Below are 124,558 nucleotides of genomic sequence, written 5' to 3'. Positions count from 1 at the left end.
AGATGCTATAGATAACAATTTAAAATATAATTAAGTAAAAAGTACAAATACTATAAACGATTTTACGTAACTAAAGGAAAAGTTGGACAGTGGGGTACAAATTCTAAAATCACACGTAAGTTTTGTTAAATCTGTATAATATAGATGAATATTTTTTATATAATTGAGAAGAAGAATGAGATGCTTTGAGATCGAACCTAATTTATTATGCTTAATAATAATTAATATTATTATCGATATAATATTTTTAATGTTTATATATTACATACAATAACAATTATACTTATTCAATATAAAATAATTTGATTATATTTATTTCTTTAAACGTATATAATTAAGTTAAAATTAAAGTTTAATATGTATATTTACATTAAACTAAAATTTATATATCAAATTACATAATATGATTTTCTTATTAAATTCTTATTCTTACAGCCTGGATTAATCCACGTGGGCATAAATGAAAAAATATTTTAAAGGAAATTATTTGTATTTTTAAGCATAATTTCCATTTTATTGTTTCTTTTATAAAAACATATTAATCACAACCGTGTTTGATATCTGTTTCCAGAGGGCAATCAATAAAAAATATTTATCTAATGGCCGGTCAAACGTGAAACATGCGAAAAATAATATTAAATCAATTTGAATTTGAAATCTCCTCCCACAAAATATTTCGTATCAGACGGCTGTGATTGGTGAAGACCCAACTGATGACCAGAGAAATATAATTTTAAAAAAAGGTACAATGTGGGACACCACAGTAAGTTCCCCCACTCTTTCCCCATGATGATAGGTTTCTGGGTTTTTTTCCTTAATTTTAATTTTTTTGATGAATTTCTTAATTTTAATTTAATCAGCTTAAATGCAGGCTACAGCCTGCATGAGAAATATGTATGTTATTATTTTACCCCGTCTTTGACTCTTTTCCATTGTTTTTTTTTTCCTTCAGACATTATTAAGTGAACAATTCAGGTTAATTTTTGAATGAAGAAGATGGACGGATTATAGATAAATAAGTATGAATTGTATTTTAAAATTATTCAAATAAAAAAAGGCCATAAGAAAATTTCTAAAATAGAAAAAAAAGTTAATAAAAATTCTTTTCAGTAAAAGCGTGTTTGTTAGCAACATTTTCTAATACCATGAATTGATTCTTCTACTAAAAACAAAAGGCTATTATATTTATTAATAAAGTTAACTACGTCACACATTTCTAAATTATAAATTTTTGTTTTAAATTATACTCTAAATTTTAAAATATTTTAGTTACATCTTTAAACTATCGGGTTATATTAATAAAGTTATTTTCTTATTAAAACCATCAATTTAACCATTAAATTATAGGTCAAATCTTATTTGACATAATTTAAATGAAAAGTTTAAAGAAAATAAATATTAAAAAATAAACGTCGTAATAATATTGGTTTCGAGGTTTTCAAATTTTTACAAAAATTTTATCGTCCACTCTCTTCTTTTCGATTTTACTTTATTTTTAGCTTTTACTTTTAAAATTTATATGGTAATATTTTATTTTTCTTTAAATTCTTTATTTTAAATTATATCACATAATATTTAACATATCATTTAGCAGTTAAACTAACAATTTTAATAATTAATAGACCATAACTATGTAGTATGTAACATCAATAGTTTAAAGATATAATCAAAGCATCTTGAAGTCTAAGGAGTAATTTAAAATAAAAATTATAATTTAAGGATGTTTGATGCAATTAATTCTTTTAATAATATATCTGACTTCTCTCCATAAGTTAACATTTCTAGGTCAGCAAAATTTCATTATTGTTTTTCGTAACTTAAGTAATTAAGTAGAAAAACATAATCAATTTTATTATTGTTTTTCATTATTGGTTTTAAAAATAAAACAAATGCTTTTAAAGATTTTAATGTACTTTATTGTTTGGTCATGATTTTTATTTTTATTTTTGTGAAGTAGGTCGTGAATTTAAACATTAATGTATAATGCATGCACGTAATATGTGTAATTGTTTTTATATTGTGAACAAAGATAATGAGAATACAAGTCCAGACAAGGTTTTTTTCTTTAATTTTTTTAAATACGTTAGGTAACAAAATCTGAAATTAAATTATAATACTGAGTTTTTTTTTTCATTACAATTTTGTAAAGTTCCAAGGATAAACTCTTATCATTTTATTATGATAAATTAATTACAAATTATAATAACTATAAATGAAGTATCCCATGTAAAAAATTGATGCGAAATAAATTTTGAATGATGTAACTAAAAAAAGGATTTTATAAATTATAGTTGAATGAAAATATTTTTATGTAAAATTAATATCAAATTAGTCTAAATAGTGCAGCAGGTTTTTGTATTGATCCATGCCGTCTAATCCCTTCTTAGGCAGGAAAATGGAAAAAATAATAATAATTCTACGCCACGACCCTGCCTTACCAAACCCATTCACACCATTACAAAAAATATATATATATCCTTTAAATTGAAAATAATAATTAATAAATAACCTACTATCTCTAAAAAAGTCTTGAATGCTAAGATATTTTTAGTTAGCAGTGTAAAAGGAAGGCAAACGATGATTCAAAGGATTTTCAAAATAATCAGCACACGCCAATTAGGCCTTCACGCTTTAAGCGGAGTCAGCGCTTGGGATCGGGGCAAAAGTTAGAGGGCCACTAGGGGCTTCTGTTTCCTAAATTGAAAATTTATGCTTTTTAATTCTTATAAAATTTTAAAAATTATAAATTAATATATTATAAAATTATTTGATTTTTAAAATAATATTGTGATTTATTTAAAATTTATGAAATTGTAAATTTACAATGAAAAAAATACATTTGGTTTCACATAAAAATTTATAATTTAGTTTCAGTTCTTTTAAAAAGACTTTTGACTTCAACCCTCTCAAACCATTCTCAGTTGCGTTATGTAAGTCTCTATCCCACTATATGTGTATGTCATTATAAATTTGATCTAATTTCTTTTTTAAATTTTCGTCCCTTGTAATATTCATATTAATTAATTTTTGAATTATAGTTAATCATATATATATTTATATTCATATTAATTAATTTTCTGACTTTTTCCCGTTTATATTCCTTGTGGTCCAACTAAGAAACTACTCTAGTCTCCCCCTTGCAATAATATGATAAATATCTGCTAAGTAATAACATAGTATTAGTACATGATACCACATTTGCATGTTGGGCAACCAGTCCAATTCGACGGCGTCAGCGCGATGACAAGATATTTCTCTCTGATTTTTTTTGGTATGTTTCAATTGATTTAAATCTAACAGTGAACTGAATCCAGCATACGTGGATCATCTCTTTTCACATGACCCAACAAATATTTCTCTCTGTTTTCCTTTTCTCTTAATTTTGAATATTAGGTTGCAAGTCTACAATTTCGAGAGTTGTTAGATTTAAAATAGAAAATTTTGAGAATATATATGAATGTGGATAAGATAATAAAATTAATACACGATAGTTGTATCTCACCTATCCCATTTATCCAACCCCAAGAAAACAAAATAAGTGTTGTTGGTTTTAATTAATTTAGTACATGACCAACTATTTCTTGTATATAAAACTGAAAAGTAATATTACAGTGAGAGATTTTCTTTTATCAGTTGATAAAAGGAAAAACTGATACCGAAAAATAAAGATTTTTGGAGAAAGAAACCAAGGCTTAACTGCATAAAGAATAAGCTGATACTTTACTGTTTCACGTAAAAATCAATATTTTAACAGCTGTGATAATACGTGACCCGCACATGTAATTTCAACATCCAGCTCACATCAACCAAAAGAAGGTGAGAGATTATTATCTTTTAAGCAATGTATATTTTTATTTTTATATAAAAAAGATTATCTTCATTGCTTGTATATGTTAATCATGTATTTGATTAAGTTTGTGTCACAAGTTAACTCGATATGGGTTTAAGATTTATGGCAACACTATGATAAACAATTTAATCTATTTTTTTCATTTTAATAACATACATATTCCATGTTTTACTATTGATTACGTTTCATTATTTATTGTATGTGATTTTAAAATAAATATTTATGTTATAAATTTGTGATTTGCACACGCATACACGTGTGATAGAATTTTTAGTATATATTATAGATTTATTATCAGTTTAAATCCCTTTATGTACAAGTCATATGCAGATTTATTCAAAATAGTTTCACAAATATTTTGGTTATTAGATCGTTGTGCTTTATGCAAACACCATTGTTAAGTGCTTGATACAAAAGTAAATTTTTAAGGTAACCAACAGTATATGTTATATATCTATATACTGTAACAACCCGTCTTCAGTTAAATCGGAACAGTAGTTTTAGGACCACAAATTCGAGTCCGAAAAGGAAATTATTTTAATACTATTTTATAGTATGTGTTATGATTGAAATATCGTAAAGAAATTTTATCGATTACATGTCTAATTAGATGGAAATAACCAAATTGCATAAAATGCAAAAGTTGAGTTCTAGTAGCTATAGGTGTCAAATAACTATGGAATTCAAAATTGGAGGTCCTTATATGGAAAATAGACCATTAAGAGGAGTTAGTAGATAAGTATGATGATTCATTAATGGAAAATTAAATAAAGAAAATGACTAAATTAGAAAATAAAAGATAAAAAGATTATAAATAATAAAATAAAGAAAAATATCATCATATTATCATCTTTCCTAAAACGAAAATATGGAAACCCTAGCCATGGAAATTGGGTTTTGAGCAAACTTATTTGGCTCAATTAGGTATGTTTTCTTGTCCCGTCTTTAGTAATTTTTATATTTCTGAGATCGTAATAGCTTAATCTAGCTATCTCGAGAATTAATTTGTAAAGTTATCAAAGTACTAGGGCTTTGCCATGGATGAATATAGTTGAATTATAAATGAAATGTTGTTGATAGATAAACAACTTTTGTAAAGTGAATTTTGATGAAATTGTGATTTAAGGACTAAATTGTGAAGATGTAAAATTCATGGAAAAATTCTAAATTTTGTGAAATACATGGGTTTCTAATGATATATGTAAAAATTGGTTAGTCTTGGAATAAGGATTAAATTTCATTAATTTCATTTTCTGAGCCTAGGGATGAAATTGTAATTAATCAAAAGTATAAGGGCAAAATTATAATTTTGCCTAAGATGTAAATTGGATTGAATTGAATATGAATTGTATTGAATTAAGCTAACTTTACTCATATAGATCCGGATAGACCAAATACTAAATTGGATCGAGGAAAAGAGAAAGTATCGGATTAGTAACTTTTGTGTACACGAACACTTGTCGAGGTAAGTTCGTGTAATTAAATTGTATATTTATACGTTTTATATTAAATGTTATGTATTTGAAATGTATAAGTGCCATGTATATGGAAGTAATCACATATTCGACAATGTCCGACAAATATTAAGTCTCGTTTGAATAAATGAAATTCGATAGATATAGGGTTCCCGAATTGGTTGTGGTCCTACATATGTTGCAAACACACCACAGCTCGAAAGTGTAACACACCTAACCCGTATCCCTCATCGAAACCGAGTTACGGAGCATTGCCGGAGTTTACAAATCAAACTGACAAAAATTTTAAACATTTCATATCCTCAAAATAAGTCATCAAAACATCATTTTAATCCAAATTATAAACATACCAAATCCAAATCAATTTGCCTAGTTTATGAGCACTTAAACATAGAATTAAATTCACATGCATCTATCTAGATTTAGTTCAATTTACCATGCTAAATATGGCTTATAAAACAAACACATATTTATATGTAAAAAACCAACCAAAATTAAACTTATAACCTCATTTACAATCAAACCACAAAATAACTATTATTTAGACACCCTAGGTACATGCCGACACAAAGGATAAACATCACTACATTTGAGTTCAGGATCGTTGCTGGATGCTGAATCGACGATCAAAAGTTAAGTACCTAACCTGCGCACAGGAAATAAAACCGTACGCTGAGTATAAACTCAGTGGTATTTCTATAATCCAAATATTTAAAGATAATAAATTATAAATATACAATTGAAATATAAACACATATTAATATTTAATTATTACAACAATCATATTATATTTCATTTGTTTCACAAATATCTCATTTCTCATACTTGCTATATAAATAGCTTTTCATTATACAATTGCATTATATTCCATAGTCATTTCATGAGTATATAACTCATATATTCCATATATTTGCAACATATTTCACATTCTATTTTCAATTCACTATTTCACTTCCATTTCTCATACCATACCATTTCAATATCAATTATAAAATTTTATTATTCATTTACCCCTATTAACACGACTTGGAATCGGATGGATACACGGATCCAACCAAAACACACCAGTTTGGCACCCAGTGCCTCATCGGATAATTCGAAGTAATAAATTGACACCCAACTTCTCATCGGCTAAACCGAAGTAAATTGGCACCCAGTGCCTCATCGAATTAATCTAAAATAGTAAATTGACACACAGTATCTCATCGGCTCGAAGTCGAAAAAATCCCTAACCTATTCCAATCCTATGACATACCTTCTATATCCGATTCAACCCGATATAGTTAATAGGGTTTAAATTCACTTTTCAAATACTACCAATATTCATTTCAATTCAAATAATCAATATATTCAATATATATACCAATTCAATCAATATAAATTCAATAAAATCATCACATACTAAATCAATCCATTTCAATTGCAAAACACAATAATTCTCACCTCAAGACTTACCGTATACATTAAATTTAATTATAACAATTAACAACTAAATTTGGATTATAAAAGTACAAACCAGAAATTTCGAGCTATTCCTCGTCAACTTTATCTTTCCCCTTTTTAGTCGAGGATTCCGGTACGACGTTAGCTAAAACAATTAAAATTCATCAATACAATTCAATTCAATTTCATATTGCATATTTCAAATTTTACTCAATATTTGTCTAAATTCCAATTTAGTCCCTAAACCGAGACTAATTTTATTTCTTCACAATCAATTCTATATTTTCATTCAATTTCCACTTTAAACTAGATTTAACTCTCTAATTTCACGTAAATCCATGAATTTCAAAATTTTCACAATTTAGTCCCTATTACTCAAAATTTACAATTTATTCTACAATTTAATCCTTTTCACTTCTAACTTACACATATATCAATTTAATCCCTAATACTAAAATTATTCAACATTAACAACATTTAAAAATTAATAATTTCTAAAATTTTGACATGGGTCGGGTAGTATTTAATATCAGAATTCCAAAAACATAAAATTAAAATAAAAAAGGGACTAAATTATTAACTAACCAATTGAACTTTGAACAATTGAAGCCCCTAAGGTCGTGGCTTTCTCCTTCCTTTCTTTCCTTTTTCTTTTCTTTCTTTCTTTCTGTTTCGTTTCTATCTATCTATCTTTTTTTTATTCTTTATTTATTTTGTTTTATGATAATACAATATAATATATATACTTAATAATTAAATAAAACATATTTTATTATAATATATATTAAATTTATAAATATCTTACATTTCATTAAAAATAATGGCATAATTGTTTCTTTAGTCCCTTTAATTTTTCTTTAATCTATAATTCAACTTTCACCCTATATGCAATTTAGTCATTGTACCTAATTACTTTTAATTCAAGCAAATTCACTTAATCAAAACCTAATTAATCAGTACAACTAGCTTCAGTAAATATTTATAATAAATACTTACGAGTTAGATTTATGGGAACGGAGTCCCGGAATGCATTTTTATTTGATCCTTTTAATTAATTAACCATCAAAACGTTAAAATTTCTTAATGAAACTTTAATACCACCTTAATGACACTCCATAAATATTTATAAAAATATTTACGGCTCAGTTTATAAAAACAAGGTCCCGATACCTTATTCTCTAAAACCACTTGAACTTAATAAATCACTTATATAACATAAATTATCAAATCAAAAACCTTTTTAAAAATCACATTTGACTCGTAAATATTAAATAATAATATTTACGAACTTACTCGTCAGATTTGGTGGCCCTGAAACCACTATTTCTGACACCATTGAAAATCTGACCATTGAAATCCCGTTATATGGTTCTTGCGATCTTCCCGTTAATAGCTCTTCGAAGCATCCCGATTGACTGTGATCCTACATGTAATGTGGACACATCGCAGCTCTTATAAGCGTCCCGATATATAGCTTTTCGGAGCTTCCTGATAAAGCTTTTTCATAAGTTTCCTAATTAATGGCTTTCCAGAGCTTCCCGATATTGGCTCGCTTGAACTTCCCGATTACGACTCTTATGAGCTTCCCGTTATACAGCTCGAATACGCTTCCAGTTATATGGCGAGAGAGAGAGCTTCCCGTTTATGTACTCGTATGAAAATTCCCGAATATGAATTTACGATTTTCAGTTTTGTACACTTCGTGTGTACTACCCTTGTATCCATCGATATTTTAAGTGGTTCAATGGGCAAAGTTCCGATATGAGATAATATGAATTCAAGATGAATTACTATGAGTAAATACTTGAAATATCAGGATATGTTTTATTCATGATATATGGACATATGATGTGAAGAGTAAGTATGTAGAAATTTGATTATTGTTGAGCTCACATATGTTTCTTGATGTTAATATGAAATACATGTTTAACATTGTCAATGAGGATATGTGTTAGGGCTTTTGTCCAAATTGCTTGAGTATGCTTTGTATGCTTACCTTAAATGTAAATGAATGGTGAGTTAATTTTTCGTTATACGAATTTACTAAGCATTAAATGCTTATATTGTTTATTTCCTCTGTTTTATAATATTCGAAAGCTCGTTGGGTTGAAAGCTTGGCAGAGATATCTTGTAACACCCTTAACCAATATCCGTCGTCGGAATAGGGTTACGGAGCATTACCAAAGTTTACAGAACAAATATAATTAATTCATGTTATTTACTATTCATATCCGAAACCAATTATATTCAATCATACTGTCCCTTAAATGAACCTTCAAGGTCTAATTTATGCATTTGAAACAAGTCGGGACTAAATCGGGAACTCAAGAAATTTTTCGCAAAATTTTATAATTTTTCCAAGGTACAGGGGACACACGCCCATGTGGTCAGGCCGTGTGGGCATTCGATATAAGGCACACGACCATGTCTTAGCCAGTGTCCATACCCGTATAACTCTCTGAATTGGGTCATACGGCCAGCCACACATCCCGGTGTGCTAGACTGTGTGGACAATTTAATTTTCAAAAAATTAAGTGCAAAGGTCACACGGCCAAGTCACACGCCCGTGTGCTAGACCATGTGACATACACGACTGAGACAAATGCCCGTGTGAGCAATATGAAGCATTTTGTTTCTTAAAATTTAAGATGTAGGGGACACACAGCCAAACTATACGCCCGTGCCCATGGCTCAAAATAAGGCCATTTCCAAGCCTTATTTCTCACCCAAATTTACCTTGCACCTACATTAACATTTTAACACATGCCCAAATCAATTCAAAACATTTAAATCAAGCCAAAACCAATTCTTATGCTTGACATATCATCACATATTTTCAAGTGACCAATTTACCAAATTGGTCAAATATTCATTTAAGCATATTTATACCTAATATGTATATCAATTCAGACACACAACACATATCAACATAATATGGTCTTATACATATATACATCAAAACATGCCATCACTAGTCATTCCAATGACTAATTACAACCAAATATTAATATGCCACCATTTGGTCAATTTAACCTATACATGCCATTATACCAAGGGAAATTTTACTAATTATACCAAAATAAGGTGAAGGATAGTGTGATCTTGCTCTGACCCGCTTCCAACCTTTACGAGCTTTCGAGTACTATAAAACAGAGGAAATGAAACAGAGTAAACATATTATCTTAGTAAGTTCTTATAACGGAAAATCAACTTACTAATCATTTATATTCAATATAAGCATACAAAATTTATCCAAAGAAATTTGGCAATTTGCCTAAACACATATCTTCTCAAGAAACTTGTTAGTCAGATGTTACATATAAGCATCAAGAATTAAGGATGAGCTCATCATGTACTAACTTTCATAAACATATGATTTTCATATCACATTTCCATACAACATATGCATTTCCATAACAATTCATCTTAAGTTCAATTTAACAATGTCAGAACTTTACCCGTTGAATTTATTTCAAATATCGATGGATACACATGTAGTACACTCGAAGTGTACAAAACTGTAATCCGTCAACTCATATTCAGAGGTTTCTATTAGGACACATAATCAGGAAGCACCCCCTCGAGCCATATAATAGGATGCTCATATGAGCCATGTAACAGGAAACTTATCCGGGCTATGACAGGAAACTCATAAGAGTTTAAAACAGGAAGCTCATTGAGCTTAACAGGTAACTCCGAAGAGTTATTATCAGGGAGCTCCGGATAGCCATATAACAGGAAGTTCAAGCCAGCCATATCATAAAGCTCACAAAGAGCCTATATCAGGGCGCTCATAAAGAGCCGCGGTATGTCCACAACACATGCAGGATCAATATTGACCGGGATGCTCACAGGAACCATGTAATAAGATGCTCGAGAGGGCTTATAACAGGATGCTCGTAAGAGCTATAGTGTGTCTGCAACATATGCAGGACCACAACCTATATGGGAAATCCTGTATCCATCGAATTTCATTTATTCAAACAGGACTTAGCACTTATCAAACATGATCGGGTATGTGATTAATGTTTATATATGGCAATCATACATTTCACAATTATAACATTCAATTTAAACATATAAACATACACTTTACTTTCATGAACTTACCCCGTCACTTACTCGTATACGAGATCTACTAATCTGATACTTTTTCTTTTCCTCGATCTAACTTTTCATTTGATATTTCTGGATCTATATAAATGAATTTAACATCAATTTAACACATTTAATATCCAATTCAGTCCAATTTACATATTAGGCAAAAGTACCATTTTGCCCCTGTACTTTTGATTAATTCCAATTTCATCCCTAGGCTCGGAAAATGAAATTCATGCAATTTAATTCTTATTCCAAGCCTAACCAAATTTTTCATATAACATTTACAGCCCATGTATTTCACAAAATTCAAAAAAATTCCATGAATTTTATATCTTTTCAATTTAGTCCTAAAATCACAATTTCATGAAAATTTCTGTTACAAAAGTTGTTTGTCTATCAATAACCTTTCATTTTCTACCATAAATTTCAAAATTTCAGCATTCTGATCCATGAAAAAAATTTATACTTTGATAAATTTGCAAATTGATCCCCAAAATAGATAGATTAGATTATTACGATCTTGAAAATATAAAATTTACTAAAAAAGGACATAAATTCATACCTAATTGACCCAAAAAACTTGCTTGAACTCACTTTCTCTTAGCTAGGGTTTCCATGTATTTTATTTTGGGAAGATGATGAAATAAGATGAAATTAGCTTATTTCCATATTTAATTAATTTAATTTCTTTTCCTCGATCTACTAATCTGATACTTTTTCTTTTCCTCGATCTAACTTTTCATTTGATATTTCTGGATCTATATAAATGAATTTAACATCAATTTAACACATTTAATATCCAATTCAGTCCAATTTACATATTAGGCAAAAGTACCATTTTGCCCCTGTACTTTTGATTAATTCCAATTTCATCCCTAGGCTCGGAAAATGAAATTCATGCAATTTAATTCTTATTCCAAGCCTAACCAAATTTTTCATATAACATTTACAGCCCATGTATTTCACAAAATTCAAAAAAATTCCATGAATTTTATATCTTTTCAATTTAGTCCTAAAATCACAATTTCATGAAAATTTCTGTTACAAAAGTTGTTTGTCTATCAATAACCTTTCATTTTCTACCATAAATTTCAAAATTTCAGCATTCTGATCCATGAAAAAATTTATACTTTGATAAATTTGCAAATTGATCCCCAAAATAGATAGATTAGATTATTACGATCTTGAAAATATAAAATTTACTAAAAACGGGACATAAATTCATACCTAATTGACCCAAAAAACTTGCTTGAACTCACTTTCTCTTAGCTAGGGTTTCCATGTATTTTATTTTGGGAAGATGATGAAATAAGATGAAATTAGCTTATTTCCATATTTAATTAATTTAATTTCTTATTTAATCCTTTTCTTTTCTAATTTTCCATGGATGAATCATCATAAATATCTACTAACTCCATTTAATGGTCTAATTGCCATATAAGGACCTCAAAATTTGAATTCTATAACTATTCAATCCTTTTAGCTATTAGAACTCAACATTTGCATTTCATGCAATTTGGTCCTTTCTATAATTAAACATGTAATCGATAAAATTTTCGCAGCAAAATTTTCATATGTTATTTCTATCATAATGCAGACCATGCAATAATATTAAAATATTTTTTTTGACTCAGATTTGTGGTCCTGAAACCACTGTTCTGATTTCACTAAAAACAGATTGTTACATATCTCACACTATCCACCAGCTCATTTCGGTATATGTAACAAATCAAATTTTGGGTTATAATGGCATGTATAAACTAAATTTGGCCAATGATGACATATATGTGTTTGGTTGAGATTAGCCATTAGAATGGCTAGTGTTGGTGTAGTTTGATATGTAATTATATGTGGCTTTATCATGCTTGATATGAGTTTGGTATGGTGGAATGATGAATAAATCATAAGCATATTAATGGTTGCTTTGAATTGGCATAATAGGTACAAATAGACATATATGTGTGATTGGGCAAAAATGTAAGTGTAATTTTTTTTATATGTGGAGTTATGATATGTATAAAACTAGATTTTGGCTTGATTTGAATACTTTGATGAGGCATGTTGATATGTTAAAGTGTTAATGTAGGTGGAAGACAAAATGGGGTGAAAAATAAGGCTTGAAAATGGCTTATTTCGTCCACACAGGTAGAGACAAGGGCCTTTGTCTTAGTTGTGTGTGACACACGGCCTTAGCACATGGGTGTGTGGTTTGGCTGTGTGTCCCCTATATATTTAAAATTTCAGAACAGAATGCTCAAAATTGTTTACACGGCCTAGCACACGGGCGTGTGGCTTGGCCGTGTAACCCAAGTCAGTGAGTACCCTAATTTGGACATGGGCTGGGACACGGCGGTGTGTCCCTATTTCGAATGCCCACACAGCCCGAGACACTGGCGTGTGTCTTGACTATATGAGACACATGGCTTGGCCATACGGGCGTGTGCCCCCTACACCTTGAAAAAAAATTGATATTTTACGAAATAATCTCTAAGTACTTTATTTAGTCCCGACTTGTTTTTAAAGCATAATTTGGTCCTCGAGGGCTCATATAAGGAATGTTATGATTGTATATGATTGATTTCTGATATGAATGTTTAATGATATGAAAATATCTGTAATTGGTCTGTATATTTTGATAATGCTTTATAACCCTGTTCTGGCTACAGATATGGGTTAAGGGTGTTACAGATATCCTTGTTGATGTGTGGGATCAGCAAGGAAGAGATACATAAGAGGATATAGTGGTGTTGATGAAGGCCGATTTACCTTGTTGGGGTGGAGAACTAGAGAGTAAAATGAGTGACTATGGTGGAGGTGGTTGGTGGGAGTAAATTGGTAGAGTATAGGCAAGTGTATTGGAGAGTCTATTCTTTGTTCATTGTCTTAAGGGTTATTTATAGGTGAAGTCTCGTATTGGGTGGTTTTAACGTGACAGACTTGCAATCAAACCATTATTGTGGGATACGTGGGGAAAATGTCTACAATGGGACGAAGATAGCTGTGATGGGAGTTGGGACGTATCGTGCCATTCCCTTTAATTCATTGTACGAAGTAGTTGAACTCACGTGGGGTTGGGTGACTAAAAGGATCACGTTCTCAACAGAAGGTTGGGTATTTAAAGGAATGAGTGGTGGCTTCATTTTGTCGAGCTTGTTTGATAGTTACCTCTTACCTAACCGGGTGATTGAGTCAGTAGTGAAACTCCTGGTGACCTCTCGGCCTAAAACGGGTGAAGTATGTTCCTCGGGTAGCTTTTCATACTGTCACATTAATTTGATATTAATTTACAAATTATCCTTACATACATCCATTAAAAAAAAAGAAATAGGAGAACTTTTTCCAACAACGATTTGTTGTTATATATATTCTAAATGACTCACAAACTCTTAAATTTCAACTTGATCATGTTTATAGCGAAGGTAATCAAATTTCAGATACCATGGCAAAGGTGGCGTTAAAAGGCCAGTCGGGGATGAGGGTGCTAGAGCTATTGCTTCAAGAAATTGCTTCGATGCTGGTTGAGGACGTGCTTGGAGCTAGTTTCTACAAAGAAATGCTGCAGTAGTTGATGATGTTGTCTTGTATCGCGCGCGCACAAAAAATATTATGCATTTAATCGTTTTCAACCCTACTATATTTAAGTTGTTGTCATAATAATAATGTACCAATCAAATTTAGACTAATAATCAACAATATATATTTAAAAAATAACGGTGATATATTCTTTATTATTATTAGATTTATCACACTCATAATATGAGTGAACAAAAACTTTTATACTAAAGAAATAGATTTATAAAATTATGTTAACATATCTCTATATGAATTTATTGGTATTGTGTTTGATTTCCAAATAATATTTTTAATTTTAATATTATATAAAAGATAAAAAGATAAAATATTTATTATCTTTTAAAGTAAAAGTAATTTAAAATTTTAATTAACTCATGACACCAACTAAAAATAAAAATGTATATAATATTAACTTTAGAGATTATTATTAAAAATGATAATTATAATTAATTTAGGCATGACATAAAAAATAAAAACACTATTGTTGGTCCAATGGAGTGTAGTTTCCATGTAACGTCCTTATACACCTTCTTTTACGTTTTCCAAAGTTCATGCTTTTTGGATCTGCCGTAGACTTTGTGGAAATTTATGCAACGCGAATTGAACCACAATGATTTCCCGTTGGTGGATTTTTTTGTTTAAATTTTATTAAAACCCTGCGATATCAAAACTTAATACTGAAGAAAGTATAATTTAGTTTTATAAAAAAAAGTTGATATAAACTCGAAAGTTGGATAATTAATTGGTAGCCAAACTGATTCAATCCTGTGCAAATAGATTTGTTTCCTTCTCTTTTCTTTTTGAAAATATTAAATACAAATAGCAATTAAAATCTACAAATACTGACAAGACTGACAAAAATAGCCAGAAGGGACACCACTTTAGACTTCGGTCCAGAACCGCTACAGCTTCGATCCTTAAAGACAAAGACACATTGACCCAACAACAAGACCTTAAGTCACTCGTGTGTTTCCACTTTTAATATTTATATATAAATATGGGCGATTTTTCAAATATAAAATTACTGAAATTAAATATGTCCGTCGATAATCCACATTTTAGAACACAAATGACCGACCAATTAAACAGCCCAAAGAAGGTGACATCCTGAATTAGGAAAAATGGAAAGAAGACATGCCCAAATATCATATGTCAGTCCAAGGGAAAAGGGGGCCGGCGGCAAGTGGTAGGTTTGATTTGAGTTAGCTTGAGGGTTTAATTAGCCAATCAACTTGTTGTCTAAGCAGGCGTAAGAGATAAGATCTTTTGAAAGATTTTGCTCCTGCTTTTAGTTCACGTTATGGTCCATGAACAAATTGGGGATGTAAACTAAGCCTAAATCCCCAAATAATTGAGCCGGTAACAGACAGAAATTACAGTCCCTATCATTTGTTTGATTGATTGGATAACCCAAAAGGGCCCATTACACATTGAGGCAGGTACCACCTATGAGAACCCGGAAAATAATAAGATGGAATTTACACGCCAAGTGCTCGGCTTTTGTCTTCATCAAGTCCCTAAATCCTCAATAACGCATAACAAAATTTTGTAATGTTTATAATTTTTTTTGTTAATTTAATTTTTTATTAAATTTAATCATTAATTTTTTAAAAACGAGTCAAATTGTTTTATTTAACAAAAATACTAATTAAGACATCAATTTTTTTAACAATGTTGGTGTGGCAACTTTCATAGTAGTCCACATGTACTTCATGTTGACATGACACTATTTATTTTATACGTTTTATAATGTATAAAATTTTAAATTAACAATTGTAAAATTACACTTTATCTTCCGAAAATGATAAAGAAATTTGATTTAATTCTTTAAAATTATAAAGATATAGACTATTAAAATGATAAAATTACATATTTACTATTATAAAATATACAATTTAATTCGATACCCAAAAAAATTCTCGCTTCACCCCTAGTATCATATTTAAAATTAACACTTTAATTAGTATTTTGTCAAATTAATAACAATTTAACTTCTTTTAAAAGGTTGATAATTAAATATATATTTTTAATGGTTGAGAGTCAAAGTTAGCTAAAAAATAAGGGCCAAATCAATAAAATTGTAAATATTAAACGCTAAATTTAATATTATACATAAGGAAATGAGATATAATGTGTGTATGAAATTGTTGATATTTGTAGAGAGAGATAGAGCTGGTGCAAGTAGGATAGGAATATACCATACATGCGGAGGAGCAATTCATTTACATTGGTGTAAAATTAAAGTGGTTGTACACCATTCGTAATTTGTTATACGATTAATGTTTTAACAATCTAGTCATTAAATTTAATGCTGCAATTATATAGATTATGCATGTCAAATTTAATATAAATAAAATTCCTAACAATTTGTTTTATGTAAAGAATTTCAACCACTAAATAAATATTAATATATACACTATTTTAGATCGATATGATAGAGATATTGAATCGATTAGAAAATTTATATAGACGAAAAATACAATTATATCAATAAATTTAACAATTAAATTATTAAAATATTAATCATACAAAAAAAAATTATTTTAATTTTTCATCGATATAAATAAATCCCACTCCGTGCCGAAATATCTGCTTAAAGCGTGTAATGTTAAACTGTGACAGTAGCTCATGTTGATCTGTTTTTCATTTTGTTTGAAGAAAACATTCTCTTGTCGGTATATCGTAAGTTGACAATATATATTCCCCACAAGTCTCAGTCTAAAATATTTAAACTGAAACGTGCAAAGGACTTGGAATCATCTGTAAGTAAAGCATTGCAACAAAGGCTAACCTTTTAGGGACAAATTGAATTTAGTTTTTTTTTTTTTCCTTTTGTACAAATGGTTAAGAAAAATCATCTGACTCAACAGAAAGAGGAGAAAATATGGTGAAGTCTAAAGCAGTGTGAGTACGTGGTTTTAGTTCATGGGTTGTAAAAGGTAGGACCACACTTGCATTTCCAACTCTCAGGCTCATAATTTGCGTACTGTAAATCCACATGGATTCGTTTGCTTGTGGTAGGCACTTGAATGGCTTCACACGGGGTGCAGCCATAGCATTTGCGTTCACAACTTGGAGGGCTTGACCCTATCCCCAGTTTACTTACCCCTTCAGCCTTTGCTTCTTCAAATGTGACACCGCTTCTTTCCTTGCTTTTAGAACTCTGCAGAGACATTTCTTTTGAGCTAAATGGAACTTGTAATGGCTCTGGGTTCTTCTGGCCTGTGGTTGATCAAAATCAAGGAGGATTTAATATAGAATTAATGATCTAATTAAGGAATGTTAATACACATAATCATTGAAAGGAAAGCTAACCTGGTTGATGAACACCAAAACCATCAATTGGTGCTAAAGGCCTGCTAGTGGCACAAGTCCATCTTACTATTTGAAGAGCCAACAGAAAACAAAACAACCTTCCCTCCATATCTTCAAAACCCTCAAATGGTGATGATGTTGATTGACTAATTATGATGGCATGTGAGAGAGGAATGAATGGTGGGGGAATATAAAGTGGTGTGGGAAATGCCTGGAAAATACTAAATCCCACTTCCCAAAGTCAAAAAAAGAAAAGAGGCTTAACAACCTCTAGTATTTCTTGGATTTTTCTCCACTCAACTCTCCTCCTTATCTTGCCATGGCATGGAAATATTGCTTCACAAGCAAATGATTCTCTTTTCTTGTCATATGGTTTAAAAAAAAAAAGAAGCTTAAAAGCTTAACCAATTTCACTCCTAAGTGACAACTCAACTTCAAGAAAACCCTTTTCCCTTCTAGCCTATTGCAGTGTTGCTTCTCCTCACAAGCAAGTACACATCTCTCTTCCCTCCCCCTTCAAATCATTCCACTAATATAACACTATTTTGAAGATTGTGGGGTTGTATTAGCTACGGATAACAGCTGCCTGTTTTGGGTCTAAGAGACCTATGAATCAGAAGAACTCCACAGCTTTTGCCTAGGCTGCTGTGCCTTTTAACCTCTGATAGTTTCCTTTTTCCTATTTAGGGTAAAGTTAAATCGAGTGGCAGAGTCCCATTTCTGCGCATCAATGACTGAGACATTCAGAACTGCAGCAATCTTAAATGAGTTTGTTAAAAGAAAAAAAAAGAACACGGTGACCACTTGGGGTCAACTTGTTCACAGTTTGGTAGGTGGGAAACACACAGGCTAATGTACCCCTTTGATCAAATCATGATCGTCCATTTGAACAATCATCCATGATGGCAATTAAGATAATCTTCTGGTCCCTGATTCTATTCCTTTTTTAAAAGATCTCCAGGTGTGCACATTAATAGAGAGTAGTGAATCTTACCAGACATACAGTAAAACAGTATACCATCTTATTTCCTTTTTCTAAAGCATATCCATTTTCTTCTTCTTATGGGTGAAAAAGGCAGACCAGGGGCTACCCAGTAAGCATGCAAATATCTTAAAGCCAAAGGTCGATGATACTAATTCAATGTTATATCTGAAAAATAAACTTTGAGGTGATGGCTTTGAAACTAAGCCAAGGCAAGCAAAGCTAGAAATAAGGAAACCTTGATTGCAACACTCACTCACCGTACTTTTTTCTGATAGTCTGGGCAGTAGGCTCTCTGCTGGCTAATCTTCTGGAGCTTAGGGGAGAAAGTTTTTTCCCCCACAATCGAAGGCTGGGAATATTTCGAAGCTCAAGTCAAAAGTATCATCATCAATGAAAAAGGGTTCTTTTTCTATGAAATTTTCTGCTGGACCGGTGTCTCTGAGTAGAGTGATATGATCTTTCAAACTACTGTATAATCCCCAGTCAAAAAAAAAAAACAAAACTTTTTCTATGTTGTACAAAACCGAGAGAGAGAGAGAGAGTTGGTAGACATCCTCTGCTGTCCTGCATCATATACCATTTTGTTCATGCAATGGTGAGGAGAACTTTACATTTACTATTGCTATTACTTTTAGTTTCTACTGCTAATTGTAAAAATTAAACATGTTTAGAGTTCAGGGTATTTTTTTTATCAGTGATTTTAGCCAAGTGCACCCCCAAAGCTTGAATGACTACTTCGAACTTGGTTCAACAGTTTGTAATGGTGATGTTGTTGCATTTGCGGACTTGAAATGCAAAGGTTGGGAGAAATTTAGATTGAAATGGCTTTGAGTGAAGAAGAAAGACTGAGTTTAATCATTTTTGTATTGATTGTTTCCATTCACGGTGATTGGTGAGTGTGACTGAATGTTTCCAAATATGAGCTTTACAACAAAGAGCGCTCTGCCTAGTTTATTACTTCTTTCCGGACTTTTTAGATTGAGAGCTCAAAAAGGTCCCATGTCTCCCTGCCAGTTAAGGGTCCTTCCAAGTTACAGAATTTATCTTTGATTCTAAGTTGGACCATAAAATTAAAATATTTTGAGAACCAAAGCTAAAATTTTTTACGTTTAAATGAATTTTTAATTGTTGTGAACTGCCGAAATAATTCTTTTATTTAACAAAAAAACTAAAAGAAATTAAATTACTAATATTTAGAGGATTAAACTTGCAACTGTATGATTTATCAAAGGGGTTAAGACCCTGCGTCCCATGACTGAGAATCGATCATAAAATAAGTTCAGGCAAAATTATTCTTTATTTATGTTGAAAATGATTTCTTTTAAGTGCATATCACACCGGAGAGTTTAAGGAATTTAATTACTGTTGTTCTATATTCAGAGCCAAAGTTAATCAAGAGTCTTAAAACTACTTTATATCTAATATAAGAATCAAAACTTTAATCATTAGTTAAGTTAGGAGAAACTCTTACCATCTCACTTAAATCCTGCTATTTTTATGCCTTCTTGCTAATGTTTCTACATTCTAAATACGAAACATATTTTAAAACTAAACTTTCTACATTTTACTTCATTAACTCTAGGCTTTTTTTATCAAACTAACTCAAAAAAATTTATTATTTATAAAAATAACTCAGGTTGAAAAATAATTACGAGAAAGACCTGAAAGGAACAGTGTATGGCGGTGCCGACACCCATGTCAGAAATTCTCTTATCATTATTTGATGATTGCTGGGGGTTTTTATTTTTGGGTGTCGACACTGCAATGGTCGGCACTAATATGTATTTTCTCAACCATATTCTTATAAGTACAAGTACTATCTGGGTAAAACATATTTTTTATTCTTTACCGACGTCCAGGTGGTTGGCACCACCAAAATCATTTAATTTTTTTTGGTAATTTTTGTTGCCTTCATTGTGGTGGTCGACACCTGTGCCAACATTTTTTTTTTGTATATTTTGGTGCTAGCAATATAGTGGTCGACACCCATATGAGTAAAAAAATTTTACATTATAAATTACTCAAAAAATTATTTTCCTCTACTATTGTCATTTTTTTACAAAATATACCTAACTAATTTAATAATTTATGAAAATTCTCCAGGTGCAATAAGACTAATTAAATTTGTATTAATCAAACTACACAGTTTGCTAATGTATTTTGAAAAGTATTTTTTCTAGAAAATTCATATTCTGGTTAAATCAGGTTTATAATTGCATTTAAAAATATTACGTTCAACCGCCCTCTATCAAATCGCAACTACTTCTATTATCTGAGCTTCCGACTAAGCAACGCTGATCCGAGCTTCAAATGGCTCCATCGAGAATCTCGTTCCCAAAGTTTGGAGTTTTCGTGATACAAGTTTCGATTTGCGAAGATTGCCACCAACTTGCGTAATCCATAACTGGCACCTCCTCCCTTTGATAATATAACCTTTGCAGTTCTCGTGACATTATATAATTCAACCCCATTAATGCATGACTACCAATACATAATAGAAATCTCCGGTTGATGGTACACTCCCTAAACAGATAAAAAAATTAATCTCTCTCCCCAATTTTTTTCTCTTTAGCATGACACTCTAAACAATTTTTTTTCATTCCCCGTTTTATCATAACCCAAAGTGCATCAACGACTGTCGCAGGTGTCAATCACCACAATGTTAGCACCAAAAATTACTGAAAAAAATTAAATTGATTTTACAGTGTTGGTCGCCTGGACGTTAGCACCTAATAAAAAAATATCTTTTATCTGAACAATACATGAAATTTTAAGAATACGGCTGAGAAAATATATACTAGTGTCGGCCATTGTAATGTCGACACCAAAAAAGAATTTTTTTTAAACCCCTAGCAATCATCAGGTAATGATGGGGAATTTTTGACATAAGTGCCAGCCATGAACGCGTCGGCACCGCCTGCACTGTTCCTTTAGATTATTCCCGTAATTATTTTTCAATCTGGGTATTTTTGTAAATATTAAATTATTTTAGATTAGTTTGATGAAAAGCTTAACTCTATTTATAGCAAAATCAAAATTAATATAAAAACCAGCCAGCAAATATAATGGACTCTTAAGAAAATAAAGGCCCACTTTCTTTTCTTTTTCATGTTCATGAAAGGAACACTTGTTTTGGATTTAACTTACGCATGCTTTTAATATTTGAAATTAATGTATGATTGAGAGAATTAAATGTAAACACTATTGTTTTTCGAAATTCAAAAATTCAAATTCCCTATGTAAATCTTCACTTCACTCGCCTTTACTTTTACTCAAAGCTCAATGTCACTTCTTTAACCTCCCAACAACACCCAACGGTTCTTAAAGTTTAAACCCAAACATCACCTTTCCCGCTCCAGTCCACTTGTTATTAACATCACTTGCTCTGTTTCCACCAAACTGAAGCTTTTTTGTTTTCTTTTTCAATTCCTCAAAATGGGTGCCTCAGGAAAATGGTTTAGATCACTTGTAACTTTGAAACCACTTCATGAACCCATTAACCATGTATTTTTCTTCAATCCCATAACTAAGTTTCTAATTTTCTGGAACTCTTTTTTTTCCTTCGTGCTTTCAGTGTTTTTATTTTTTATAATTTTTTTTGTAGGAGAAAATGGGAGATAATAAGTCCAAGAAGAAGTGGAAACTATGGAGGAGCTCATCAGAAGGGTTCGGATCCTCCTCATCCAAGAGTTTCAAAATGCGGCACGTGGTAGCTGCCCCACTGGCCTCCGATTCTTCTTTCATGGCTGATGATCTGCTTGCTGCTGCCATGGCTACCATTGTTCGTGCTCAACCCAAAGATTTCAGAGCTGTGAAGCGTGAATGGGCCGCCATTCGAATTCAGACTGCATTTCGCGGTTTGCTGGTATATTGGCTTTTGTCACACTCTTTGTTATAGTTCGATAATAGTAAAATATTTTTTGTCACTCGCTCATGAGAGCTCAAACTTTTTCGCATTTTGGTGAAAATTTTTGTCTATGTCTGCTTTTAAATACACCTTTCGTTTTTCATGGTAGGCAAGACGAGCTCTGAGGGCATTGAAAGCAGTAGTAAGGATTCAAGCCATATTCCGTGGTCGTCTAGTCCGAAAGCAAGCTGCCGTGACATTAAGGTGCATGCAAGCTCTTGTAAGAGTCCAAGCTCGTGTGAGAGCACAATGTCTGGTGTCTTCAGAAGAGCAATCTCTGCACAAACTTGATGATCCAACAAAGGAAGCCGAGGTGTTTTTTAATTTATTTATTTTTATCTTCTGTATGATTTTACTGCCAACTATTTGACCAATGGCATAATCTGCTGAATGCTAATTCGTTTTTGTTTTTTTTTTTCAGAAACGATGGTGCGACATTCCTGGAACTTTAGAAGAAGTAAAAGCAAAACAACAAATGAGGCAACAAGGTGCAAAGAAAAGGGAGAGAGCAATGGCATACTCTGTTTCAAGATCATATGGCAATGGCAGCCCAAATTTCAGAGCTAACAAGCAGCAGCCGCTATCTCGTAGGCATCACCAAAGGCTACATAGGGATAGCCCAGATTGGGATTGGCTAGATCGTTGGATGTCAACCAAACCCTGGGAATCCAGGACCATTGAAGAGCCTGACTCCACAGTTTCTCGGAAAAGTGAAGATAACATTGTCAGCTTCCACTCCACCTCTTCGGAGCAACGTGACTCTCTTAAACTGAAAACGAAGAACCCCAAAACCAGTATTCTTACGAGGCCTGCTAATCAAACTTCGTGTTCATCGTCTGCCCCGAGTTCCGAATCAGTCAACGACAAGAGCTCGACGTCGACTTCATCCGCATCCGTGTCTCCGACTACATTGTCCAGCAACACTATCGTTGTGGGCACATTAAACGATAGTAATCATACTCAAAAGCCAAGCTACATGAATCCTACCGAGTCTATCAAAGCTAAACAAAAGACCTTCAAGTTTTCTTCTTCGGATAACATGTGGAGACACGTCGTTGATGATGATGATGATGACGATTTACAGTATTTACATAAGAAATTTACGACACTTTCTTGTGAAGACACCAGGAGCAGTGCTGATTCTAATCCATCGATTAATTTCTCCAGGGAATTGTACCGACCAAGACATGATTGCCCCAGGATTAATCAGTGGTGTCAAGGTAGACGACAATGAAATTCTTTTTATTGACTATGACAAGACATCATATGAACCCTCCAATGCTATCCTGCAAAAGACTCTTTTGTATCATGTAATTGAAACAACAATACTTTGATTATTTCCCCTCATTTACGTTCAATTTAGTTTCTTGGTTTCAAAATTAAAATAGTTGATATATCACATTACTTTTCACTTTTGGAGCAATTTATTTTTTCCTTTTTTCATTATTTCTTTATTTTCGTTCGCTTCTCCTTTTTGTTTTTAATGAAGATTAAATATAAAATTTGTACTTAAATTTGTCTATTCTTTTAAAGTGGTGTTTATAGGTTTTTTTTTAATGTAGATTGATATCTAAATATTTTTTTTGTCCACTATATTAATACCCGAGCCTAACACCGTTACATTTTTGCTAATGTGGCGGCGCTAACCATTCATGCGCTGCCACATGGATTGCTATTTGCAGTTTTTTTTTTTTCTGTTTTCATTTTTACTCTTTTTCTTTCTCTTTCGCCTTGCTTCTTTTTTGAACCCTAGCTTGCTCCGGTGAGCTCTCCAACCAATGACGACACTAGAGTTGCATAGAGATTTTCTTCTCCTCTTTTTTCTTGTTCTACTATTAAGATGGTAGCGGTGACGGCAAGATTCTCTTCCACTTCTCCTCTTCTTTCCCTTCATTTATTTTTTTTGAAAATCCTTGTTAAAAGCTGCCACCCACCCATTTTTCTTCTCTAGACCTTTCAATTAATCTATTTTCAATTCTCTCTTTGAAGTCCAAATCACTGCTTAAGTCTATTTTGTACTTTAATGTTTAAGTTCTCTTTAAACAAGAAACCCATCTTCTGCAAAGGAGGTTGTCAGTTGTTTTTCAAGGCAGATTTTTTGGGGTTTAAAACTTGAATGTTGTGTTAAGGAACCTATGATTATTTTGAGCCAAATAGTCTTGCATGTCTTTAAATATTGAATCTGGGGTTAAAAGAAATATTGAGATAATTTTTGTGTTTTCTTTTTTCAGCCATAAAAATTGGGTGGTGATTTGATTAATTTTGTACCTAAATTGGGTTTAATACAACAATCTTTCAACACCTGTTACTCCCAATGGTTTCGCGAAGCTCTTGACAAACTACCTGACAATTTCACCATCTCATCCTTCAATTTCAGGCCACCCTATCATTTTCGCCAATCGAGACTTCTTCAAAATGTCGGGTTATTCCCTAGAAGAAGTGATCACCCGAACTCAAGACCCCAAAACCAATCGGAGAACGATGATGGAAATAATTCGACAATAGAGGGATAAAAGTTAATCCCTTTCAATTTTCCTCCAATTGATCCTTCTTCCTAATATGGGTGAAAGTTTGAAAACGATTACGCATATCGGAAAGTGGTGGTTCATGTCAATAGCGCCAAAGATGATGGGATTTTTGAGAGAAGAAGAAGAATGAACAAATGAAATAAAAGAGATAAGAAAAAGAGAGGAAGAAAAAGAAAAAAAAGCTGCAAGTAACGATGTTAGGCTCGAGTTTCAATATAGTGGACAGAAAAAAAAATTTAAGCACTAAATTAGGACAAAAAAAAAATCATAAATACCAATTTTAAAGAAATAGATAAATTAAAGTATTAATTTTATATTTAACCCTTTTAATAATATCCAATCGTTTTCATTTTGAGTCATCATCGAGCGACACCAGCAACATTGATAAAAATCTTTTAAGTCTTTCCCTAATAATTTCCACTTTGCTTTTTACTAAAAATCTATTCTTCCCATTTTTCTTTTCAGGATTGAAAATACTGGTTTTCTCGCATGACAAATAAAATAAATGCAAAATGCACACTTCAATATTTGAAGTATACCCCTTTTTACATTTTAATCTTTCAAGTATTTTTTAGCTCATTTCAGTTTTAAGCATTTCCAGTTTAATCATAACGTTATCGTATGTTCATGTTCAGTCCTTTCAACGATTTGAAAAAACAATCAGCCAATTATGTGCTGCCACATGTACATTACTACGAGATTATCATCTGCAAAAAACCTTAAAATCTTTTAAAATTGTAAAAAATACAAAACTACACTTTTTAAATTACAAAAACTAATTTTTACTATTTTTAAATTTAGAAATTTTAATATTTTTAAAACTTTATAAATCAAAGTTTACTGAAGAATGTTATTTATTATTTAAATGATTATTTAATTGAAATACTATTATTTTTATTATTTAAATAATTGAAAATTTTATCCAAAATTTATCACCTAAAATTGAAAAGCATTAAAATTTCTAATAATTTTTAAAGCAGTAAATTTTATATTTTATATTGTTTTTTAACTTTATAATATTTTTATTTTGAAATATTTTTGTATTTTTAAATAAATTTTAAATCTTTTTCATTTTTAAAGATTTTTTATGGTTTTTCGGATGACGATGATGTCATATGTGACGCGTGGCAACGTATGATTGGTTGTATATTCTTATCATTAGTTTTTAATGTTCAAATGACTAAGGTGAGAAAGTTTGATAACGATAGTGACTGAGTAGGCCAAAAAAACTTTAAGGATCAAAATGGAAAAAATGATGTAGTTCAAGGACTAAAGTGTGCATTAAGCCTAAAATGAAACAGTAGTAAAAGTTACTAATGTGGTCTGATTGGAGATGGTGACTGGAAGAATTAAAAAAGACAAATTCCAACAAGTATTTGAAAGAAGTGGAAGTGGTTTTGTTTCTCAGGTAATAAGACAAAGTGCTTTGGGAGTTACATTGTTGGGAGGGCTTTACGTGAACATCATTCCGTTATATAAAAGAAAAAGTTAGAAAGAAAATATAAAAGGAAGAATTTGGGGGTTTATTTTTCTTAATATCTATTCTATTGAATTTTTGAAAATTTTCCATCAAGAATGCAAGATAAGTTTTGGGTAATTAAATTTAGCAGGTGTCACTTACTCTTGCGGTAAAAATAAAAGTTGTTAAAATCAGCCATGATTTTTATCTTCTAATCCATCGACTTCATTTCCATCGCCCCCATTAATAGACATTGCTTACCCCTCCAAAGGTTTTGCTGATGCTCAACAGTTTCTTTACCCTCGATGGACAGTAAAGCTAACAGAATGTTCCTTGAGGTAACAAGGAAAAGAGTTTTCGGCTTTTGATGATTGGTTTTCAAGGATGAAGAAGATTTAGTTATTTGTATATCATAGTTGTAATTACGATATTATTATTCATATATATATATATATTAGTTCGGTTATTAGTAATTTATGTTATATAAAATTTGATAATTTTATATGTTTTATGTTATGTTTAAGTTTTCTTTAAAATAATTGAAGGTTAAAATTCCATTAAAGAATTATTTCACTTATAAATTCTACTTTTTCCTTATTAATTTTTACTTTTTTTCTTAAAATTTTATTTACTTTTAGAAATTATGGCTCTTAAAGAAAGTGGGTTAAAGGAAAAAACCTCAAAACAACTAAAATTCTCAAAAGGAAAAGGTATAAGAATTAACTGTATAAAATTTGGTTTAAATTTTTGTCGAAATAAAGATATTGTAACTTACCTTACACCGTTAACGGTAGTTAACAATTCAATGATCAAAATGTAGTAATTTGATAACATTAATAATTATATTGTGACTTTTAAAACTCGATAAAATCATAATTTAAATAATACATAAATGATTAAATTTAGAATTTACCCAAAATTGTTTTTAAAATTAATTTTTATATGTTTAATAGTAATCCAGGATTGAACCAATGCAATTATTATTAAAAGAGTTAATGTAATTTTAGCCTATCAACTTGGTAATTAGATTTTTTTTGTCTAGAATCAAAAGTTTAAATATCAAAATGAAAAAAATTATAGATATTAGAATAGACTTTAAATAATTATGATAAAAGATAAAATTAGTTGAGATTAACAAAAACTCTTATACTTCGCAACATGATACACTTACCGTTGATGAATTAAAAGATTTGAAAGTACATGGTTAAAACCTGGTTTGAAGAGTGATGGAAGAAAAGAATATTGATGAATGATGAGTAAGTCCAAGATCAATGGACAAAGCAGAAGCTTTCGTCGGGAGAATGATGATTTATATTTTATACGACAGATCTAATCATGTGATTAGGGTTGACAAGACACGCCATATATGTAAGAAAGCATATTTCAATCATTAATGGAGTAACCTTGTTAGGTTTGTCGGGTCGTTAACGTAATCTCTCTCTTCATATTCTTTTATCAAAATCCAAAAATTCATATTTTTTAGAATAATTACCACAAAGTTGCGCTATATAATCCAATTTAAATTAATCAATTAAGCGAGGCATGAGATTAGAGATTCCTTATACATAAACAATGAATGGATAAAATAAATATAATTGTTTTGAATTAAGAAATTTCCTTTTTTAATTATAAAGGTAAAGTGAGACATTTATATTTTAAAATTTTTATTTTACCATTATATATTTAAGTAAGATATTCATATATTAATTTTTTTCATGTTTATATATTAAATATATATTAAAATAATTCGACAAATATTCAGTGGATAGGAGGAGGCAGGGCAATTATAAATGCATCAAATCTCCATGAAAGAGGTAGTAATATTCAAAATTCAAATTCAGGGCAAAGTGGAAGGTGATGGGTAAAGTGAGGGAGTGATGCTAACAATGAATTTAACAATAATCGGTCTCGTCCTAATTCATTACTATTCTTATTTTAAATAGGTCGCATAAAATTCTTGGTAGTAAAGGACCAGTTGATCCAAGTAGCATCTTGGTGTGGGGGATATGGCCCCTAACGAAGGCTAGAAATCAGGACATGCTACCAAAAAAGGCTTTCAACTTGAAAAAGACTCTGAAAAGAAGGGGGGAATTAAAGAAAAGGAAGAAGGTAAGGGAGATTAGCTTTCTTCAAATTTGAGTAAACAAAGTGGACATTTTCTTTCATGGAAGAGGATTGCCATGAAGATAAGGAAGGTAGAGTGGGTCTATTGGGGTCTTAATAGGCTGCCTTATATATTCCTTGTTGAATAGGGTGTAATTGAGTATTCTACACTTCACTTAATTTCCATACCTCTTTTGGTCTAAATTTTGTTTTCTCAACTTCTTTACTCCATTACATTGTACAAAGTGAAATGCTAGATGATATTAAATGAATCATATAGTTTGATGAAGTTAGGATTGATTTTTTTGAAGGGAGGTCAATTTTGGAATGAAACTCATTTCTTGTTAAGCTAGTTTCTACATACCGTGATCAAATTTAATGACAAAATTTCAAGTTATTAAACACTTGTTATTTGTGTTCATATAGTTGGTAGACTCCTCAACAAGTTTAGTATTATCTTAATAAATTTTTTTTCAATATATTAAGAGTTTGAGCGCCTAAAGAGATAGAAAATCCACGTAATGAGAGTATCTCATCACGTGTCTAAAAAAACGAATCATGCATAATCACATATGGTTGAACTTAAACCCATTCTTTATAACTTATTAAACATTTATGGGTGAGATTACCATTAGATTATAAATTTAATTGGATTCAAACTTTGTTAATTACTACTTAATTGTGAAAGAAATTCAGTTTGGCCAAATAAAAATACACTACTAATTTGTTTATTTCTTAATGTACAATTTTTTTTAACTTTTAGCTAAGCATAAAGTGATTTCTTTTGACATTTGCAAACCCAATTGTAATTCAGGTGCCCCCACCTCTCATCTTTTCTGGCTTTTATAGGACTCATCATCAAGCTGTTCTTTATGACACATAGTTAATTAGTTCAACTTGCCATACTTTAGAGAAATGAAGTTTTATAAAGGGAACTTGCCCCCCCCCCCCTCCTCTTTTTCTTCTCTAATTAATATGATGCTTAAATATAGTAATCTTGGGTCATTTGAGGATCACTTAGTTTTATGAGTGAAAAAGGACAATGTTGAGGTAAATGAGTAGAACAAGGAGGAAGAGTTAAATTTAGGTGACAAGTTTACGACTTCCTGTAAAAATCTTCTCTCCTTTTTCCTACGGTTTCAGGGCATTTTTAGTATGAAAAAAGAAGAAGGTAAAGTGCCTTTAAACGAATTACATTAACAAAAAAAAAAAAGTGTATATTGATCATGTTCAATAAAGAATTTGAAAGTTTATTAATAATTTAATTAACTATTTGGCTATTAAAATAAAATTTATTAATAATTAAATTAACTTTTAATGGGACAAATCTCTCCAAATACTAATTAACTATTTGAGTATCAAAATTAAATTTATCAATAATTAAATTAACTTTTACTATTTAAATTTGTATAAAACAGTAGAATAAATTTATTTCAATAAGGTTTAATGATAAATTTGGCCATTAACGTTTGCATGTTTTATCAAAATGACCCTAATTGTATTTTTGAGTCTATTTTGGCCATCAATCTTTATTTTTTAATATGTTTTTTTCTAACAAATTTAATGAATAAATTCAAGGTTTTAATTTTTCTTTCTTTCAAAAGATTTCAATCTTTCATACTTTGTTTCTTGAGAAGTTTTTCTCTTGATTTAATTTTTTAGATAATTACACTTATTTTCTTTAAATTAAGAGTTACTTTTTAATCTAATGTGTTATTTGTTTATTTTATTATTTTCCACATGTAATTATTTTATTGGGTTATCATAGTAATAAATTACATCTCATTAAAATATTCCACATATGAAATTTCACATCATCCCCATTAACTTTTTAACGTTACTTTCATTAAATCTGTTAAAAAGATTAAAAAGAAGAAGAACAAAGGTTGGCAAAAAAGTTCAAAAATACAATTAGGACCATTTTGACAAAACATGCAAACGTTAGTGGTTAAATTTATCATTAAGCCTTTCAATAATTAGTCAATGGACTTTAATAAATAAAAAATTATTGTAAATATTGCTTTCAAAATGAAAAACTATTAATTTTTCATATTTAAAAATCTTAACTATTTTTCTAAACAATCTAATTATAGGTTTTGATTATATCTATTCTTTTTGACACAATATTAAAACTACCCTGAGCCCCTCCCTAACCTATAAATAGGAGGATAATACACTTCAGTGCATTCGAACTCACGTCCTCCTGTTTTGACAACAATATCTATGCCAATCGAACTATTTTATTTTTTTAACTTTTTTATATATATAGATTGTTGTATGATTTATAATATAAGTTTGATATAGGTTTTTAACATGTATATTTTTTGCATTAGATAATATTTTTTAACATCATAAATTCATACATTGCTATCTTCTTAATCCTTATTTATAATAATTGGGTCTTATATTTTGAAAAAAAATCCATGGTTGTCAATTTTCTGTTTATGTATTTTATTTTATTATTTGAATTTAATTTTATCATATGTAATTTTTAAAAAACCATCATATTTACAATTGATCAGTATTTCTTGTGTATGTAGGGTATTAAAATTAAATACAAAATATATTAAATTAACATTTAATTTACTTTTTAACCGTTTAATTTAGCTGAGTGGTATGGATCTAAAATGGTTTCATTTTGTGTAATAAAATTGTGATTCAAGTGAGGACAAAGAATTACGTAATCAATATTTCATTTGTACTTTGTTTGGGTGACTTAGGCCGCATCTTGTGACCTCGTCTGACTCAACAAATAAAGCAAACGAAGGGGTTGGGCTATTAATTGTTGCATGTGCTACATTAAAATTCAACATCCTTGTTTTCGCTGCTTTTAATTTCTTCCATCACAAGCAATTCCAATCCATTTCTCTTTTTACTTTTCTTTTTCTTTTTTTTGGCTTTTGAGAAAGCGAAATTAATCATGTAAATTTAACCCAGATGTGTGTGATTTTTAGCCACAATAAAGCATTTGCTTTAAGGACTTTAAACCCAAAACCAAAAAAAAAAAAAAAGAAAAAAAGAAAAAAGAAGAATAGTTTTGTTTATTTTCCTATTAAAAGGCAGCTTTGTTTTTAATATTTGTAATTACATTTGCATGATATATATATTTTGCAACTTTTGTCTATGATTATTTCTTAATTAATATCTAGCAATTATAGCAATTAATTAAATCGGAAGATATCATGCTTTTAAGTGAGCTTCAACTTATAACTTCCATGTTACCATAATAATAATTTGAGTATAAAAAGCTTTTAAATTTCCATTTAAAGTTTTATTCCAATAAAAAAATTTGATTAGTGTTAACATATTGTTTGAAGGAGATAGGGCTAGTTTTTTCTTTTGCTTGAGGAATATCTTGCAAGATGAAAGGCAAAGTATGAGGTGTTAGAGCTTGTGCTCTAATATGTTTTTTGCAGAGTAACAATAGGAATAGAGAAGAAAATGAGGTAAGAATTTATTCAAGGGTGGTTAGTTGTCGTGAGGTTATTCAAGTGCGTGGGAGTCAAGTTGTCCTTTGCATATAATTGATGAGCGTAGATGTCTTTTGATTGATAAGTTCTTTTATTGATCTAATTATCTTTTGACTTGTGTCATACGCTGTTATTAAAAATTCATAACTATGTATATAATTATTTATCGTACAAGTAGTACACTCCAATTAACTATATTCATGAAAATTTTGAGTCTCTTGGAGTGGCATAAGGAGTAAAATCTTTAATTTACCCAAAAAAAAATTATAAAAGAAGCATGTTTAAAATGGTTAAAAGACAACAATGTTAGATACAACATAAATTTTCAAAGTTGGCAACAAATATAGTATAATTGTAGCACCATCGTAATCTAGTAACCCCAAGTTCCCATTGAGTTAAAATTGGACGCCAATTACCAAAAGGAGGAAAAAACAAACGATGCCGAATTAACAGCACTAAAACAAATCCAAATTCTTGCATATACTAGTTGAAGATTGTAGTCCCATATTTTAGTTTTACTAAAATTAGTGCAGATTTTATACTAGTTGAAGAAATGGAATGATTTTTAAGACGGAGGGTCTTATATTTGAAAGGAAAATAGTTTCCAATTTACCACCCAACCTAGGAGTATAATTTTACCATAACTTCCCCTTGAGAAAAGGGTGGAAAATTACGTCAATGCCATTACTTATAGTTGCAATTAGACATATTATATATAAATTGCTTGTTAGGAGCAATTTTACTTGGTGAAACAACTTGTCTTTGAGAGATAACAGCCACGAATGAATGATGATAAACTTTTTTATTTTTTTATTAAAAAAAAGGGGTTTAATTTTTGAGAAAAGAGTACAGTCAATCATATTTCATAGCAGGGTTTTCATTTCATGAAAAACTGGGCAAATGTGGGGAAGGCAAGAGAAACTTCACCTTTTCAACTGCCTCACCCATGTCCAGTTCTTTTGATGTAAAAAAAATGAAATATAAATGAAAATAGCCATCAGATCAAGGCCTTGATCATTAATTGTCTCTCCTTCAACATCCATCACTTTTGCTACCATGAATTGGCACCATAATTATCAGAACATGAAGCATACCCTATGCTAATTATTTCATATTTCACCCAAAACAATCAATTTTCCTTTTGACTTTAGCAAACCAATAATCATAATCTGTCATTCCTACGAATTTAGCTTCTCAACATCCTGAATTCCATTCAAGTGATGTAACATTTAATTTTTTTTGTTGGAAAGAACTAGGGTTGCAAAAGATTGATTGTCATAAATTTTCTTGTTGCCATTATCGTTTAGCCTTTTGTTTTCAAGCTCGTTGATCAGTATTCTCGATATATATATGCAGATAAATAGCCTTTTAGGATTAGTATTGTCAAAATCGCTCAACCTATATATTCGTAATAATAATGAATGGATGGGGTAAAGGAAGTAAATGGCAGGGTTCCATTCCATGCAAATCTTGTCCTCCTTTCCCTCATTTTACCACTAAAAACTGCTTGCTTAATTTGGGAAGAGGCAAGAGCATGCATTTTGTACTAGGGTGACCCCATTTTCAATCATAACACTGCCTTGATTACAAATTCTTTTGACCCTTTCATTCATGATGTGTTTTTTTTTTATATAATAATGTTTGCCGGAGAATCTTCAGATTTTGTCCGAGTGTAATTTCTTTGTCGGAATTAAAAAAAAAAAAACACTTTTTACATCTTTTAATTTACTATAGGTAGAGTCCTGATTGTCATGTCATCATTGAATCCCACTCTCAGGTGGCATTGAGCTGGTGCTCTTCTTACTTTGATCGCCCTTGTAGACTCTGGGATTTGTTCATATCACTCGACTGTATTAGTGCTAAGTTATTTTTTGTGCATGTGTTTCGAGAGGCTAATGGCCTTGTCGATACCTCCATTTTTGTTGTTTGTATGTAACTGGTTTTTCCAGTTACTTTTCCTATGAAATGAATAAATGATTTTGCTGAGGAAAAAAATCACAAATAAGATGTTTTTTACCAAATAAAAAGAAAAGAAAAGAAAATCCGTTTCTTTTATAACCGGCTGTGATAATATTTAGTAGTTAGTGTTTAAATTAATATATATTATTTAGGGTTTATTGTTTTTATTTATAATTTATAGAATTAGTTATCAATATAATTAAAAAGAAACCCCAAGCTTAAAACCTTAAACATTAAACACTAAATTATAATTTATAAAATTATTTATCATAAACCATAAAATATTAAACCTTAAATTTATCTATAATCATAACATTGTATTGAAAAGAAAAAAGAACTGGTTGTGTGTAAGGTAAAAAGGGGAGTGTCAGACCAAGGTTTGCCAAAATTTTTAACACATAGACCAGCCGAATAGCATTTCCTGTTTTCTCTTCAGCTGATATTATAACGATTAGGACCCACTGATGGAATTAAAATGTAGATAAAAAAATTAATTGATTTCAGCATCTTTGCTTTTAATATATGGTGACCACTCATCGTCCAACTTGAAGAAATATTCGTGTCTAATCCAATAAAAGTTGAAATGAAACTTTGAGTTAAAACAGTATGGTGTGCCCCTGGATGTTAATAAATTAAGCAATCTATATATTGTTTCCATGAAATGGAAGGAATTCTGGAATTGCTAAGGCAATGTGGTCCCTTAATTAAGATTAAATAATTACTCTACCTCTGTGTTCCATTGCTTAGATCCCAATCAACGTTTTGGTTTTCCAATTTGTAGATACACTGTTCATCATTTCAATATGGTAACTAAAACCTAATAAGTAAATAATGAACAGAAGTCTTGTTATGATTATAATTGAAATTGGTAAAAGAAATAATAATAATAACAAGTTTTGATATAAGTTTAAAGCCACCCATTGCTTATTCAGAAACGATAATTATTAAAACATAGTAACGTCTTCAGATTTCAACCTAGTAATTGATTTACAACTTGAAATTTAACAAGAAAGAGCTGAGCTTTAATTCATGCATTTGATTGAAATGTCTTCCCTTTTTTCTTTGCATCACATAGTTGCTTGACTTGGAGATAAAAAGCCTTTACTTTATGCCCTTCATTACATGCAACGAATCAGCAGAGAATTTCAACAGCAATCTTGTTCTAGAACGTAATAATAGTAATATATGATGATACAATTTTCTCTAGCTGAGATTCACAAAGCATCTATGGTGGGACAGTTCTACGAACATTTGATATCAATCAATGCGTAAAAGAAGACGATCCATTTACATTCTAATATTTTTTTTTAAATAATTATCTCATGGTGCATCGAATTTTAATTACTTGAATGAACACAATCCATATTATTACATTGCCTACAATCACGTCAAACCTTTCATAGACTCACAACCGTCTGATGGTTGTTGTAATCATGAAGAAAAATCCCAGTGAGTTTGATTTTGCATTAATTTGCAAGAGCCATATCTGAAAGTTGAGAAGAAAGAAAAATTATTGAACAAGTTTTGACATCCTACAACTTCGTATTCCTACATGAAGACAATAAGTCCAAAAAGTGGGACCCGTTAAAAACAATAAAGGGTCCCACATGCCTGCATGTATGCCACTTGTACAAGGAAAACCCATATCTCAGAAATTAACAGAGTGAGAGGGATCCCATTATAAGCCATACATCCCTTACAGGTTGACGCTGCAGATTTTAGCCTTTTGCCCTCAAACCCTAACTGGGCCACCATGGTACAGCTCCCTACATTAAATTCACGCCCTCACTGCACTCTCATCAGTCTTTTAAAATCACCCTCTTAGCACTCAGTTTGTAAGCTTTTTTTTTTTTTTCTTTTTGTTTTTCACATTTTCTTCTAAGCCAAATTCTAGGGCTTAGCTCTGAATATCTTCTGATATAGAAATTAAAAGTTAAAACTTGAAACTACCCTCTCTTTCTCTCTCTTTTTCAGATCTGCTCTTCTTTTTCACTTTTGAATAAATAAACAATTCTAGATTCTGGCCCGCTATTGGCTGAATGATGGGGCACGGCCACCATTCTTGTTGCAACAAGCAGAAGGTGAAGAGAGGGCTATGGTCACCCGAGGAAGATGAGAAACTTATAAACTACGTTACAACCTATGGCCATGGTTGTTGGAGCTCAGTCCCTAAACTTGCTGGTCTTTTACTCTTCTCCATCTTTCCATGGTTTCTTTTTTGCCAATATCAGTACTAGTTTTTATAAACCTTTTTTTTTTGCAGACAATAACTGCAAAAACCCAACTACATTAATTTGATTCCTTGTTTATTTTCTTTTTTTTCGATGTTTGTTCCTTTTGGGGGTTTGTTTCATGATGCAGGCCTTCAAAGATGCGGGAAGAGTTGTAGATTAAGATGGATAAATTACCTCAGACCTGATTTGAAACGTGGGAGTTTCTCCCCACAAGAAGCAGCTCTCATCATTGAACTCCATAGTATTCTAGGCAACAGGTATTAATCATAGTAATCATCAATGTTTTCTTCTCTCTCTCTCTTTTTATTTTTTTAACTTTTGTACTTTTTTTTCACATTTTGTTGAACAGATGGGCACAGATAGCCAAACATCTACCAGGAAGAACAGATAATGAGGTGAAGAACTTTTGGAATTCAAGTATCAAAAAGAAGTTTATCTCCCATGAGGTTCCTGCTTTAGCCTCTTTCGCCGATGTTCATAATTTTAAACCTCCAGATGAAGCAGTTGATTTCGTCTCTCTAAATGTAAACCCTAGTTTGATCCTTAGTGATCAACGGGACCAGCTCTATCTTTCCCCACCACTGCTACAGAGCTTTGCTCAACATCATGCAGATTTCAAGTCAAACCCAAGCGGTGACAACGTCGATTTGATTCACCATCATTTCCCGTTAACCCCAATGCTCCCACCACCCCTTTCAAGTGCATCTTCCTTGGACCCTTCATGGCCATTGCCCTTCATTACATCTCAACATGATCTTGATCATCACCAAGATAAAAAACATCACGTCCCGGTTTTCAGTAATGAAGTAGTTCATGATATTTTCAACGAGAAGCTTATGAACTCAACCGCTGCCATAAATCTTTATGATCATCCATTAATGGCTGCCCAAACAGTGCCCAAACTCTGTGAAATCCTTGAAGGGAACCTGTACAACATGCCACTAACTTCTGTTTCATTGGAAAACATCGACCCGTTAGGCTCGAGGCTCTCGACATGTTTGCCTATATCTGCTGGTTCATCCTATGCGCATGACATGGTCGTGGCAACCAACCAGATGGAGTTTATTGATACCATCATTACATCAATGCCATCAGCATCATCGTCCTCTTCGTCATCCTTATCAGCTTTATCCAGTGGGCAATATATCACAAACCCTAATCTTCCATCAGGCGGTTGGGACCCTTAGGCACGACCCATTCACATTTTCTTACATGATTGGGGTTAGATTTAGCTAGGTACTCCGTCTGCGGGTTCACTATACAACAGCAATTATTTTCCTCAAATATTATATGCACAGATATATATATTTATGTATATTGTAGGGTTCCTTTTCGACCAAAAAAAATATTGTAGGGTTCTTATATGTGAGAGAAAAATATTAACCTAAATGTTACTATTTCAGACATGCAGTATGAATAATGCCAGATGATGTTCCATAAATAAATTTAGGTTCTAAATTTCACGTATTACTTGTTCTAAATATATTTGTATAACAGTATATGAAATAATTTGTTCATATATATATATTAATTTATTCTCTCATTTGTAGGAGATATTAACAATAAGAAATTTTATATATATATATATATACATTTTATACGGTGACGTTAATGTGTAGACTAAAATTCATGGTAATATATTACACTCGAAATTTTGGAATCTAATTTCAATTTTCGTAAACTCAGTTTTGAAAAAGATGGGTGGAGAGCGAATGGGATTAACTGGAAAGCAAATTAGACAAGTAACTTGATAAAACTTATGTGGATTTAAAGGCGTTAGGTTTAGGATTCAACCATATGTTTGTTAATGTAATTGCTTGTAAAAAGAGATGTAACGCAGCCATTAGGAGCACATTACCTATAATTACACTTGTGCAATTAACGATCAACAATCTTGAACCGTGTAAGACCATCATTTTATGTTATGATTAGACAATCGTAAGATTCTAGTAAAAAGATCAAATAAAAAAAATTGCAGACCTTCTCCATGATTGATTTTAAAGTTCATTTTTTATACATGTTGAAGACTTTTAAGTTGAAAAGGTGAGTATTTTTTTACAGTTACGAGGCAGCCGATTCAGGGTCAACAATAACATTAGGAGATAAATTTTAACCATTTCACTTGAAAAAAAAAACCTTTTTTACGTATATTAGAAATTGATCGGATTTACGAGCAAGGTAAAAGAAAGAGGACAAAGCAAGAGCGGGCCAAGTCCGCGGCTGATACGGCAATTGTCATCAATGCCGGACGCAGGTAGTAAACTGGACATGAACAGAGGCGGTAGGGGCCCAAAAGGTATGGTCTTTAACAGCACCGCTACTGTTAATCGCTCTTAAAATCTTAGCAGTAAAAAAATCAAAAAAAGAAGAAGCACCACTGGCTGCATCAGGCAGCTGCAGCTGCAGGCAGCCAAGCAGCTTTCGGTTTGCTTGCCTAAACAAGCAGATTCAATCTATTTTTCAATGCCTTGGCTTTTCCATACTTCAATAATTCATCGAATAATTTAGTCAACAACAAAGTGTAAATTTCAAAAAGAACAAAAATGATTAATCATGCATGAACACCATGTCACAAATCAATGAATTTGCGGAAACAACAAGCAAGGTCGTACATACATTTAGACCAATTGCTTATTTCCTTGTATCAACAACCACCCCGAAACTTTATGGTAATTTACATAGAAAAAAGCCCCTAAGAATTTATAAAGTACAATGGTTGTGTATGCAAATGAGTGATTTAAGATGCTATGTTGATCATCCAAGAGCCAATTGCTGCCCTAGAAGGATCTGGATATCCAATCCAATGCAGCCTTTTGAACGTGTGACTCAATTTGCGAAGGATAAATCGATACAGAAGTTACCGCAATCTACTGTTTGAGGGGGAAAAAAACCAAATGCAATTTGAGTGACATAAATGAACCGTATTAGGTTGATTCCATGACCTTCATGGAAAACAGAAATGAAAATCAATAGTTCGATTCTTAAATGATTTGAATAACCATAATTTCCAGGGAGAAAACGGGGTTTTAACTTACAAATCTGTTTCGAGTGCGCCAAAATCCAAATCCTTGCATGTATCTTCCTGTTCTTTGTCTACAAACTGCAAAATACATAAGCCAACATCAACTGTAATTAACAATGCCAGGATCATTCATAGATAAGGAGAAAAACCTGAGAACAGCAAGCAAAATTGGTTTTGATGGCAATTCAGAACTTTTCTATTCCGTTGTTGGAAAATTTCCGTACCTCCATTCGGAAGTACTTTTTCGCTTTATTAGATTCAGATTTAGCTGCTTCAACAGACCACATCCACATTATTCCTTTGTGCAGTCAACTAGCGAGCAGCACCCTGAGGGAAAAAATGCACATTACCAAGATCAAATACTGAGAAAGAGATCCTGATACTCTGTTTAAAGGGATTAATATAAAGAAATGTGGGCATGAATAAGCAGGTTTTGATGTGCAGGAGTAAATGACGCAATTCCTTTTGATTAAAAGAAAATTTACAGCAGTGGATGCATCTTGGCTAAGCTGTGCGAGTTGGATCCCAAGACTTCATTGATTAGACATGGAATATGCAGCCAAAGGATGGTGATTAGCTGAAACACCTTGCCAACCCGGAGCAGATCTCCACATACTTTGCTTGGTCAGTTTAAAGCCCTGTCGTATATGAATAAGCAAGATTGCATGAAGGACGAAACGAGATAAATTTACATACTGAAAGGAAAGAAATGTAGCTGAATATCAAGCTAAACAGATTTGCTGAAAGAATCCAGAAGGCTTAGCATTACTATATCCAAAAAAACAGAACAGCATGTTTGAGTAAATACGCGGTTTGGAACTTTGATCGTCCAAATATACGATTGTATGGAACATTCAATTTGCATGAGGAAACTTCATCCCATTGGTGAATTAAAACGCTCCCTTGTTCAATGAAGCTTCCAAAAGGGAAATTTCTATGAACAATTCCATGATTGCCAATAATTTGAACCTGATATAAATAGTGTGACTATATAAGAACTCCCCCACAAAATAATGCTATAACCTATGAACAAACAAATGAAAACGAGTAGATGAACAGATATATATATATATATATATATTCCTCTAAGGCATAACAAAGATTTCCTCATTGGCTGTAATAAAAGATTGTTTCTTATGATGATAGCAACCCAAACTTTGCCTCTCCTAACAATTTAAAGAACTTCAGAGAGTTGAAAAGCAGGAAAGATCACAAACTAAGGCAACTTCGTCACTATCAGCTAATATGTCTAAATAAAGATGCATATAAACAAGGTTTAGAGAGCACATCTCAAGGAAGCAACAGTATCCAAATATTAGTTATTAGGTTATGAGTATAATTTGAAGACCAAAACCGGAAATATATCTCATTTTAAATGTGACAGACGTTGGTATATATCACGTCATTGTTATCACAGCCAAATGCTCTTTATGTCCATAAAACAGGGAATCCGAACCTTGTTTGCTGAAGGAAAAGTAGGAATTTCTACACTTGGAAAAGCAACTTTTAGGGAAAACACCCTTTTCGATATCTAGGATGGCTGCGTTTATTAAAAGCAAACAAAGTGAAACTGCATCCTTAAAATCACTTTCTTGGCTTTCTTCCCCCTTCCTTCAGTAGTATCAAACAATCAGAAGAATGTTCATAAGTGAAAAGAAACTAGTAGAAACTGAATTCCCAGCACCAGTTCAGTGATATAGACAAAGATGGTACACCAACGTTAATGCTTCTCTAGCCCAGGCCACAACACCCGAGGAAAACCTGGTATATTACACATCATAAATACACTTATCATCCAAGGAAGAGCAAAGAGGATTGATGGTAAATTAACATGATAAAACAATAATAACATATGAATGAAGCTGAGCAAAAGGCGTTAAAATATTCAAAGCAAAATTTATACCATCTATTAGAAGAGTGAATCAAGAGGGTAATATTCCCACCTGCTACAATCAAAGAAAATTCAATTAGTATTATCGTGCAGGAGTGTTAAAAAACTTACATGTTATGACCATAGCTTCTCCCCCGGTTTATTCCATTAATCACCTGGAAATTTCATGAAGTCAGGAAGTGGTTAAAAACAAATTTGTATTTTAATTCATAGAAATCAGGATGAAAGCCTAACCAGGAGAGGCTTCGACCATGAGAACACTGCCCCAGACAATGCTAAGGATACACAATCCACGGTAGTCCCTGAAATCAGAGAACCATAAATGAAAAGGATTATTATCAGAGCAAATTCACGCAAGCTTGCATGCATATATATTGACGTTTCTGCAAAAAGGGCAACAAATAACAGTCCAGAAGGTACTTTTTAAAAGTCATGTTTAATCATATAAATGATGGTTGTGACATACTACACTTGGCTTACTCCAATAACATGGTTTCATATCCCAAATCAAGAACACTGAGATACTTAAAATTTGAGCGGAACAAGCAAAATCCAATCACACCTCAGACTCCATAAGCAGTAGCACCATCTATTTCTGCTGGACTCGCACTGTCATGGAATGACCCGAAACAGATTTATCCCTTAAGCAATCCATTCAGAAATAAATCACAGAAAAATTACAAAATTCAATAAGAAAAATGAAATACTAAGAAATCAATAATTGGTGAGGACCTAGATGAGAAAATGCAAGACTTACGACAAAAAAAAAAAAGCAGAAATGAGGAAATTAGAGAAACTTTAGGAGAAGAAAGAGAGACCCACGATCGAGGGGCGCAAACATGGACATTGTAGAGGCCTAAACGGACCAAAGCTTGAACTAGATAAACAAAGCCATAGGAGTCGGTCCCTTCCCCATTGATAACCAAAACGACAGGCTTGAAGCTGTCGTTGTCATCGAAGTAGAAATAGATGGCTCAGTAGAGTCACCACTTACAAAAGAGTCATCTTCTTCTTGTTTCCTCGTTTTCTGCTATGGAGATTCTTACCGAAGCCAGGAGGTAACATGATGTTTTTTTTCAACGGTAGACATTATTTACTAATTTTTGTTGTTTTGGTTCTTAATAATCTAGAACATGGTTGAATTAAAGCCCTGAAGAAAGATTAGAATACATGGGAAAAACGAGGATCTGCTGCATGAAGGAGATAGAGTGTATGTAAATTGCTATAGTACTAGAGATTTCGACACGGAGAGGAAGACTAATAGCATTTCAGTTTTATTTTTCAAGGACTCAAAATGATAAACTATACCTTTTTTACATGTTGGTATTTCAGTTCTTTTTTCACCTATTTTTAATTTTTTAACTCATATAATATTTTGATGTATAATAAGATTTGAATAATAATTTATATATAACGTATGAACAAAAAAATTTAGATATCAATTTAAAAATGAATATGGGTAAAGTTTGACTAACATATGTACAATTTAAGAAAAAATAGTTTAAGTACTGTGATAAAAAAATTTAAAAATAATATTTAAATAATTTAGATATTAATTTGTAAATTAAACCTTTCCAGAAAATGTCAGCATTTATTATAAAGAGGTAGACTAATCTAGAAAACGATATTTATCCCCTATTTGTAATGTATCCAAAGAAGAAACAAGTCATCAAAAATACTTTTCAATGCTAAAGTCGAAAATGTGAGGAAAAAAGTAATCAATGTGTTTAGGGGTAAAAACGAATGCACATAGTACATACCTCCATAAAAGAGGCCATACTGAAAGCAATGCCTAAACAAATGGAGTGGGGCCACGACCCTTGGCCATTGGCTAAAACAAAAGCTAGTGCAATGAAACCAAATTCCAATGACAACTCATGCGACTGTGGTAGCGCCTTTTCTATTTATCACAAGGAGGAAGCAACAAAATTTTTGTATGGGTGAAAATTAAATTGTAATTTTTATGATAGTAATTTTATTATTTTAATTATTTATATTTTATAATTTTTAAATGGTTAAATTAAATTTTTATCATTTTAAGGAGTTTAAAGTGTAATTTTAACTTTATTAATTTAAAATTTTAAAAGAAATGTAAATGACCAAAATGAAAATTTTTCATTTTAGGAGGACCAAAGTCTTTGCCATCCCCTAACTATGTCCCTACCTTGAAAGAAACTAACAAGAGCAACAAAAGAAACAAAAAATGAAACCCCAATGTTCTGACCAATAGTATCATGGTTGGCAAGAAAATGAGAATTTGAGACAAAATCCGTTGGTGAAAGAACAGGGGAAGGAGACCCCTTAACAAACCGATAAAACTACTCTCACTCGAGTCTCTAGTTGATGACTCATCCTACCTCATTTGACGAGATTCGGCATGATTGAACAATTAATGTCACGTAACTCTTCGTCGTGACATCGCGCGTCTATCTCCAGTAAGTGCTTGAAAAACATCCGATAAATGCGAGACACATTCCACAAAGTGTAAGGGTCAAATTGAATAAATGTGTAAAGATTAAGGGACAAATGTATTATTATACCTTATATATAAATATCAAATTTTAACAAAATGACTATTTTATTCACACATCTAACATATATGAGCTAATTTACTCATTTATTCAGTAAATAAATTAAAATATATTCCAAAATATAGCCCAACTAATTTTATGATACTTTTACCCAATTTATATGCATATAATACTTGATATTTCATCTCTTAAATTTTGTATACGAATATTAAAAGCAACATTAATATATAAACAAATATATATATATAAACTCGGGTGAAGGGTCAATTCAAAATCACAATAATATAAAGTAATTCCAAATACTAAACATGCAATGATTTTTCAAATATTTTTAGAATTCAATTTTAGACTCTTAATAAATAAATAAATTTATGGAATTTAAATGCCAGTTTGTATTTCCTTGACTTATGCAACCAAATATATAATTAACATGAAAAATATAATATAGTTATCATTTAATTATACATCCGTTGGATTGGATGAAATTGAAAATTGAAAACTACAAATCTATTAAATGTTCTATTTAAATCAATTACTTATCAGTTGAATTTTATTAGAGTTGATTAAATCTAGAATGTTTTATTTTTGTAAAAGGAAAATGAAACAACCTACAACATTGAGCTAATTTTGAACTATTTATATTTTAGAGCTTTTAATCTTTGTTTCAACTCATAAATAATAATAATAATAATAAATCATTAAACTAAATGCCGCCAAATTTGGCCGAAGAAAAAAAAATGCGGCCAATAAATAAAATAAAATAATATATTTATCCTAGAAGTTAGGGTTGGGCGCATGACTGGCCGCCCAAGGCCCAACCACGCACAACCATTAATATTTATTTAATTTGTATTCTGTTTATTTAAATACTGTGGATTTGCTTTTTAATTGTTTTTTGTTATATTAAAATTTGGGAAATTATTTCACTTTTTCCGATAAAAATTTTAAATATAGATATTCATCTGAATTTTGAATTTATCCTCATTTAATTAGTAAAAATATTTTAAATTATAAAATTATATTATTTAATGAATTAAAAATTATAAAATCAAGTGATATTAAAAATTAGTAAATTTAAATGTTAATAATGGTCTTTTAATTTAAGTCAGTTAATAAATAAATTTAAAATTTTAAAATGAATTTATAATCAACTATGTTTAATTATATAATTACGTATATAAATTCTAAGTAACTATAAAATAAAATTCAACAAAGACAAAATATAACGAAAATTTTAAAAATTACATATTCTAAACTAAAGATTCACATGCATACTATAAAACTCGAGAATAAATATCTATCCATCTAAATATTTCAATATTTGCTAACGAAATGCTTTTTGGTTAAAATATGTACATTTTAAGAACTTAATTTTGTAATTTTAAAATTTTAAAATTCAAGTTTAATTGTTAATGTTATTATTATTTTTATTAATTTTAAGTTAATTATAATATTATTTTTAATTATATAATTATCAGATGAATTTTTTATTTGAAAATGTCACCGATAAATTTAATAGAATTAAAAATTAAATTTAAATTTTAAAATTTAAAAAATAGAAAAATTAAATTCTAAGTTTCCGAAAAATACATAAAGATTTATCACACATTTTTATTTATTTTAAACCCCGAACCGCAGTGTTGAGATTGAATTATAGGGGAATGTTGGTTTTAAATCTGTGAATTCATGTGTGGGTTCCACGCACCGGGCCAAATGACTCAGCCGTGCCAAAATCAACGCTGGTTACTGGAGCCGTGTAAAGCACTTGCTGTTAAAACAAGCTGCGATCAGTCGATCACGCCGTCCAAACTTTTGAAAAAGGAGATGGGCGGCCAATGGGTCCCGCTAAAGTCGGTGATCGTGGAATAAACGGGTCCACAACCATAATTCACTACCAACTGCAATTTCGCACAAACAGAAAACCTCTGATCTTTTAACTGCTTAACCGAGTCTTGGATAGCCAACCCGGTGATGCCATACACGTATTCGCCTTTGACAGTAGGTGTACGGAAATTATTTGGGGACTCATGCATGCGAGTTAAAATCGTAATTTGTTGCCCTGCCTTTTCTTTTCCTTTTTTTTTCACCATAAATGTGAGCATTAGTTATCAATCTATATTTATCATGTGTCATTATATAATTCATAAAATTATTTATACTATTAATTAATTAATTATTTGACAAAATTAGTGTTGTAAATCAATTTGAAATCATGAGTAATAAATATTAACATAACTGAGTTTTTATCTTTTACTAGTTTTATGTGAAAGAATATTTTTTTCCGAAATAGATTGATGATTGTTTAATTATAACCACTTTATATAAATATTTTATAAATATATTAAATAGAGGCATGACATAATCTAATTATACATTATAACTAGGAACATTGACATTCAACTTCAACTCAAAATTTCAAAAAGACAATTATCAAATATTTTGCTAAGTATAGACTAAATAGAAGTATAAAGGTACTAGAAATTTAACTCCGACAAAAGGATTTTAAGTAAAAATGAAAGACCTTTTTCATTCAAAGTAAAATCAAACAGTACTAATTTATATTTGATTCATTGGGAAAAATAAATCGAAAGAGAAGACCATCCTTCTAAACGTATTCATTAAAGTTGACGAAGACAAAAGTTAAAACATGCGTGCTAGTTAAAAGGAAAATACGATGCTATAAAAACTACAGAGGGAGAAGAAGAGCTTCAAAGTGCCCCCATTCAGATCGATCAAATCTATCTTTGTTTTTCTATTTCTCTTATCTGTCTTTCATCGGAATCGATCTCATCATCTTCCGAGCTTTCAATTTCAAATAAGATTCAATGGGTAAACCCTCGAATCGTTTCATCCTAATCTTGCATTTTTGTTCCTCACTATTTATAGCTTATTCAGTGATCCGTTTCTTCCTTTCATTACTCAATTAGTTTTGCGGTTTATTTGTTTAATTTCTGTAAAGTAACGGCAAAAGAAAGCGGCTGAGCAAGCAGCGCCGCCTTAATAATTTTGTTGGTTTTTTTTTTCTTCTTCTTTTTCTTCTTATTATTTAGGGTGCGATGCGGGGTTTTTTTTTTCTTTTGGTGGAAATTTGGGTTTGAAAACTGTTTTTTAGATTTCTAAAGTTTCTTTTAGTAGTGTAAATCTGCAATTCGTTGTGATGTTTGGATCGGGACCGGGGATGAATTTCATGTTTATGGCATGTTTGGTTGTTGAGGAAGCTAAGGAAAATAAAAAGAACAAAGAACTGGAATTTGAATTACCAGCTGTTAAAGCTATTTAGTACGTCAAAATTCTCTATCAAAAGATAAATAGACTTTGTTTCAGTTTAGGTATACTTAAAATGTCCTTTCCTTGATTAATTGATATAGAGAATTTAATTTTAAATTAATAAGGAAAAATGAATAGGGCGGTTTAGTTCTGTGCATTATGGATGCTTTCTCGCTTTACCTTGACATGCTATGAACATTTGATTTCTCAGCGACAAGCGATAAATGTTGTTCAGTTCAACTTATTGATGGAGATGGTTCATTCAATGATACTGGAATCGAAAGTTTTATCAAGGAAGTGAAACTTCATGAATGCGGTCTGTCATATGCCGTGGTTTCCATCATGGGACCACAAAGCAGCGGTATGCCTTGTTATCTTTGTGACTTTCTGCTTTATACTTTCCTTTCCCTGTTACTTAGGTGTCTATTCCCAGTTCATAGTAAGCTGCTTTGTTTATTTACTTTGCATTATGTTTAATGATATTGTACTAGAAATATGTGGGATACAAATGAGAGTATGATAAGCTTGAAGCCTGGTCATGTCAGTTTTCAGAAAATGGCATGTCTTTCATATTGCACTTTCATGTGAACTTGTTACTACATGATATTGTTAAATTACTTTTGTAGTTAGTGTTATATCCATCTTTTGTTATTGTTATTTTGAATGTAACTCATGCCATAAATGATTTCATTTTGGCATATCTTTCATATCTCACTTTCAGGTGAACTTGTTACCACATGATATTGGTAAATTACTTTTGTAGCTAGTGTTATATCCATATTTTGTTTATTGTTATTTTGAATGTAACGCATTCCATAATTGATTTCAATTTTTAGCTGTTTTATCATTCTATGGTTGTTAAATAAGTTCTGCTTATGCCATTCAAAGTTTCTCTTCACTTTCCTTGATCTTGACAGGTAAAAGCACACTGTTAAACAATTTGTTTTACACCAATTTCAGGGAGATGGATGCATTTAAGGGAAGGTAACTTTTGTTTATGTAATATCAAATTGCATTTGTTTCAATCGGTTCAAACAATTAATGAAATGAGCTTCTTATCAGGTCTCAAACCACTAAAGGTATTTGGATGGCAAAATGTGCTGGTATAGAGCCTTGCACTATAGTAATGGATTTGGAGGGCACTGATGGAAGAGAGCGTGGGGAGGTGGTGTTGCTAGCTTGCATTCTCTCATTAACATGTTTTGTCAAAAAATTGAAACTACATTGTTTGATATGCCAAGAACTACTTTTGCTTGCTCTGTTGTTTGCCTTCCTTTCGCTTGTCAGCTTAAAGATCTTTTGCCTGTTTTTGCTAAACATAGGATTCAGGAAAATTCTCCTTCCTTGCCCCCACCCCAAAGGACAATAAAAAAGAGTATTTATGGCAATGCATTTTGATTTATTAATCGAGTGGGTAGTGCTTGCTTTGTTGGCAATTTATCAACTACATCTAAAAAATTCTAACAAGTTTTGACTGGCTTGGTGTTGCTACTGAATTGTTAGTTGTAGGCAGTAGTTCTAATATTGAATGAATTTTTGTTTTACCTGATAGTAAAATGAAATTAAAGGTCAGTCATCAGTTCTTTCTTTTTCTAATGTCAAGGTTTCAGTTCTGAATGTTCCATTCTCTTTTTACTTGTTTAAACAAAGGTTCTACCATAGGTGATATTTGTTCCCTTGCATTATTTTCAGCAACATTGATTAGTAGAATATACTTGAAATTGGAGCAATCAAATCGATCATGATGAAAGTACAAAATTTGGTGATTTGCACTGGATTTTTTAGTTAAAAGAAGACTTAGTGATTTTAGACAGAGGTCTTGGTGCTCCAATAACACGTAAAGCTTAGAGTGATGTACCAAGCTGAACAAATCAATAGTGGTTTGAGATTGTAAAAGTTGAATATGAAGTTGATAGCTGTTTGTTTTTGTCTGTTCCTATCTATCTTCCTTGTTTTGTGAAAAATGGAGAGGATTAGAGTTTCTTTCCAAGTTATCTTATTAATTATTTTCTTTGCATTATTCCAGGATGACACAGCATTTGAGAAACAAAGTGCACTTTTTGCACTGGCGGTTTCAGATATAGTACTCATAAACATGTAAGCGATGGCACCTACATGGTGCTTGATATAGTTTTGAATTTTCATTTTAAGTTAATTGCTGTCAGTACTGCATGCAAATAATATTATTGAGCAACTTTCATTTAGGTGGTGTCATGATATTGGTCGTGAGCAAGCTGCAAACAAGCCTCTTTTAAAGACTGTATTCCAGGTTTCACTTTCTCTGCCCTTTCTAAGCAATGCCTTGAATTTCAAGTGGTCCTTTTCTTTATTTGGTTGAGTTTGGTTGCAGGTGATGATGCGATTGTTCAGTCCCCGCAAAACAACTTTGATGTTTGTTATCCGTGATAAAACAAGGGTGGGCATTTTGTGCTTAGACAGCTAGTTTTTGTTTACCTTTTTCATTAAAAAGTTCCAAGCATCTCAGCTTTATGCTTAGAATTTTCTACTTTCAATTGAGTTTATGACTACTTAGCTATTTCTTGTTTACAGACCCCATTGGAAAATTTAGAACCTGTTCTGAGAGAAGATATTCAGAAGGTACAGATATATTGTGCTTCTTTTGATTAACTTATGTAATGTTTTCTTCTGACCTGTTTATCATTAACTGCAGATATGGGACTCTGTTCCAAAGCCACAAGCACATAAGGAAACTCCATTAAGTGAATTTTTCAATGTATGATTTTCGGTTATGAGTTAATGCGACATAAATTTAAACGTTTAACATCTCTTTATACCTTTTTCTAATGAACATTTCTTCTGACAATTTAATGCTATTGCTGATAATGGCCAGGTTGAGGTTGTTGCACTTTCTAGTTATGAAGAAAAGGAGGAGCAATTTAAAGAGCAGGTACTGTGTCGCATAAGGATATTTTGTATGAATAGCTTGTAAACAAGCTTTCACAGTATTTAGAAGTTTCTTTTAATTGAAAGAGAGAAGTTGACTATCTACATTTAGATTTGTGACATCACCCTATTGATTGTTTGATGACTCCCTTTTTTCTCATTGATGTTTTTGCAATTCTTTTTTCCTCACTTGTCCTGGTTATACTGTGTAATTTATCTTTTCTGGAGATGGCCAAAATAAAATACCTCTACTACTGTATAGTTTTGCCTGAATATTGGATATTGGTGCTGAAATATTTGATTACTTGGCATACAAATGGGCAGTTTGTCTGATTCTATTATCATTGAAGGTTGCTAATTTGAGACAACGGTTCAACCACTCTATTGCACCGGGGGGCCTTGCTGGAGATCGGAGGGGAGTTGTACCTGCTTCAGGGTTCTCTTTTAGTGCACAACAGATCTGGAAAGTCATTAAGGAGAATAAAGACCTTGACCTTCCAGCCCATAAGGTAACCTTTCAGACTTAATTTTAGCTATAACTTGAATGAATTTTGTAAATCTTGTTGATTTTTTGTTGCCTGTAGGTCATGGTGGCTACGGTACGCTGTGAAGAAATTGCCAATGAGAAGTTCACTGGTTTCACTGCAAATGAGGTATATGGATTATTCTTTACATTCATAAACATGTGATGCACACACGCACATGCACAATTTTTCTGTGCAGCTGGCTATTTTTCTAGACACTCAAACCATCCTATTACCTCATTTGACAGAACTGGTGTCTTTTAGAAGAAGCTGTGCAGTCTGGTCCAGTTGCTGGCTTTGGGAAGAAGCTGAATTCAATTCTCTGCACTTCTCTATCAGAGTAAGACTACTTTAATGAGATTAGAAGATAAGTTTTGTAGTATTTAAGTTACAAATGAGTTACTACCTACGTAACTGAGTTCATTTAGGCAATGACCATTTGAGCATTGAAGAAATTATATAAGTGATTCATCCGGTCAAAGTGACGGTGCAGAATTATGATGCTAACAGACCAATAGGAATTGGCAACCTGTTGGCTTGTGCGTCATGAAGGTGATCTATGAAGCATATACATGCAATATGCCCTCGCATATTGGTACCTGATACATGTTCAACACAGACACCTTTAACACGGGATTTTTAACCTTTGAATTTGAGCTATTTGAATATTAAGGGTTTTTTTTATGTTCAAAGTTTCTATACTCAAAAACAAGTTTAAAATATTAAAAAGCTAATTACATTCAAGTCTTTGATTAAGAAGTTCAAATTTCATTTTTTTATTATACATTATTTGAATAAAAAATATCTTTTTTGTTGTGGTGTCTAGCCATACCTGCTATTTTAGAAATTATTTTGTCACTGTGTCCTACTCATGTTGTATCCGTACTGCATGTCCATGTTTCCAAGATGGTGGTAATGTTATATTTTGCTTAAATGAATGAATGGATGGAAATTTTCTTGGGGCATGGCCAAATAAGAGTCAATTTAATGATCAAATTCAAGGTTATTGTTTTTCCTGTATTTATTTTCTATTTACTATCATATCAGTTACAGCAAGTTCTTTGTTCTAATTTTAGGTATGATGCAGAAGCCACATATTTTGATGAAGGTGTCCGATCTGCAAAGCGAAAGCAACTTGAAGAAAAACTGTTACAAGTAATAGCTCTATACTGTATCCATATCCAGTTTTTCTTGTTATTTTAATTTTCTCAACTCATTTGCTTTTCGTCTTCTGATGTAGCTTGTCCAACCGGCCTACCTATCCATGTTAGGACATTTAAGGTCTGGAACTCTTGAAAAATTTAAGGAAGCATTTGAGGAAGCTTTGAATGGAGGGGAGGGGTTTTCTTTGGCTGCTCGCAACTGCACTCAATCTTATATGGCTTTGTTTGATGAAAGATGCACAGGTATGGTTGAATTTCATTAACCAATTAACCATTCTCTTAGCTATAAGCTGGCGTGGGAATAAAAGTTATGGAATAGTAATCAAGAGCTATGAAATGGGAAAATGTATTTTTAAAACAGTTTGTTGGTAATAAGTTATTCATATAGGCAAAATTGAGTTTTTAAACCATTACTGTGAATTGAAATTTTGAATTAAGCAACGGTATATTGATTTGCATTTAGTGAGTTTGATGCTATAGTTGTTTGTCAATGGCCTTGCTTTTTGCTCAACAAGGTGGACTGGATACATGTGGATATTTTTAATTGTTTTTGCAGATGCTAATGTTGGACTGGATACATGTGGATTTTTTAAATTGTTTTTGTAGATGCTAATGTTGAGCTGGCAAATTGGGATTGCTCTAAAGTCAGGGATAAGCTATGCCGTGATATTGATACACATGTTGCTTCAGTCCGTGCTGCTAAACTTTTAGAGCTGACTTCATCATATGAGGTATAACAACTAATCTTTCTGTCTCTTCTAGCCATTTATTTATTGCAAGTTATTGTCATAGGATCCCAAATAACGAGAGATATGTAAAGAGAGGCCCGATTACGTCCATTCCTAATCCTAAATGGAATGTAACAACGTAAGCATCCATATATAAACATAGTATCTATACACGCTCGAATGACCCCTTATCATAATGAGAATGTATATAGCCCTATTCCGGTCTGGTTCGGTATGGAATCTCGTGATTCGATTTTCTCGTGCTCAACTTGAGCTAACTTGAATCTACAAATGAGGGAGGGGAGCCTCTACTTACATAGGCAAGCCCCAAAAGATATACATGGATGGATAGTTCTATAACTTCTGGAATATTCTACGCGGATTCGGTCCCTTCGGATTTCTAGAGTCTTTCGGGGCACTCCGGGAATCTCGTGGCTTGATTTTCTCATGCTCAACTCTTTCCGGACTCATTGAAGCATTCACTCGTGGGACATGACACTGTAATTGTTGTGACTCTGGTTTTGCTAGTTTTTAGTTGGGTATAGTGTAACCCAAACAAGCTTTACTGTGTTGCTAGTTGCTGAAAATTTCACCTTATTACATGCAATGTGATTACTTTAAAAATAATAGAAGCCCAATTAACAAAGATGTCATATTAAACAGTTAGGTTATTAAACTTTAAAATATGGAATCTAGGTCTGATTAAAAAAGTTCTGAATTTTTCTAGTTCAATTCTTTTGAAGATCGTAAGTTTGGGATATTTAGTGTTTTCTTTTTATTCTAATATACGATGTACAGTGAACAACGAATTACCTCATATCAATGTTCGCATTGATGTGATTATGCTCGTCTTTTTTTTATTGTTTTCCGTGCTGTATATCGGCGAGAAATTTCATAACCTTTGAAGAATTTGTCATGGTGACATCCAGAGCAAGTGTTTATGATTAGTTTATTACCACTTGGAGTCTTACCGATAATTATGGTGCATTTGCAGGCAAAGCTGAATGAGGCATTAGCAGGACCTGTTGAAGCACTTTTAGATGGAGCTAATAATGAGACCTGGCCCTCAATAAAGAAACTTCTCCAGCGTGAAACAGTATCAGCTGTTTCTGGACTCTCCAGTGCCCTTTCTGGCTTTGAAATGGATGCAAAAGATAAGGAGAAGATGCTAACAAGTCTACAGGATTATGCTAGAGGTGTGGTTGAAGCAAAAGCAAGAGAAGAAGCTGGCAGGGTATTGATACGTATGAAGGATAGGTAATGACATATTTCAATGATTGAGTTAAAGTGCCTGATTTGCTAGGCATTATACATAATTGACGTTGACTCTAAATTTGCATACAGGTTTTCAACATTGTTTAGTCATGATTCAGATTCAATGCCACGGGTTTGGACTGGGAAGGAAGATATTCGAGCCATCACTAAAACAGCTCGCTCTGCAGTATGTTTTTGTAAACCCATTTGTTGGATTTTCAGAATCATTCTACGGTTCTATTCTCTTTTAAACTTGTTTATGATTTATTTTTCAGTCCTTAAAGTTGCTATCCGTCATGGCTGCCATCCGGTTGGATGATGATGTTGATAATATCGAGAATACACTAACTTCTGCCTTGGTGGATGCTAAAAGTAATGCTGCTGTGGCTGACAAAAGCATTACAACATTTGATCCCCTGGCCTCAAGCTCGTGGGAACAGGTGAAGTCTTGTTGCTGAGATTCTTTATGAGAGACATAACTATACAAACTGTTTGAACATTGCATTTGGCATTTTTATGGCCACATGGATTTAATATTGAAAGTCAAAAGTAGTTTGTTGTTTGTTTGATAATGAAGGTTACCATAAATGTCAAATTTGTGTGGCATTCACTTAAATGCATAATGCTGAAGCAACCCAAGGGTCTTGATACATTTCCTCTCTCTCATGCTATTAGTTCATCAGTTGAACACTGTCTTTTCCTCCATTTATCATCCATGATATATTCTTATGACTGATTTTGGTGTAGGTTCCACCCGCCAAGACATTGATCACACCTGTTCAGTGCAAATCTTTGTGGCGGCAATTCAGGGCTGAGACAGAGTACAGTGTCACTCAGGCCATTTCTGCTCAGGCATGAATTTTCAATTTCTAATTATTCCAAAGATTTCGTTTTATCATTTTCTTATCCAATATTGATTTGAATTGTCAGTCTTCAAATCAAATTCCGATGTTGCCTAAAGTGCTAGAAAAATAAGTCTTCTGCAATTGCAAATTGCAATTCACATTAACTGGCTTTAATTAGTTGCATTATTTATTGCTGCTTGCGCCCTAAAATTCTGTCCTGTTCTGTTCCTCTAATTTGCACATGTACTGCTTCTTTTGTAGCATATATGGTATTATTGTCAAAAGTTTTATTGACCAGAATTCAGAATTAATATTGTGGCTTAGGTAGACATGTTATTGCCAATGCATTGTTTTTTTTCCCTGAGTTAACTGATGCCTTCTGCTTTCAGGAAGCCAGCAGGCGTAACAACAACTGGATGCCACCTCCATGGGCAATTGTTGCCTTGGTCGTCTTGGGATTTAATGAATTTATGACTCTCCTAAGGTGCATGTTGCACTTGTAGCTTTGAATTAAGTTTGGTCAGTATTCAATGATATAATCCTTTGTTTGTTGCCTGTGCTTACTTACAAATATCCTCATTGCAGAAATCCTTTATATCTGGGTGTCCTCTTTGTGGGTTACCTTACTGTGAAGGCTCTATGGGTGCAACTCAACATTTCCGGTGAATTCCAACATGGCGTTGTAAGTTTTGAACTAAAATTTTTTATCCCCGGTTTCTTGGTTATCAGGCTTAATATATTTAGTTAGCAACGACCTTTACAGTACAATACATTGAAACAATGTATTTAAAAGCATTTAAAAACATTCTGGGCATGCATCCAAACAGATTTGCTTTTCATCAAATACAGCCATTAGTAAGATCTTTGTGCTTTTTCTATTTGTTAAATATTCCATTGGTCTCCATTTTGCAGCTCATTATATGAATAAAATTATTATTGAAGTGTGTTCAGTGGCTGTTAGTAACGTCATGCATTTTTTATATATCCTGAAGAGCTATAAAACTGCCTTTTGTCCTTCAAATTAGTCCAATTGTCACTGTCATTAATATGTTTCACCATTTTCCCTTTGATTGAAGGTCTAATTTACGCCTTTCTATGCTTGCAGCTTCCTGGGGTTCTTTCCATATCTACCAAGTTTCTCCCCACCGTCATGAACCTTCTCACAAAGTTAGCGGAGCAGGGGCAAAGTCCCGCAACTAACAATCCTCAGACAAACTCGGGTGCAACAGCATTCAAGAGCTTCCAAAACGGAAGCAGCAGCAGCAATACATCGTCGAGTGCTTCGTCTGGAGTAACTGCATCAGGAAACGATATCGATTACTCTAGTCCCCCTAAAGAAGACTGATTTTAACTTATCAGAAATTCATTCTTTGTGCTTGGAAGACGCCTGTCTTGTACTTGGCTTTCATGGTAGGGTGTTTGTCACGTATGTTATTTCATGGTCCATGAAGTCTACATCTCTTCCAAGAATGTGACAGTCAACACATGTTGAGAAGACATTTTGTTTTTTGAGCAAGTGCCGTTTACACAAATGGGGGCCTTGGCTTTCTTGCGATTGAGCCCCCCATTAAATAGTTTTTTCTTTTTTGTTTTATACTTTATTCTTCAGCATAGGTTTTTAATCATCAATTATATTTATTGTATGTCGGATAAGTTGTAAGGCCTTATTAATACTTGTTTTTACCCAATTTGGAGATTGATCACTAAAAGTGAAGGGTGCATGGGCTTGTGATGTTATGTCATGTCTGTTCATCAACGACAGAATTATTATGTCCTTCCTCGGCATTTTACCAATGGTAATTTTGATTTTTGATTTTATTATTACGGACGTACGTCGAATATTTACGGCACTACGCTCCAATCTCCATCAGCCGCACAAATCTTAAATATTGTTTCACCTGTTTCTTTTGAAGTCTCGGGTCTTTCCTTCCTTCCCACCCTCTTAATTAAAATGCTCATTCGTTTGCAACTGGACCCATTTTCCAATAAGGCAGTTGAAGAAATATAAAATAAAATGAAAAATCATCAAATCGCAAATTTCAAGAATATTTACTACTAGCTGACTACAACAATCCTTCTTTTGTGCTTGTTCTTGTTGATTTACAGCTGGATGGGTAGGTATTTTCATGTGCATCGTATTAGGACACACAATTTGCAACCAGAGAAAGAGGCTGAGAACTGAACTCAAAGGTCGTGGCCGTGGATGAAATAGCTCAGAGTAATTGATTTTAGCTGTCAATAACTACTTCAATGTAAACTTGGGTTCTGCATGCTTGCTTGCTTTGTAGGATGCATTATTCAACCACCTTCTCTCCCCAATGAATTAATATACAGATATTTTTACGGTAGATAGTAGTTTATATATTAAGATTTTAATTCTAACTTTGTTTAAAATTTTCTTCAAAAATAATTTTGTAAATTGATTAAATTTATCTCAAATTCTAAATCAAAGGTTTTTCTATTAAATATATGGGAATAAATTATATTAGGATCATCCAAAAAGTATATTTTTAGGCACCAATAAAATAGTGCCACGTCATTAAATTTTAAAGATAACAAAGTATTATTATATACTCATATATATCTAATATCTTTTCCAACTTAATTTAAATTTAATTAAATTACTTAAAATAATTAATTTTTTAAATTATAAACAAACATCTTTTATACTTTTACAAATTTTAATTAGTTTTTTCATAAGTTAATATTTTTTATTTTTGTGCAATTTTTTCATATCATTGACACATAATTTTGATAACTGTTTTATACTGAACCTCGAACCTTAAACCTTAAACCCTAAACCCTAAGGTTCTGGGTTTGGGTTTGAGATTTGAGGTTCAGAGTTCGGTTTGAGTTTTGGGTTCAGGGTTTGAGGTTACATGTTTAGGTTTAAGGTTCAAGGGTTCAGGGTTACATATTATGAGTTTGAAGTTCATGGTTCGAGTTTAGGGTGCAAGGGTTCTGGGTTATGGTTTGGGGTTCTAAGTTTTTTATTCAAGATTCGGGATTCTAGATTTAGGGTTCATGGTAAAAAATTACCAAAATTATATGTCAATAACATAGAAAAAATTGTTAAAATATTATTAAATAATTGAAAAGGGACCATGAATAATGTGGTGGTAAGGGTTCATAAAATAATTTCTCTATGAATGAGTGTATAATTATAATTTCATATCTTTAAAATTTGATGATGTGACAAAATTTTATTGGTGCCTAAAAATTTTAATTTTAGGATCATCCTAATATAAGTTATTTTCTAAATATAATAGTTATTTTATAATTTATTCTCCTTCCCTTTGCTGCAATAAAAGACATCTGTCTTGGAATAGAAATTAAGATTTCAGACATATGATATGGCACGACTAAAGAATATATGCAACAAGGGAAAAAAATGTCGGATTTTTAATGCAAGAGTGGTGTCTCCTAAAGAATGCATCAACGCTTTTGGGATAATGACTAGAGTTTTGATTCGGTATTAAGTATAATATGGATCTAAACGGTATCCCCTCTTATATAATGATGAAAGGAAATGCAAAATACTAATATATATTTTTTCTATATATAAATAAAAAAAATTTCATTATTAGAATACAAATATAAAAGTTGTATATGAATAGCTCAACAAATTGAGTCTGGGTTTTACACTATAATTACTTTCAAAGAAAATATAAATGTTTTAGGGTTAATTTCCTCTCCGTTTACCTCTGTTCATCTACAAAATAAACATATAATTTGTTAATTAAACTCGTAATATAATAATAAATTCCCTTATAGTTTGGTCCGACCCTTTCACACTCTTATATTCTCCCTTTATATAATGTATGTTATAGATCACACCACCTAAAACAGTAAACATCTTTAATCGTTAAACCATCGCATGAGATTTAATAAGATTTTTAATTAGCCCTAACCTGCAAAATTTGTTTGTTTTGTTATCACATTTATTAAAGTTGTTACAACATAAGACATTTACAAATTAAGAAACCGACAAATTTACAATTATTTTTCCGCTGTCCTTTTTTCTTCACCTTCCCTTACAGTCTGTATATTAAATTTTCTGAATATATATATTTTAGAGAAATAAAAAAAAAGTTTTTATTTCCATAAATTTCATTAATGAATCGTTTATCAATGTTTGGATAGAGTATTTAAAGATGTTGTCATAAATGGCACCCACCCAAATTATACAACACAGATAAAAGAGAAATTAGGTTTTAGAAATGTTTAATTGCAAAGTCAATATTTAACAATAAAAATCATTATCAAACCTAATATAATCTCATCACAATTAATTAACCTTTAAAATGAACAATACACCTAATATAATAATGACAAGGACTACACTACCATCAATTGTGGCATTTAACTAAATAACTTATCTAGTCTAATAGCTACCCAACAAATTAACAAAACCCAGCCTACCCTACGATAATTTAGATCCGAAAATGAAAAATAAATTTGTAGATGGCAAGAGTAAGAAATAATTTTAAAATTTGAACGCAGGATTAAGAATTTAAGATTTTGATATTATAAAGAAATGTGTGCATGAAAAATAATTAGATTAATATTCAAAGGTTTAAGCATTATTCTTGAACGTTCCACAAGATCATAAATATTACATCAATGAATGTAGAAAAAGGATAGAGTATATGAGCTGGATGATGGAAATGAACGTAGAGTTTGAATCCAACGGCCAATAAATTAAAAGGAGAGTCCTACACTCCAAACTCCGGCATTCATTTCAACATTAATGACTTACACCAGCCCTCGTTGCAGTGATTTTAAATACCGTTTAATATATTGTTTTCTTTTTCGATTTCATTATAATATGCGCTGTCTAGTTTGTTTGGCTACCGTATGTTGGAGTTAATTTTTATATATATTCATCATTGATCAGCTCGAAGCGCTAAGTGTCATATAGAACACACAAAACAAGGCCACCCAGTGAGAGCCGCAAAGAGGAATCTGTTTGTTTTTCAGGAAGCAAAGGATTCTTGCTTTGAGTTTGATAATCTGCTGCTGTTTAGCCTTTCAATGGCTGCTTTTCTTGGGGCATTGAAGAAGCTTTCCATCTGTTTGATTCTTTGGCTCAATACTCTCCCTTTTCTTCAAGGTCTTTTTCCTTTTTCTGCTTCTCTCAGCTCTTGTATATATATGTACTTGTTTCTTCTGATCTTGTATGTTGGGTATATAATATAGAATTTATCTTTATTCTTGTAGGATCAATAATATTTCTCTCTTTTAGAATCTGAAAATCATCTTATTTGGATCTGTTTTCGTTTGAATAAATTTGGGTTTTTGATTAATTGATTAATGATGTACCATTGCGTCTCATTTTTCTGTACCTTATTTCTGGATCATAGATAGTTGATTGAATTAACTTGAGAATACATTGGAAAAACTGGCAACTGTTGCAGGTGGCAGTGATTATTATGAATTCAAATACCCATTCATCAAAAGGGCGAGTTCATTTTGGGCATCATCATCATCGTTCTCATCATCAAACACAGACGAAGCATCATATGATTACATAATAGTGGGAGGTGGCACAGCAGGATGTCCCTTAGCAGCCACACTGTCTCAAAACTTCAGTGTGTTGGTGTTGGAGAGAGGAGGCGTTCCCTTCTCAAACGTCAATGTCTCCTTCCTCAGCAACTTCCACATCGCCCTGGCAGACACGTCCCCCACCTCTGCTTCCCAACCTTTTGTTTCAACCGATGGTGTCATCAATGCAAGGGCTAGGGTTCTGGGTGGTGGCACTTGCATCAATGCTGGCTTTTACACCAGAGCTAACTCAGGGTATGTTGTCGACTTCTATACTCTTCAATTCATCTTTTTTACATATATTAAAAAAGAAGAAGAGATAATATTATATATAACATGTAGAATTGGGTCCTGCAATATTGAAATCTGTCAAAAGTAGTTCACAGTCTATAATAAGTTTCAAGAAAATCTAAATTATCATGTCCTCATAAATTCAACAAAGAATTAATGGCCAACAATTATAGTTCCGTTATCCGAGCTCCCATGTTCTTCCTTCAAAATAATTAGTTTTCGCTTTAAAAGAAATTATGATCATCTTTTTTAGGCAATTAAATGTTTTCATTTGAAGTTTTAGAGAATTATATTATTATTTTAAAAATATGCATACAAATACAATATTTTAAATATATATATAAATTAAACATAAGCATGTTATACGCATAACCTTATTTAGATGAATAGTCTATTTATTTATAGATAGCATAAAAATAACAATAAAACGTAAAAAAACCAAAACCTAAACCATCACACTGAAAATAACACCAGAAGAGTCTCGTTATTTTTCCAACACATTTGGTCTTAGGAGTTACGTAGGGTACCATCAACAATGCACGAAAGTAATATGTCTGGTGTCAGCAAATTCCTTTTTATTATAATTTTATCTACTTTTTTTGGAAGCTTTGGTGGTAAGGAGATGTCATTCCAAAAAATTAAACATCGTTTTCATTTTCACCCTAAAAACTCTTTTTAAGCTAAAAAGACAAAAAAGGAAAAGAGAAAACTCACAAACCTTTTCAAAACCCTTAATGAGTTTTTAAGTGATAAATGGATGATGTGATAGTTTGAAAGAATTATGATATGGGGCTAACATGAAAACATTTGACGTGACTGTTTAATTGATTTTTAAATTATTTTATAAGATCTTAATTGAGTTTTTAATTATTTTATAAGAATTTTAACATTTAAACTTGAAAATTATTAAGATATTATACAATATAGAAAAAAATTATAAAATTTTAAATTTATAAAAATATAATAAAATAAAAATTGTGAAAATTATAGAAAATTTATAAAATTAGTATTTTAAAATAATATGAAAAATTTTATATAAAATTATAAAAAATATTATAACTTTGTTAAAAGTTATGAAGATTATAAAAGAAATATATATATATTTTTGTTATTTTGAAGGTTTGAAATCTTTGGTTTCAGTAATAAAAATATGAGAAGCATAAAGTTTGATGGTGATCAAGTTTGTATCGATGCTAAATAAGGGGTTTGAGTGACAATATTTTTATTGTTTGATGGCTTAATGTAAGGGATAAAAATGACTTTGGTTGAATGAAAGCGATGCGAAGGAAGTTGATAATGATGATACATGACGGGAAGATAAAAAAAGGTGTATTATATTTTTAATAATTTTCTATATTTTTATGAATATTATGAAAATTTTAAAAATTAAAGTTTTGAAACTAAGTAGAGATTATATAAAATTATAAAATTATTAAAAAATTAATAGAACTTTTAAAATTTAAAATTTTACTACTTTTATAAGTTTTGATAGTTTTAATTTTATGATAGTTTTGATATCAAAACTTGTAAAATAATTAAAATCAATTAAGTCGCATGATCAGTTTTTTCATGTTAAATAATATATTAATTGTCATGTCATTATTTTTATATCAATTGTTACACTATCACTTAATGATCTGTTAAGGATTTTGATATTTTTTATATTTTAAGAACTCGGTCGAATGCAATTTTTATTAGGACCTTAATTATTTTTAATAAAATTTTAACCATGGAACTCAGTTGACTTTTTTTAACTTGGGTATTCAACAGTACAAATAAACCACAAATGCGTAATAAATGGTTAGCTGAAATACTTCAAAATTTATGTATACCCTACTATTTTGTCATTACCGGATATAAGCATTGATGTTTGAAGTTCGCTGGGTGAATATTACAGTTTCATCCGGAGAGTGGGTTGGGATGAAAGGCTAGTAAATGAGTCATATCCATGGGTGGAGAAGCAAATTATTCACCAGCCTAAACTAGCACAATGGCAGGGTGCCTTCAAGGACAGCCTTTTGGATGTTGGGGTGTCACCTTATAATGGATTCACCTACGATCATATCCATGGAACTAAAGTTGGAGGTACCCTTTTCGACCGCTTTGGCCGTCGCCATACTGCAGCCGAACTGCTTGCTTCTGCAAACCCCAAAATGCTTACTGTCTTGGTATATGCCACCGTCCAAAAAGTCTTATTCGATCAAACAGGTATATCTATATACATACACCCTTTTCTTACTACCATTTAATTTGTTAATGAGATGGAAAAAAAATTGATGTCTGGTACAGGGAGGAGACCAATGGCAATGGGAGTGATTTTCAAGGATGAAAATGGGAACCAGCATCAGGCATTTCTCACAAACAATCGGAGGAGTGAAGTGATTTTGTCATGTGGTGCAATTGGAACTCCTCAAATGCTAATGCTCAGTGGTATTGGACCAAAGGCTGAACTCAACAAGTTGAACATTTCTATGGTTCTGCGCAATGAGTTTGTTGGCAAAGGCATGGCTGATAACCCGATGAACTCGGTTTTCGTCCCCACTAATCGACCAGTGGAACAGTCCCTTATTCAAACTGTAGGCATTACCAAGATGGGGGTTTACATTGAATCCAGCAGTGGATTTGGACAATCCCAGGATAGCATTCGTTGCCATCATGGAATATTGTCTGCTGAGGTGATCTCAAGTACTATTGATTAATTAACTAAGAAGAGATAAATAAATGTAAACTTTCTTGCAATTTCGATTCACAAATTTCATGAATTAGGAATTGGTTTATTCCTGATGGTTTTTGTCTTTTGTTATACTGAACCAGATCGGTCAGCTCTCTACGATTCCTCCGAAGCAAAGGACACCCGAAGCGATCCAAGCTTTCATCAAAAGAAAACGAGACCTACCACATGAAGCATTCAAGGGAGGTTTCATTTTGGAAAAGATTGCCAGGCCTATTTCCACGGGGCACCTCAACTTGGTCAACACCAACATCGATGACAACCCTTCAGTTACCTTCAACTACTTCCACCACCCACATGATCTGCAGCGATGCGTTGACGGGATCCGCATGGCTGCCAAGGTTATACAATCAAAACATTTCACAAACTTCACAAGGTGTGACAAACCAACTGTAGAGAAGCTTCTTAACATGAGTGTCAAGGCTAACATTAACCTTATACCAAAGCATACTAATGACACCAAGTCCCTAGAGCAGTTCTGCAAAGACACTGTGATCACAATTTGGCATTACCATGGAGGGTGCCACGTCGGCAAAGTGGTGGATCCTGACCTCAAAGTTCTTGGCACCAACAGACTCCGAATTGTCGATGGCTCCACATTTAATGAATCCCCTGGAACAAATCCTCAGGGCACTGTCTTGATGATGGGCAGGTTAGCTTTGTCTACACATTTCATTAGTCATGCCAACCAGCAGTAACCGTTGAGACCAAAGCTGGTAAACAATCATGATTTTGGAGCTAAATTAACCCGGTTGTTCTGATTTTTGCAGGTACATGGGAGTCAAGATTTTGAGAAGAAGACTAGGAAAAGCTGCTCATGTGTAATAATGACATGAGACCAAGTGGTGGCATTTGAAGAGCAGTGTTTGTAGTAGTGCATAAAGTTTATGTAAGAGATTACTTTGCCCCGGGAAATTTAGCAAATGTCTATTTTACATGTTTATCTTTCTCTTTTTTTTGTTGGCATTATTCTCACTAATATGATTTCAACTGAAATATTACTAACATAGCAATCATTTGATATTTCGAAACTTTAGTTCTAAAACTTTTATCAACTCAATATAAGAGCATATAAATTTAGTAATATATCATTATATCATATATATATATATATATATATATAACCATGCAAAAAATAATATTACTTAGAATAAAATAATAATAATTCCAACATCAAACAAAGCATATATATAATACATTAATAGTTGTTGAGGTGTCTTTACCAAATCATCACTTTTTATTTTGAATCTACACTTTAAATGGTCTCTATTATTGTAACTTTACTATTCAGTTATTTAATCGTTGTTAACAACCTTTTATTAATTGTTTTGTTATTATCAATATATTATTATATGATTTTGTGACAATCATTTATCAATAGATTTTTTATCACTAAAAATAACAATTTTAAAATGTGCCTTTCATATGATAATTTTATATATGATGTACAAAGGAAGAATAGTGATTTATTGTCGTGATGCATGCTTTAAGATCAAGGGTTGAAACAAAATTATTCTATGACTACAAATTATAAGTGTTGCCTCCTCTTTGATTACAATACAAGTAAGTGAACTAATTATTTATTTTGTTGCATGATTTCTTTTCATATTATTTGGAATACAACTTATGGATTGATAATTTCAAGAATTTAGATAAAATGATGCATAATAATATTATTAAAATATATTGACTTTGAGACGTGTAGAACACTTTCTTAAGGTTTTAAAATACATCCAAGATATAACAAAGTCCTCAATATTTTAAGCAGAATAGTCAAAATGACTAATAGAAAGGTCCTTTATATTTACATCTAATAGATGTATCTTTTCATGATATACCTTTGATAGAGATATATCTTTTAATGAGACACCCTTTCACATGATTGCGTTGTTTTATAAGATAATTTTATATAAAGTTATATATCTATATAAGATAAATTTACATACAAATGTTACATCTTTACAATACAATTATTTAATCTAATAAAATATTATAAGCTACCAACATTATAAAATACTAACCGTGGAGGATATTAAATGACAACTTTAGTCGCAGAAGATTGTTGTTGGCCAGCATGTGAGGGCTGTGCTTGAAGAACTCAAGCTCTTTGCATATAAACTCTGGCTGTCGCATGAGATTTTCATAAAACCATAAGACGATCAGGTTACATAGTTGTCAATGACTCAATGCTATTTTAAGATATTGTGTTGTGTCATTGGTATTTTCCATTTACACGCACACACACTCGATAGACATCATTGGTATTCCTAGAATTGATGGAAACCATAACTGACATACTATATCAAGAGAAAAAAGAACAAAATTCACAACTTTTCATCTGGTGCATGCATGTAAGAGAATAAAGCATCAGTCTGGATTCTGTAAATTTCCCTGTTCTTACTCAAGAAAACAAACTCTAATTTCCCATGGAAATTATTGCAACTTCAATGAAAACAGTTTTAGCAAAATTTTAACGAGACCCTCGCCAGAATTTGACAGAAAATCCGTGTTCACTTCGGCTGCCTCTCGATAAACTTCTTATTCTCTGCAAGAAATGTCTTCTCCTTCCTGTTCCTAGGGGGGCCGAACACGAGTGCCTCCTAAATGACCCAGGCTCCTGCAGCTCAGGTCCCGGTGGGATACTTAAAAGATCCGATGAAGACAATGGTATATTGCTCTCATGGCTATAATCATAGCCAGGTATTGGGTGATAGGTATCTGAAGCTTCCACAGGCTCACTTGAAAGTCTACTAAGTTTACTATCTACAGTTTTAGGGAAGTCCTCCTGGATGCCAGCTTTTGATTCTACCTCCATTCTCTCATCAAATTCATTACATACTAGTTTTAATGCTTGAACAACTTCACCCATGAATGGCCGATGAGATACTTCCGGCTGCACGCACATTGATGCAATTGCCGCTACCTTTGCTATGCTATCAAGTGAGATATCAGATTTTATGGCTGGATCGATGACCATTTCCAGACCTTCCTTGTCTGTAAGGAGTGGACGAGCCCATGCAACGAGATTTTCTTGACCCGGGGGCTGTAACAAGTCCACAGGTTTCCTCCCTGTTAAGAGCTCAAGTAGAACCACCCCATAACTGTAAACGTCACTTTTGACAAGAAGGTGACCGGTCATTGCATACTCCGGAGCCAAGTAACTGAAAAATGAGTAGTTTATAAGTTACAAATCTTCTAGATGTAGAAAAAGAAAGAATGAAAAAGTACTAACATAACTACATTTAAGCAATTTAGACAGCTGATTCTCATGAGGCATGCGAATATCGAATCATAAATGGTCATGAAAATAGAAAAAGATTGTTTCAGGAAAGATGGTACAGAAGTTCATACCCAAAGGTTCCCATCACATGTGTTGAGATGTATTTGTTCCCTTCATCTATTGCGGTTCTAGCCAATCCAAAATCCGAAACTTTTGGTGTAAAATCATGTTCCAGCAAGATGTTGCTGGACTTGAAGTCTCGGTGTATAACACGGGGGCTGGAGTCTTCATGTAAATAAGCTAAACCTCGAGCTGCACCGAGCGCAATCTTCATTCGAGCACCCCAGTCGAGTGGATCAGTTTCCTTCTCAACTCCTGGGAGAACATAGATAGAGAATTAAAACAATCTCTAAGCTGTTGTAAGCAGTCTAATCACTTGCAAATGGAAAATGAGGAAAGGGGATTTCAGTTATGCTGAAGATATTCACCATGCAAATGGGATTCAAGACTTCCATTTGGAACAAGTTCATAGATGAGACAACGCGTATTGTCCTCAGTGCAAATACCAATCAGTTTAACCAGATTTCTGTGGTGCAGGCGGCTAAGCATCTCCACTTCTGCCAAGAATTCTTGTCCCCCATGTTGGTCCTCCCTCTTCAGAACTTTAACAGCCACCGCAGCTCCATCATCTAAACTGCCTCTATAGACAATGCCGAAACCCCCTTCGCCAATCACCCGTGAAGCATCAAAGCTATTTGTCGCTCTTTCTATATCATTTAAGGTGAAGTTCTTTGCCAATCCTGTATATGTCATCCCACCGGAACTAATAGACATTGATGCAGCACTGGACTTGCTTCCTTGCATCACAGCTCTAGTAGACCCTGTTGTATTCGAATTTTATGATTTGTGACAAAATGAAGTCTGAACAATAATGCTTTGGAGTAATTATGACAGATTATAGAAGAACAGCAAACTGGAAATTCAAGTTGAACAAGGAAGAAAGCCTGATTTCATAACAAAATCTGGCAACAAGCTTTATATTTGAAAGCCGAATCATGTTCTATGAGAACTACCCTCTATGAATTCAGTCATAATGGAAGTACCTGACGGTGGTGGTGGAGAAAACGTTGTAGTTTGCCGTTTATGTTCCGGTTCATTGACACAAGCGCCCCATTTCCAAAGAAAAAGCCAAATGATCCCCAAGCATACAACAAAGGCTGAAAAGGATGACAGAATAATCACAGCTATCATGCTTCGTGTAGGCCCTTCTCTCTTCCTCTTGGGAACATCAACTCCTAAAGGTTTTATCGCTTGTCCATGATTGTTATGGCCAGTGAATGGCCCGTCATCAATAGCAGAAACACTGGAACTCGCTACAGGCGGTGAGGGTGGAAGACCTTTACATGTTGGAATCATCCAAAAGTCTTCAGATCATGCCATCTGATAGTGAAATTATCCAGAAAACAACCTAAAAGAATGGAGAAACAGATATATTACCTGGATAGCGAACATAACCGACTTCATAGGGACCAAAAAGGGAGGCCTTTATCAAGACCTGTCTACTCCAAAACTTATTATAGATTAATAATGCTGTTGTATAGTCAAATTTTACTTCCCATGGTACCAAGTTGATGAGGACTGTACTTTTCTCAAGCTCCTGACTAGCTGCATTTGCCCCCATAATCCTAACTTGACTGTGATTTAGTCTTATACTAGCAGCAATTTCCTGAGCCAGTTCTGAAACCAAAGGAAAAAAGGTGTATATTGAAACACCAAGCTGAAGCTTAACTTGAATTGGCCACACACAACCACAAGGTGATCCAGGAGGTGTATATGTTAAGGGCTCACTGCATGCCACTGATGTACAATCTGCAAATGATATCGAATTTAACCTTTGTTTTCTTCTCTTGATCAGAAAACATAGATCATACAGGAGGTACTTGGTACCTTTATTAGGAGGTGGAGGTGGCAGTGCCATAACGATGGATGGTGGCGGAGCCTTCATCTTCTTCAGGGAAGAAGCAATCGGAGAAATTGCAGGTTGAAGAATGGGCATATCTACAATCATGAAGATGATATGATAGTTATTAATAAACAGTTTAAAGTTAGTAAAAGAAAGCATTGTTAAGCAAATGAAAGAAGTAAACTGATCCATACTATGAAAGTAGTTTGACGTGGCAGTAGGTGATGGTGCAGGTGAAACCCAGCTGGGAGTGGGATATTGAGAAGGAGAGACGGGAGGAACTGTGCATTTAGAAGTATTTTAAGTGTGAATACATATATATATCAATTAGTTTTAATCCTCAAAAATAACTATTAGGGGCTACCAAGGGAGAGAATTAAACCTTGCTGCCTGTAAGCAGGTTGATGAATTGAATAGGAGGGTCGAGGAGCAGAGTTTCTGAAATGTTTCCTTGCATGATGATGCTTATGAAACGGGACCAAAGGTAAGGATGCAGGACCATGCATCCAACTCTTTGCAGGGGGTCCAAAAGATGGTGCAGTAGGTGCAACCGAAATACTTGAAGGCTTCAAGGCATGGTGCGGATGGATGGCTACAAATCAAAGAGAACAACCTTTACTGATGGTTTCATTACCTTTTCCAAAGACGGAAGGTATTCTAGATTATCCACTCACCTTTAGTTGGAGAGTGATCCATGGAAGATGATGAATGATGGAACACTTTGCTAGAAGGGACAGCAGCCAACTTTCCATTTCTTGTCCTGCCAAAGCTGGGAGTAGTTGGTGTCAGAGAGGGTGCTGGATCTGTAACGTCGGTATAAAAAAGATCAAATGAACATTAATCATTGTGGATCATCAATATATTAGACGTGATCAGCAAGAACAGTGATGTTATGGAAACAGAATTAACTGGAAACTTTCATATTCTTTCTTGCAAAACTTTCTTCTAAGATCATAGATAGCACCGTGGTGTTTAAGATCCAAAAAGAAATCAAGCATTGGGATATATGCTGTCTTAGTCTATCAAAATCCCATTTTGTGACATTCACCTGGTTGCGTCGATGGTGGTGGACCTAGCCCGATAGGATGAATGGTTGGTGCTTCTGCTGGCATTACTATTGGCGGCGTCCATGAAGCTCTTACTGCATCAAAAATACCAATGGAACAAAAACATAGGCAGATTAAGCAGCAACATCAATAAGCAAATGCTTTAAGTTAGTAATGTCAGTGAACCTCATGATGACAACATTTGTTATATCATGACTGCTAAATTCATATATTTAATGGATATATCATGCTATAATGAGAACCTAAATACCAAACTCCATAAATGTGAGTTTGGATAGACGGTGCGTTTACCTGCTGTTTGTGTAAAAATAACGGTGAGGGTGAAATTAAATACGGTAGCGTGAGACAAAGAATAAGTTAAACACACCGCACCGCATTACTGTCAGTTTTTTAGTGACAAATCGTTTTGCTTTCCTAAACATGTGTTTTTTTTTCAAAGGAAATGATGGATTTGATGTAAGAGCACCATGTAGTAGATTGTAGATCAAAGCAATCTATTAGCTTTTGGACGACAAAGTCGCCCGTCATCATTAATCTCCACGAGCCATGGAATATTCGGACAATTTATCAATGATAAAACCCTCAGAACAACAGATCCCCAGGAAATAAACTTCTGAAAATCAAAACTATCTAGGAATCACGAAATGTGAACACGCTGATTTCAAATTCACTCATTCAGGCTTTTCTCAGTGATCATGAAATGCAGATTCCATCAGTTACTTAAATTCTCAACTGTGCCAATTTCACAACAAGCTCAAAGTACATCATCATTCATTATCCTAGTTCTTGATCACTGAAACTAACTTAAATAACCCAGATCTTTAAAATGGATTTTGAGTACAAATTTCATGAAAAATCTCAATCAAAAAAGGCAAACAAATGCATGGATCAAAAACTGCCCGCTATAAAAATAAAAGATCAGCTTAGAAGAAAACAGATATAGACATCATTAGTACCTGATGATCCATCAACTGACATGGCACTCAAAGTTATACATATTGTCACCAGCAGGAGAATAAATTGAAACTGAAACCCCATTTTTTTTCACTTCCAAAAAAGCTGGAATTCAATCTCAAAAAAGTTCCATCCCTCTCTCAGGCCTCTTAGCCAAGCATTAAAGCAAGAAAAAGATAAGAGAAACAAAGCAGTGAAAACTGAAACAACACCCTGAAGCAAAACATGGGTATATATTTATAACTTGAAGGAACAAAAATTATACGGCTTTATTGAGAGTACAAAAGAAGACCCACTAATGGTACACCTCAAAAAAATAAAAATAAAAGAGCCAGGGATTTGGTAACCAAAAAAATCAGGTTATCCCTTTATTAAAGACTAATAAGAAGATTGACATAATTTAATGGAAGAAAACAGCTTTTTTCAGTAGAAGTGACTAAAGGTAACTATAATTATCCAAAAAAATCAAAGTTTTACTGGAGCTGATCAAAGCAGAACAGTAAACTTAAAAGGAGCCTGGTCTAAGACACTTTTCAGTGATAGAGGGAGAATTGTTGTTGGGGGTATATTTGGCTCAACTGTTTCACATGGATTGCTTGACTGCTTTAGAAAATTAATAAACCAGATCCCAAGTATCATCATTATATTCCAGAATATTATTTGTTTTTTATTTTAATAGACACCCGGTCCACTATAGAATTATGATTTTTGACATTTCTGTGATTAGGGTTTGAACTAAATTCCAACTATTTCGACCATTTAATGGGTTTTTTTTTTCTTTCAGAAAAAATATCAACCAATGATATTGACAAGTATTTTCAATTGATCGAGGAAATATCGAACTTATGGATACTCGTCCCCACAACAGACAATTTAGGCAGAGTTAGGTAGTAATTTTGGAAGGCAACGTTGGACACCACCACCACCACCATTGTTTTTTACAGGCTCTTTTACTTGATAAATAAAAATAAAAATCAGACAAAAGTGGCACACCCAAGACGCAAACTAAAAACTTAAATGTGTCGGTGAACTTGGTTAAATTTTTATTAAGATAAGCCAGCAGCTCTCTTTTTTTTTAAATATTTTCAAAGTGTTGCCTCTACAAATAAATAAAATACATTTACAAGATAAATATAAATATTTATCAAAATTTTAGAGACAAATCAATATATATATATATATACAAGTAATTATAACGGAGGATTAAATTAATAAAAAAATATGTAAAAAATACTCATTTTAATCAATAAAGTCAAAGCTTTGTTAAATATAAAAATAAAATAAAATACCCATTTTATGAAATTAATTTATGAATGTAGGTAAAGTTGTAAAGTTGCCAACTCTTTTTATATTGTCTTAGCTATGTAATTAATAATATTATTAAAAGCTAAAATAATATATATATATATATATAACTAGTTATCATTTTTAAATCGGTTTGAAACATGTTTTAATTTATGTGGACCAGTTCATAAGTCTTTGCTTAGGCATGATGCTCTCTAATTAGTCTTTGATTAGATATAATTAGAAGACTAAACACTCCAGTGTAAGGCATTATACATAAACCACCTTTTTCCCAGTTCATAAGTCTTTGCTTAGGTATGATGCTCTCTAATTAGTCTTTGATTAGATATAATTAGAAGACTAAACACTCCAGTGTAAGGCTTTAATATGATCATCGTCTTTGATCCCTCAACTTAATTTGCATCCATCGTTAACTGACATATTAAATGATTTACTTCATTTAGATCTTTGTGGATATTGGATTTGCTCACAATCGATTATTGATTTTTATTTGCTTTTATTCTTTTAGGAAAAATATTTAAGAAATAAAGTTTGAATAAATTAAGGTAATGTTTGAGGATTGAAATTCAAAATTTTAGCTTTGAGATTTATGATTTATGAATTTATTATTCCTAATTTATTTTTGAGAAATAAATTATTTGAAATTCAAGATTTTGATATCGGTCACCGATTGATTTGAAGGTTCAACCAATTTTTTTATGATTTTTTTAATAGAACTGAATAGACCAACTGAACCGATCGTACCAATCAAAGCAATTGAAATGGTCGAATTGATTTGTACTTAAATAAGTGGACTTACTCAGGTGTAAATTAAAAGTCAGGGATTTATAAATTAAAATTGTGGAGATTATGGTATAAATGAAAATTTTGAATGTTTATACCATATTAAATAAAAAACACGGAGCTTCATCTCTATATTCAAAGCTAAATCAGATTAACTAGTTAAATCGATTGTACTGGGCATAAATGGACTTACTTAGGTAGTTAGGTATAAATTAGAAATCAAGGATTTAAAATTGAAGGTATAACTGAAATTTTTGAATATTTATACTGTATTAAATTAAATGCATGAAGTTTTGTTACTCTTTTCAAAGTCAGATCGAAAATCGATCGAGGTATCAGTTTGAAATAAAGGGTCAAATTGATTGAATAGTGAATCGGCCGAACCGACAGTTGAATCGATTTTATATATTCTTATTAATTTATTCAATCGAACCGAATGGATCGATTGAACTAGGAATTGGTGGTCTGACTGATTTGCCTACCGGTCCAATTCTGAAAACCTCGAGCTTCAATGATTATATATTACAAGTAAAATTAATTAAGTATTATTTGGGTTTGAAAGGAAGTGTGGAAGAATGGAGAACAAAAAGAATTCTCATCTTTTTTTAATTAATATTAGATTTTAAAATGAATTTTTGAAATCCAAAATTTAACTCGAATACTTAATTTGTTATCCAAACCAAGCGAAATCATAATTTCCAAACCTACCATAAAATGTATTTTCGAAAAGAGACATGACTTTTAAAACATGATATTTTAATGGTTAGATATTTATGGTTATTTTTATATAAAGAAAAGATAGAACCAACATGGTGGTGAAATTTTCAAACAAAAGCGTAAGAAGCCATATTCATTTTGCACCATATGTTGTAGTCCTTTTGGACAGATAAAGAAAAGCATGGGTCATAACATACGAGATGGGCCTACTAAGCAACCTTACGTAAAAGATATGACAACTATTGGTCCACTGTTCTTTCTGAATGGCGAGGCCTCTTCCGCATCCTACAATATATGGGCTCCCAGAGTCAAAACTTGTATTCAACGCTATTTCTGACTAAAATACCTGAATAATGAAACATCCACTTGTTTTCGGACTTTTAATAAACCTTCTCCAATCAAAATAGCTACTTTATTATATTATTTTTAAATTTTATTTAGTGATTTTAATATAGGTATGATATGAGAGCTATCCTATTTTCTCTCTCAATTATCCAAAAAAAAAAATTGTATTACTTTTTATTTTTTATATCATATTTATAATTGTTTTGGCTCTAAGGTATCATATACTCCTTCCAAAAATATATATTTATATATTTGATTTTCTAGTTGATATTTGTAATTATTTATTTATTTTTATTTTAATACATATTTCATGTGTTATTGTAATTAATTAGTTTCAAACCATATGTTTCATTATTGTATGCTATTTTTAAATTTTCAGACGATACGCGTGTCATAAAATTTCTAATATTGATATATATTCGATTTTCTCATTCTCACACACACATATGTATATATACATGAAGGGTCCATTTATATTAGTTTAAAACTAAATATTTTCGTAACTTTTGTTGAATAATATTTCAACAAACCAAATATTTTATATTTGGTTTATACAAATAATGCATGTCAAGTGTAAAATAAATTGAATTTTTCTAGCTATTTGTTTTATGTAAAAAACTTTCAGCCATTACATATATATTGATAAGTAATATTTTAGATCAATATGATAGAGGTATTAGATTAATTCAAAATTTTACATGCAATATAAGCATAACCATATTAATAAAATTCAATGGTTGAGTTGTTAAAATATTAATCGAATAAAAAGTTATAAAAGTGTGTGAAACTTTTTAATTTTATATTACGATAAGGATATAAATAAATATAGGGAGGGATCCATTTAAACTAATATAGATCTTGATAGTTTTATATTATTTTTAAACCATTAAATTAAAAATGATTTAGGGATGAGATTAAAACACGTCTTTCCTAGTTTTCCTTCATAGTAAAACATTAATTTTTCCTATTTTTTCATTTTGACACATGAAAACTTTCTTTCTCATTGTTGCAATTTATTATTATTATTTTGGATTCCATTGAAACAAATAGAAGTGAGCAAAATCGTTAGTCCTCAAAGAAATAATATCCATTTTCAATTTTTAATGTGTTCAAATATATTTTGGAAATCATTATTTATATGTGTAAGTTTAATTCGAAAAAGCTTAAATCGTTTTTGAGTTGCAACTTCAACTTTTAAAACTATTAAACAAATCCAAAAAACTCAAATTGAAAATTGAAATAAAAAAATCTTATTTTACCTCAAATCTTAAAAATAAAAATAAAAATAAAATCTAACCTAATTTTAAACCTTGAGTTCCGAATTGAGCTCAAAATGGTATCGATAATGGACTAAAGTATCAATACTTCATATCAGGGTATCGATACTTAATGAGGGTATCGATACAAATGATTTTGTTTAATTTTATGAAAATATCGAATTGTAAAACGGCATCGATACTGAAATGGGTATCGATACTTTGTAAAAGAGGTATCGGTACCTTATAGTACGTATCGGTACTTATGATTTTGTTAAGATTTTTCTAAACATCAAAGCTAAAGATGATATCCGTACCTATATGGGGGGTATCGATACCTATTATAAAAACTTTGAAAATATTGCAATTTGGTCATTTTTCAAGCTCGGGTTTGTAAATTAGCTTTTGTAAGCTCGATTAAGACCCGTAATAGATCTTACAAAGTAATTGTGAAATGTTTTGATTATAAATACTTGAATTATGATGTAAATTATGTATTTAAATGTATGTAATTGTTTCATTTTTTTTACTGTGGTATCTTGTAACTCGGACTCGACAATCAGGTCGAGCAAGGGGTGTTACAAACATTTCCAAGTTGGGTGTTTTTTGCTATCATTACACATTAAGAGTTATAAAATACAAGTAATTTAACATTTGATTGTGTTCATTGAAGATTGAGAGATTAAATCACAGTTTAATTAGATTTTTAATAAACATTTAGAATTATAGATTTTACAAATTATTTTTAAATAAATATATTAATTGAGATTTTATGTCCAAGAAACATAAAATAAAGATAACTTTATATAATTAAAGTTGAAAAGTCCAAATACAAAGACAATTTTATCTAAATAAAGTCCAAAAGCTCAAAAACAATATGAAAACTCGAAACCTGAACTGGATTGATTTAGTATGATTCAATAATAATTGGTTTCTTATGTCATTCGGTTCAATTTTAGTTTGGAAAATGAAAAAACCGAATGAAACCAAACTGACCTCACCGTTACTGGGCATAATAGGAATGAGTACTGCCTTATCAATTTTCACCTGATGTTGAAAATATCTTGTTTTGTATCACTTTGAGATTGTTCATTTTACATGGAAACAAGAAGAAAACATGGTTGTTAGAATTAGAGCGATAGATTGACTTGAGAATTAGTTGTTCGGAAGAATATTGAATCGATAAAAAATTAAGTGAACTAAATAAAAAGTTAAATAAAAAGTTACTTAATTTGAATTTAAACTAGTTTAAATATTTAATTTTTATAATTTATAAAATAAATATTTATGTTTCTATAATTAATTAGTTGTGTCTAGTATTTTTTTTATTTTTTAAGTGGTTGAATTAATTAATAGTTTAACTATTGGACCACGATACGTTTTTACAACATTAGAGCTATACATATTGGTTGGGGGCGGGGAGTGTCGAAGTATTGAAGAACATTGATGGCAATTAAGCTGTTGTAATCAAATTTCCGTATTATAAAATAAAAAATTATTTAAAAAATTAGCACAATCACATGATGTGCTGTGTTAACAACAATAATAATAATACAAAAAAAAAAAGGCAACAAGCAATTATTTTAATTTAATTTTTGGGTCATCACTCAGTAGGTGAGGAATCAAATTGCTGGGTTTCCTAGTTTTCTTCGATGTCCATCATTGAGCAAAATGGAAAGCCAATGAGACAAAGCTCTATTTTGGTATAAAGTTTGGCAATCAGTGCCTTCAATATTATATATATTATAGCCTATGATAATTTACAACCATGGTTAATTTCCCATTCTTAACTAAGCCTTATGGTCGACCTGTTTTGGAGAGAAAAGTCTAAAATTAGATTTAGGTAACATGGGAACGTCTGTGATTGTTGAGAAAATTAATTTGTTATCTAATTAAGCATTGACTTTCACTAATACGGGTTTAATTCAGTTGGCAAATGCCTGTTTAATTTCCTTCTAAACAAACACTTCATTAATTTATTTCCTTATTAGGTGTCATCTTAGGTACTTTGTCAAATTTTGACATTGCTCAATCACTCTCTTTTGCTTTTTGCCTCCATTTTGCATGTGACAGAAATATTTTGGTTTGGTGGGTTTCAATTTTAATTAAAAAAAATATTATTTAAATTTTTTATAAAATACATAAATATTAAGTCGGAATAAGTATTTCGATCTCAAATGTAAAAGAAAAATGTTAAAATATGTCATAAGTTTTTATACTCTTCATAAATTTAGAATTTAGTCGTCAGTATTTTTATTTTAGGAATTTAGTCCTCTCGCTTTTGATTTCAAAATTCTAAGTCCAACTATGTTAAAATTATTTTGTTAAATTTAGGTTCTTACAACAACATTTATTAATTACATTACTACTTAGTAAATATTTTTTATCCCAAAATGCCACACCAACTCATTTAACAGAAAAAATAATAGTATTAACAATTGAACTTAAAATTGGAATTTAAAAAATAAAAATTACTAAAAATAAAAGTAGAACAACTAAATTGTAAATTCAGTATAGACATCTAAAAAATATATATAAGATTTGAAATTTTTTTCAAAAATTTCTTCCCAACTTACCAAAAACAGTGTTAAAGGATGAACTACATTATCCCTTCCATTCCTTTAAAACCCTCAAATTCAAATGAAATGAAAACTTCAATTAGGGATAATTTTATTAAATATTCAAGGAAGTTCCTGTTCATTTACAATCTAATTATGATGCACAATTCATTAAATACAACACATATTTGATGTAGTTGAATTAATGAACTCACATGGGAGATATGGATGTAACAGTCCATCTACATTATAAATTTCTTGTGGGGACAAACAAAACTTTGCTACATTCTATATTTTCGAGCTCTAATCCCATAAACTCCGCTTCATCTGAATTATTATACGATACTGACCATCACCACTTTTCTATTCCTATAATTTTGAATTCCTATTTCAACTGATGAATAAAAATCAACCCAACGTTGAATTTTTTTAGAGTTTACCATAAATAAATACAGAAAATATTTGTAATCAAATTACATTATAACAAGTAAAACTGAAGTCTCAATTCTAACAGTTGCACACCATAAAATTTGGTCTTAAATATTCAAAAATTCGAACACCACCTTTTATCCAACTACTAAAATATCATTCACAATATGACGACTTTAAATGATATTAGAGATTCATGGAAATATTTTGATGAATTGGATGATTGTAGGTCTAGGAAATTAAGTAAAAAGCAAGCAAAAACAATTAGAGTTTGGGGTTAAGCTCAATTGTGTGGCGACATTGATGGAGAGAAAGTTCGCAAAAGTGATGACAAGAGATTGCAGGTTTGACTTATTTTAATCTACGCAATCCTATGAGATATTTTAGATATGTTGGGTTTTTTCATTCTATCGGGGCATGGTTTTGGGATGAAAATTGGTTTATTGTAGAGGTTTTTTATCATTTAGTTTAAGGTGTGTGGCGATGAGTAAGATGTTTTAATAGGTGTTTATCATTGTACTCTCATAAGTTTTATTTTTAATAAACTCAAATTTGGTTGAGAAAACGATATTTAAAATACATATGGGAGTTTTAAAATAGCAGTGTATGAAATGTATGATTTGAAACTACTTAATAATGACATATGAAATGTATACGATATTAAAATAAAAATTAAATAAAATTGTAAGCAAAATAAAATTTAAACACATTAAGAATCATATTAAGAATACTAAATGAATACAATTTGTTTATCATGGTGTTATCATCAATTTTAAGTGGTGTCGAGTTAATTTGTGACACCAACTCAGTCAACAATATTATTTATTAATAAAATTAATAAAGGTACTAAAGTATGCATAATAAAATTAAAATGTTCAAAAGAATTAAGGTAGATACTTGGTTGAGTGATAGAATTAAGGTTTTACTAATACAGTTGATGACATAATTACATGTATTTAAAAAATCAAAATATTCTTATATAATAATTTATTTTAAATATGAAAAAAAATTAATGTGAACTCAAATTAAGAAGTTAAATAAGAGTATAAATAGAAATTTATTTAAGACTGAAATCAAATTTTGTTAAATTGAAAAAGGGAAAAAAGAAAACCTTAACTACCACTACATGTCAATTCCACGCCCCCAAACAAGAGCGTCGAGATAACCTTTCGTTCGTTCTAGTTACGGCATTGCTGTCACTCCCACCTTCCTTCTCCTTAGTCAATATTACCCTTATCACAAAGTCACCCGACCAAAACAAAGAGAACACGAGATTATTTCCCTCGTTGGCTTGAGTCCAAAACAATTCCCTTTTCTTCCCTATCCCACTCTCCCCAAAATACGCGCTGACAAGCACGTTTAAAATGTATAAAGACAGGGCAGTCAGTATTTTCTCCTTCAAGTTCGAAATCCAAAAGCAAATTAACGCCTTTTTCTTCTCTTTGCTGAGCTCTCTCCCCCAACATCACCATGGCAGATAGGGTATACCCTAAACAAGCGACAAATGGCACCGCCGCCGCAACCAACCCTTCTTTTCCGGCCACTAAAGCACAACAATACGGAGCCTCCCGCCCTGTCTACCGTCCACAACCCGAACGCCACCGCTACCGCCGCTCTTGCTGTTCTTGCTGTCTTTGGACCACCATAGCTATTCTCGTTCTCATCCTCATAGCCGCCGTAGCTTCTGCTATATTGTACGTCCTTTACCGCCCTCACCGTCCTACTTTCACAGTTTCCTCCCTCAAAATCTCGGCACTTAACGTAACCTCAGCTTCCAAGCTGATCACCAACATCAACCTAAACGTCACAGCCAAAAACCCAAACAAGAAAGTCGTCTACAGTTACAACCCAATCACCGTAGCGCTTGTCACAGACGACGACATCGCTATTGGGGAAGGTTCCTTCGGTTCCTTCGTGCACGGAACTAAAAACACGGCCCTCTTGAAAGCTGCCATAACTAGTAGCAACCAAGAACTCGATGACGCGTCAGCTGCCAAGTTGAAGAAAGCTTTGAAGAGCAAGAAGGGGCTGCCATTAAAGATAAAGCTCGATACTAAAGTGGAAGCAAAAATGGGAGCATTGAAGACACCAAAGGTTGGGATAAGGGTTGTTTGTGAAGGGATTAAAGCTACCGGCCCGAAGGCAAAATCAGCAACCACAGCTTCAACTTCTAATGCAAAATGTAAGGTTGATTTGAGACTCAAGATCTGGAAATGGACTTTCTGATCGACGAGAATATTTTGAGAAAGAGAAACAACGGAGAAGAAAAAGGTTTGTTGTTTATTTTATTTTATTACTTTTGTTATTGTTGTTGTTGTTGTTTTTTTTTTTAGGGAGGTAATATGTTTGCAAATTGGGTGATTTGATTGTATAGGGTATAGAAAAATGTAATGTATACGTTATTTCTTTTCTTTTCAATATATATTTTGGATTTTTCATTTTGTTGTTAGTTCTTGTTGATTAGTGCACAATTTCTTTGCAAACAATTTTTTAATAAAATAAAATTGTTCATACTTGTTGCCATCTCATCGATTACAATGTATTATAGCATTCAGTAATAATTCTTTACCATGTTTTTCCCAATAGTTATTTTCAAGAGGGAAATGTAAATATAAGCTTATTGTATAGAGAAAAAGTTGTGTGAGCCAAATTTTGTAAATTAGTAGTAGCCGTGGAAATTTATCCTTTTGATTTATCACGGCTATTGGGTTAAGGTTAGCATATAATTGGACCAATGAATTTTGATTTCCATATCTGATTTTATCACTTCTACTTGACTACCCAAGATTTATATTTTACTTTATCGTATAGACCATTAGATAAACGTTTAAATTATTTTTCCTCAAAGGGCCCTCAAGTATATTTATTTTTTTTCATTTTAATATTTAAACTTTTATTTTATTATTTAAATTTTTTTAGTTTGAAAAAGAATAAATATTATTTAGCAATTAAAATAAGATTTGATACATAATATGCTCGTAGGTATCATCTATAAGTAAATGAAATAAATATATAGGAGGATCAGCACACACAAAATAAGTCATCAAGAGAAAATACTTTTTGAGAATGACTCAGTTGTAAACTACTTCCCATATAAGCTAGACCGTCTCTTAGAGCTCACAATTCAACCTCTACACTCATTGCTTTAGGAATGTGATGAAAAGAACCGATCAACCACCCACCATGATGATCGCAGATAATAGCACCAACATCTGCCTTTCCCGAATTACCTGTAGAAGGACCGTCAATATTCAACTTAACCCAACCTTGCGGAGGAGATTTCCACGCAATTGGGATGGTGTATGGAATGCTAAATTTTCTCACAGTGACCGAAAAAGCAAAAAATTCTCCAAAATTAGTCAGAATACGCTGCAAGAAACCTCTTAGAGGCCTATTCTTCGAGAACACTAGAGCATTATGGCACAACCAAATTTCCCATAAGGTAAAGGAAAATATAATATACCAGGGAATCTGTGGGTGTTGAATCCAATTTTTGGACATGATATTAGTCAAAAGCCATTCCTCCTAATTAATAGATGCAATGGATTGAAACGACAAAGGTGGAAGACATCAGTCAATAAATTTCAAGTGGTGTAACAATCCCGTACGAGGTGGTCTATAGTTTTTTTACTATTAGAGAAGGGGTAAAGATAAACACAATTCATACCTTGACGAAACACGAGAGACTTGGTGGGGAGAGCTTTCCACCCAAATTTCCATGAAAAAGAAAAAAACTTTGGTGGGAGGCGAACTTTCCATGTTATCCAGAAACTTTGATATGACAATATCAGGGTCACTACGAGAGAGAATGAAAGAGTAGGCTCTACCAAAGAAAAGTCTCCAGATTTAGAGGAACCCTAACAAATAGAATCCATACCCGACGAAATAGATGGTATGGCAGTACTTAAGAGGTGTAACACCCCGTTACCCAACCTGATTGTCAAGTCTGAGTTACGAGGTGCCATATTCATTGCCAAAGCAATTACGGTCGAACTACATTCATTTACAAATCGTTAAACACTCAAATATAACTAAAATGAGTAGGGGTGAGTATTCAATTGAGTCAAGTCAAATCAAGTCAAAAAATTTTGAGTTAGTTGAGTTGACGAATCCTATTTTAGCAACCGAACTCAATTTGAATTTTTTTTGAATCGAGTCAAAAAATTTTGAGTCAAGTCGAGTCGAATTAACGAATCTTATTATTTATACTTAATGTTCCGTTTACATGGACCGATTATTTTACTAGTAGACGAAGTACAATCTTTTAGATTAATTTTGAGAAAAGGAAAAAAGGGAGAGTGGGGCGATTCGGGAAGGAAAGTAAGACTAATGGGTAATCATTTATCAAAACAACATAGATTTGCTAACTTGATAATTTTGACTTTTAACTTTAGAAAAGGTAAATATTTATCAAAACGATGTAGTTTTGCCCTTTTTATTTGGATTTTTTTGATAACTTGAATTAGGGGTGAGCATTTGATTGAATCGAATGAAACTGTTTGAGTTAAATTAGAAAAATTAATAATGTTAAATTAAAATCTTGTACAATATAACTATTTCCATGTTAGAACACAAAATTTGAAACAATATATATATATTTGAAAACTTGTTTAAAGTAAAATAAAAATATATATATTTTATTATGATAAACTTAAATCATTAATCACTTATTTAGATTCCAAAATTATTATTTTATTAAATTTTTATATATTTTTAGTTTTTTTTAATTTATAATTTTTTTAGAATTTCTATAAATATTTTGAATTTTAACAAATATTTTCAAAATTTGAAAATTACTTTGATTATTTTGTAATTTTTGTTAAGAGATAGACCAATTTGCTCATTTTCAAAATTTACAGGGTCCAAAATGGTATTTATACTAATCTGTTATTCGAATTATTCGAGTTATTCGAATTGTAAAAATTCAACTCAGCTCGAACTTGAAATCTAAAATTTCTTATTCGAGTTGACTCGAATAACTCGACTCGAATAACTCGATTCGATTAACTCGAAATTTGAAATTTTTTTATTTTTTTGAATCGAATCGAATTTTGCTCACCCTTAAAAATGAGTATATAGAGCGATACATAATCATTTTCGGGTCTTATTCAAGCTTATGAAAGCTCTTTTTCTAATCCGATGTCAAAATAGGGCCAAAATTTAAAGATTCTAAAATTTTAGATTGACGTCGCGAATAAGACGTAGCTCTTTCTGTTCTACCTCACTCCAACAACATTGGTAAAAAAGAGGGTGTAAGCCATCTGATTCAAGAGCTTTAGTTGGTTTGAAAGACCAAACCACCTTAGCAATCTCAATATCAGAAATTTCCATACATGTTAAAAGTTTGTCAAACTCAAATATCTATGGCCAAACATTGTCTCCGCCAATGATTTGAAAAGAGGAGGAAACCCCAAAGGTAGTGAACAGTTTAAAAAAATAGTTTGAAATAATTAGCCCTACAATTCTGTTAACAGTTCTTTGAACTAGAGTAGATAAATGGAATAAGCGACTGTTACATTCCCATTGAATTATCTAATTTGCTCGAGATTTTAAGACCCAAAGGAGTTCTTGATCTATCGTAATTTGATACGTCAAATTAGGCTCTCCAATACAATTGATAAGCTTATTCTTAAGCAATTTAAGTATCTTTTATATGTTTTTGTCAATTTTTAGTTCTAAGCATTAATAAACGTTTTTGTTTATTTTTATAACCTTTTGAGACGCAAATGGTGAGACGCAACATGGGGGACCTAACAATATGATTGAGTGTAGAAAGTCGATAATGATCCAAACTTGAAGAAATCATCATTCAAAGGTGGGGTATCGCGACACTGAGGCATGGAAGTTGTGATACCCCTAACAGTGCTGAAGTGAAGAAAATGGGGCCTAACTCCAGTGATATCGCGATACTAGAGCCTAGGTATCGCGATAGTGAGACCTTTATGACTTCGAATTTCAATACTATTTTGGGTATTGCGATACCACTGCCTAGTTAGGAGAAAATTGACTACAGGGGTGGTTTTTGTCCAACACCAATAAGAAAAACTTCTAAGGACATTTTGGCCCAAAATTTTAGGTTGTAAACAAATGAGAAAGCCACTTTTGATTGAGAGAAGAAGAAGACTGCTCACTTTTTACTTTCCTTTCCATATTTTTAGCTTTTAGTTGTCATTTTCTTCATTTTTAGGGTTCAGTTTTAAGCTTTTTATGGTTTTGATGATAGTTAGTTAGTTAGTTTTTACTATAGCTTGGTTTTATTTGCATTTTAGTACTCTAACTCTACTTGTATTTTCAGTTTAATTCTTACTCATTAATATAGCTTAGCTTCATTTCGTTTGCTTTGGCCAAAATATGAACTCTAGTATTATTTTTCACCACCATTGTTGCCATCTTCATCTTCTCCAGCAACCATTAAGAAGTCACTAAGCTTTGTTAAACCCTACTTTTCTTCTTAATTTAATGCATGCTTTGAATGTTTTTTTGGGTTGTTGTTTATATTGGAATGATGATCAGTAGCTAAATTTATGGTGGTTGGTTGATGAAAATGTTGTTTGGTGACGTATTAAAGAGACCATATAAATAGGTGAGACCGATAGGAGATCCTATTAAGCATAAATTCATTTAGCCTGAGTTAGTTCGACGAGGTTGAGAGATAAACTGGACTAAATCGTCTAATTTAATAAATTGGTGTTCGAGAGGTAAAAATTGAGCCAATTAAAAGTAGAAGCCTTTTAGATCCCTAATCCAAAGACTAATCAACAACCTGAAAATCAACCAACCATTTATTTTTCTTGAATTGTTAATTGGGTAATTTTACTTGTTTTACAATTTGGTTTTCCGTAGTGTTAGGTAGCTAATTAGTGTAATTAATCCTTGTTAATAAATTGTCGTAATATGAAACTTAATGAGTAGTTAGCTAGACTTTTTAGGAATCACTTTGTACTCGAAGTTTATTACTTTCGATCCTTGGAATACTTGAGTGTTCCATTGTAACACTAAAAATATTGCAACTCAACCTGTCACACTTGCAATATACTACCTTATTATTAATTGTTTTAATGTTGATTATCAGCCCGATGCACACACGCCGGGGTGCAATTAATTCTTTTTCCCTAGTCACAACATTTAAGTTTGTGAGGGTGACTTTACGCAGGTTGATGAGGAACAAATAAGGGGTTTCAACTAGGGCTTTCAAAGTCCCTATGCACCATAAGTCGACTCTTTTTCTTAAAAATATTGCCAAAGGTGAATTTATTTCATTAAGATAAGAGGCTTGTAAAAGGTGTTATGGTGTCTAGTAAAAAGAGACTCAAATAAGTCTAGAAATTGTTCAAAATATGTTTAAAGTCTAGGTGTTCAAGTCACATTGATTGGAAATGAAATGAACTATTTCGTTTTTGCTAGCCATGATTATAAAGACAACTTAGTAAAGAGCAATGATCTGATAGGATCTGAGGGAGATGTGTAATCAAAGCATTAAGGTACAAAAGTCTCTCGCTATGGTTTGCAAACACATAACGAATTCCCTCTTGAATAAATTTCGAGAGATTCGTGAGATTTGTCCAAGTAAGCCTCGAACCTTTAAATTAGTGGTGAAATCCAAAGGGGCTAGCAGGGGCCCCACCCTCCCTAAAATGGAAAATTTCTATTTAGGCTCTTTAAAATTTTAAAATTATAATGGTAAAATTACATTTTGCCTCCAAAAGAATGATAAAATTTTGATTTAGTCCTTTAAAAATGATAAAGATCTAGACTATTAAAATGAAAAAAATTACAATTTTACTATCATAAAACTATATAATTTAATTTCAACCCCTCTCAAAAAATTTCGACTTCATCTATGCTTTAAATCCAAGGTCAATCATATAATGTAAAAAGAAAAGAACTCGATCAATTAAATAGTAATAAATTTAATACTCTTCCATAAAAGAATCTTCCTAAAATACCTCTTATAAAATTTAAGATTTACATGATTTTTCGATATATATTAAAATTTTATCGTCCTAAGTAAAAATAGAAGAAGAATAGCTGTTTATAAAATTGAAGATTTACATGTACAATAAATGATATGATTTCTATATATATTAAAGAGCAACTATTTGATGTAAAAATTGTGGAGTTGTTATTAAAAATGTGACAAAAATCTTATTTATATCTTTTACTAAACTCTTAAGACAAATGTCACTTTCAATCCTTGTGTGAAACTGAAGCTATAAATGAGATATATAGTATTTAGTGGTTGCGGAATATTAATTTTTCTCGATCTACCCTTTTAAATAGATGCTTTTATTTTCTTTTTGAAACAGAGAAATAAGAAATGATTAAGTGCTTGCTTGAGTGTCGGTGTCTCAATTCTCAAAGCTTCACGGTAGTCAAACTTTCTTTTCGAAAAAACAAAATATATATGTACTACAGCATGTGGATCACACGAAACAATTGGAGTATATATTTTAGTGGTTTTAATATAAATTACGATCAATTATAATTTTAAGACAGAATCAAGTATAATACTAACAAATATATAAAATAATTTATAAATTACTGTCCTGCAATCTATGCTAAAAGTTTGAAAAAAATATCAAAGGGAGGGATCTGTTCATTGAAAATTTTACAATCTAGCTTCACCATATTTGGCCTGTATTCCATGATTAATTTATCAATTTCACAAAAATTAAACATTAAGGTTGAGGAAAAGTCTTCAACTGAATTCAAAGCATTTTAGATTAATTTATGAGTAAATATTTGTGTATATTTTTATTTCACAAGTAATTTAAAAAATGTAATATATTTCTGTTTTAAAAATATTTATTTTGATATTTTATTATATCTTTATAAAACACTTGTCAACTCTATGACCTTACTAATAAAGTCTAAAAATTTAATTTGTAGTGTACCTAATATTTTCTCTAAATTGATATCGTAGATGAAATTAAACAATTATAAATTATAATTTTATATTCATACGTTTTATTTGAGAAAGTTGACACAAACCAACAATTCATAATACTTTAAAATTTAAATAGTAAACTGGACAACCATGAAAGAAGGAAAATTTTGTTTTCCAAAAAATATTATGTAAAAATAAAGTGAGTTTACTTTTTGCATTATTTATATACAGTAAAAAATTCTATAAGTAGGTTTAAATGATGCTACCATAATAAAATAAGAGAAACTATTTTCAGTATACCGTAGCATTTTAAATTTCACAAATAAAGTCAAAAGATTGATAAGTCTATATAGTGATATAATAAAATATTAAAAAGAATATTTAGAAAAAAATAAATGACAAGTTTTAAAACTACTTGTTAAATAAAAAAGTAAACTGTATTAAATATTAACCCTAAAATAATGATAAAATAATTAAAAAGGGCATTTAATATTTTTCTAAACCAGATTGTGGAGTTTTTTACTCCACTACCCATGAATAAGGTAATTACCTTTTTTTAGTTGTTAATTATAATATTTTAAAATAAAAACATAAAATATTATTATTATTTTTTGCAACAGGCCCAAGACCAAACAAACCCAAAATTTGGGTTAGAGATTGTCCATTTAATCAGTTCAGTGCATTGGACACTCAAAATCTGGAACAATCCAGATTCAATCTTCTCATTCCATTTTTGGGTTAAATATGTTCTAAGTCCATTTATTTTTTATATTTGATCTTTTTACTTTTTTGAAAAGATAATTTTTATTTTTGTTTCTAAGAATTTAGTCTTACTTTTTCAGATTTCATAATTTAAGTTCAATTTTTAATACTGTTAAAATACCTATTTTAAAATTTAACTATATCAATAATTGAATTTGCATTTTTACATTGAAAAATTAAAGGATTAAATTTATTGAAATAAAAGTAAAAAACTAAGTTCTAAATATGCAAAAACTATAGGGACTTAAAAGCAGATTTTAACCTTTTCTTTTCTTTCAGATAGAGTGACGGGAAAGCCCTCCACTGTAAAACCCCGGAGCTAAAACCCTACTCTTTTTTAAACCTGAAATTGGAAGCCTTAAGAACTCCATTGGCAGCTCTCTTTTAAGTCTCTCTTTTGATCCTTCTTTTCGATTGCTCGCTGTGTAAAGTAAAACCCGTCTCACTCATGTATCGAATAGCTTCAAAATTAGCATCATCTATTAGGTAATGCTTCTAATAGATCACATTTGCTTCCTTCATGTCAATTCCTGCCAGTTAACTTTTTTTTTTTTGGTTTATATCTGATATAAATTATCGTTATTTTGTTTTACAGTTCCTCGACTTCGAGAAAATTGGTAAGAAATCATAATGTATTACTTGATTTCTCTTTCATTTTGATTTCTGTTTGTACGGTGAGGGATGTGGGAAATAGAAGAAATGAAATGAAAAAGTCCAAAAATTTCTAGGAACCAACAGCTGCATTAGGTTTATGTAAATAATGCTTTTATATTCTTTTGCAACAATGAAAATTTAGAGGTGGATCACGAAATAGTTGGAAAGGTTTTCTATGGTAAAATTATATGTTCGTTGGGATTGGTTTTGATGAATATGAATGAATCTTAAACTTTATTTTCTTTGGTTGGTTAATTATTTGAATTTGACAGGTTTGTAGTAGGATAATTTGCAATAGGAATTATGTAGCGAAGGATATCAGTTTCGGGGTTGGGGCACGGGCGGCTATGATGTTGGGTGTGTCTGAAGTTGCAGATGCCGTGAAAGTCACAATGGGACCAAAGGTAACATATATAAAGGACTAAGAGCTCAGATTTATGCATGCTATTATGCTTTGTCACAGTATTCATTCTGATCTATTGATTTAGGGTCGCAATGTAATTATTGAGAGTAGTCGGGGCTATCCTAAAGTCACGAAGGATGGTGTTACTGTTGCCAAGAGCATTAAATTCAAGGATAAGGCTAAAAATGTTGGTGCGGATCTTGTAAAGCAGGTTGCAAATGCCACCAATAAAGTTGCTGGAGATGGTAATTTCTTATTATTTTCAACCTTATTTTATTTAGGCGTTGTAACTGAACATTGATTAATCAGTATACCAATGATTTATGGTCAAGGCATTCTGGTTAGAAAGTAAAAAAGAATAACAAAAATCTTAAGAAAGCTCAACCAAGCCTTCATTCCAAGCTAATCCGGATGGGGGAGCCTTTGGATAAGAACTTGCTGTTAGAAAACCTTCCTGGAAAGTGTGGCATAAGTGCTTTGGGTTCTTGGAAATTGTTGTTTTTTGGTCTTTGACTTCATTTAGAATTCAGAGTCCTAGATATGCAGTGCATATCTGTATGCAATAAGCGAGTATTTTCTATAGCCCTCAGGTTCAAAGCATGGATCAGTTCAGTTGTATTTGTTGCATGATACATGAAGAAAGCTTTAGTTCTCGATTACAGATATGGCATTTTTAAAATAAATTTCTCCCATCATATTTGATAGTCTTAATGCTGAAGACCTATTAACTATTATGCATCTCTTCACAGGTACAACTTGTGCAACTGTCCTAACTCAGGCAATTCTTTTGGAAGGCTGCAAGTCATTGGCTGCTGGCGTAAATGTGATGGACTTGAGAAAAGGAATTAATATGGCAGTTGATACTGTCATATCTGACTTGAAAAGCAGGGCAGTAATGATAAGCACACCAGAAGAAATTACACAGGTTTATTGATGTGGGCTCTCCAGCTCTTTACCTCTAATTCTCCTTAATTTACCTCGTGTTAACTTGTTTTTGGTATGTTTTGAATAGGTTGCCACTATTTCAGCAAACGGAGAACGTGAAATTGGAGAATTGATAGCAAGAGCAATGGAGAAAGTTGGGAAGGAAGGGGTCATTACTGTCACTGTAAGCCCAAATTTGCTTTTTGTACATTTTTTTAATTATTGTTAGATTTTGAGTAATAATGATTATTTCTTAAACCATATGTAATTTGGTGTATCTTATTTTTACCTCAAATTTTAGGATTGGAATACTTTAGACAATGAGTTAGAAGTGGTGGAAGGAATGAAGCTAGGCAGAGGTTATATCTCTCCCTATTTTGTTACCGATCAAAAGACCCAGAAATGTGTAAGCTCAGATTTGCATCTTTTTTACAATAATTTTTACTCAATATGGTACGGTACTTGTTCGTTGAGCAAAAATGGGGTTTCCAATGTAAATCCTATGCACAAAATTCAATTTTCTTCTCTTATTTAAATGTTTTGAATTTGGAGGGGGCTCACAGTGAAATCTTGTCATTCTCTTATTTTCCTTAATGTAATTTGAAGATCATATTAGTTCCATCTCAAAGTTTTAGTGTACAGTTCATGGCTTTGCGTACACAATAATTTGACCTGCCTTATGTCCTTAGTTTTTTCAGTTTTCTTTTCCTGTTTCTATTGAATGTAATAATTTCATAAGGATGTTGGATGGCTTTTGATGTAAAGAAGGTTCAATTTTATGTTGGCAGGAACTTGAGAATCCCTTGATTCTCATTCATGACAAGAAAATTTCAGATATTAACTCACTTGTGAGGATATTGGAGTTGGCTATAAATGTAATTCATCTGAGGACTCTTTTACATTTATGATTGTAAGTGAAGCATGCTGTGAGCTTGCTCATTCTCTTCTTCAATTTGAACAGAAAAACAGACCACTTCTTCTTGTGGCTGAGGATTTGGAGAGTGATGCGCTTCAGTTACTTATTCTCAACAAGCATCATGCTGGTTTGAAGGTGATTAGCTATCTGGCTTTGCTTTAAATTTACTTTTGCATGCATCAAAGAGTACGAGATGCTCTTAGTGTAGATGACACCTCTGGAACCTTTCTAATAGTGGAATCTTATGTACTTAGGTTTGTGCCATCAAAGCTCCTGGTTTTGGGGATAATAGACGGGCAAATTTAGATGACCTTGCCATTCTTACCGGCGGAGAGGTAATAATATTCTTGTTGCTCAGATTTCATTCTTTATAAATGGAATCATTATTAATCGTCAAAACTACAGGTTATCAGTGAAGAACGTGGCTTAACTCTTGACAAAGTCAAAGTTGAAATGCTTGGTACTGCGAAAAGGGTACGCATGAAACTGTGCACATGCTTGATTTTCTTCTTTATTGTGTAATTGACTTGATTTATGACAGGTCACTGTCTCACTTGATGACACAATAATTCTACATGGGGGAGGGGATAAGAAGCTGATCGAAGAAAGATGTGAGCAGGTGTTTTGATCCCCTATTTGGTTGTTTCTTGATATTTTTCTCTAATAACCTCGACCCATTTTAAATGCCATATACATGTCCTCGTTGCCCTTTATAGATTAATTTTTGGGATTTGGGGGGGAGGGGTTGATACAAATGGATGAATTTTTTTGTTATCCATTTGTTCTCCTGTTATCTACTTTTAGGGTGTGCTTGGTTGAGTGGAAAATGAGAAGGATAAGAGGAGGGAGTGGAAAAGTGGAAAGAAACTAGATTTTAAGTGTGCTCGATAGGGAAGAAAAGTGAGAGGAAAGAAAATAGGAGAGATGATCATTTTCCATTCCCATGCAGAAAAACCAATACTTCCAAGTTGGAATGATAAGGGGATAGAAAATGAGAGAGGGATGTGTGTTAGTTCAAAATTATGCATTTTTCAAAAGTTTCATATTCTTTTCTTTAATTCTTTTTCAACTCTACCAAACAATGGATGGACAGAAAATTACTTTTTCTTTAAATTTTTCATCATTCCTACCAAGCACACCTATGGAAAGAAAAATTATATTTTCTATCTTTTAATTTTCTACCACTTTAAATTTCCATTTTTCCAATTTTCTTTCCACCCTACCAAGCAACGCCTTAATGTTGTTAACTTTGTAATAAAGGCTATTCTGATTTCTTTTTCCTCACGATTCTTGAAAACTTCTGCAGCTGAGGACAGCTATGGATAAGAGCAGTGCCATGTTTGACAGGGAGAAAGCACAAGAAAGATTATCAAAACTATCTGGGGGTGTGGCTGTTTTCAAGGTTTATGATCCCTTTATCTAAGTTCCAAATGCAATGTGCATCTTATGCTGCATAAGGTGAGTACTTATTGGTGTTTTTCTCTCAGGTTGGTGGAGCTAGTGAGGCAGAAGTTGGAGAAAGGAAAGATAGGGTCACAGATGCTTTGAATGCCACAAGAGCAGCTGTGGAAGAGGGTATTTTGCCAGGTAAATAATTTCCCCTTTTTTGGTTTCAAATGTCAATGTTTATTTAGGTCATAATATAATGGATTTTTTTGGGTCAGGCGGTGGTGTTGCTCTCTTATATAGTACAAAGGCTTTGCAGAACCTTCAAACCGAAAATGAAGATCAAAAAAGAGGCGTTCAGATAATTCAGGATGCTCTTAAGGTTTTGTTTGTGGCAACTTTCAGCACACCTCTTTTGATCTCATTATAACCTATAGTACCTCACAGTAATATGTGACTCTATTTTAGGCACCTACTTTAACTATAGCTTCTAATGCTGGTTATGATGGCTCTCTGGTTCTTGGGAAACTACTGGAACAAGATGATGATAATTTGGGTTTTGATGCTTCTAAAGGTTTGTTCCTTTCAATCTTATGAAAATGCTCATTTCAAGCCATATATTTCACTCCTTTAAAAACGATCTCTCTTGAATTCACCAAGTTATGCTGCATGCATTCTCTCTATCTGTCACGGACACACACTTGTGCCGTCATTGTTTTTCTCAAAATGCCCTGCCACAGTTCTTTGCTTTTACAAGGAGAGTCAGTCTGCATACCCTCTGCCCTGATCATTCTCGTTTGATGTGCAAAAACAGGTGCATATATTGATATGGTGAAAGCTGGAATCATAGACCCTCTCAAAGTCATTAGAACAGCCTTAGTCGATGCCGCCAGGTGAAGAATCTAGTCATAAGCATGTAATACACGGTTGTTTTACGAGTTTAACTGAATAAATATGCTTTTCCTATTGCAGTGTCTCATTGCTATTAACGACAACCGAGGCATCTGTCCTCGAAAATCCAGATGAGAAGAAACCACCAAGTCGTATGCCAGACATTGATAACGACTACTAGGTGGACTATACCAGTTGGAGTAACACTTTTTGTCATCCTGCTTAAAATAGCAGAGAACTTAAATTGAGAGCCGAGGTTCAACCCTGATGAACTCTTTTAAGAGGAATACTTGATGATGGTAACCAATTATAAAAGAAAAGATAAATAGGATCATGCGTATTGATGTCATTGCAAAATCAGTGATCTGGGATTTTTGTAGTACAAAGAAAATTAGTTGACTCGTTTAGTGCAACTGTTAATTTTTTTTCTTTGGAATCGTATCTTTAGTATATTACTATATAAAATTTCATTCCATTAATTGGTCTGGCCATCCTCAAAATTATGCGGGTTTATTATTAAATTTCCAGGAAATTTCCCCCTGGAATGCAAGGTCATCGGTGTTGACCACCTTATTCTTTTGAAGCTAATTAACAAAGAAAAGAAATGTAGTTTTTCAGAAGGCAGTCCTGGAGCTGCAGATGAAAATTGAACCCTGAAAACTTGGTTTGGTAACTTCAAGGTTAGAGAACAAAATCTTACGGGACAGGTCAGGTCCCCTGCAAAAATGAGTCTTTGTTTTAACTATGGCATCCTTTGAAGCTGGAAAGACAAACAGCGATGGGCTAGGGAGTATTGCATTTCATCAAGGATATTTGTGAATCAAAAGGTGAACCCATAGCATATTCAACAATTGTCATAAATTACGCACACATGATCTAGTAAATAATCCAGTAAAGGAAGTTAAATGAGTAGACAAGGATTATCAATCTTTTTCTTTTAACTATAGACCTTAGAAACATGCAGCCCCCAGGGCCCAGCAATAATAAAACTCAAAGCTCCATGATATTAGATGGCACTAAACAATTATGAAACCCAAGATTGCATTTGAATATAAAATAAAGTTTGATATAAGAAAAAGCTAGGAAAAGAAACAACTTTCTACTTGCTGAACAAGATGAAACTGTTTTACTTCATTCTATGATTACAAGTTCTCAGGGTTTCCTTCCCATCTCTCAGAGTTAAACATGGGAGCTCTTGACCTGAATACAACAAAGCCAAAAAGATAGTCAAAAGCTGCAGTTCAAATTTGCTGAAGAAAAACAATCATCAATCTTACATAATCAAAGAGCAAAACAAAATATTAATGGTTTCATGGGAACAAATATGCACTTTGAAACTGGTATCAACTAGATATAAAAACAGCAGAAAAAAGCAATTCTATCATACATTAAGTGCAAGAACATACAAATCTAATTCAATGGCTCTAGAATAGCAGTGAACAATTTTCTGGGAAACTAAAGAGTTCTCCAATGACAATAGTACAAGAATTTGAAGTCCTGTCTTTTTGATTCGTACCAAACTTGACATGTTCTGCAGATGAATAATATGATAACATCACAAAGTTTGAACCATAACAGGTGGAACCACCACAAATAGATTTTCCTAGAGGCAAAGTAAGTTTCATCAATGCAACGTAAACCTCCAAAAGAACAGATGCGCTCCAAGTAGCAAAGTTATCTAATAGGTAGGCTCTCTCAGAAAAATACTGCTCACCAAAGTACAGTTTTGCTGTTTGCTGCCCAAAAACTTGACAGACATTCAATTCGTTTTGCTTTTCTTATTCTCATGCAAGATAAATACTATCATTTACATAGTTGTTCCCTTGCATAATCTCGATATGCCCTTACTGAAACTCTATGACAAGGTGGCATTCTACCATTGAATTATATCCCTTCCCCGTCCCCATCAAGAAATATTACTAACTAGTCCACACTACTATTCTTGAACAACATGAAGCTAAGCTTTCTGCACTATTACAGATACAAAACCAACGAAACAAGTTGGATTCAATTTCAACTTCTCCTATAGGAAATAGGATTGACTACAAATTCGGGCCATATACACATGGTTTCATAAAACCATACTAGTCTCCCAATCTATACACTTTTTTACTTATTTGACACAAAGTACAAAAACGCAACGCAAAATTCCTTTTTTGAAACAAGATTCTCTATGAACAAGTATCATAAAATTGGACATTAAACTGACATGTTAAAGTAAACAACAGCAAACTGCAACTATTTATCGACAATATTTGTCACTCATATTCTTCTGTATGCATTTTTTACCTGTGCTTAGTAGCATGAGAAACGACTATGGCTCGGTCTTCAAAAGGTCTTCCACAGAGCTTCTATACTTGGCTATCAGATCCCTAGAATTGAAGAATATCAAATGCAGATATTCAATAAGTAGAAAACTTAAATTGTAGAAAACACAAGTTATGACCGACAATTTACCTCCTTTGGTTTAGCAATTGTTCACTTTCCTCCAGCTTTTTCTTTTGACCTTCAACAGTCTACAGCCGGCATTGGAAAATTTGCAAGTTATACAAACAACTTCCAATAAAACAGAAAAAAGAAACACTGATACTAATATGTCAGCACATTTTTAGCATTTATCATCATTGAATATGTATATACATCTTCCAAAAATGATGGAAAAATATTAAAATTTACATATTTATTTTGCAGAAGCTTGCATCTTTTTTTTTAGTACTTTCATGTTTGTTAAAATTCATGAACCACAGGAATGCAACTTTATCAACATCTCATAACACAGAAACGGGAAATTACAACTTAAAATAACCAAAGCAAGAAGAGTAGATAATTTACCATGGATTTAGAATTAATTGATGCAGCAATCGAGTTCAAAAGCTGCTGGCACTTCTCAAAGTGATTGTTCAGTTCATTAACCTTACCAAAAACCCAGCAAAATAAAAGTTCAATAATCTTCAAAAGGAACCCTAAATCCAATCTTAAAATTGAAAAAAGAAAAAGAAAACACAACAAACCAAAGCATCAGAATGTTGATCCCGACTTCCATTATCAATAGCATCAGCCAAATTCTCCACCAACTGTAACCCCACACAAACAAACACATAAAAAAGAAGAAGAAGGCAAAACATCAAATTTTTTTTAGTGTAAGACAAACTTTGTTAAGATTGTGGTTTAAAGGATTACATGTAAGAGATGGAAGTGAGAAGCTAGTGACTGTTGTTGCTGATTCTGCTGCACTTGCTGCTGCTGCTGTTGTTGTTGTTGTTGCTGCTGCTGTAACATACGTTGCTGCTGTTGTTGTTGGAATTGTTGTGGATGAAACTGTTGTTGTTGTGAGGGTGGAGGAGGGGAAAGGTATAGATGGTCTTGATTGGTGGGAGTAGATACGTTACTGTGGGTTGGGATGCTGGGGATCATAGTCCAGCTTCCTCCTAAGTACGGATCCATCGTCTTCTTTCTCTCTCTCTCGCTTCTTCTCCTTTCCAGCGGCGCACAGTTAGACAGTGAAGATGAGGGTCGTTGCTAACCTACGCCTTTTAAAATGTTTTCCAATAAATTTTTGCCACGTGTGGTAGGAAAAATGGAAAACGTGTCCAAAACATGAAACTTAAAAAAAAAAGAAAAAAAAAAGTAAGAACAGACCTCGTTAGTATTCTACACTCTCTCTCAACTATTGGCAAAAGGACTCAATCGATAAGATTTTCTCTTCGAGGTTCGGTTTCTCCTATCTCTTGTATTGCCTGTTATATGATCTGGGGTTGTTTCTCTTTTCTTTTTTAATTATTATTTCTATTGCTGTTTAACCTGAAGTTTGCTAATGAAGAGGAAACAGAAAGGGAAAAAAGGTAAACTTTTTTTAGCTGGGTTGGGATAGGGAAGGCATTACAATTGATTTGATTTTGAAAAAAAATGGGTTCTACATCAGAACTGCTTTTTGGGATTAAATTTTAAATTATTTTTCAGGATTGTTGGTCAAAGATAGAAGTAACAGCTTTTAGTTGTTTTAGAAATTTTCCAAGGAAAAGGAAGATGGATTTTACGTATCTGTAAATGAAGCTGAGATCGTAGAATTGATCTTACACTGCTTAAAAGGACAAGATTTAGCTTTTGTGTTTTTCATTTATTTGCTTCTTTTGTCGGATTGTTTTGAACCGTATCCTAGATATTGTTTTATGAGGCAATTTAGCATTGTGAAATGTGTGCTTCAGTTATGGGGATGGATGATTGTTCAATATTCTGTATGCTTGTATGCTGAAGAGGCTCTTATTTATTTTTTAAGGTTATCCGTAGATAAATAGGGTTTCTGTGTTTTATACTCAACAAAATACTAGTGTTTCCAACACTTAACAACAAGAATAACATGTTTGGTCTCTCATGGTATAAGAGACAGGGGCTTCCCAATGTTACGAATCGGTAAATATAGTCACAAAGGTCTTCTTGAGTTCAATCTTTCAACGAAGATGACATGATTGAGATCATCCAGAGTCAAGGGTGCTTTAGATGTGAGTCAAGCTCGAGTTGTACTAAAATGAATGCCAGTATCTATAAATTGTTCAGCTCAACAATCTAGTCGAATGTTTCAGTCTTATGGGTATTTGGTCTCAATAAGACTTGCTATTCAAGTTTAAAATCTGTAGTCCCATGTACCAGTCCATGGATTTTTAACACATGTTGAATTTTAGCTTCAGTTGATGTTTGGAGAGGGAATTTGAATCTGTGGTTGAAGTTTACTGGTTAAGAAAAGAGTGAAAGATTAAATAAATGACAGTCACTGTGATTCAACTCTGTTCTGAATTCAGGCAACTGAACCAAAATTTCTTTGATGGGTATGAGCTACAGTTGTATTGCAGTTTAAGGAACATGGTTCTTATATAGTTCTTTGAATGAGAATACAGATCTGAATTTTTGTGATATTGGATTGCAGATACTTAAACAAAATGGCCGTGAAACCAACAGTAGCTTTGAGGGCTTTTCTTGTAGGAGGGGTAGCTGTTTTTGCAAAAGTAGCAGGTGCAATGAAGGCTGCTGGTGGTGCTAAACTGGGTGCAGCCGCGGCTGCTATGACTGTAGCGGCTTCTGCTGCAATGACAGGATCGAAACAGGAGCAAAAAGATGGGTCTAAGCAACCTCCAAAATGATCTTCCTTTTCTTTCATTCTTTCTTTCAGCACCTTGTAGGCATTTGTAATGTAGGTGAAGTAGTCAGTTGCTCATGGGAGCTTGTCTAGAGAAGATGGCTATGTTTGGAATTCTGTTTTGGTCATCACGGAGTTTTTATTTTTAAATGACTTGAAATAAGAAAAACCTACACTTTTGATTTGAATTAAACTTAAAGAAGATGGTATATTGCCATTCAAATTCAGATGTGAATGTCTTTTGTTATACAATATTAGATCCAATGGCATAAAATACAGCTTTTGTTTCAAGTGATAGTAATGTTATTTTCTTCTACACACTTCTTTTTGGCTCATCTGCATACACTCAAAGGCACATTTCTCTGTGGAAATTAGGAACACTCTCAAAAAGTACGCAGCCCTAGTGGATTGGATGTCAACAGTGACGCACTAGCTTTGCCATCTTCATTTTGATGCACACTTGCTTGTCCTGGACCACAAGTGAAATCTGGCTGATCAACCGATTCTACCATGAGCTCAGGGTTTGATGATTCTAACTCGAATATCACCTACAAAGTGACGAACCAAACCGGTCAAGGAAGAAATTTTCATTGAGATGGGATAAATACAATCATTTAATAGATTGCACAGGCATTTCATACCAAAACATTTTCCCCCTGCCGAAGGACTGGAGCAGGGATATAAAGGTTGCATTGAGGTCCTGAAGTCTGCAAAGAAAATCAGTTAATTTATTTTCAGAGGTGTATGATTTATTCACAGAGAGAAGGCACTTACCGGCCAATATCTTCCAATGTTGAATTCATTAACAAAAGCAATTCCTTTTCCCCAGCCTCTAAGTGAAATGTATGTATCAGTAACTTCAGTCTTCGTATCAATTGAGAAATGGCCAGTGTAGAATGATGGTCCTTCAACACCAACTGCGTGAGGCAAAGCAAGTTCTTAAAAGATAATTATATCGCACCATGGTTTATGTCCATTGGATTTACTTGGTAGTGAGGTATATAAAAGAAGTGTAAGATGAACGAAAAACTGCACAGTAGGAAGTAGTGTACGACCATTTGACACAGCATGCTTCTTGTGTTCTTGAGACATACCTGAATTGTGTTCTAGTTTTTTATGGAATTTGGATGTAACCTGAATGACGGGATTAAATTTTGGCACCTCATTCAGGTTATGAAAAGGAATTGAGATCATTTTCCATCTTTTCAGTACACTCCCGTCCACATAAACAGAAGACAAAATACCCTACAAAATTAGAGTCAAGAAGGATGATTATCTGTTAGACTACAAAAACTCGACAGCAGACTATAGGTACTGATGTTGCATGGTAAAGTGGTGGTTATAGAACAGTTTCATTGATGAACAAGCTTATTGAAATGTAGTTTCCCTGACTAAGGAGCATTAAGGAACCAGATAACCATTTTAAATATCTCTCCGTGCTAATAAGCAATGGATTGATGATATCACCAAAAATGGCAATTAGATCAATATACCTTTCAAATTTACTAGCACAAGTGCACAATTTTAATGAAAGGGAATGGTTTAGGATTTGAGTGATGCCAATAAAAATAAAATATGACCATTGGCCTTGCATCATTTCAGAAATAAAAGAACAATTTTCAGCTTTACAGGCAGTTTACCTTCCTATCAAAGATGTATGGCCCATAATTTACACGACCCATGTTTTCAACCTGCACATGTGTCGTAGAAACAAAGATGTGAAATAGATGAATGATATCTAGTTTCAACTTAAAGATTAATCATATAATTTTTATTTCTGAATAAAAACAAAAGGTGAAACAAAAAGTAAAGCATGAAACTGAGAAGGCATTGCTGCTCGGCCTTAGAGAAGCTTAGTTCATAAGGCGCATTTGTTAAGTGTGTAACTTGATAAACTACAGTACTAGCAAGCTTAACGATACCGCAAGCCAGAATACTTTCACTAAGCTATCATTTAACAGTCACAAATAACTAATTGGCAAATTGCATAAAACTTTAAGGGTGATATGCTGAAAGCATGAGGGCAGTCGGTTACCAAAATAAATAAGCTGGTGCTAGAAACACATTTAACATTAGGAAGGTTAATTGCTTGATTTGACCATCTTTCAATTGTACCAACATATGATACTTGCCCACCATTAACTTCAGGAGAGCACGATATGAACACTTGAGCTCTGTCATGCACCTGCAAACATCATATTTTAGAGAAGATTTAAATTTTTAAGAATTATTTGTCAACAGATATCAAATGAATTATTTTTCAACAGAGATCAAAATTCTTTGAATTAATTGTCAATAATGAAGTATGGAGGGAAATATAAATTAGTTATCTTAACTACAAAATGAGGAAGACGGCATACCTTTGGTATAACTAGCTTACTTCCACCAGTTTTGGCTGCATATTCAGATACATATAATACAAATCCAAACATCTGCATGATAGGAAAGACAAGAAGAGAAAATATTCAGCAATCTTAGATTTTTTAAATTGCTAAACATAGAAGCTAATGAGCAGCAAAGCCTCTAAATTTTGCACACCTGGTTTAAATACTCCATTGCAGTTGGTGACTCAGCCTCAACAATGTGAAGAGGATCAATCTCATCAAGTAAATCAAATAAAAATGCTGTTCTTTTTAACTGGATGGATCCATATCCAGTCTTTTTATTATTGGGAGGAAGTGAAGGTAGAGATACTGAACTAAATTTCCCCACCACTCTCCTAATGGCTGAAATTGGAATAGATTAGTGAATGGAGTATGCAAATAGACACCACTTACAAGAGAATATAGTTTGATGCTGTTTATCCCAACTATTAATTTGTACACTAGTATCTTCGGTAAAATTATCACCATACAAAAGACCAAATCAGTGTCACAATAAGATTGCCGACTTCAAAGTTCACAAAAAGCAATAAATAAACAGCTTATCACAAAATAAATAAATAAAATAAAGTGATGACAAGGCTTGTAGCATGCCTTTTCAATAAATTGAGAGATGAAATACACTGAAGCATTCTCCTCGGTGCAAATTTACTCATATTCTCTGCGATAAACAGTAGCCATTCAAATGATACTGTTCCCATCTTTTTCCAATTTCCAAAGGTTGTAGCAATCAGATTATAATGTCCATCAACATGTGCATCAATTTCAGAAAGTATAGATTACTTAAAACTGTAATTATATCGCAAGCCACAATATTCATATACAGAGGTAGAATTCCCATGAATATAAGCAGCAGCTATAGAGAAAGCTGTTTCCTTTTTAACACCAAATGAAGGACCATGCCCATCTCAGTAAATTGAAGTCAAACAGGTAATCAGCTTCAGCCATTGGTCAAATCCATCAACTTAAATCCTTCTATCTCCTATCTACCTATCTACCATATCACTGTAACTAATGTCTATTTTTGGATAAATGCATCCACTTATTCATTTAAGACAATATGTATTATTCTTGGTAAGCAAAGTTGTCTGTAAGTTCTTCAAACTATGCAAAATTTCAACATACTATCCTTCTAATCCAGGTATATTCAGCCAGCCAAAGTAGGATTATACCTTTGAATTTTGCATTGTCTACATCACCAGACTCTGTAATTGGTGCGTCCTGGGGTAAAGCAGAACCAATTTGAAGCTTGAATAATATAAATTAAAAAAACTAACTACAAGGAAAAATCCTCCTCACGTAATCATAGGATGTTAGATCAGGCTTGTAATCTGACTCATCCGCACCAGTATTTGCTCCATTATAAAATCCAAAGTTCGTTCCACCATGTGCCATCTGGAACTCAAAGGCCTAAATTATAGCATGACCATGCAGATCATAACTAGACAGCAACAGAAGTAGGACTGAAAAACATACATAAAGCACAACAGAACCATTTTGTAACATAATTTTTTCCAAGGCAGCCGCAGTGAAATCTGCATCTGTCCTTGCCATCTTCTCACTCCAATGTGTAAGCCAACCTGTGTAAAATTCCCTGAAACAAAAGCACTATTATGATCATAGAGGTGTCAAATGGATAAGTCAATTTGTCTTTGGATCATGGCATTAGAGGTCAAAAGAAATTCGGATCATCATGGATTCAAGTCATCTGGGTTTAAGATCATTCCAAATTTAGGTCATTTGGGGCATGACACTCAAGTTATTTCGATTCATGTCATTTGATTCTGGTCATTTAAGGTTGAAGTCTTCAAGTTTTAAAATCCAACAATTGGATCGTGAATTATTTTATTAATTGTACTAAAGTTTTTCGAAGTTGCTTATAGTATTATTTTTTACATTATAACAAAATCATTTATGGTACTTAATAATTGTTAAAAAATTATTTATGGTCCAACTATAATTCGCATAAATGAATTTAGTTATATGATGAAAAAGAAATTCATCTTTAGTACTTTTTTAATCATAAAGATAATTCTCAAAGCTCAATTATAAAAATAGACACTCACGAAGAAAGCGGTGGTGATTTCCCAGGGGAATTGAACTGCTTTTGTAACTTGAATATGGGCCAAGGGTTATCACCAGTAGTGAAGTCAACAGCTACAAATCAGAAACGATTACTATTAACTTAGGAAATTCTGTGTGCCTGCATATACATGTATGTCTATCTTTATTTCAATGAAAAGCTCCATTTAAAGTATGCAGTTCTCTGGCCTCAGTACAGCACCTAAACTCAGAAATCTACCATCAAATTTAATGGTCAATTGAATTCATCTTCTAGGAAAGTTCGAGCATAAAAGCAGATAAAATTGTTGGTGATACACTATACAAAAGCGTAGATGAATACGAGGAAATAAAACAATAGTTTTCTTTTCTTTGTTGGGGGGAGGGGGGTGGAATTAATATTACCAATGGCTGATAACTTACCCAGAAAGCGTTGATGAATAGGAAGATTATTATGTGTTTCTAATGTCATGAGATGATCTGTTCTTTTCCTAACTTATCAAATAAGCACATGTTGATCTTGAGCAGTACCTGCAAATACACCATCTCCCTGAATGGTCCCTTTTTCAAGAGTTTCTCGAGAGCCTCCATCAGTAGTGTACCTGAAACCATCATAACTCATCCAAATAAGTAAAAGATAATCAAATAAGAATACAATACTGTACTTTAAGTCATTTGATCAAAGCATGTCGCTTCAATACTTACTAATTCTTAATAATTTCAAGAAGTAAAATTGAAGGGAGGATATAAACTCTTACTACCATGCTCTATGCATAGAAACAGAATCAGTCAATATATGCAGGCTCAAGTTGAGTCCTTTTACATCTAGTACGCAATAAACATTCTTTTAATATAGTTATCAGCTCTCAGAGAGAGTTCAAAGAGAATTCCAAGAGGAACAGTATCAAAGTCCAATGCAGATCTGTCTTTCAAGTCCTTGGTACTATAGATGACAAACATTTTAAATCAGAATGGTTTGACAAGCTCCATTAACAGTATATAATGTCAACGTGGTTACATAGCAGTGTCAAAAAAAATGAATGTTCACAATGTAAAAAACATGGTACCAACTATAAAACCAAAAAATTTCTTACCTAAATTTCAGAAGCTATTACTTCAACCTTCAATGATTATATGTTCAATAACATACTTCAGTAAAAGATACCAGTATAGGCTGTATAGCCCAATCAGTAATTTGGAATGCATGGTAAATATGAGCTAATTGGTATGTTCTTCTGCACATTCAGTTGGCCTTATTGTAAGATTGTATTTGCAGTAAATTTTAGTTTTCCTACCTATACACCTGATTTATTTGGCTTCCATTGGGCAAAATCTTAGAAATGCAGTACAACTTGATAGAAGTTCATGTTTTCTCAACTAAAATCAACTCAAGGAGGTTTGAATATTTCCTGAAGAATTAGATTTTACATTATAAACTGAAGATTATCTAGGGTGTAACCAATAAAAGGGAATTAAGGAAAATATCCTCTTACAAAATAATGTCTTCTCCAAGATGCCCTCTAGCTAACTTCACCAAGTGACTAAGATAAGCTTTATCATTTCCATATGACCCAAATTCATTTTCAATCTGAAACCAAAGTATAAAATCACATTATAGTTGAAGATTACTAGCATAAAATGTTGAAACTTTCAGAAAATGACATTCAACAGTATAAATAAACATATTTTATTGGAAGGAATGAAATATGTATTTAAAGAGAATATCGCTTTCTTTTTCCCTGTGTCATATAAAGAATTGAAGGCCAAGAAACATGAGAAAAAAGCAATTTTTTCAGGCACATGATATAATCTTTCAAATGGTGAGCTACAAACTCACATAACAGGAGGGCTCATAACCCTGAGTTAGCTATCTAGACTCGTACCAGGCTCATTGATTTCTTTGTTTAATTATTTTTCACTCTTAGCCAAAAAGGGAAAAAAAAAACCTTCAAATAAAATGTAGTTAAATATTGGCTAGTCTTTTGTCTCTTCTTCTGTATTTTATTCTAGCATCTTCAGTGCTCCTAGTTATCTCAGGTTTTTCTTTTTTCATCAAAAGAGGCTCTTCTCCACAAGTGCCATAGTTGGTAAACTTTGAAATCACATCAACCACCCAATTGGCCTTAACTCTAGACAGTTAAATTCAGCAACATGAAGCAGCTGGAACAATTATCAGATGGAGAAATTTGTTTTGATGAATAGGCACATCATTCCTATCATTGCATAAAATCCTAGGAGATAAAACCAAGTGGCACATTAGTTTTATCAAAGGAACCCTAGCAGCTAATAAAAATATTCCATGCCCGTACCTGAACCATTATGATAGGGCCTCCATTTCCATAAAGAAGAGGAGCTACTTTTGGAAGAAGGACTCCCCACCATCCTTCAACCTGTAATATCATATTCAAAACATAATCCAGCAAATACAAAATGTCAATTAGTGCATCATCCAAGAACATGTTAAGCAAACAGAAACTATACAATACAACTCCAACATAGAATTTGTGCCAAGCATGAAAACTAGAACATTCCGTCCAACACCCATCTTATATACTTAAAAGTAAGGACTAGATGAGATCATACCTTTTGAAGGTAAGCAGGATCTGATGACCTTAATCTGACATCTGGATGTATGGAAAGTAACCAAGCTGGGAAACCTCCAAGATCCCACTCTGCAAGAGACATATGTCCCCAAAAGGAAATCATGTCACTATCAACCCTGAGTTATCTATTCATTGCCACAAGAACAACTAAGACATCTATTGTCACAAGAATATATGCGATGAGATACAGTCCAAGATCCAACAATTATGTTAGTAAGCATTAAGCACAATGTACAATCTTCTTCTCCCCCCCCCCCCCCTTCCCCCTCTCTTTCTTATGCCCCTTTAGTAACACATGCAACAAGAGGGAAACTGTCTCAGATAAGAATACAAGAAAACAAATGCTTATTGTTATAAGATTAAAACTTTGAGAACACATCAATCCCTCATTTCTAGGAATATAAGAAGCTTAGGAAATAGTCTGGACCCATTTGTAACCTATAAAGTACATGACTAAAAATTATACACACATGACAGAAAGGCTAACCTGCACAAATATAAGGCCCAGCTCGAAGCATAACAAGGAGACCTAGTTTCTGGCAAAGTTTGAGAAATGATACCAAATCTGCAATGCCTTCAAAAACAAGTTTGCCAGCCTCTGGTTCATGCAAATTCCAAGGAATATATGTTTGAATGGTATTCAACCCCAATGCTTTTGCCCTCAAAAGCCTATCTTCCCAGTACTGCATCCATAAGATAGTAGGATAGTTATGGATAAAAGGAACAACCAACTCCCCACTTCTAACAATATCAGAACTTACTATTTTTTTTATACCCTCTTAATGCTGAAAACCTTAAGAACCTTTCCACAATCTTCTCAATTCCGCTTATCCAGTTAAAATAACAATAGCAAGAACGAATAGTTCTGGAAGATGCTAGGTGCTAACAGAAAGAATAAATACCTCAGGAAGAACCCGGAAATAATGCAAGTCACCACCAATTATCTGAAAAGGCTTCCCATCTTTCCAAAACTTATCCTCCGCAATTTCAAATTTTCTAACACCAATCTGACTTGCGATCAAACACAAAAAAAGAATATCATTCAACATTTAAATCCAAATAAGAAGAAAAAAAAAACAGCTACCGTGAAAATTTTAAATTTTTTGCTTCCTTAATTTTCATATTGTTCTCATGATTAAGAAAATAAATAAACAACAACGTCAGTAACTAAAATTTCATAACTTCGTATCATCATTAATTCTTCCTTTGGAAAGGCAACAGAACTCAACTATTTATACATCTAATTCCCTTCAATTCGAAACAGAAAAGGAGCACACATATAAAAAAATAAATATAAATTTGAAAGCTACTTTGAAGTATAGCTAAAGCATTTGTTGTCAGAAGATACTTTACCTTTTGGCGGCGATGCAGACGCTGATGACGAGGAAGATGAAAGTGAAGATCGTAAGAGTGAGAGTAAGAGGGAAGAGAAGGGAGAGAAGCGAAGACGGGAAGGAAAGAAAGGAAAGCTAAAAGGGAAAGCAAAAGGAAGAATATCAACATAGTTTTGCTGCTTTGCTTCCTCGCCATTGCTGTAATTGATTTGGAGGTCGCAGCTAGGCTTTTACTTCGATTCATTTACTTTGCCATTTCAGCTATAGTGTCGCTTGCTTCCAAAGTATTGTTCTTCGGGTTAGTGAAATCATTCATTTGACTGTAATATTTTCTTAATAAAATTAAATAAAATCTTTGGAGAAAATCAAATGTAATGCTCCAAAATGGGCTGTCGTGTTGAGTTCGGAATGAAGGAAAAGAACCGGCTCACCTAACGGTTTTCAGAATTTCTTATTTGCTACATTTGCCTTATCTATTTATTTTTAAACTACTCAAAAAGTACGTCAGCCAAAATGGTTAAATTAGTATTTAGCACATGCAATGTAGTAAAAAAATTCCAGGTATTTCGATGAAAAAATACTGGCTTATCAAATTTTTTTTTTTTGAATGAATTATAAAAGTAGAGCAAAGTCTTAATTATGCCCTATTAAGTCATAGTGAATATCTTAATCATCAAATTAATATATTAAATTCTATCAAAATAATTTTTAAATCAAATTCAAATAAATAACTACGACAAAAAAAACTTAAATAATCAGTTAAAACACACAAATATCAAATTAAACATTGTAGTCAAATTTAAAAAAAAAATCAATTATTAAATTCAAATAAAATCTTAAACTTTAAACTCTAAAATTCTAAACCTTGTTTAAATTTTTTATAATCAATAGTAAAAATAGAGCAAGAATTTTATTTATTCAATATGGGATCCATGTTTTTCTTAGAAGTTGGAGGCAATAGGACCGGAGGTCCGAAAGTACACTCTTTTCCGGGCTGATAGTTTGGCTACATGATGCCGCCCGAGGATTAGCGTTGCCGTTGAATGTTGTTGGAGGTTCCAGTTAAACTAAAGGGGAAAGAAGTGAGTAGTAAAACATTGGGCCTTATATATTGAAATTGAGCTCTTGGATCTGGACTTGGCTTTCAAGCCTGGTTTTAAATTTAATTCCATATCCTATTTTTGTAGTTTTTCTTTAGCAAGCACCTAACAGAAATTCCTCCTACATGATTTACTTTACAAAATTATTCTTTCACAAAGAATTTTGTGTTAAGAGAGGAAATAAAAATAAATTTTTTGAAGGATCAAAAGCATAAATTTTATATAAAAACCTTGAATTAAATTATAATTTTTTTGGAAGGACTAATATAACAATTTAACCATTTGAGTTGTTAAACTTAAAATAAAATGGTTTCATGGATTTTGAATTATATACATAGACATGAAATTATCCTCTCAATGAAATTTGTTAGCACTACAAAACAGGATAACACGTATCCTTTAAGGTATACATAAAAAAATGAGTTATAAATAAACATCTAACCTTTTCTTCTTGAATCAACTCTACCATGTTTTTTATTTTCATGATGCGGCCAATGAAGCTTTCATATTTGTTTCATCTTATACTCTTTGAAATTTTAGATTTATGTTTTATAATGAATTTAATATTTTAAAGTTACATAATTATATCCCATTTTGTATATAATTATATATGCGTGTAATGCGCGGATGTGATGTAAAAATTTGCCTCTGGGAAGGAGAAATTGTCTTTTTATTTTTGGTATAATTAAAACATTTTTATATCTATTTCACAATTTATAAAAATTAATTTTTTCGTCGTATCTAAATTTTGAAGTCTTTAATATTTATCAGTAAAAAGGGTAAATCAACATAGAGATCAAAACCATGAAAGGCTGTAAAAATCCAAGGCGGAGATGGCAGAGAAAAAAGAAAAAGCGAGGAATGACGAAGAAATGAAAATGGTGGGGATGGAAGGCAAGTCAAAGATAAAAGGCATGTGATTCATAATAATTAATTAAAACACGGGAGATGGGGGAGGGACTAGGGAGCATTTTTACAATGACAAGTTAAGTGGGTGCTTTTACCTCTCATCATATGCTTCAATGCCCACGCCATGAATACCCCCCCCCCCCCAATCATTGATTTTTTTTCTACCTACACAATCACAGCTTTGATAATTACCATCTTTTCTGCTATGCATATCTAACATGTATAATGGTAACCGCCATCTAATCGAGGTGATATTTTAAAAAAAAATTATTAACCAATGTCCTTGGATACTTTTACATTATTCATAGTAATAATATTATATTAACTGCACTTTATTTTGCTAAGCTACATTAAATGCAATAATTACAATTTCATTGATCATTTTCAGTAAATATATTATATATGTATTGTTATGCTCACCTACTTCACCACTCTTTTTATCATGTGAGTATTGTTTGATTTCATTGTAATTTATTTAAGTTGATTTATGCGTAGATATGATTATCCATAGTCATTGAAAATACGTGTCTAAGAATTACCATGACTCATCAAACCTATCATTTAAAGAACAACTGGTAATATAATAACTATATAAAAGACACTTGTACAAGCAGGCAGACGCGCGCATGCAATACTCTCTATTGTCTACAACTTCACCAACTCTTATCATCTTTTTTTTTAAATTTAACGTCCCTCCATACAATCACTATGTAAATTATTGTGAATACATTATCTCTAACTCATTGTAGCACATAAATATATTGTATTAACATTAAAAGAGTTCTGTTAAGGCATTTGTTAACAAAATGTTTAAATTTTGTAATTTCATTACTTGAATAAAAAATATATTAAATATAAAATAATTAAATAAGTACTTCTCAACTTGGGCTTATTATCCCCCTCTCTTTCTCTACTATTCTCTTCTTCGTAGGTGCTCCAAAGAGATAAACAATTTATTATAAAATGTGTTATATTTTCATGGGTAGGGATCCAACTCCCAATCTCATGTTGAGTAACCACCACATTTTAATTCATAGTTCAGACATTACATATGGGAAATAGGGGATTGTGCTTTATCCCACCATGCAATGCTCATGCCATGCCCATACTATAATACCATGCCTGCTATAATATATAATAAGAATATTATTATTGCGCTGAGCGAAAATTCTGTGTGCAAATGACAAAACATGCCAATCTTTTAAACTAAAGTTTCTTAAAAGAGAAACCATATATATATATCTATATCTATATATAAGCTAGCAAAAAGAAGGGGATCAAGAATGAATCTGTGGTTATTTGAAGGATGAACATGCATGCCTTACAACATAGCACATGAAATCAAAGGAAAAGTGGGGAATATAGATTTGGGGTTGATTTGTTTTCTTTTCTTTTTAAAAAAGAAAATATATTTTTATATATTCTTAACTTTTTGTTCCTTTTTGGCTAAACCAAAATGAAATGACAGGTGCCATTGCCACTATTAAAGTTAGCTCATACATCTGTTTAAATTGACCTAACATAGCAATATTTCTTTGGGATAAGCATCTTTTCTCTCTTTTTTTTTCTTTTAATTATTATTATTATTTGTAAAGGTTTACATCACTTTTCTTATGATAGGTTAATAATACCTTACTTTGATAACATTCTCACTTGATCACTCAACACTACTCTCTATTACAAAAGCTCTTCAAGGACAAAAAGCAAAGGGCAAAAAGAAAATTTATTGGAAGAATAAATGATGCACAACCATGATTTTCCTTTATTTAGCATTCCTATCCAACTTTTGAGTAATTATTATGGAACCTTTTTGGGTCTTATTGCGATACTCACTGTGAACACCTTTGGGGTTTGAATTTGAAATCAGAGATATATATATATATATTTACTGAAATTAAAATAATTTATATAAATTACAATTTCTACTAATTGCCCTAATGAATGTTGCTAAGCACTGTTAACATTTATTAATGGAATAATATTATCATGACCGTGGTATAAAATATAAATCAAAGCCAAAGGAGGGCTTGTTTGAATATGCATTTATTATTTGCACTAATAGTACACTGATTTGTTAATAGTGATTTCTAAACTAAAAGAAGCAGGCCAACTTTGAGGTACAAAGATTTTTATTTTTATTTTATATAGAGCAAAGATTAAACTTTATTACGCGTAAGTTTGGTATTTGTATAAAAAAATGTATTTTCTTTGTTAATTCGATATTTTAGTTAGTTATTTTTATTAATATAATGTTGAGAGAAGGAACACGTGTGATTTAAGTGCCTAATGACGAAAATTTAATTAATTATTTAATAATGTATGAATGTAATGTTTTATTATAATTGTATTTTTATATAAATTATATTTCAAAATATAAATACTTGTTCGTATGTTCCTTAGAAATCCGTTAAAACCAATTAACTTTACTCAACTAAAAATATTAAAAATTAATTTTACAAAATAAATTATATTATTGTGGTGTTTTTATTTTTCTTTATTTTTATAGAAAAACAATAAAACTTATACATTATGAAACTTGAACCTAAAACACTTCAACTTTACTATTTCAACCAAAATTTCATTTAATTCTAAAATAAATATACTTTTACATAAAAAAAAAAAAAGAAATCACCCACATCATAAATATGTAATAATCTAGTGAATATATAGTTTTTTGTATGCATATACTTGTTTGGCATTATTATGTTTTATATGCACTAGAGGAATATAGTATTTTTATGACAAAACATGTTTCCATCTACTAGTATAAGTTTTTTACTGCTACATTAATATTGTAATTATAAATAATACATCAAAATATTTATACATAAAATCAACCATGATTGTATTAATAAACAAAATATGTTGAAGACTTAAATCATAATAACTAAAATTTCAAAATTCCTATAACTTGTAACAATATCGTTAAATTAAGGCTCATTGCTTAAATTAAGTTGAAGCAGCCTAAGATTTTTAAGTGAAATAATTTCTTAGAAATAAAAAAACTTGAATTGAATGTAGCACGAAATGATAAATTAAATAGAAAAAAGTATATATGAAAACGGGAAGTGTCCTTTTTTATTAATAAATTTTTTTAATCTGAAGAGGCCAAAATCCAATCAACACAGTGGAAAGAGATCCTTTTTCTTGGGATTGAATCCACCATTTGCATCCACACCTGTGTCAGACAGCATCTCTTTTTTCTTCATTTTTTTTCAGAAAGAAAAAATAAAACACTAGCTAACTTGCCCATTTCTTCACATTAGCCAACTTAACTAATTTGTTTGTTGGGAATCCAATGCATCACTTAAAACTTTTACATATGTGTTTATATTTAAATTTCAAACTCTTTTTTTTTTAATATATCAATAGTAAAAATAATCTAATTATATCTTTATTAAAAATTAGATAAATTAGTTTATTCACGTTAGATCAAAGAATAAATTAATCATTTTGTTAAACATTCCATTCATATCTACTGGTTTCTACAAGTCAAGATACTAATTGATTATTCCATCAACCTGTTAATTTTAACAATAAAATGTAGACGAAAATTCTTAATGAAACATATTAATTTAATCTAATTACATTTTGAATAAATGAGAATAAAATATAATCGGACTCATAATACAAAATTTTCGTGATTTTTATCATATATCAACGTTCCTTGATATCCACATTATTAAAATAGAGCAAATTAAAGAGAAAGGATATTAAGTGAAATCCAAGGAGGATAACCATGAGTATGGACATATATAGTTAGTGGGAGCATCATCAGTTTACTTATAATGGAAAGTTTTGCCTTCACATCAACTAAAAAGTCAAAATAATTGAGCAAAACTACTTTGATGTTAAAAAACCATGTATTATTTTTATATAATATATATCATTTTATTGCTCAATCATGTATGTGTATAGTGTCAATTCAAAATACAAGTTGAGAAATAAAATATCAATTATTCTGGTTCAATATGTTTGGCTCGAGTTTAAAATTTCCTTGAAATTTATCATATTAATTTGAGGTATTAACAACTTTATCCTCAAAATATTCTTTATAAAAAATTATCGATAATAGAAAATATAATTTTCATACCCTGGTGTAAATAATCAACTGGCAAGCAACAATTTTAAGTATATTGAACTCGTTAGTGTAAATCAAATATTTTAATATAATTTTTTTTCCAACCGCAGTGTTAATTTTTAGTTGGTTACCGCATGTTTTTTCTCCCTCCTATTAAATTTTTTTTTCATTTTTCTTGTTCACTCTACATGTTTTCTCTCGTTTCCGTTTGCAAATTTATTTTATGAGTATTTTCGCTACATCCATAAGTTGTGATGAACATATGACGGTACGTATCATCTCTAAACCTCCATCGACCACCAAAATTTCTCTTAGAAAGTAGGTTGGTCATAGATACTCGAATGGTGGCTTTTCTTCGGCTTCTTAATTTATTTCCATTTTGATAATATTTTAGAATAATAAATAATTTCACAAGTCGGTTTGGACTCATATTGTCTTATATTGTGATGAGCTGGTTATCAACGTGCCATAATATTCTATTGATACTAAGACTGAAACTTTTGTCATGTTGATGGAGCTTATCCTTCACCATCAACGACATATATTTGATTTTTTTTCTTCCTTCTAAATTGTATTGTCCCATTCATAGAATGAATTAATAAATTTTCTCTCTAAAAAAAAAAACCTAAACATAAAACTATTTCCACTTTATATGTGATTTAATCGACCTTTTATTTAAAAATGAGGGGAAATGGTTAATAGCTTTGTAGATCTTGCATTGTAAAAAAAAAAACATTTTTCTTTTTTTGATTTATCAAGATATTTATCGGAACAAGTCCAATAACAAATCCTCCACATTCTGTAGGCCCATTAAGAGATAGATGTTGGCCACAAATATAATGACATAGTATGCTTTTATGCATTATTAATTAATTAGATGTTATTTAATTTTTTTTGAAAAAAATATAATTATTTTTATATAATCGTATACTATTCTTACCTCAAAAAATGAATATAATCGTACTTTTTAAAATATATATATGAATAAAATGAACAAGACTTGAAATTGAAATTTTATAAGAAAGCATTTAGATTCACTTCCCAAAATGATGTAAAATAGAAAACCCATGATTACGCGTTGAAAATCATAATAGCCCAATTCTGTTTTTTCTCATACTTAATCATGACAAATGTGATATAAACACAGTTTTCCGACATATAATAAATCATCTAATTATTACAAACTTATACTAAGATTTCTTGTACATGAACCATAATCATAACTAAAACTAATGATTGCATAACCTGATAGTATTATTTGGATTCGAAATAAAATTTTATAGAAAAACCTAAATATATAAAGATGATAAAACAATCATATGGCGAATTAATTAAGACTAAGCCAACCTCATCAATTTCAAAATTAATAATCATAACTTATAAACTGGATTTACATTGGGTGCTTAGTTACACGTAAGGCACTTAAGAAATAAAAAATCACCTAATAAATATGATTAGATTATAAGACTAAACCCACTAATTGGTGTCATATCCATCATCATGTTCCTTTCCTCTGGAAGCTGCTATCATTTATCACCCAATATATTATTAACCTTAGGGTTTTGCTTTGCAGGTCAGCTTTTATATGAATATACATACATATATGTGTGTGAATGAAGAATATACTACTATTAAAGTTAAACAAAAAGGCAAAAGTTTGTAACATGGGCTACACATATATGAATATGAAGAAGAACTGATATTATTATATATATCAGTATTTTTAGAGGTCCTTCCCTTTAGAAAGATTGTAGCAAAAGGTAGAAGGAAATTAATTAAAGATAAAGAAACAGAATAAAACACGAAAAAGGAGCTTATAAAATTTAAGATATAGCATTTGAACAAAAAAGAGTTGCTATATTACCTAACCTTGCCATGGTTTTTGAGACTGGTTGTGTTGTTCTTGCGAAGTGTCGATGCAGTAATTACGACCAGGACCGGCAATGTTGAGAATATCGGTATGAGAGAAAGCTCGAAGACCCAAGAAATCTCTTGTCAAGCCTTGATCACCACCCTGAGTGGTGGTGGTGGTGGTACTACCGGCAGTACTTCCATGGTGATCGTTTCTAGTGCCGTTTGTCGTCGTGGGTACTGTTGGTGTAGTTGTTTTCGAGAAGGATTCGTTGATGGAACTGCCACATAGCTTCTTTGTTGCGTTAAAAATCCCACCAAATGCAATGTCATCAAAGGAATTAGTGGCGTCAAATCCAGTGGCAGAAGACAAAGAGTTAATCATGTCTTGAAGAAGGGAAGGAGTAGCACCTGAGCCAGCAATATTATTATTATCATCATCATCATCGCCTGCATTGGCAGCAGGTTTACGGTTCCCGAAAGGAGCCAAGCCGTGGATAATGCCACTGCTGCTACCCACATCTAGTTCTTCACGTGAAGGCAAGTCGAGTCCAAAACCAGCTGTTGTTGTGTTGTTGTTAGTGCCAGCAGAATCGGGAGACACGTGAGTTTGTTGGTGGGGTCTCATCAAAGAGGCAGATGCTGCTGCTGCAACAGTGGACGGTACTGATGATGACCCAGATTTACGGCTCATGGTCGCACCCATATGAGCTGCTTTCTGGAGCAATGCAGTGGCCGACATGTGAGGGGAAGGCAGTGCTGTGTGATGGTATGGAGGGAGTGTGGGGACAAGACTAGGGTTAGCGCTGGGGGTTCCATGAAGTGTTAAATCTTGATGATCTAATCTCGGGGAGAATATTGATGATGAGGGGGAGGAAAGGTCGATAGGGTGTGGTGGGCCAGGACCAGCCCCGAGCATCGGTTGGCTAGCCAGCCATGGTGGAATCTCTGGCCTTAGAGGCGTGAAACTTTGCTGCTCTTTCTTAAGTGAAAATGCTTGGAGTTTGATGTCATGGGGATTGAATTGGGGCACTTGTAAATTCATGTGAGATGCTGCTGCTGTGCCTGGTTGATGAGGGGAGAGAAGTGGGTTTATTGCTCTTGCACTCTCCACTGCTAAAGCATCACAGAAGGCTCTATGGGTGATGAAACTATCCCTCCTGGAAAAAGAAAAAAGAAAGTTTTCAAGTAAAAAATTAAGCACAACAAAACAAAAACAAAAACAAAACCAGTCATAAAGTGCTATGACAATGGCAGATAAATACTTTCTCTTCCCTCTTTTCTGTATCCAATTCATTTTCTTTTTTCTCTTTCACTGTGAGTGCACTGCATAGGACAAACTGTCCACTCGAGCTAGTGCAAAACAAAATTTCAATGTTCATTCTCTCTCTCTCTCTCTCTCTAGGGTGTGAAAACTAGGAACTGCTAGATGTATATATTGCAATGAATTCTTCAATGTACAAAGAATGTAAAGCTTACAGTCTAAGGACCCCCTTTTTTTTTTTTTATTGTTCAAAGTTATACTCAAGTGCATGCCTCAATAAATGAAGATTTGTTGGTTCATAATTGTGTTCATGGGGGGAAAAATGTTAACTATTTATGATACCGTGAGAAGAGGGTTCCACAGTCACATCTATATTCTCTGGTGCCACAAGTCTTGGAGTGAGCTTTCCAATCCGATTGAACCGCATACTTCTTCGAACACTTTTCACATTTCCACTTCTTCTCGCCATGTTTCCTCGAGAAGTGCTTCTTGATTCCAGTCAAGTCCCCCAGCGCCCTCGACGGATCATGGTGCACACAGTTTGTTTCTGGACATACATACACCTTCTTCCTCACCTCTTTGTTTGTTCTTTGCTTTAACTTCCATGGCAAATTATGCCCTCTTCTATGAAGCTGAAGGTTCTGGTCTCTTTGGAACCCTTTGTTGCAGATCTCACACACGAATCTATTTGTCGCCATGAGTGTCTTTGGTGACAAAGCGATCACTTCTGCATCTGGGTCTGATTCAAAATAAAAAATAAAAAACCCACCAAGAAAATGCATTAAAAATTGAGTCCCGGACAAGGAAAGTGAAAGTAGGAAAGGAAACGAACAAAACAAGTAACAAAAAAGAATGGTGTTAAGGTAAAGAGCTTTTTGAACCCAAACCAAACCTGGGTTGCCTGGTAGGTTTCTCTTTCTCTTAACTGGCTGAGTTTGAGGTTGTTGACTAGTGGTGAAGTACTGTTGAGGATAATTAGAACCAGCTTCAGTTCTATTCCCAGATGAAATACTGGCTTCACCAGATGCAGAAGCTGAAGTTAAATTAGACATATTCTCTTCCAAAACTTGTTGTTGTTGTTGCTGTTGCTGTTGTTGTTGGTGGAACATAAAGCTTTTCATCATCTTCTCTTACATAAACCAATGAACTTGACCACCTCCAGAGTTTGCATATCATGGGCCATGGATCTTGGTTTTTTACAAACCAAAAAAGGGGAAAAAAAAAAGGAAAAAAGAAAATCCAAAGACAAAAAACCCAAAAAAAAAAACACCAACTAAGTGATAAAAGAGAAATAAATTGATACTTGATTAGCTAGGCTTAATATACATGGGTGAATATATAAAATAATCATCATCATATTGGATTCAACCCAAGAGACAATGTTTTTTTTTTTTTAAAGAAATTCTCTCAAAAGAAACAAATAGAATAAGCAGTGTTGTAAGTATTTATAACTCTCTCTCTATATATAAGTAACCAGATATAGAGGTTTATGCAGATCCTCGATCTCTATCCACTTTTAAGCTTCATGTTATGAATAAAAACCTAAAACAACATCCAACAATAACCATACAAAATTATGAAACTGATCAACTCATAAAACTCAGACAAAGAGTGGGAGAGAGAGAGACAGAGAGAGAGACAGAGAGAGAGACAGAGAGAGAGAGAGAGAAAGAGAGATGTGGATGAGGAGAAATGCTTGTTTAATCCTCAAAGCTGTCCGAAAACAAGAACCCAAAACCACAAGCCAAAGGGTTGTGGGGAGCCCCTCTGATGTTGCACTTTCTGTCTTTTTCCTCTTTTCTCTTCACACTCCCCCTTGTAATAATAATAATAAAAAAACAATTGTCTATTTGCCTTCTAAGAAGCTAAAGAAGATGAAAAAAAAAATCAAGGAGTGTTAGCTTGTATTATACCATATCAGAAAAAATATATATTGACATCATGATCATGGGGTAGTAGACTTTTTTTTTACATTTACAGTGACATGATTGAAGCATTGATTAAATATATGTAAGAGGCATGGCTAAAAGCTATTTTCCTCTTGCCTTTCTTTTTTTTTCTGCTTTTGTGCGTTTCATACCCATCATCACTTGACTATATTGTTTACTATTTGTTCATATATTATGAAAGACTTAGCTGCAATCTCTGACAATTTTGCATGGCACACCAATTTCTTATATAGTAATAATAACTATTATCAACCCCTTTGGAGTTAGGGGTTATCTATATATAATAAATATGTAAGTGTGGACCAAACTCTAGATTCCTAACTTAGATTCTTAGGATGGAGACTTTAATTTTGTGAATGGAACTAATTAGGTGAAGTTTTTCTTTAATGAAAATAATTTTTAACTTTATTACTTACCAGTATAAAAGTTAAACATCTATAGTAATACTGTATAGTTGGTTTTAAGAAAATAAAATAGATGGAATAAACTACAACGAGTATATCCTTGCAAAATTCAATAGAATCACTTATCCCTAGTGAAAGTTTCAAATTTTACAGTATCTATGTTTATGTAGGATGGTAAAACTTAAATATTTAAATAGATTATTAATAGATTCGTTCTGGATGAAGTGAATAATTTTCTAAAAATGGATGCAATGTGGGATGGATAAGTTTTTTTTTTTTTATATCCTATCGTGCTTTATTTTACCGCAGGAAATTACAATTTTATCTTTAAACGTAAATTTATTAAGAGGAAAAATCTAAAAAGTATGTTATAGAAAAATATTTTAAATTCTTTTATCTTTTCCAAATCTAAAGAATAAATTGAGACTATCAGAAACATATTTTTAAATAATTATGTTTAAATATTTGTTGGCACTTTAAAAGATTAAAAATATTAAAAATAGCTAGTAAAAACCAAATCAAAGTGAAGCGGAATGAATATATCTAATATCCATACAAGCGATAATGATTTTTAATATTACACATCCAGAACGGAAATGAGACAAAGCATATCAGATATGAAGCGGTGGTGACTTTGAAGACATCTGTTCTACTTCACTATGTATCCTAACTCTAAGATATATTTTAAAACAAATATACAAAAAAATCTTCACCAGCTTGGAAAATTAAAAATTAAATGATTGTACTAAGGATAACAATTAAGATAAACCTCTAAGGCAACCTAACAAGTAAGTTTGTCTTTTCCAATAATGCACAATTTTTTTTTTTTTGTAGAATATAGAATATTTTACACCTTTTAACATCTTGTATTGATAAAGGAGGTGATTGAATAATTAATTTATCAATATGGGATTTAATATATAAATATCTCTCATTTTAAGTAAAAGAAAGTTTTCGGAGATTAGATTATAACATAAGTAAAATTAATATTTTAAGAATATTACATGAAAATTATCTTTTTGTTTGTTCATGTTTTCCGATGATGCACTTGTTCCTCTCAGGAAGGAAAAATAAATAAAAATTTAGGTTTTAATTTCTTAGTCGGTTCTTGAAAGTTTGAAATGGGATATTTTGGTGGATCCAAGCCTGGAATTAAAAATAGTTAGAATATGCTTTCAAATTAATTTCTTTTTTCCTTTGTTTTGGGTGCAGTATATCCGAAAAAGAACAAAAAAGATAAGAACAAATCCACGTAATTAAGGCAAGAAAAGGTAGCTAACAATTGTTGACAGCTCGAGATTATGGTGTCCAAAAGACAGCATTAAACATATCGTAATAGTGCAAAAGCCAGTGTTGAAGTTGACTACCTCATCCTCGGAAACATATTTGCTGTTGTCCATAAAACTTGTTCCACTTTCCTATTTTCTTTAAAACTATTAATAGGGTTAATTCCAAGACATGCACAAACTATGATTACCATTATTTTAAATTGGTCCCTAAATTTCAAAATGTTCGATTTACATTTTTTAAACTATCAAATGTTATGTCAAGTAGGTCTTTCCATTATTGAAACCATTAAATAAAACGTAAAATCTTATGTGACGTAATTTAAAACGAAAATTTGAAGGAAAAAATGTTGTCCCATAACTTTTAAAATTAAAAACTAAAAAGAAAAAAGAAGAGTAAGATTGAAAAATTAGAGAGTGAACAATGGTTTTAGTAAAAGCTTTGAAAACCTCAAAACCAATATTTTACAATATTTATTTTTCTTTAAATTTTCATTTTAAATTATGCCACGAAGATTTAACGCCTCATTTAACAGTTAAATTAAATGTTTTAATAATGAAGACCCTTATTGATATATCATTGATGGTTTGAGGATGTAATTAAAAATACTTTAAAATGAGAATCATAGTTTAGAGATGATTTAATTTGAAATTTAAAATATTTCTTAATTTCATGCGAAACTATTACTTTTCTAAAAATTAATAAAAAATAAAAATTGATTAAAATCATAAATAATTAGATTACTCTGTTGTTATTTATATTTTTATTATAATTAATCTCGCGTGATGATAATTAGAAAAAAGTGTGCGCAAATAATGTGCAAAATTTGAATTCTCTTTTCATGTTTCAAACTGCAACTTTTTTCTGATAAAAGAAATAGTAATTAATTAAAACCTTATGGGTGCTAATATTTAATAGTAATAGCTTAGATCAAAGCTAGTTTGTTTAAGTGTATTATAGGTCAATTGTTTTGATTTGATTTGGCAACAAACCAAGGATGTATTGCCATTTGCCAGCCTAAAAGTGGAAGCAATTTCAACATTTTAGTTATTAAATAATAAATTTTGATATAAAATACATTTTGTAATAATATTTTGTTTTCTCCTTCCTATAAATGTATAAATGCTATACATGTTATTTGCATGGCATTTTCACGTTGTAAACGATTAAAATTACAAATTTATTTCATTTATAAATACTTTAATTTTTTTAATGACTCATATATTTTACTTGGTCAATTTAGGGTTACTTCCAAGAAGTATTTTTGGGACAAAAGTACTTTTAAGATAAAACAAATAAGGTGTATTTGAGTTTTTTAAAAGTCTTTTTGGGATCAAAAGTACTTTGCAAAAGTTTTTTTTTAACTAAAAGTAGAAGCAAAAAATTTTTAGTTTTTGCTCAAAAAAGTAATAAGCAATGCTTTCTTTGGTACATAAAAAACCATTAATTTGAACTCTGTGTATTGACATGATGATAAGGATGTTCACCGCATTAGATGTGACATGAATTTGAATTACATTAATCGCGTTTCTATTAAGGCTTTATCATTCTCTTATAATTCACAAAAACACTATTTCTTTTCCGTCTCCATGTCCTCCTTTTGTATATTGCAGATAAAATGATTGTATTTTTTTTTCTTTCAAAATGGTTTTTGAGTATATTTTCCTTGTTAGTAAAACGAGTTTATCACTTTATTCCTTGCGTAGTCCCCCGCCTATTATTGTTTTTGACTTTGAAAATGGTGTTTTAGGCGTAAACGCAAACACCAAGGAAAACGGAACTTTTTAAGCACCGTTTTGATAAAAAAGTAGGTTGAAAAAAAATTAAGAAAATTGAAAATCAATCCAAATATTTTATTTAAGTTTTCTAAATGATTAAATGTAGTTTCAATTTTCAATTTATAAATTCGAATTAAATTCTATTTATTTAATTTATAGGTTATAAATCTTTATAACATAAAAAAGTAATTTATTTAAATTCCAAAATAAAATCCTTCAATTATCCGGCTTAATTTGGATTTGATTTTAGGAATTTTTGAAAAATGTATAACATTGATTGAGAATTAAAAATGATATATATGAGTCACTAAAATAAAATTAATGATTAGAAACCAAATTTAAGTTGGAAAAAGTTTGAACAAAAATTATATATAATATACTAAGGTTAGACATAAATGTAAATAGAGTAAACATGAATATCCTTCGCCAAGGGGACCCTATTAGTCTTTATTTATTCCTTATATATGGTGAAGGATTTTCGACTCTTCTTAGAAGGGCTGTTTCAAGGGGAGTTCTTAATGGCTTTCGGGTTAGTAGGCAAGCCCCACGAATCACCCATTTGTTTTTTGCAGATGATAGCCTTATCTTTGGAGATGTGTCTGTCAATGGAGCAGTGGTGATCAAAGAAATTTTAGAGGCCTATGCTAAGTGTTCTGGTCAGGAAGTCAATCTTGACAAGTCAGGGTTATTTTTCAGTTCCAATGTTGATCAGTTTAACAGAGAAGAGGTTTGTAGGGTTCTGGGGGTTAATAGGAATCTAAACCTGGAGAATTACCTTGGTCTCCCATCAATGGTGGGGCGTAACAAACAGAGGGCTTTTAAGGAACTTAAAGAAAAGCTATTTAAAAGAGTCTCAAGTTGGAGCTCGAGATTACTTTCCATAGGGGGGAGGGAGGTCCTTATCAAAGCTGTACTCCAGGCTATTCCACTGTATGTTATGAATTGTTTTCTGTTACCGTCAGCAGTTTGTAGGGATTTAGAAGCGGTCATGGCTCGATTCTGGTGGCAAAAGAAAGCAGGGAAAAAAGGGCTTCATTGGTGTTCGTGGAAGAAGCTGTCGGTACCAAAAGAGGAGGACGGGATGGGCTTCCGAGATTTGGCCAAATTCAATATCGCACTTCTTGCTAAGCAGGGTTGGCGGCTTATGGAAAACCCGAGTTCTTTACTTGCGCATTTGCTCAACGCAAAGTACTATAGAGGATGAGATTTTATGGAAGCCTCTTTAGGAGCGAATCCATCATTTGTTTGGAAAAGTATCTGGTGTGCTAAAGGCCTGTTAGGGTCTGGTTTGAAGTGGAGAGTTGGGTCTGGAACATCGGTGTCAATATGGAAAGATCATTGGTTGCCGGGAAAAGCTCAACGTTCTATTTCTACTGATAGGGTGGCTAGTTTGGATTGGATGGCTGAGTTAACTCTGAAGGAACCTAATCGTTGGAACAGAGATCTTATTTACTCAACTTTTTCTGTGGAAGAAGCTGACCAAATTATGAGTATACCTATTCCCACTACTGATCAATCAGATAAAGTATTTTGGTTTAGCGAAAATTCGGGTATCTATTCTGTAAAGAGTGTATATAAAATGTTACTGGAAAACTCTAATGTGAGCATCAACGAGCAAAAAATGTTCAAGCAGATATGGAGCTTAGAGTGTCCTTCAAAAATTCGCATCTTAATCTGGAAATTTGCTCAAAATTATGTGCCTACTTTTCAAAACTTACATTATAGGAGATTGTCTTCTGATAACTATTGTCCGCGTTGTGGCCAGGGGTGTGAATCTTCTACTCATGCTGTTCGGGATTGATTGTTTGCTGCACAAGTTTGGTCCAAGTTAGACGTCCACTGGCCGAGGTCAATGGTAAATTTTAATGAGTGGTTGAGTTGGCTGTTAGAGAATTCTGATAAGAACAGGAAAGGGGTAATTGTTGTTACTATCTAGGCGATCTGGTTCTCTCGAAATAAATTTGTACATGAAAGAAGGGTGCAAAGTTTGGAGGAAATTGTTACCTTCATTAGGAGTTTTGGGTTGAAATATCGTAGTAGTGCTAAGAATTTGAAGCATCCCCAACTGAGATCCATGGTAAAATGGTCGCCACCTCCGCAAGGGTGGTTAAAAATTAACATTGATGTGGGATTGTCGATTGCCAAAAAACGAGCAGTGTCAGGTTTTATTATTAGAAATGATGAGGGATTTATAATGGGGTCGAGATTTCAAGGACATAATTTGGTTCATTCGGTGGTGATTGCTGAAGCGCTTGCTGCCCTTCATGGGCTCTAATTTGCCCTGGATTTGGGGTTTTCAAATGTTATTCTTGAGAGTGATTCGAGACTGGTGGTAAATAATATTCAAAAATCAAATGAGGATTACTCGGAGTCTAGACCATTTACTTGGGACGCGAAGAACCTGGCAAGGAAGTTCCAATGTTGTCGATTCCAGTTCATTGCGAGAGAAGGGAATGGAGCAGTGCATGTAATGGCTGTTGAGGGTATGCGAGCTGAAGGAGATTTGTTTTGGGTGGAAGATGCGCCTTTCAAAGCTTTGGAAGTGGCATATTCTGATCCTCGGAGTGGGCGACCTCCATAGCCCATTTTCTATTTCAGTGATGGAGTTGAGAAATACTGATATAGGGTGGCCATTCTCAACTGCTTTCTTGTCCAAATGTTGCATTGTCGGATTTGGAATTTTTTTTTACCGTTTATTTTTTTTGGGGTTTGTTGACACACACATGCCTGAAGACTTGTTGGATGGAGAAGATGGTGTTTTGTTGATCTTCTTTTTTAATTATTTTCTTTTTCTTTGCTTTTTTTTTTCCCGTTTTGTTGTTTGTTTTGTTTTTACTTTGGTTTGTAAGTTGCTGGTGGACTTCTCCTGTTTGTTGTTCAGGCCCAATTGCTATAAACAGATTTCTTTTCAGAAAAAAAAAAAATCAATCATACCCAACTTTTAGGAATCTTAATTACAACACTTTAACCATTCAAAAGAACTCTTTTCAACTCATTTTAAGCTACACATCAAATATATTTCCATTTCTCTAAAAAATAGTGAAATGATGTCGTTTAATTCCATAGATAACTTTTATTGCAAATTTGTAGATTTACAACGATTTCTCCAAGTCCAGACACGTTTTTTTTCAATTCAATATTTTTTCAAACAATAATAAGAAACCGATGGATTCACGATATTAGAAAAATCAATATTCTATAAATAGAAGGGGAAAAGTAGGCCCCGCACTAAATGATTGAGCAATCCTCCCCTCTAAAATCCACAAGGCAAATCACCACCTTACACGTGGAAGATAAGATCAATCACCTTCTTTCTATCAACGGTTATCATATAAAGGTCGGGTAATAAAAATAAATTAATTATTGTGACCGCACTTTCACGGAATGGGTTTTCAAAGCACACCCGTGAAAGGGACAAACGAGGACTCAATTTGACCTAGATGTACACGTGACGGAATATGATTGGGTGGAGATTGACAGACCCCATGCAAAGTGCGTGACTTAAGACTTTTCCTCCCTCACTGTTGAGTTCGTTGTCAGGCAGAAAAATTCCTTTCCCACATTGTCTTCCCTAATTTAGCCTCCTTTAAATAATAAAATAAGATAAAAATACTACCGTTTGGGTCTCACTCGGACACTGCCACTGCCCACTTACCTAAGTGCCAAAATCACCCTACAAGAGTACAAATTTTTCATTTCAACCTTATGATATATATTTCAAATAAAATAAATTATTTCTTCATTTCTCATATCTCAACGTTAATGTAATTTGCAGTCGCCATCGTTTTGGGTTGGACCACTCTTTCTTTTTACAAGTTTTGAAAATTAGTTCAAAAAGTTTTCTTACGTAGGAGTTTGGATTTCTTTTTTTACGAGGAATTCATCCGAGTTAGAATTAATTTTGTAGG

At 32.2% G+C, this 124,558-nt stretch overlaps 12 protein-coding genes and 1 pseudogene across 15 annotated transcripts; 7 read left to right on the top strand and 6 right to left on the bottom strand.

The window, feature by feature from the left end:
* Positions 1 to 17,068: 17,068 nt before the first annotated feature.
* Positions 17,069 to 18,947, bottom strand: LOC105765897 (EPIDERMAL PATTERNING FACTOR-like protein 2). The gene is made up of 2 exons (XM_012585172.2): positions 17,758 to 18,947; positions 17,069 to 17,664 (listed from the first exon to the last, which is right to left on the bottom strand). The coding sequence occupies exons 1-2, from the start codon at positions 17,864 to 17,866 to the stop codon at positions 17,366 to 17,368; spliced, it is 408 nt and encodes a 135-aa protein (XP_012440626.1). The 5' UTR covers positions 17,867 to 18,947; the 3' UTR covers positions 17,069 to 17,365.
* A 3,098-nt stretch (positions 18,948 to 22,045) lies between these two features.
* On the top strand, positions 22,046 to 24,072 carry LOC105771111 (protein IQ-DOMAIN 7). The gene is made up of 4 exons (XM_012592512.2): positions 22,046 to 22,246; positions 22,347 to 22,607; positions 22,759 to 22,962; positions 23,071 to 24,072. Exons 1-4 carry the CDS (start codon positions 22,178 to 22,180, stop codon positions 23,881 to 23,883), a joined length of 1,347 nt encoding a protein of 448 aa, XP_012447966.1. The 5' UTR covers positions 22,046 to 22,177; the 3' UTR covers positions 23,884 to 24,072.
* An 11,820-nt stretch (positions 24,073 to 35,892) lies between these two features.
* LOC105771110 (transcription factor MYB24) lies at positions 35,893 to 37,869 on the top strand. 2 transcript variants are annotated; one of them, XM_012592511.2, is made up of 4 exons: positions 35,893 to 36,003; positions 36,143 to 36,349; positions 36,530 to 36,659; positions 36,752 to 37,869. In XM_012592511.2, exons 2-4 carry the CDS (start codon positions 36,208 to 36,210, stop codon positions 37,587 to 37,589), a joined length of 1,110 nt encoding a protein of 369 aa, XP_012447965.1. In that variant the 5' UTR covers positions 35,893 to 36,003; positions 36,143 to 36,207; the 3' UTR covers positions 37,590 to 37,869. The 2 variants fall into 2 exon arrangements, with proteins under 2 accessions (XP_012447965.1, XP_052486924.1); XM_052630964.1 differs by lacking the exon at positions 35,893 to 36,003 and having other exon boundaries at positions 36,016 to 36,349.
* Positions 37,870 to 38,905: 1,036 nt separating this feature from the next.
* LOC105766790 (uncharacterized) lies at positions 38,906 to 45,879 on the bottom strand (annotated as a pseudogene).
* A 593-nt stretch (positions 45,880 to 46,472) lies between these two features.
* LOC105769487 (protein ROOT HAIR DEFECTIVE 3) lies at positions 46,473 to 56,352 on the top strand. The gene is made up of 23 exons (XM_012590156.2): positions 46,473 to 46,675; positions 47,325 to 47,474; positions 48,031 to 48,097; positions 48,176 to 48,278; positions 49,140 to 49,210; positions 49,319 to 49,382; positions 49,464 to 49,529; positions 49,664 to 49,711; positions 49,785 to 49,847; positions 49,965 to 50,021; positions 50,368 to 50,526; positions 50,602 to 50,670; positions 50,790 to 50,881; positions 51,618 to 51,696; positions 51,782 to 51,947; positions 52,311 to 52,435; positions 53,427 to 53,689; positions 53,777 to 53,873; positions 53,962 to 54,126; positions 54,434 to 54,538; positions 54,921 to 55,015; positions 55,117 to 55,213; positions 55,637 to 56,352. Exons 1-23 carry the CDS (start codon positions 46,672 to 46,674, stop codon positions 55,874 to 55,876), a joined length of 2,445 nt encoding a protein of 814 aa, XP_012445610.2. The 5' UTR covers positions 46,473 to 46,671; the 3' UTR covers positions 55,877 to 56,352.
* A 3,017-nt stretch (positions 56,353 to 59,369) lies between these two features.
* On the top strand, positions 59,370 to 64,038 carry LOC105768816 (protein HOTHEAD). The gene is made up of 6 exons (XM_012589010.2): positions 59,370 to 59,644; positions 59,949 to 60,330; positions 62,264 to 62,574; positions 62,656 to 63,041; positions 63,181 to 63,749; positions 63,868 to 64,038. Exons 1-6 carry the CDS (start codon positions 59,566 to 59,568, stop codon positions 63,920 to 63,922), a joined length of 1,782 nt encoding a protein of 593 aa, XP_012444464.2. The 5' UTR covers positions 59,370 to 59,565; the 3' UTR covers positions 63,923 to 64,038.
* A 1,332-nt stretch (positions 64,039 to 65,370) lies between these two features.
* On the bottom strand, positions 65,371 to 70,904 carry LOC105768815 (receptor-like serine/threonine-protein kinase ALE2). Its single transcript, XM_012589009.2, has 11 exons — positions 70,304 to 70,904; positions 69,329 to 69,421; positions 68,955 to 69,083; positions 68,663 to 68,872; positions 68,475 to 68,561; positions 68,265 to 68,375; positions 67,815 to 68,186; positions 67,421 to 67,714; positions 66,806 to 67,198; positions 66,449 to 66,692; positions 65,371 to 66,258 (listed from the first exon to the last, which is right to left on the bottom strand). Exons 1-11 carry the CDS (start codon positions 70,383 to 70,385, stop codon positions 65,568 to 65,570), a joined length of 2,706 nt encoding a protein of 901 aa, XP_012444463.1. The 5' UTR covers positions 70,386 to 70,904; the 3' UTR covers positions 65,371 to 65,567.
* An 8,174-nt stretch (positions 70,905 to 79,078) lies between these two features.
* Positions 79,079 to 80,132, top strand: LOC105770494 (NDR1/HIN1-like protein 13). Its single transcript, XM_012591715.2, has one exon. It carries the CDS (start codon positions 79,165 to 79,167, stop codon positions 79,918 to 79,920), a length of 756 nt encoding a protein of 251 aa, XP_012447169.1. The 5' UTR covers positions 79,079 to 79,164; the 3' UTR covers positions 79,921 to 80,132.
* A 7,518-nt stretch (positions 80,133 to 87,650) lies between these two features.
* On the top strand, positions 87,651 to 92,996 carry LOC105767724 (chaperonin CPN60-like 2, mitochondrial). Its single transcript, XM_012587293.2, has 18 exons — positions 87,651 to 87,829; positions 87,939 to 87,960; positions 88,270 to 88,401; positions 88,486 to 88,645; positions 89,150 to 89,325; positions 89,413 to 89,508; positions 89,626 to 89,730; positions 90,113 to 90,199; positions 90,286 to 90,375; positions 90,495 to 90,575; positions 90,646 to 90,714; positions 90,782 to 90,859; positions 91,547 to 91,642; positions 91,728 to 91,827; positions 91,905 to 92,008; positions 92,095 to 92,200; positions 92,441 to 92,519; positions 92,599 to 92,996. Exons 1-18 carry the CDS (start codon positions 87,792 to 87,794, stop codon positions 92,696 to 92,698), a joined length of 1,719 nt encoding a protein of 572 aa, XP_012442747.2. The 5' UTR covers positions 87,651 to 87,791; the 3' UTR covers positions 92,699 to 92,996.
* A 545-nt stretch (positions 92,997 to 93,541) lies between these two features.
* LOC105767725 (mediator of RNA polymerase II transcription subunit 9) lies at positions 93,542 to 96,041 on the bottom strand. The gene is made up of 6 exons (XM_012587295.2): positions 95,698 to 96,041; positions 95,529 to 95,591; positions 95,350 to 95,430; positions 94,975 to 95,033; positions 94,807 to 94,889; positions 93,542 to 93,717 (listed from the first exon to the last, which is right to left on the bottom strand). Exons 1-5 carry the CDS (start codon positions 95,959 to 95,961, stop codon positions 94,832 to 94,834), a joined length of 525 nt encoding a protein of 174 aa, XP_012442749.1. The 5' UTR covers positions 95,962 to 96,041; the 3' UTR covers positions 93,542 to 93,717; positions 94,807 to 94,831.
* Positions 96,042 to 96,066: 25 nt separating this feature from the next.
* Positions 96,067 to 97,875, top strand: LOC105767726 (uncharacterized). 3 transcript variants are annotated; one of them, XM_012587298.2, is made up of 3 exons: positions 96,096 to 96,226; positions 96,325 to 96,359; positions 97,439 to 97,875. In XM_012587298.2, exon 3 carries the CDS (start codon positions 97,452 to 97,454, stop codon positions 97,650 to 97,652), a length of 201 nt encoding a protein of 66 aa, XP_012442752.1. In that variant the 5' UTR covers positions 96,096 to 96,226; positions 96,325 to 96,359; positions 97,439 to 97,451; the 3' UTR covers positions 97,653 to 97,875. The 3 variants fall into 3 exon arrangements, with proteins under 3 accessions (XP_012442751.1, XP_012442752.1, XP_052486711.1); XM_052630751.1 differs by lacking the exon at positions 96,325 to 96,359 and adding an exon at positions 97,203 to 97,340 and having other exon boundaries at positions 96,127 to 96,226; XM_012587297.2 differs by lacking the exon at positions 96,325 to 96,359 and having other exon boundaries at positions 96,067 to 96,226.
* LOC105767722 (beta-galactosidase 17) lies at positions 97,809 to 106,464 on the bottom strand. The gene is made up of 19 exons (XM_012587290.2): positions 106,047 to 106,464; positions 105,596 to 105,700; positions 105,181 to 105,376; positions 104,674 to 104,762; positions 104,400 to 104,480; positions 103,584 to 103,678; positions 102,622 to 102,692; positions 102,096 to 102,186; positions 101,506 to 101,623; positions 101,329 to 101,424; positions 101,202 to 101,250; positions 100,187 to 100,374; positions 100,009 to 100,080; positions 99,684 to 99,833; positions 99,289 to 99,339; positions 98,743 to 98,893; positions 98,423 to 98,565; positions 98,290 to 98,355; positions 97,809 to 98,196 (listed from the first exon to the last, which is right to left on the bottom strand). Exons 1-19 carry the CDS (start codon positions 106,269 to 106,271, stop codon positions 98,032 to 98,034), a joined length of 2,202 nt encoding a protein of 733 aa, XP_012442744.2. The 5' UTR covers positions 106,272 to 106,464; the 3' UTR covers positions 97,809 to 98,031.
* Positions 106,465 to 113,797: 7,333 nt separating this feature from the next.
* Positions 113,798 to 116,911, bottom strand: LOC105767723 (protein indeterminate-domain 7). The gene is made up of 3 exons (XM_012587291.2): positions 116,125 to 116,911; positions 115,575 to 115,971; positions 113,798 to 115,128 (listed from the first exon to the last, which is right to left on the bottom strand). The coding sequence occupies exons 1-3, from the start codon at positions 116,354 to 116,356 to the stop codon at positions 113,982 to 113,984; spliced, it is 1,776 nt and encodes a 591-aa protein (XP_012442745.1). The 5' UTR covers positions 116,357 to 116,911; the 3' UTR covers positions 113,798 to 113,981.
* Between the last annotated feature and the right edge of the window lie 7,647 nt (positions 116,912 to 124,558).

The sequence above is a fragment of the Gossypium raimondii genome, chromosome 5 (genome assembly GCF_025698545.1).
Source record: "Gossypium raimondii isolate GPD5lz chromosome 5, ASM2569854v1, whole genome shotgun sequence".
Taxonomy (NCBI): domain Eukaryota; kingdom Viridiplantae; phylum Streptophyta; class Magnoliopsida; order Malvales; family Malvaceae; genus Gossypium; species Gossypium raimondii.
Note: the sequence above shows the minus strand (reverse complement) of the source record. Positions and strands in the feature narration are given on the sequence as shown.

What these genes read in the sequence shown, in the direction of transcription:
- LOC105767722 (XM_012587290.2), bottom strand. Translation starts at nt 106,271, where the DNA reads ATGAATCGAAGTAAAAGCCTAGCTGCGACCTCCAAATCAATTACAGCA. An exon ending in ATTTCCGGGTTCTTCCTGAG is followed by an intron (nt 105,377 to 105,595) that starts GTATTTATTCTT and finishes TTATGGATGCAG; the next exon opens with TACTGGGAAGATAGGCTTTT. An exon ending in ACATTGGAAGATATTGGCCG is followed by an intron (nt 98,356 to 98,422) that starts GTAAGTGCCTTC and finishes TTTTCTTTGCAG; the next exon opens with ACTTCAGGACCTCAATGCAA.
- LOC105767726 (XM_052630751.1), top strand. Translation starts at nt 97,276, where the DNA reads ATGACAGTCACTGTGATTCAACTCTGTTCTGAATTCAGGCAACTGAAC. An exon ending in AACCAAAATTTCTTTGATGG is followed by an intron (nt 97,341 to 97,438) that starts GTATGAGCTACA and finishes ATTGGATTGCAG; the next exon opens with ATACTTAAACAAAATGGCCG.
- LOC105771111 (XM_012592512.2), top strand. Translation starts at nt 22,178, where the DNA reads ATGGGTGCCTCAGGAAAATGGTTTAGATCACTTGTAACTTTGAAACCA. An exon ending in TTCATGAACCCATTAACCAT is followed by an intron (nt 22,247 to 22,346) that starts GTATTTTTCTTC and finishes TTTTTTTTGTAG; the next exon opens with GAGAAAATGGGAGATAATAA. An exon ending in ATCCAACAAAGGAAGCCGAG is followed by an intron (nt 22,963 to 23,070) that starts GTGTTTTTTAAT and finishes TTTTTTTTTCAG; the next exon opens with AAACGATGGTGCGACATTCC.
- LOC105770494 (XM_012591715.2), top strand. Translation starts at nt 79,165, where the DNA reads ATGGCAGATAGGGTATACCCTAAACAAGCGACAAATGGCACCGCCGCC.
- LOC105768815 (XM_012589009.2), bottom strand. Translation starts at nt 70,385, where the DNA reads ATGGGGTTTCAGTTTCAATTTATTCTCCTGCTGGTGACAATATGTATA. An exon ending in GTCAGTTGATGGATCATCAG is followed by an intron (nt 69,422 to 70,303) that starts GTACTAATGATG and finishes TTTTTGATGCAG; the next exon opens with TAAGAGCTTCATGGACGCCG. An exon ending in ACCTGCTTACAGGCAGCAAG is followed by an intron (nt 68,562 to 68,662) that starts GTTTAATTCTCT and finishes CTAAATGCACAG; the next exon opens with TTCCTCCCGTCTCTCCTTCT.
- LOC105769487 (XM_012590156.2), top strand. An exon ending in TTTTAAAGACTGTATTCCAG is followed by an intron (nt 49,383 to 49,463) that starts GTTTCACTTTCT and finishes GTTTGGTTGCAG; the next exon opens with GTGATGATGCGATTGTTCAG. An exon ending in CTGGTTTCACTGCAAATGAG is followed by an intron (nt 50,671 to 50,789) that starts GTATATGGATTA and finishes CTCATTTGACAG; the next exon opens with AACTGGTGTCTTTTAGAAGA.
- LOC105771110 (XM_012592511.2), top strand. Translation starts at nt 36,208, where the DNA reads ATGATGGGGCACGGCCACCATTCTTGTTGCAACAAGCAGAAGGTGAAG. An exon ending in CTCAGTCCCTAAACTTGCTG is followed by an intron (nt 36,350 to 36,529) that starts GTCTTTTACTCT and finishes TTCATGATGCAG; the next exon opens with GCCTTCAAAGATGCGGGAAG. An exon ending in CATAGTATTCTAGGCAACAG is followed by an intron (nt 36,660 to 36,751) that starts GTATTAATCATA and finishes TTTGTTGAACAG; the next exon opens with ATGGGCACAGATAGCCAAAC.
- LOC105767724 (XM_012587293.2), top strand. Translation starts at nt 87,792, where the DNA reads ATGTATCGAATAGCTTCAAAATTAGCATCATCTATTAG. An exon ending in AAGGGGTCATTACTGTCACT is followed by an intron (nt 89,509 to 89,625) that starts GTAAGCCCAAAT and finishes CTCAAATTTTAG; the next exon opens with GATTGGAATACTTTAGACAA. An exon ending in TATTGGAGTTGGCTATAAAT is followed by an intron (nt 90,200 to 90,285) that starts GTAATTCATCTG and finishes CAATTTGAACAG; the next exon opens with AAAAACAGACCACTTCTTCT.
- LOC105767725 (XM_012587295.2), bottom strand. Translation starts at nt 95,961, where the DNA reads ATGGATCCGTACTTAGGAGGAAGCTGGACTATGATCCCCAGCATCCCA. An exon ending in ATCAACATTCTGATGCTTTG is followed by an intron (nt 95,431 to 95,528) that starts GTTTGTTGTGTT and finishes GTTTTTGGTAAG; the next exon opens with GTTAATGAACTGAACAATCA. An exon ending in CAATTAATTCTAAATCCATG is followed by an intron (nt 95,034 to 95,349) that starts GTAAATTATCTA and finishes TGCCGGCTGTAG; the next exon opens with ACTGTTGAAGGTCAAAAGAA.
- LOC105767723 (XM_012587291.2), bottom strand. Translation starts at nt 116,356, where the DNA reads ATGATGAAAAGCTTTATGTTCCACCAACAACAACAGCAACAGCAACAA. An exon ending in AAACCTACCAGGCAACCCAG is followed by an intron (nt 115,972 to 116,124) that starts GTTTGGTTTGGG and finishes ATTTTGAATCAG; the next exon opens with ACCCAGATGCAGAAGTGATC. An exon ending in TGTGGAACCCTCTTCTCACG is followed by an intron (nt 115,129 to 115,574) that starts GTATCATAAATA and finishes TTCTTTTTCCAG; the next exon opens with GAGGGATAGTTTCATCACCC.
- LOC105765897 (XM_012585172.2), bottom strand. Translation starts at nt 17,866, where the DNA reads ATGGAGGGAAGGTTGTTTTGTTTTCTGTTGGCTCTTCAAATAGTAAGA. An exon ending in TTTTGGTGTTCATCAACCAG is followed by an intron (nt 17,665 to 17,757) that starts GTTAGCTTTCCT and finishes GATCAACCACAG; the next exon opens with GCCAGAAGAACCCAGAGCCA.
- LOC105768816 (XM_012589010.2), top strand. Translation starts at nt 59,566, where the DNA reads ATGGCTGCTTTTCTTGGGGCATTGAAGAAGCTTTCCATCTGTTTGATT. An exon ending in TACACCAGAGCTAACTCAGG is followed by an intron (nt 60,331 to 62,263) that starts GTATGTTGTCGA and finishes TGAATATTACAG; the next exon opens with TTTCATCCGGAGAGTGGGTT. An exon ending in AGTCTTATTCGATCAAACAG is followed by an intron (nt 62,575 to 62,655) that starts GTATATCTATAT and finishes TGTCTGGTACAG; the next exon opens with GGAGGAGACCAATGGCAATG.